This window comes from Rhizoctonia solani, chromosome 1, assembly GCF_016906535.1.
Source record: "Rhizoctonia solani chromosome 1, complete sequence".
NCBI classification, from domain to species: domain Eukaryota; kingdom Fungi; phylum Basidiomycota; class Agaricomycetes; order Cantharellales; family Ceratobasidiaceae; genus Rhizoctonia; species Rhizoctonia solani.
The window spans coordinates 322,564-426,339 of record NC_057370.1 but is presented as its reverse complement, the minus strand read 5'-3'; the positions used below and the strand labels follow the sequence as shown (position 1 = coordinate 426,339).

The window sequence follows — 103,776 nt, the reverse complement described above, 5'->3', positions numbered from 1 at the left end:
CCGAGGTGGTAAACAACCACCGGTTGCCCCATCAGTACTATCTGGGCAGCTGGTTGTGACTGATGTACCCGTTAGTAGGATGTTAGAATGACCGACATTTGGATAGTGGAATAGTAAGACAAATAATGGGGGGGGGGTGTTCAGTCGGTACACGCCAAGGAAGGTGGCGTTTGACCCCAGTGGACAAAGGTATAAATGCTGAAATGAGATGAACATAATCAAGTAAGTAGTAAAATATAGCTTGAACTAAAAGGGAAAAAAGCTCACAGATAAGGGCATCCGGTTCTAGACAACAATGGATGGCGTGAACGTTTGTGTTGAAAGACACGTAGAGCTAGATGATTTTGTATCTCAGCTCTACTATATGGTAGTGAACTCGTATATATACTGTACCTAGACGATTTTGTATCGACAGGATTATAAGCATACATGGACAGAATAGAGAGATATGATACGTACCTCAGCTCTACTATATGGTAGTGAACTGAGGTACACGAGAATTGATAAAGAACACATTTATACTCGTACATCCAAACGTAAGTAAATATATGCGTAAGGATTACATGTACGGTTCCGTGAGACTGATATTTCAACACGCCCACTCAGGATAACGGAGACGAAAGGAAAACTAAGACATGCCCATATCAGTGACAAAGCCGGGGAGCTTGGTTCGTCCAAGTGGCTTAGTAAGTATATCGGCCACCTGCTTGTTGGTCGGGATGTATTGTAAGTCGACTTCCTTCAATTCAATCATCTCACGAATAAAATGGTGTTTAATTCGGATATGCTTTGTGCACTGGTGATTGATCGGATTCTTTGCAAGAGCCATACTCGATTGATTATTGGTAAGTAAAGTTGTCGGCCCTTCGGGGAGTAAATCGAGTTCTGATAAGAATTGGCGAAGCCAAATTAGCTTGCGTGTAGCGCTTGCGGCAGCAACGTATTCGGCCTCCGTACTCGATAGTGAGATTGTCGGCTGTTTTCTCGATGACCATGCAATACTCGCCCCGCCTATCATGAAAGTCCATCCGGTCGTCGATTGACTGGTGTTTGGATCGCCTGCGTAATCGGCATCAATGTAACCGGTGAGTTCTGATCCTTTCAACTTCTTGTAAACTATACCAAGGTCCTTTGTGCCCTTTAAATACCGCAGAGTACGCCTGAATGCGTTCCAGTGCTCGTGCCCTGGGTTTGCGGAGTGCTGGGCCAACAGGCCGGTTGCATATGCGATGTCAGGCCGTGTTTGTACCATAGCATACATCAGCAAACCAATGCCGCGCTGGTATAGGGCTTGGTCGACAGTTGGTGAGTTGAGTTTTGGTAGATTCGGCGATTCGGCCATAGGCGTGTTGCTTGGCTTACAATCGTTCATATCGAATCTTTTTAGGACTTCCTCGATGTATCGTTCTTGCAATATTTTGAGGGTTCTGGCATTGCAATCTCGACGAATCGACACTCCGGCAAACATCTTTGGCTCTCCTAGATTGACAAGTTCAAAAACTTTTGCCATTTCGGACTTGATTTCCTCGAGAAAGGTACAAGGTTTGCCGATTAATAGCATGTCGTCTACGTGAGCTACAATAAATGCAATGTTATTTTTATTTTGCCTATGAAAAACGGCGTGGTTGGAGTTGCATCGGGTAAACCCAATCTGTTCGAGAACTTTGCGTAGTCGAGAATAAAATGCTCGCGCCGCTTGTTTGAGGCCGTATAATGCCTTCTCGAGCCGCCAAACGTATTTTACTGGATTGTCCTCAAAGCCTTTGGGCTGCTCCATGTATATCTCCTCCTTGATCTTGCCATGTAAGAAGGCAGTCTTGATATTGAGCTGAATTATGTTGTAATTTTTGCTTGTACCTTTGGCCAGGAGTGCACGCGTGGAGTCGGAATTTGCAACGGGTGAGGACGTATCTTCAAAATCAATACCTGGACGCTGAGAGAATCCTTTTGTGACCAGTCTGACTTTATACCGTAGGATTTTGCCGTTTGGACCTATCTTGTACCCAAAAACCCATTTGCATTCAACCACATTTCTTCCAATAGGTTGCTCAACTTGTCTTCCCACACTGTGCTTAGTAATTGTTGAAAGACACACAAAGTAGTCAACGCAGAGGGGCAAAAATGTATTCTAAGTAAGACAAAATTTTTAAGTACACAGGGGAGAAGTCTTTGGAAGATCTCTTCCAGTCCTGTACAGTACATGCAGAGTAGATGCCAAATACACAATATTGCAACAGTAATCAAGTTGTACTCCTTGTTCATAGCGCCCATCCACATTTGAGCATCTACACAGGACATTGCCTTGGCAAAGGTTGTTGGGGGAGCAGCTAGAGCAGTGTTAAATGCCTCTACCATTGCATTTATATGCATTAACCATGCGTCTTCAGCACCCACATTTGCCCCATACTGTTGAGGAGGTTTTGAGGGTTGAGTCAAGCATCAAAATGTTACCAGCTCTGCTGGTGGTGGATTTTCCATTGGTTTGGTTTTGGCATTTGAATCATGAGTTTTTGTTGTAGACACAATCAATACCACGGAATTTATTCCGATTTTCTCAAATTTAAACAAAGACAAACAGACTACATTTTCAATCACGTGACTGCAGCGCTTATATCATACGCTAAGCGCCAAACCATGTCCCCATCCGCACTTAATCAGCATACATAGCCACCTCCACCTATGACAACATCATGACATATCAATAACACATATGCATGAGTAAGGCCAACTGCAGAGCGGGTTTCCTATTGGATATGGTTTTGCATATTATACATTTGTAATTAGTCCACCTCTGTAATATATGAGGAGGCCAACCAACCATGGTAACACCCAGGTTGATTACCTCTTGTTGCATCCACTCAGTGTACAATGGCCTTACTGCCCAGTAATTACTTAGTCAACTACTTAGATAGCTCTACCCTGCCCTGAGCGGTCTTGTTGCTGTACTTAGATAGCTTGTCACTGCCTTAAGCAGTCTTGTTGTTGTAGGATAGCTGCTTGTTGCCATAGATAGGTTTGCTGTTGCCTTAAGCAACTTATTCTCCCTTGTACCCCCTGGCCACAAGCACCATCCCCTTGATGTCCTAACAAATGTCTAGGACAGTTTTGGGCTTTGGTTTGTTTTTGGTGTTAGAGTTGTGAGCATTGGATTTTGGTTTGTTTTTGGTGCTAGAGTTGTCCTTGTAGGTTTCTAGTATTACCCAATGACAATTTCCAATTCCTTTGTCAAATACAATGTCTTGGGAGGTTAGGATCTTTCCAGTTTCTTGTTGAACAAGTAAATGCACCTTTTGATTTGGTGCAAAGCCCAGGTACGTGCATTTCATTGACCAATGTTGTAGCTTAGTACACTTATTATTGGGTATTCTTGCCCATGCTGTGTAGCCAAAAATACAAAGTCAAGCTACATTGGGAGTTTGGCCTGAAAATACCTCTTTGGGCGTTCAACCATTTAGGGGGGTCTTTGGGGTAACATTTGATATGTATGCTGTGTAGAGTATGGTGTAGCCCCAGAATTTGTCCAGTAAGTCACATCAGTGTGCATACATTGTTTGGAGTTGTTCAACATCCTTATTGCATGCTTGGCTATGGCATTACTTTTTGACAAGTTTGCCTTGGTCTTTTGGTGTTCAATTCCCTTGCTGCATAGCCAGTCTTCAAAGGTATTTGAGGTGTATTTGCCTCCTCCATTGGTGCGCAAAACTTTGATTTTATTGCCTGTAAGGTTTTCAACTGATGCTTTGAGTTCTTTAAATTGGGCTGGGTATTTGTCCTTTGACTTTAGTAGGTGCACAAAAATTTTGCACAACTTATTGTCAATTGTTATTGCAAAGAATTGAATCCTGCCAATCCCTTGGACTGCAGCTGGGCCATGGAGATTGCTATGCATAAGTTGAAGGACTGCAGACAAGGTGGATTGTGATGGAACAGATGGTGCACATGCATGCTTGCCTTTGAGGCAAGGTTTTCATGGAGATTGTGGAGGTGAGTGCTTTCCTACAGTGTCCATTCTGCGTACTGAGCTGTTCCAAAACATGTCAAGAATGTACTTGTAGCTGACATGACCCAATTGTCTGTGCCAGGTCTCAAGGTCTGCATGTGCAATTTTCCCAGCAGCATATGAAACAAATTTGCCTGCATCAATATTGTCCCTGTTGTTAATGCTTTTGGACTTGACAATAGCCATGTATGTGTTGACCTTGGTATGTTTTACAATGCATTTAACTTTGTATAGCTGACCAGATATTTCTTTAGCAAAGCCTATTTCAGGCCCATTGCCTTGGTTGCCTACAAGAATTGCACCAAATGATTTACAGAAGAGCACATTGGTGCCTCCTTGGGTGAGTTCTTTGACCAACATTAAGTTTGCATTTAATTTGGGTACGTGCAGCATGGACTTCATGAACACAGGAGTTTCAATGCCATGACAGTTGCATAACATTACATGAACTCAGCCAACACCAATTGCAGGGATCAAGTTCCCATTGCCCACTCAAATTTGGATTGGTGGTGTTAGTGTCTGGTAGGTGTAGAACCAATGCCAATTTGGTGTCATGTGTCTTGATGCACCCAAATCAAGTAGCCAGGTGTCCTCATTATGTGACAATTTGTCTAATACAGTGAGTGCATATATTTTGGGGCCTACAGAGGAATTGCCTAATTTATCCATTACAGCAACCTTAGCAGAGTTGCCTTTTGATGTGTTGGTGTCCTGGACACAGTCACATGACCAGTACAAGTGGTTGCATGCTGGCCCAAGCCCAAATTTGGGGGGTAGCAGGTGTAATCATGGGTTGTCAGCAGAGGAATAATAGGGCTCTATGGCTTAGTGGTCAAGCTGGTTCAATTCTGGCTAGTTCTATTTTCCTCTGTTTATGACAGTTGGCTTGGGACTTGTTGAACTTGTCTTTCAACTGCTTTGAGTTCTGCTGTCTCTGCTGGGGACCAGTGCCTTTGGCTCCACCACCTTTTGCCCAGCATTCCTGCTTGGTCTGACCAGGCTTTGAACAGTTGGCACAAGGAGGACCTAGGTCCTTTTCTTCCCTTTTGGGTTGTTCCTTGCTGACCTTTTTGTCATAGATTTGCCCTTCAATGATTGCACAAACATTGCAGTAATCCCTCCACCTTTTTGCTGATGTTCTTCCTCTTGTAATGCAGCTTTGCATATGGCATTGGATGTGATGGCTGCCTGCTGCATAGATGTCTGGATGACAGTGCTGATGATTGCATAGGACAGTGGGAGCGCATTCATGATTATCTGAGCAAGTAGGAAATTGCTGATGGACTCTCCAAGTGTCTTGATTTTTGAGACTGTTGATTTTATCAAATTGAACCCAGTGGTAAGGTCCTCTTCTTCCTTGATTTTTGTGCTCATTAATTGTTGGTATAGGAAGGACAGCAATTGCATGCCCTTGCCTTCCCAGTGCTCAACAATCTGCATCCAGGCTTTGTTTGCCAATGTTGTGTCAACATATTGTTCATGACACCATCCTCCATATTGAGGGTGATTTGAAAGAATGCCTTGTTGTCCCACTGCTTCCATTTTGCTATTCTTTTGGCTTGTTGGGACACTGTTAAGAGTTGTGTAAGTACAGGAGTAAGAAAGAATTACTATATACAAAATGTATATGGGAATAACTAAGAACTAGTATAATGAATCAGAATATATGCACAGAATATATGCACAAATAGGCTAGGTGATCAGGAATAACAACTCCTAACAAATAGTCTACCAACTATCAAGTGCAGGTGGTTGGTTATGTATAGTACCTTAGACTAATGTTACTTAAGCCTAAGTGACTAAGGGTATGTATACTTAAGGTCTCTGGGATAGTACCTTAAGTAAGAGGGTTACCTGACTAATGTACAGGATTTATAGGATTTGCCTAATGAGTATAGGACTTATATATGCTTAAGTAAGACTTAAGACTTATGGGGTTTACCTAAAATATATCTAGGATTTAAGAGATATTATAGATAAAGCTATCTACAATATAGGGGGTATGGCAGATTGAAACACTTTCACTCAATCACAACAATCCTTACAGTATTGTTGCACTATACTCAATGTTGAACTCAACTACTGTGACAGTCAAGGGGCACAGGGTTGCAGTAAGTACACTAATAGGTTACCCTGTGTCTGTTGGGACTGGCCTATGGTCTTAGTGTGCCAAATAACCTCCTATGCTATTTACAGTGAGTCAATCACTAAAGTAAATGCACAGATAAGCTGTTAAAGGCTTGTGTGTATATGTCAATATATAAGAGTGGATAAATGGATGCATTAGAAGCGTCTTCACAGGGTCCATTTATACCCTGAGAAGGTGCACAAACAAGTATATACATGATTGATACCAAGAGGGGGGTACAGGAGGTACATGTGGCAACTGAAACACTTAGGAGAGCCAATACTTTGGTATATAGCAAACAAACAACAGACCCTAATATTTGCCCCAAGGCAATGTTTGCCCCAAGGCAGTATTTACCTGTGTGGGTGCTTGGATGTCCCAAGGCTAAGTGTTTCATCCTTGGAGTAAACAGTCCCAAAGGTAGGATACCACTGTACTGGGTACTTACAGTAAATAGGGCATAACTCTGCCAAATGTTGTCCGTTTTGGGAGTTTAAACCAGCGTTCTGGAGCGCACAAACAGGCGCACCTAAGCGCAAGTAATTTGGCAGTGTGAGATGCCCGGGTGATAGAGAAAATGCGCATTTAGTGCGTTGGCGCTTAAGGGCTGATTAAGCGCCAGAGCACTTGCCTATGCAACAGGGGGGACCCTGAATATTTCTGTGTGTAGCCACAAGATAGAATCTTGAATAAGAAATACTACAAACAGGAGAAATATAACTTGTTACTGTTTATCTACTCAGCTGAACTTATATATATTTATATGAGTGAGAAAACAGCATATATGCAAAAGATATTGCATATTGAGGGTATTCCTGAGACTTATAGGTTCTGCAAAGGTTGTGATTGGATAGAGGGACCTTGAAAACCCTAGTTTGCATCTTTATCTCATTTTATTTACTGTAGTATTACTTATGTAATTAATAAAATAAGTACAGATTATGGAAGAAATGTCATATCCATAACAATGCTCTGCAAGGCTCCTTCTTGATTTCTTGCCTTGGTTCTTCTTCTTTCTCTGAGTTGTAACCAATTGTGATTCTGATAGGTTGGAAGGGGTCTCCCAGGCCTTGTCATCCAGGCCTAACCATTTTTGGAGTGTTGGCTTGGGGGAATAAATGCCTGTATCAGGACTTATGAGCAGTTCTTGTGTAGTGTGTGGGTGTTGTAGACAGGCCAACTTGCCTGCAATCTGGGATTGCAGCATTAGAAATATCATGAGGCTAGGATGTCCCAAGAACCTATTGCATGTTTGCACTCTATGGCGTCAAATTGTACTCTCAACTCTTGCTATGTGGTCATCTCTCAACATTTTGACCCTTGGTTGATCACCCCCAAACCTTCTTGGATTGTGCTTCTGCGTTTGTTCCTCAGGCACAAAACCAAAAAATTTCACTATGTTTGGCCTTGTACCATTATGAGACCACCTTCCTGCCAAATATCAATGAGCTGAAAGACTTTTTTAATTTCACTTCCCCTTGGCTAAGAGAGTTATTGATAGATGACTACTCTGACGACACTGCTTTCTTCACTTCTCTAATCCAGACTACGATTTCAAAAGCCACGCCCGGAATTCTGCATTGTTTATGTGTTACAAATCACTGTAGGCGCACACAACAGGGAATTGGTATCGAGGGAACAGACGACTGGGAGCTTCCTACAGCCGAGTCATGCGGTGTATCGCAACAGCTGCTAGACTCAATCTTACGTCCCATCACATCGTTGCGCCTGAGTAACAATTTCTTTCCTTGGTCCAGTCCAGCCTACCATGGCCTTGTCAAACTCCACCTTTTGTTCACTCGATCAAAGCGCGGTCGTAAGCCCCACATTCATGTCGACAAACTTAGGGACATGCTTCTAGCTTCTCCTGCGCTTCGCGTACTGCACATTAACATTATCGTGATTGGCAAAGACGAAATCAACGGATTAGCACCTGTTCCTCTCAACGAGCTGGAAGAACTGAGCTTAGACGAAATGTCACGCGATGTATACGACGTAGTTCTTCCGTTACTCGCGCCCGGAACAAAGCCACTACAGTTCACGTTCCAGATGCAGCAAGAGTTCAATGCGCCGCTGTACTGTACAACGGTTGCGGCATTTCTGGAGCGGACGAATGTAACCAGTTTGTATATCCTTGGTCGATCGTTATTCGACCAGCGTCTTTCAGTTGATGAGTTGATGACCAAGTCGCCCGGGAACATACGTACGCTTGGGTTGGAATATCTGCAGATACTAGAGGCTCCAATCTCTGAAGTCGAGAACTATGAGGGGCTAGGACAGCTGAGTCGGCTATATATGAGAAAGTGTGTGATAGACGTAAACGAGTTCAAGAAGTTGGCTGGCCTGTTCCGACTACAAATGCTTAAATTGCACAAGCCCGAGTTCCGAGGGAGACTGAAGGGAAATGATGCAGAGGCACGGCAGGAAATAATGTCGATAGCGCCAACTGTGAAGTGGGTGCGTTCGACAAGGGGAATGGATCGATGGGATGGGTGGATGGTGGAATATGATGACCCGCCAGCGACGGTCGACTTGTCCGATAGGTCGTGCGGCGATATACCATCTGCAGTATTGTAACACCCCATTTTTTGAACCAAGAGCATCAATGCATATGGAGAATTATTTTTTGTAGCGGGAAACGTGTAATTATAGTGCTGTGTTATATGCATTTTTACATCAAGTCTCCTTCGGTCGTGCTAGCACATATCTAATAAATGGTTAATCGACCGGCGCCAATGCCTTCGTGTGGTTTTGATCCAATAAGTGGAGTTTTTCACCGGAGCCCACGGAGGCCGCAAAACTTATACTGGGCCGCCCAGGCCAGGGACTTAGTTCGGCACTATCCGCCCATGTATTGTGTTTACCATCCATGTTTAATTCCATAACTCGGCGCTTGCGCCTCTTGTCCCTTTTTCTATCCATACCACATCCTGCGAGCGCGCCGTCACTCGCAGCATCATTCACTCGTTTTCCACTTTTTCTGTGAGTCCCGCCCTCCCACCCCTTCTACTAGTATTCGACCTGGTTTGGGCGCCCACCCAGCTCGCTCGGTGGCGCGGCCCCGGTGGCACCCCGGTTCGGCGTTCCGCCTCTCTGGCCCCCATTCCTCTTCGTCCACTGGTCCAGGTCGTTTCCTACTTATCGTATCATATCTATCCCCCCCTCTCTCTCTCACTGTACCGGTCCAAGGCCAAGTGTGTCTTGAGTCTGTATAATGTGGGTGGAGCTCGTGCACCGACGCGACAAGTGTTGTGGAAGAAACTTAGGCTCTGGTGGCTTCGCGTTTTTTATCGATGTAAGATAAGCATAGAAGTAGATATGTACATATGTGTGCACAAGACCATCGTCAAATACCAGCATGGGTAGAGTATCCGGCACTGAGTGCGCGGACGAGAGCTGGGGCACCGAGACGCGAGCAGAACTCGCGGGTGGGTGGCCAAGCCCGACGATAGTCGGGCGTGGAGGAGGGACGATGAGAAAGCTCTAGGGGGGATGACGGCTCACGAGACGGGAGTAGAAGCGAGCGGGTGGGAAGGCGGGTGGGAAAAGAGGGAAACAAAAGCGCGATGAGGTGTCGAATGCACTGTGGAAGTCTAGTTGAATGAGCTCGAGTGATGATCATGTTACTAAGTACTTGGGGCCCTACGCGACCCACACATAAGTCTGGGTTCTTGCGTCTCTGCGGGCTCCGATCCACAGACCCTGTGTGTTCGTAGACTGTAGACAATTACAATGAGAGAATGCATAGATATTGCATAGAATAAAGCAAGGCCGGGGCAAACGCCCTCCCTAAGGGTGAGGTATCTCTGTAGTAGGAGGGATAGATAAAGGCGCACGAATAGTGCGAGCCTACAGTATACAAAAAGGGGGTGTGATGGTATGTATGCATAAGTGTCCCCAGGGATGTACATGCAAATCTCCGCCCGACCCTGGGCTCCTGCATTTCCAGAAACTCAAGCAAATAGCCCTACGTAAGGAACAGTGCACATTGAAGACCATGTGGAATTTAATTCATCTTTTTATATGCACATTTTCTACACCCCTATTTTTCAAAAGACCATAACGTGATCATTCAATATACTCCTTAACTGAAGGTGCGCGTATCTCTACGGCATAATTATCTGAACTATGTCTCGTAGAATGTGACATGCCATCTCCACCGACTTCTAAGTAGGAAATCCAAGTACCTGCATTATAATATCAAAGCAAACGGGACCGTGGAGGCCCTCAGTAGGTGTCGTAATTTCATCAAGTCAGCACGGAACGACTAGTACTTAGTACTCTTAAGACCTGTTGAATGCATTATAACGAGTTCGGATAGGTTTCTGCGTTCTGATACTCAGGTAGCAATCTGAGAAACTTCTTCATCAATTGTTTGCATGTTACAAATCACTGGAATAGTAAAATTAGGGGGGCGGTTGCCAGTCTCGATGTGGTGTTGCAAACCAATATGATCGTCGGGTCGGTTTCCAAATTACCTTTTCATAAAGTCAATTTCGTCTCAAGCCCGGGGTAAGTAACCCTTTTAGATACTCCGCGAAAAAGCTCTCCGAGGTCTGAACAGGGGTAGTCATGGCCTGAGAGAGTGCAAGTGCACCATCACACACGTTTCTCCCAGAAAGAGGTGCATATATTTGTCACGCTCGAGTCGAGCCCCAAATTCAACAATCCCTCTACGAAGCCTTAAAATCTCCTTAAAATCTCAGCCAGAAAGGACAATCTGTATAGGATGCGCAGCTTGGCATTCTTCCAATTTTACGACATGACGGATGAATCCAACGCAGTTTATCAATTAGGAAGAATAAGGAAGTTCTGGCCCTCATTTCATCAACGAGACATGTTTTTCTCCGAATCCAATTAAGCAGGTTGCCAGGTGCGTTTTGATTAAGAGCTTGGACTTGGCGCTCCGGATAACTTCCGAGCGTGGAAACGGACTAATCAAATTTCCGATTCGATAAACGAGAGTTCGTGGACGCTTCTCAACCGGTGCCAAGCCATGCTCGAATAGTGGCCCGACACGCACGCGCGTTGTTGTAGATCAATAACAGACTGAGGCTTTTCAAACTGATTACAATTTCTAGTGAGTTATCTGAATTGTCATTGGAGAGAGCATGTCTTTGCTAGCACAAGGATACCATACTGGGATGAAGGCGGTATGTCTATAAATGCCACCAACTCCGGCAGTCACACACATTGTTCATGTTATTCTGGTAACGAAATCCTTTTCTGCTTGGACGTCAATGGCGCTTTCGTCTCACCATACCACGGGGTATCATAGCTTGAGTTCAAATTCACATATTCACTTTATTTGGAAATCTGTCACGCAGGTTTGAAGCAAGTATGGTTGATCACGGGCAGCCAATCAGATGCATCCCCTGGCCCACCTGACTTCCTGTTTCATCTTCAAAATCAGAAACTTCTTCTCCTCGATGTACACACGAGGAACCATGTGCTCCAGTGTTCTAATTGCATGACCATATCTGGACCATGTGCTAGGCGAAAAAAAGAAACTAGGGAAAGTGTGCCCGATCTCGCACCGGGTCAGCAATGCAACATTTTGCGATACGTACAGCACAAAGAATATATAACATCCGCAAGAGAGTGTCACCTCTTCATATCTCTCTCTTCACATTTACTCAATCCACCAGGTTGCATATCTTTTTCACTCAGTATGATCTCCCTCACCTCCTTGGCGATTGCCCTCCTTGCCGCGAAGAATGTCGCGGCTGTTGGTAGCCCCTTCGGGTACGCGACTGGTACCACCGGAGGCAACAGCGCTGCCCAGGCCATCCCTACGTCTGCTGCTCAACTTAAGAGCTGGTAAGTTACATTTAGACTAGCACACGATATGACCTGACATCATGTGGCTATAGGCTAGAGGATAACGTCACCCGGAATATTCTGTTGGATCGCACGTATGACTTTACCGATACTGAGGTAAGCTCTATCAGATCACTTAACTACATATACAAATGTAGGTATTTAACTCATCGAAATTAATTGCAGGGGAATATCAGTGGGAAAATGTGCAAGTCGTGGACTTGCTCGCCAAACCCTCAGCTCATTCTCGACACAGGAAGTGGATGTGGATCGAGTGCTTCGGTGAGTACATATCTCATCATCCTTGCGCCCATGCGTTTACATCGCTCCGATAGACTACTGCTACCTACAAGAAGGCTGGTACCTCTGGTATCAAAGTGAAGTCTAACAAGACGATTGTTGGGAAAGGCACCTCTGGATGGATGCAAGTGTATCCTTTTGCCTCGATTTATCAGCCCTCTTACTTGACTTTCCTTTTTTAGCAAAGGGAAGGGCTTGACGCTGAGCAATGTTAGCAACGTGATCATCCAAAACATTCGTATCTCGGACCTCAATCCCCAATACGTTTGGGGAGGTGATGCCCTATACATTGATAACTCTAGCAAAGTCTGGGTGAGCACCTTCAGCCTCCAAGTTGGATTAAAATTGAGGCTGATCAATAATTTCACATCTAGGTCGACCACAACTACGTACGTTCCTTCATCCCTCATACTCTTCTTGTCCTGATTCACAAACATTTATAATGGCGATTTCTAGTTCAAGAACGTTGGTCGCCAGTTTATCGCTACCGTAAGCTACACGTCAGCTCTACTATCGCATGATTGATGGACTTACTTCCATTATGTAGGGCTTCGGTGCCGCAAAGCAAGTCACTATCTCTAACAACTACTTTGATGGTCAATCGTGAGTAGCATTTTCCAATACGGCTGTAGCTTAAGGCTGACATCTAACTAATACAGTACCTGGTCGTAAGTACTCATACTATGAGCTGAGAACACAAGGTCGTTTGACACTTTTTGATCCCTCCTCAAATACAGAACTGGATGTGATCGTAAGTTACGTCTATCACATGTATCTACCGGCCGCTAAGAGCTTTCCGCGTTTCATTAGAACATCATTACTGGGCTCTATTGTTCGCTGGCAATGGAGACCAAATCACTTTTGCTCGTAACTAGTAAGTACCTCAAATACTGGCGAAAGATGAATATTAACATAGTCGCGTCTAGCATGTATTTCACCGCGTAAGTATGATAGCATCAGAATCCAATCGATAAGCGTACTGAGTCAATGTTCATAGTGGCCGTGGGCCCCATATTGGAGGTACTAACGGATACACTCGTAAGTATCAAGTCCATGTGTATAAAGATATGACGTTGCATGTTGACCATCTTTCATGGGACAGTGACCTTGCACATGTACAACAAGTAGGTTTTGCTCCTCATGTGTCAGTCGATTGGTGCTAAGATAAGTGATAACTAAGCTACTTCAACGACATCACTGGCCATGCAATCGATGCCGATACCGGATCCAAGATCTTGATTGAGGGCAACTACTTCAACAAGGTATTTAGTATTTTTCATAGTGGCGAGGCTTGAACTAAGCTCTGGTTGATATGCAGGTCAAGACACCGTCCACCGGAAGCACAAAGGGAGCTGCATTCGCACCCACATCCTCGTCCATGAACTCCCAATGCTCTGGCTCTCTGGGCCGAAACTGCGTGTCAAACACATTGTGAGTGGATCCTCACTCAAATTCCACTTCTTACTACTAAATTAGCGCTTCAAGGGCGGGCGGGTCGGGTAGCCTCACCAATACGGCCAACAGCGGCATTCTGAGCTCTTTCACTGCGGTGAGTTACACCACGAGTTCATCATGCGAATTATGCTAATCTGTTTACTGCTAGTCGACGGTAAAGACTGCCTCGATCATGGATCCTGCCCAGGTTCCATCTTATGTTACGTCCAACGCTGGCCTCGGAAAAGTCAACTAGTAGGCTAGAACCTACGAGTACGAAGCTGGTTTGGGTGGTGATGTCGTGAGGTAGACTTTATCGTATGCTGCAGCGGTATCATCAATACAATACAATTATATGTGGGCACTTATTAGTTGAATGTGTGAGAAATGACTATATCCACCAAAAATCCCAAGTCAAACATAGGGCCAGGTTTTTTTTTTTTGGGGGGGGGGGCTAAAAATGTGGATTCAGAGGATGATTCATGCTTGCTGGGAAATACAAGCTTTCCAGGTTGGCCATACACACTCAATACCAGGGAATTTATTCCCATTTTCTCAAATTTAAACCAAGGCAATTGGACTAGTTTCTTAATCACGTGATTTTGGCGCTTATATCATATGCTTAGTGCTAAGCCACATCCCCACCTGCACTTACTCAGCTACATAGCCACCTCCACTTGATGACATCACTATGACACATCAGTGACATGTATGCATGAGTAAGGCCAACTGCAGAATGGGGTTCTTATTTGATATGGACTGCTTCCTTTCCCACACACACTGTATTTGTAATTAGTACTCTCTGTAAGATATAAGGAGGCCAGCCAACCATGGTAACACCCAGGTTGATTGCCTCCTGTTGCATCTCCACACTATACAAGGCCCTTAAGGCCAGTAACTACTAAGTCCTACCAGCACTTGTTGCCTGAAGCAACTTCCTCATCATAGATACTTAGATTGCCACTGCCCTTACAGCCTTGGTTGTTGTACTTAGATAGTTAGTTGTTGTAGGTAGTACCTCCACCACCTTATGCAGTTCTTACTTAGTTACATACAGCTACAAGTGCCAACTGCCTCAACACCCTTAAGGATGTCTAGGACAGTGGGCGCTAAACCTTTGTGTCAAGCACCTATTGTTGGATAGTCCCTACAACAAATCAGCAGATCTGGCAATTGTGATATAAGCAGGTTTTCTACAAGCAGGTGTTTCAGCTGACTAATGTTGCTAACTACTGTGTTCCAGCAAAACACATGGTACACAGGCAATCAGAGCTTGTCTGCCGTATAGCAAATTGGTACTATGTGGGGGTGGTGGATTTTTGATTATTATATCCCCAAGGCGGCCCCTATCATGTGATTTCCCTAGTGCTAGTACAGGGAGTCCTCTTGGTGTGGATCAAGCCTACAAGAAATTGATTTTACAATGTTGTAACTGCACTGTAAGGTGGGTTACACGCTAGTGGTTGGGTGCTTACAGCCATACTGCTACAAATCACTGCTGACTAATCTAACTAGGCTAGCTACTGAGAACTGCTTAAGGCAGGAGTACACTATCTAGAGTGTTACAACCCCCTTACATATACCATTGGAATTGCCTCTTTTTTCTAATATTTTTACTATTTTTTACGGACCCAATATCTGTTGTTTTTCAGTCACGTGATCTCGGCGCTTATTATGCCGAGATGCCGCGCCGAGATGCCGTGCCAAGGGCGCTTAGGAGAAATCCACGCTTCCGCGCAGCCCACAGCACAATTCTCATTTGTTATACGTACTTCTTTTCACACGCGCACAGACCATGTAAATAGTGTGCCTCTCTCTATATATACAGCAGGGAAATCGCTTGGAACCACCAAGTTGATTTTACCTCGTCTCATACTCATTGAGGAGGACACCCAGCCAGCTAAGTAGCCGGCCCCCTTAGTCATCAGTAGTAACCCCTCTACTTTACTCACCACACCTCCCAGGCCTAAGGCCCCCCCGCAGTAGTATAGAACCAGTAGACCGCCTTAAGCGGTAGTAGGATAGCCTTAGTTAGTTAGTTTGATTACATAAGCTTGTAGTAGTACGGCCTCAAGTGCCCGCCTCCACTAGCGTGTACCCACATTACTGTGGTGTACGACATAGAGACAATGGTGGGGGCCTTAGGCCTGGAGGTGTGGTGTCCAGGATACTACTGGTGAGTGCTGTTAAGAGTTGTGTAAGTACAGGAGTAAGAAAGAATTACTATATACAAAATGTATATGGGAATAACTAAGAACTAGTATAATGAATCAGAATATATGCACAGAATATATGCACAATATAGGCTAGGTGATCAGGAATAACAACTCCTAACAAATAGTCTACCAACTATCAAGTGCAGGTGGTTGGTTATGTATAGTACCTTAGACTAATGTTACTTAAGCCTAAGTGACTAAGGGTATGTATACTTAAGGTCTCTGGGATAGTACCTTAAGTAAGAGGGTTACCTGACTAATGTACAGGATTTATAGGATTTGCCTAATGAGTATAGGACTTATATATGCTTAAGTAAGACTTAAGACTTATGGGGTTTACCTAAAATATATCTAGGATTTATGAGATATTGTAGATAAAGCTATCTACAAGATAGGGGGTATGGCAGATTGAAACACTTTCACTCAATCACAACAATCCTTACAGTATTGTTGCACTATACTCAATGTTGAACTCAACTACTGTGACAGTCAAGGGGCACAGGGTTGCAGTAAGTACACTAATAGGTTACCCTGTGTCTGTTGGGACTGGCCTATGGTCTTAGTGCGCCAAATAACCTCCTATGCTATTTACAGTGAGTCAATCACTAAAGTAAATGCGCAGATAAGCTGTTAAAGGCTTGTGTGTATATGTCAATATATAAGAGTGGATAAATGGATGCATTAGAAGCGTCTTAACAGGGTCCTTTTATACCCTGAGAAGGTGCACAAACAAGTATATACATGATTGATACCAAGAGGGGGTACAGGAGGTACATGTGGCAACTGAAACACTTGAGGGAGCCAATACTTTGGTACATAGTAAACAAACAACAGTTCCTAATATTTGCCCCAAGGCAATGTTTGCCCCAAGGCAGTATTTACCTGTGTGGGTCCTTAGATGTCCCAAGGCTAAGTGTTTCATCCTTGGAGTAAACAGTCCCAAAGGTAGGGTACCTCTGCATTGGGTACTTACAGTAAATGGGGCATAACTCTGCCAAATGTTGTCCGTTTTGGGAGTTTGACCCAGCGTTCTGGAGCGCACAAACAGGCGCACCTAAGCGCAAGCGATTTGGCAGTGTGGGATGCCCGGGTGATGGAGAAAAGGCGCATTTAGTGCGTTGGCGCTTAAGGGCTGATTAAGCGCCGGAGCACTTGTCTATGCAACAGGGGGGACCCTGAATATTTCTGTGTGTAGCCACAAGATAGAATCTTGAATAATAAATACTACAAACAAGAGAAATATTACTTGTTACTGTTTATCTACTCAGCTGAATTTATATATATTTAAATGAGTGAGAAAACAGCATATATGCAAAAGGCATTGCATATTAAGGGTATTCCTGAGCTTTGTAGGTTTTGTAAAGGTCACTATTGGATAGAGGGACCTTGAAAACCTTAGTTCGCATCTTTATCTCATTTGTTTACTGTAGGATTACTAGTGAAATTAATAAAATAAGTACAGATTAAAGAAGAAATGTCATATCCATAACACTCCCAGTTGTAGTCTTTATAGGCTTTTTGGATTGACATGGGGGCGTCTTCTGTGTCTTCTGTGAGGAATTTGATGATGGACTCAAGTGATGGATCCTCCCTGAGCTTGGCTTGGATATCTGTGACTATCTCAAGTTCTGCTTCTGATGTGTTGGCAAATACCTTGGCTGGTAACATGACTTCCGGTTCCTGGGTAGCTTCTACATAGTCCGCTCTTCTTGACAAGGCATCTGGTTTCCCTGATTGCTTTCCTGGGCAATAATGGATTTTGAAATTGAAATTGCTCAGGAAGATGCGCCATCTGGCGTGTCTCTGGTTGAAGGTTCTGGCTTGCATCCAATATTCCAGATTTCTGTGATCTGTGAAAACCTGGATTGGTTTGTCTGTTGCTTCTAAGAATATTTGCCATTCCTCCAGGGCCTTGATGATGGCTAGGAGTTCCTTGTTGTGGGTATCATAATTTGCCTTGGCGCCTGAGAAGGATTTGGACATGTAGGCAATTGGATGTAACCGGTTATCTGATCCTCTTTGACTGAGTATGGCCCCCATTGCTACCCCTGATGCATCTGTTTCAAGGTAATAGGGGAGATCTGGGTTGGAGTGGATGAGGACTGGTGCCTTAGTTACCAATGCCTTGAGTTCCTGGAATGCTTGTTCTTCTGGCGTGCCCCACAACCATAGGGTTTCCTTCTTGGTGAGGTTGTGGAGGGGACGTGCTACTGAACTGAAATTGGGGATGAATTGCCAAAGGTAATTGACAAAACCCAAAAAGGCCTGGACCTGTTTGACCGTTTTGGGTTGGGGCCATGATGTGACCACCTTGGTCTTCTTCTGATCCATAGAGAAGCCTGCTGGGGATATGACAATGCCAAGATAATTGACTGTAGTGAGGTGGAAGTGGCACTCAGATAATTTGCAGAACAGCTGATTTTTCATTAGCCGCAAGAGGACTTCCCTCACATGTTCTGGGTGTTTCTTGGGGTCTTCTGAGAAAATTAAGATATCATCCAAGTAAATTACCACTGTGACGTCAATTAAATCCTGGAATAGGTTGTTCATGAAGTGTTGAAAAGCCGCCGGGGCATTGGTAAGACCAAAAGGCATGACTAAGTACTCAAAAAGGCCGTATTTGGTCCTAAAGGCGGTTTTCCATTCATTGCCTTCCTTGATGCGCACATTGTTGTAGCCCCATTGCAAATCCAGCTTTGTGAACAGCTTGGCATTCTGTAATTTGGCCATAAGGTCATCCTGCCTGGGAAGAGGATAGACGTTCTTGTGGGTGACGTCATTCAGCTTCCTATAATCCACAACTAGTCTTAATGATCCATCCACCTTTTTGACAAACATGACCGGGGTGCCAGCGGATGAGGTGCTGGGGCGGATTTTGCCCGTGGCTAGCTCCTTGTCAATATGTTGCTTGAGCGCTTTGGATTTTGCGTTGGTCATGCCATATTGGTCCAGGGGTAAGTTTGGCATCTGGGACAAGATCAATAGCAATGTTGTATTCCCTATGCGGAGGAAGTACTTTGAACTCCTCTTCCCCAAACACTTTTGCAAATTTGTGGTATTGTGTGGGGAGGTTTGCAAGGGGGTCTGAATTGGCTTCTTCTTTGGAGGCAATCTGAACTTGTTCAGGGAAAGTGATTAAACCCTGTTGCCAATTGATCAAAGGGGATTTGTTTGTAAGCCATGTCATACCAAGTATAGCCAAGGTGCTGCCTATTGGGCAGACTAGGAAAGGGATTGTGTGTCAGTGGCCGTTGGCCAAAACTGCAAGTTGAACCTGGTGCCATATGCAACCAGTTTGGGATATTGTACCATCTAGCATTCTCACAACTTGTGGATTTTCAAGCTGGGTTTTTGGAATTTTTAATTTTTCTACTAAAGAAGGTGATATAAAATTGGAGGTAGCACCAGAGTTGATAAGGGTTTTGATGGGGTCTGTTGGATAGTCACGCAGTATCATGTCTAAAAAGAGGAGTGGTTTTTTATTTGAGTCCATAGCAATGTTTACAAACTCAGAGACAGATACAGGTGTTTCTATATTCAAGACCAAGGGCTTGACAGTAGCTCTTGGCCTTACTCTTTTTCCAATTTGACTTCCCCAATCTTGGCGGCCTCTTTGACGGTGGCTTTCCAGCCGTTGGGGCACTGTTTGATCCCGTGACCCCTTTGACTGCATTTGACGCAAAGACTGTTATAACCTCCTTACATATACCATTGGAATCGCCGGATTTTTCTATTATTTTTACTATTTTTTACGGACTCTATATCTTTTGTTTTTCGATCACGTGATCTCGGCGCTTATTATGCCGAGATGCCGTGCCGAGATGCCGTGCCAAGGGCACTCAGGAGAAATCCACGCTTCTGCGCAGTCCGCAGCACGCTTCTCTTTTCACATGTAGGCTTCTATTCACACACGCACAGACCACATGTAGTTAGTAGTTTTGTCTATATATACAGCCGGAGAATTGCTTGGAGACCCCAAGTCGATTTTACCTCGTCTCAGATTCATTGAGGAGGATATCCAGCCAGCTAAGTAGCCGGCCCCCTTAGTCACCAGTAGTAACCCCTCTATCTTACTCATCACACCTCCCAGGCCTAAGGCCCCCTTGCATTAGTATAGAAGCAGTAGACCGCCTTAAGCGGTAAGTAGTATAGCCTAGTCAAGTAGTTACATAAGCAGTGTCTGTAGTAGTACGGCCACAAGCGCCCGCCCACTAGCGTGTGACCAACCTTACAGTTGGGTCACAACATTGTAAAATCGACTTGCTGTAGGCTTTGATCAACAACAAGAGGACCTCCAGTACTAGCACGAGGGAAATCACGTGAACGGACTCGCCTTTTGCTATTAATAATCAAACTAGCGTCGGTCCCACATAGTACCAAATTGCTATAAGGCTGACAGGCTCTGATCGCCCGTATACCACGAGTTTCGCCGGAACTCTGCAAGTAGCGCTCCTAGACAGCTGAAACACCCGCTTGCAAAAAACCCGCACATATCACAATCGCCAGATCTGCTGATTTGCTGTAGGGATTGTCCAACGCTAGGTGCTTGACGCAAGGAGTTAGCAAACAACATCTTGCGCAAAAACCGCTCATAAGTCCTGTATCAGGCACCCATTCCCCCCACGCCGTTTCATTATTCCCTCCACTCGCTCTGGAGTCCCACACCCTTACTCCCGGCCTTCCTCTCGCTCCTCTCGACGTTCCATTCCATCCCACTCCCAACCGGCCTCTCGCAGCACATCTCCCGCTCCGCGAGACCTGCCCAGGATGGAACCAGAGCCGTCCCCTGCCGCTCTCCTCGAGGCTATCACAGCCCTCACAGCCACAGTCGGGTCCCTGCAGGACCAAATCCGCGCCCAAAGCCAACAAATCACTGAGCTTAGGGCCATATGCAAGGAAACAGCGGACCTTCTCGGGGATAAGGATCAAGGAGTCCCCCAAACCAAGCCTGGCCCATCGACTGGGCCTGTCACTCCCCCTACCCACACAGGGGAGAAGCCCACACTCCAGGCACGGTTAGGCCTGGGCTCAAGGCCCCATTCAGGCCAACAAGAGGAACAGGATTTGATTCCGAGGAAGACAAAGAGCCAAGGCGCCCCAAAAAGGAGCCTCAAGGAACGCCTAGAAGGCACCTTGGGTCCCTCACCCCCTTCGATGCTGGGTCCAGCGTAAAGAGACCCAAGATGGACCTCCCCGACCCATACAAGGGAGACACCAGGGGCCGCAAGGCCACCCAATGGCTGGATCGAATGATGCTCTGGGTTGCCCTTCACAGGGACCAGTTTGACGAAGAAGAGCAGATGGTGGTATGGATCCTTTACCACATGACAGACAAAGCAGCGGATTGGGCACTTCCCCTCATAGGGGCCATCATCAAGGGCGAGGGTAACCCGCCAACCACCATCCAGGCTCTAACAGCCAAATTCAAGGAGGCCTTTGCCAACCCCAACGCCAAACGGGCAGCCACCAGAAAAATTGCGGTTCTCTCCCAATCCACCACTACCTCCGAGTATGTCACGGAGTTCTGCAACCTCATGGCGGAACTAGACTGGAACGAGGAGGCCTATATCGCGCAGTTCACGCGGGGCCTCCACTGGAAGGTCAAGGAACTGCTATCTACCAAAGATAGCATCCCTGACAAGCTCGAAGCCATCTTTGCGGCGGCAATCAAAATTGACAATATCTGCCGCAAAAATGAGGAGAATTGCCCTAAAAAGGCACCAGCCAAGTCCCCGGCCACCGTGGCCACCTCCACAACCACCACCAGGGTCCGCCTATCCAAGGACCCTAATTATGTCACCCCGGAGGAACAAGACCGCCGCCGCGCAGCAGGGTTATGCGTTAAATGCGGACAAAAGGGACATGGAATCAAACAGTGCCCCAACGGCTGGAAAGCTACGATCAAAGAGGTTGCCAAGGTGGCAGAAGAAGAGGGTTCGGGAAAAGACTGAAGTCGAGGACTGCTGCCAAGCCCCCGACTCCAAAAAAGGACATTGTAGATACTTGCGTAGAATTTGTTTCTGTCGGACTCAATTCTAATAAAAAACCACTGTTATTCATTGATCTACACATCCAAAACTCCCAGGCAGAACCCGTCAAAACCCTTATAGACTCCGGCGCTACCTCCAATTTTATATTCCCCGCTCTCGTAGAAAAACTCAAAATCCCAAAAACCCTACTCAAAAACCCACGAGTAGTGAGGATGTTAGATGGTACAATATCTCAGACTGGTCGCATATGGCACCAGGTTCAACTTGCGGTCTTGGCCAATGGCCATACCCACTCCATCCCTTTCCTTGTTTGCCCCATTGGCAACACCTCGGCTATACTAGGCATGACATGGCTCACTGCAGAATCCCCGCTCATAGACTGGCAACAGGGTCTAATCACGTTCCCAGAGCAAGTTCAGATTGCCTCGGAAGAAGAAGCAGACCCAGACCCTCTAGCAGACCTCCCCTCTCAGTATCACGAATTTGCTAGAGTATTTGGCGAAGAGGAGTTTAAGGTCCTCCCTCCACATAGGGAGTACGACATCTCAATTGACCTCACTCCTGATGCCAAGCTCACGCCAGGCCCAATCTACGGCATGACCGATGCGGAATCTAAGGCACTAAAGCAACATATTGATGAAGAACTAGCCACAGGCAAGATTCGCCCCAGTACTTCATCAGCAGGCGCCCCGGTAATGTTTGTAAAGAAGGCAGATGGCTCCCTACAACTGGTTGTGGACTACCAAAAGCTGAATGACGTCACCCAAAAGAACGTGTACCCCTTGCCAAGACAAGACGACCTCATGGCCAAACTCAGGCATGCCAAAATCTTCACAAAACTGGATCTACGTTGGGGATACAATAACGTCCGAATCAAGGAGGGTGATGAATGGAAGACAGCCTTCCGCACCAAATATGGATTATTCGAATACCTGGTTATGCCTTTTGGCCTCACGAACGCCCCTGCAGCATTCCAACACTTTATGAATGATTTGTTCAGGGACCTAATTGACGTAACGGTGGTGATTTACCTAGACAACATTCTCATCTTCTCAGAAAAGCCAGAAGACCATCCGATCCACGTCAGAGAAGTCCTGTCCCGTCTTATGAAGAACCAACTGTTCTGTAAACTGTCAAAATGCCACTTCCACGTGACCACGGTTGACTATCTTGGCATTGTCATATCACCTGCCGGTTTTTCCATGGACCAAAAGAAAATTGAGGCAGTGACGTCCTGGCCCCAACCCAAAACAGTCAAGCAAGTCCAGGCTTTCCTAGGGTTTGTCAATTACCTCCGACGGTTCATCCCCAACTTTAGTTCGGTTGCACGCCCGCTCCATAACCTCACAAGGAAGGAAACCCTCTGGTCATGGGGCAACCTGGAGGAGTCAGCATTCCAGGAATTGAAGTCTCTGGTTACCAAATCCCCGGTCTTGATTCATTCCAACCCAGCACTACCCTATTACCTTGAAACGGACGCATCAGGGGTAGCAATGGGGGCCATACTCAGCCAACGAGGTCCAGACAACCGGTTACATCCCATCGCTTATATGTCCAAGTCATTTTCAGGAGCAGAAGCCAATTACGACACCCACGATAAGGAACTCCTGGCTATCATTAAGGCACTGGAAGAATGGAGGATATTCTTGGAAGCAACGGAAAAACCGGTACAAGTCTTCACAGATCATAGAAATCTGGAGTATTGGATGCAGGCTCGAACATTTAACCAAAGGCATGCCCGATGGCGCGTATTCTTGAGCAATTTTAACTTTGAAATCCACTATCGCCCAGGAAAGCAATCAGGGAAACCAGATGCGTTGTCCAGGAGATCAGATTACGTAGACATGCCCCCAGAGCCGGAGGTCATGTTGCCAGAAGAAGTCTTTGCCAATACCTCTGAGGAAGAAGTTGAAATTGTCACGGAAATTCGTTCCAGACTCAGGGAGGATCCATCCCTGGAACCCATCATCCAGTTCCTAACAGAAGACGCGGACAACGCACCCCCCTCCATTCGGAAAGCTTACAGGGATTACAACTGGGAAGAAGAACTACTATGGTATCGAGGGAAACTTGTGGTCCCAGATTCAGAAGTCCTGAAGGAGCGATTACTCAGGGAATTCCATGACTCCCCACTAGCCGGTCATCCAGGTCAACAGAGAACCCTTGAACTCCTAAGTCGCAATTACTGGTGGCCAGGCATGAAATCATCCGCCAAAGAATGGGTAGAATGTTGCCCCACATGCCAGGCCAACCGCCGAGCCCATGCCCCGGTCATCACCCTCAAACCTCTGGAAGTTCCCCCCTATCCGTTCCACACCATTTCCTATGACTTTATCACCGGATTCCCAAAATCAAACGGTCACGACGCAATTTTGGTAGTCATTGACTCCTTCTCCAAATTTGGGCATTTTATCCCAACTACCAAGAAGGTTACCTCCAAGGGTCTAGCGGATTTATTCATCTCACAAGTGTGGAAACTCCATGGGCTGCCGGTCAGAACAATATCAGACAGAGGAACTATGTTCACAGGAAAATTCCTCAGGGCACTCTACCAACGTCTTGGAGTCAAACCATCCTTCTCGTCAGCCTACCACCCGGAGTCAGACGGACAAACAGAGAGAGTGAACCAGTTCATTGAGTTCTACCTAAGGTCATACGTTGCGGCAGACCACTCGGACTGGGCCTCATGGTTACCATTAGCAGAATATGCCTACAACAACGCAAGACATTCTGCCACTGGGAAAACCCCCTTTGAGTTGGTATACGGACAAAACCCTGTTATGAACCCATCCAACGTCCCCGCAGATGTCCCAGAAGCAGACCAAGTAGCCAACACCTTGGCCCGAGAATGGAAGGAAGCAGAGGCAGCACTTAGATTGACAAAAGAACGCATGACCAGGACAACAGGGACGTTACCGGAATACTCCGTAGGCGAAAGGGTCTGGCTAGATGGAAAGAACATAGAACTCAGGACAAACTCCAACAAGCTAAACCCCAAACGGCTAGGACCATTCAAGGTTACAGAGAAGGTATCCAGCCATGCGTACCGTCTGGAACTCCCGGAAACCTTGAAAATCCACGATGTATTCTATGTAGGGCTACTATCAAAGGCGCACAAATCCCCAAGTCAGCCATTCCCAAGCCGTCCCCCCCCTGAAACAATAGAAGGGGAAGAGGAATATGAAGTAGAACAGATCATCGACTCCAAGCGTCAACGGGGAAAATGGTTCTATCTGATCAAATGGAAGGGTTACGGTCCAGAAGACAATTCATGGGAACCGGAAGAGCTATTGGAACACAGCCGAGAAGAGATCAAACGCTTCAACCAAGCTAGACTCAAAAAGGCTCGTGACTCCGCCAAGAGCCTTTAAGGGGGGGCAATGTTATAACCTCCTTACATATACCATTGGAATCGCCGGATTTTTCTATTATTTTTACTATTTTTTACGGACTCTATATCTTTTGTTTTTCAATCACGTGATCTCGGCGCTTATTATGCCGAGATGCCGTGCCGAGATGCCGTGCCAAGGGCACTCAGGAGAAATCCACGCTTCTGCGCAGTCCGCAGCACGCTTCTCTTTTCACATGTAGGCTTCTATTCACACACGCACAAACCACATGTAGTTAGTAGTTTTGTCTATATATACAGCCGGAGAATTGCTTGGAGACCCCAAGTCGATTTTACCTCGTCTCAGATTCATTGAGGAGGATATCCAGCCAGCTAAGTAGCCGGCCCCCTTAGTCACCAGTAGTAACCCCTCTATCTTACTCATCACACCTCCCAGGCCTAAGGCCCCCTTGCATTAGTATAGAAGCAGTAGACCGCCTTAAGCGGTAAGTAGTATAGCCTAGTCAAGTAGTTACATAAGCAGTGTCTGTAGTAGTACGGCCACAAGCGCCCGCCCACTAGCGTGTGACCAACCTTACAGTTGGGTCACAACAAAGACCCAATGCGCAGCAACGGTCCCTCTCCTCTGGGGTAACATAATTGGGGTCCTCCAATAGGCAAACCCTTGTAGTGGTGGTAGAAGTGGAAGTGGCCACGGTGGCCAGGGACTTGGCGGGTGCCTTTTTTGGTTGGTTCTCCTTGTTTTCCCAACAAGTGTTGTTGATCTTGATGGAGGCAGCAAAGATAGCCTCCAAATTGTCAGGAATGTTGTCCTTGGTGGACAGGAGTTCCTTGACCTTCCAGTGAAGGCCACACATGAATTGGGCAATGTATGCCTCCTTGTTCCAATCAAGTTCTGCCATGAGATTGCAGAACTTGGTAACGTACTCAGATGTAGTGGTTGTCTGAGTGAGCGCAGCTATCTTCCTGGCGGCTGCCCTCTTGGCGTCAGGATTGGCAAATGCCTCCTTGAACTTGGCTGTTAAGGCCGGGATGGTAGTGGGGGGATTTCCCTTGCCCTTGATAATGGTCCCAATGATGGGAAGAGCCCAGTTGGCAGCTTTGTCAGTCATATGGTATAGTATCCATACAACCATTTGTTCTTCTTCATCAAACTGGTCTTGATGAAGCGCAACCCACAGCAGCATGCAATCCAGCCACTGGGTTGCCTTTCTTCCCCTGGAGTCCCCTTTGTATGGGTTGGGGAGTTCCATTTTGGGCCGCTTTACGCTGGACCCTGAGTCAAAGGGAGTGAGGGAGCTGAGGCTCTGCTTAGGCGTGTTGCAAGGCTCCTTCTTGGGGGCTTGCCTGGGTTCCTCTTCCTCTTCTGAGCTGTAACCTGTTCCTCTAGAGGGGCGGAACAGGGCCTTGAGTCCAGGCCTAACCGTGCCTGGAGTGTGGACTTCCCCTCCTGAGTGGGTAGGAGGGGTGATGGGCCCAGTCAATGGGCCAGGCTTGGTTTGGGCTCCGCCCTGATCCTTGTCACCTGTTGTAGACACATTTGATACCACGGAATTTATTCCCATTTTCTCGGATTTAAACAAAGGCAAACGGACAATATTTTCAATCACGTGACTTTGGCGCTTATTTCATATGCTAAGCGCCAAGCCACGTCCCCACCTGCGCTTAAATCAGCATACGTAGCCACCTCCACCTATGACGTCATCATGACACGTCAGTGACACGTATGCATGAGTAAGGCCAACTGCAGAGCAGGGTTCTTATTGGATCACATATTTGATAAAATGTATTTGTAAATAGTTACTCTGTAGAATATATAAGGAGGCCAACCGACCATGGTAACACCCAGGTCAATTACCTCTTGTTGCATCCCACATTGTACAAGGGCCTTACAGCCCAGTAACCCCTACTTAGTCACTTAGTCTACGCTGCCTTAAGCGGCCTTCCCATTGTACCTACATAGCTTGCCATTGCCCTTACGGCCTTGGTCATTGTAGTATAGCTGGTTGTTGTTGTAGGATAGCCTGCCACCGCCTTACGCGGTTTCTACTTAGTTGCACCCGGCCGTAAGCGCCCTCCTCCTTGACGTCCTTACAAACGTCTAGGACATCACCAACAAGGTTGTTGGTCTCCTTGCATATGGCTGTGAGCTGGGTAATTTGCTTGCCTTGGGCTTTGATTTGGTCCTGGAGGGACCCAACTTGGGCTGTGAGGGCTGTGATAGCCTTGAGGAGAGCGCCAAGGGACGGTTCTGATTCCATACTTGGCAGGTGTTGCAGAGTGGGAGATGATTTGCAAGAGGGTGGTTGGGACTGGGCTGCCACTGAACGGCAGGAGGATCAAGAGGAAGGCCTGGAATAGGGGTGTGGGGCTCCAGAGCAAGTGGAGGGAATGTTGGAGACGGCATGGGGAATAAGGATGCCTGGTACAGGACTTATGAGCGGTTTTTATGCAAGGTGTTATTTGCTAACTCCTTGCATCAAGCACCTAGCGTTGGACAATCCCTACAGCAAATCAACAGATCTGGCAATTGTGATATGTGTGGGTTTTTTGCAAGCAGGTGTTTCAGCTGTCTAGGAGCGCTACTTGCAGAGTTCCAGCAAAACTTGGGGTATGCGGGCAATTAGACACTGTCTGCCTTATAGCAATTTGGTACTACCTGGGACCAACAACTTTTTGATTATTCTAGTCAAAAGGGGAGTCCAATCAGGTGTTTTCCCTTGTGCTAGTACAGGGGCGCTTCTTGTTGTCAATCAAGCCTACACAGAAGTTGATTTTACAATGTTGTACGCCACTGTAAGGTGGGTACTTGCTAGTGGCGGGCGCTTAAGGCTGTAACTAATACAGACACTGCTTATGTAATCTAATCTAAGGCTATACTACTTAGCGCGTAAGGCGCTCTACTTCTAACTACTGTTGACAAGGGGGCCTTAGGCCTGGGAGGTGTGGTAGGTAAATATAGGGGTTGACATCTGAGTACTAGTGGGGGCCGGCTACTTAGCTGGCTGGATGATCCTCCTCAAATGAGTATGAGACAAGGTAAAATCAACTTGGGGTTTCCAAGCAATTTTCCTGCTGTATATATAGACAAGAATGCGCTATCTACATGGTCTGTGCGCGTGAGAAGAGAAGTACATAAGACAAATAAGAAGCGTGCTGCGGGCTGCGCAGAAGCGTGGATTTCTCCTAAGCACCCTTGGCACGGCATCTTGGCGCGGCATCTCAGCATAATAAGCGCCAAGATCACGTGATTGAAAAACATAAGATAACAAGTCCATAAAAAATACTAAAAATAATAGAAAAATCAGGCAAATCCAATGGTATAATTGAGGAGGTTGTAACAGGGGACAACGCTAGTTTGATTATTAACAGCAAAAGGCAATCCCAATCTCCAATATTTCCCTTGTGCTAGTACAGGAGTCCGTCTTGTTGTTGGGCTAAGTGTGGGTTGTGCTGGTGGGCACGGCTTGCAACCAACTTAAGGTTGATTACCTAGTGTCCTAGATGTCTATGAGGATGTCAAGGGCGCAGGCGCTTGTGGCCGTGTGGATTACAAGTAATAGCTGCTTAAGGCAGTGGTGTCTACCCTACAACATCTAACTACTAACTAACAACGGCCAAGGCCTTAAGGGCAATGGCAAACTATGTAAGTACAGCAAAGGCAATGCTTAAGGCATTGTATATACTTGGTGGTTCTGGCTGTAAGGCCTTGTACAGTTGGGGAGGGTGACAAGAGGTAATTGTCCTGGGTGTTACCATGGTTGGTTGGCCTCCTTATATATTACAGGAGAGAACTATTTACAAATACACAATATGCAATATCATAACAAATAGGAACCCTGCTCTGCAGTTGGCCTTACTCATGCATATGTGTCATTGACGTGTCATAGTGACATTATCAGGTGGAGGTGGCTATGTATGATGAGATAAGCGCAGATGGGGATGTGGCTTGGCGCTTAGCGTATGATATAAGCGCCAATGTCACGTGATCAAAAATGTAGTTTGTTTAACTTTGTTTAAAATTGAGAAAATTGGAATAAATTCTGTGGTATTGATTGTGTCTACAACATACAGCCCAACCCACTGCAATCTCTTATATTTCCAGTCCCAGCTATGGGAAGGTCACAGAAACTATTTCTCTGGGTACCAGTAGTCACCTGAAATACCCCAAAGCATTTCCAGCCCACACAGTGCCTTGGGTGCAATGCAACTGCAATTTTGAGTTTCTTTTACTGGCCCTGAGAAGTCAGTTCTGTTACACAGTCCCTAATAAGTGGAACAAGCTGATACTCTGTCCAGCAATAGCCCATATAACTGGGAATGTGTGTGCAAAAAACCAGAACTTATACTGAACTGCATAATCAGTTATGTGCAGATCTTTAAGATGCTCAACACAATTGGCAAAAGTTTTGCAGGCTGCATTACAGCAAAAGCAGGGTTGTGAGCTCAGTTCTTGATGGATTTGTAAGATTATGTGCTAAAGCATGGTGTTACAATGGCCACATGTGTCAGTATAATTTGGATGGGATTCACTGATTGGCTGCTCAGCAATGGAGGTAAACTTTTGACCTCTCCTGTTATGGATATGACATTTCTTCTTTAATCTGTACTTATTTTATTAATTACACTAGTAATCTCACAGTAAATAAATGAGATAAAGATGCGAACTAAGGTTTTCAAGGTCCCTCTATCCAATAGTGACCTTTACAAAACCTACAAAGCTCAGGAATACCCTTAATATGCAATGCCTTTTGCATATATGCTGTTTTCTCACTCATTGAAATATACATAAATTCAGCTGAGTAGATAAACAGTAACAAGTAATATTTCTCTTGTTTGTAGTATTTATTATTCAAGATTCTATCTTGTGGCTACACACAGAAATATTCAGGGTCCCCCCTGTTGCATAGACAAGTGCTCCGGCGCTTAATCAGCCCTTAAGCGCCGACGCACTAAATGCGCCTTTTCTCCATCACCCGGGCATCCCACACTGCCAAATCGCTTGCGCTTAGGTGCGCCTGTTTGTGCGCTCCAGAACGCTGGGTCAAACTCCCAAAACGGACAACATTTGGCAGAGTTATGCCCCATTTACTGTAAGTACCCAATGCAGAGGTACCCTACCTTTGGGACTGTTTACTCCAAGGATGAAACACTTAGCCTTGGGACATCTAAGGACCCACACAGGTAAATAATGCCTTGGGGCAAACATTGCCTTGGGGCAAATATTAGGAACTGTTGTTTGTTTACTATGTACCAAAGTATTGGCTCCCTCAAGTGTTTCAGTTGCCACATATACCTCCTGTACCCCCTCTTGGTATCAATCATGTATATACTTGTTTGTGCGCCTTCTCAGGGTATAAAAGGACCCTGTGAAGACGCTTCTAATGCATCCATTTTATCCACTCTTATATATTGACATATACACACAAGCCTTTAACAGCTTATCTGTGCATTTACTTTAGTGATTGACTCACTGTAAATAGCATAGGAGGTTATTTGGCGCACTAAGACCATAGGCCAGTCCCAACAGACACAGGGTAACCTATTAGTGTACTTACTGCAACCCTGTGCCCCTTGACTGTCACAGTTGTTGAGTTCAACATTGAGTATAGTGCAACAAGACTGTGAGGATTGTTGTGATTGAGTGAAAGTGTTTCAATCCACCATACCCCTTATATTGTAGATAGCTTTATCTACAATATCTCATAAATCCTAGATATATTTTAGGTAAACCCCATAAGTCTTAAGTCTTACTTAAGCATATATAAGTCCTATACTTATTAGGCAAATCCTATAAATCCTGTACATTAGTCAGGTAACCCTCTTACTTAAGGTACTATCCCAGAGACCTTAAGTACACATACCCTTAGTCACTTAGGCTTAAGTAACATTAGTCTAAGGTACTATACATAACCAACCACCTGCACTTGATAGTTGGTAGAGTATTTGTTAGGAGTTGTTATTCCTGATCACCTAGCCTATATTGTGCATATATTCTGTGCATATATTCTGATTCTTACTACTAGTTCTTAGTTATTCTCATATACATTTTGTATATAGTAATTCTTTCTTACTCCTGTACTTACACAACTCTTAACATCTCCTGACCTGCAATACTTTTGCTGCTCAGTGTATGTTACTACTGGGATCCAGCTACTTAGCTGGCTTCTGAAACCTGTCTTAGATGAGAGACTAGGTAAAATTGACTTGGGGTCTCCAAGCAATTTCCCTGCTGTATATATAACAAAAGTACTATCTACAAGGCAGTCTGTGCATGTGAGAAAAGAAGTAAGACAAGCATGCTGTGGGCTGCGCAGAAGCATGGATTTGCAATAAGTGCCCTTGGTACAGCATCTTGGTGCAGCATCTTGGCATAGTAAGCACCAAGATCATGTGATCAGAAAACAAAAGATATCAAGTCCATAAAAAATAGTAAAAATAAGAGAAAAATTGTCCAAATCTAATGGTATAAATCATGAGGGTGTAACAGTTACCCATCAGCCTTAAGCCCTTTCACATTGCCTTAAGTGGTCCACCCCAGTAGTATAGCCTTAGCTTAGTCATCAGTGTGTGTAGTAGTATGGCCACAAGCACCTGCCACTAGCAAGTAACCCACCCTACAGTGAGGTTATGACAGTCACATAGTGTCATGACCTTCATCGGCATGACATGAATTTCTACTATTTTCTACCTTTTTTCCAAGATAGTTTCCTTCTTTGGTATATATTTATGAATCATCAAGATCACGTGACATATTTGATATATGAGGTGAAATTGTAAATGACTCACTATTTAGTACTGTTGTTTTTGATGTGGCTTTCCTCATGTATATAAGCCGGGTCAAGTCGCCGCTAAAACAGCAAGACTTGACCTCTTTGTCAATTCACCTGAGTTCTTACCTATCCATTGCCCTGCTCCCTTGTTGAGCCTAGTGCACTTCACTTAAGCATCACTCACCAGGCCTTTGTTGCCCTCTACCCTACATCATACCCCCTGGGCCTTTGTTGCCCCTCTTGTTCTCATAGTCCATTGGTGATAGGGCCACGGACTTTAAACCTACTTGTATCATAGGTCCAAGCTTAGTCGTGACACTAGGTCAAGTCTTGCTACTTGTACTCTTGTCAACAAACAAGAACTGCGCTTAGATAAGCACCAAAGCCTGAAACAGCATCACATTGTAGCCCCTGTGTAATAATCAAAGGCAGGAATACAAGTGCCAGTAAGGTTGCAGGATAGCCCTTTGCCAGCAATTGTCTGCATACCAGGGTGTCTGCACCTTTAGCCATACGCTGTTAGTCAGCCAAACCTCCGCTTACTAAAAACCTGATTGATAATCACGCTTGTACACAGCTGCTGATATCAATATAAGGATAGTTTAACGCTAGTGGGAACGCAAACAGTTAGTATTTAGAGCTATAAATCCGTTGTTTCTATCTGATCGAGTACCGATTTATATCGGGAACGCATCCTAGTGTTTGATTTTCTAGACCTTATCCTTTTTGCCATCTTTTGGCCCTATTCTATTGTCACCCGTTATCTCTATCTCAAAAAAACTCTCAACAATATTGACCATATATTAGTGGGGCGTATCAACAATCTCAAAGAACATATTGCTCGCATTGAAGAACCCGGGCTACTCCAGACCATTGCCCACATCAAGCATCACAAATCTTTTGCCAAGCGCCTCAACAACATCTACAAGGCTGATCTTCAAGAACAAAAAAATCTTATCTCCAACCTTGAAGCCCACAATTGCAACTTAGCTCTCACTATTGAAGAGCAAGAAAGGCTTATCAAGGAAAAAGATAGATTACTAGTCAAGAAAGAGTTGGAATTGGACAACTTCCACTGTTCCATCCAAGACATTACCCAGGACGGAAAAGGGCGCATTCATTATTACAAAGACTATGAGTTTTTTGCAGTCTCACATGACAATGCCTGGTTTGGGCAAGATGGGAGAGACTAATTTGGCTCCTTCTCAAACCCAATCAGGGTGGTCGGCCCCATCCTCTTGAACACACTCCTGCCCCTGCGGCTGTGCCACCTCATGTATATTCCCCTATGTCCTTTGACCATATGTCTGATCAAGAATTATTAAACATGGTTGCCCAAAATATGATTGTTCTAAAAAAAGAGTTCTCACAACTACAAGGTGCTTATGAAGCGCAACATGATCAAATAGCGTTACTAAGGGCAGAACTTGAGGAACACCGCGATCAGTCACGTAATCAACATATTTTTTATTCAAACCAAATCCAAGGGGCGGCGGCATCCATCCAGGCTGTGCAAGATCAGCTTCTTCATCAATCTTCCTCTTGCTCCACAGCCCCACTTCCACCACCCCCACCTTCTGGCACTGCCACCACTATCAATCCCCCACCTACGTCTTCTAATTCCGATTTGAAATTTGCCAAGCCAAACAAGTTTAGTGGCAAGAAAGAAGACGCCCTCAATTTTATCATTGCCTGCCAGGCTTACATAAGGGCAAAGGGAGCAAACCGGTCCCAGGAAAAAAAATTTTGTGGGTAACATTGTATTTTGAAGGAGCAGCAGAAGATTGGGTACGCCCCTACAAGGACAGGAAGGTGTTCAGGGGAGAAGCGGTCCCCTTATTGGAAAACATCAATACATTTTGGGCTGAATTCACTAAACATTATGTGGACACTAATTGCAACAAGAAGTATCGCCAAAATGGAATAACTTGCGGCAGAAGGCTTCAGTCCAGGAATACACTCGGGAATTCCAACAATATTCTGTGTCCTTGGGTTATAGTGATGAAACCTTGCGCGATAAGTACTATGACGGCCTTAAAAATGAAATCAAAGATATTATGTTGTCAACTATGTTCCAATGGCGTTGTGCTACAGCCCAACAGGTCTATGACAAGGCAGAAGAAATTGCTAACCACATTGAATCTACACGCCTATCCAACCCCTCTGTCTCCACTGTTTGTGCTACTACTGCTGTCTCCACTTCCACTCCCAACCCCACTCCCGCTTGCACTTGTCTCAACGTTGGGGACAATGTCTACATGATTGATCCCACTACTCGCCGCGCCAAGAAAGGCGCCATCACCTCAATTGTACGCACCACTTCTGGCAATATGCCCAACATCAGGTGGAATGGGGAAACCAAGGACACAATGATCCCATTCCCATCTCTCAAAAAAGACAAACGTCCTGCTGCTGCTGCACCTGTTAGGCCCACTATTGCTCCCACTCCTGTCTTGGCCTCAAGTTCTAAAGGCCCAGGCCCCATGGATCTTGACGGGAGGGGTTTTGCAAACCTTATCTGCCATATATGCGGCGGTAAAGGCCACTTTGCACAAAATTGCCCTTCTAAGCCCATGTCTGGACATGTGGCCAATGTTGAATGGTCTTGGGAAAGGCCTAAAGAAGAAAGTTGTATTGAAGTAGTTTCTGATGAGGAAGAGTTGGGAAAAGGAAAAGCCAAGGCCAACTAAGGAGTAAGGCACTTGGCTGTATGCTTGCGGATTTGCATTATGAGAACAATGATTTTGAAATACTTTCCTTATGTAATACATTGCAAATATATGCATCATTCTCTGCAAATCCGTGTGAGACTCCTAAATCCCAAAAATCAAGTTTTTTGGCTAAACCTTTTCAAGGAAAAGCCATGATCAACTCTGGAGCAACGTCCTGCTTCATCCACCCTCTTTTAGTAGAAACCTATTGACTTCCAACCTATATACATCCAATTCCCAAGAAACTACGCGTTATTGATGGCCAAGAAATCAATTCTGGCCAAATTACCCATTTTACGCGGTTTAAATGTACCATTGGCAACCACACCAAGGAACTAGAATGCCATATTTCCAATATTGGCAATCACCAATTAGTTTTAGGAATGTCATGGTTAAAAAAACACAATCCCCAAATTTTGTGGGAAAAACATACACTTGTTTTTAATTCCTTGTATTGTTCCAACAACTGTTTAGCCACACCTGCTGTTTCAGAACTCAAAGCAGTGGAAGAAATTCCTGCCCCTTATCAAGAATTTGCTGGAGTATTTTCAGAGGAGGAATCGTCAAAATTACCACCCCACTGTCCTTACAACATTGCCATTGAGTTACTTCCGGATGCGCAACCACAACATGGCCCCATATACAGTTTAGGTCCAAGGGAAGATGCGGAACTTAAAGAAACCATTGAGAAACAGCTCAAAGCTGGTCTAATCCGCCCGTCTAGATCCCCTATGGCCTCTCCCATATTATTTGTCAAAAAGAAAAATGGGAAACTACGCATGTGTGTGGATTACCAGCGTCTGAACAGTATGACCAAGAAAAACGTCTATCCCCTGCCCTTGCCACAGAATCTCATTGAGAAATTACAAGGTGCCAAGATCTTTAGCAAATTTGATCTTAAGGCAGGGTACAACCTAGTCCAAATCAAAGAAGGCAATGAATGGAAAACCGCTTTCAAAACAAAATACGGACTATTTGAATATTTGGTCATGCCCTTTGGACTAACAAGTGCACCGGCAGCCTTCCAAGACATGATGAACAAGATATTCAGGGACCTTCTGGATGTCTACGTTATCATATATTTGGACAATATTCTAGTATTCTCTCTTAACAAAAAAGACCATGAAGCCCATGTGCAAGAAGTGCTTAAAAGGCTGCAGGATAACAACCTTTTTTGTAATATTGAGAAATGTCATTTCCACGTCAAAAGGATCAACTACCTAGGATTCATTATATTGGAATTTGGCATAGAAGTAGATCAATCCAAGGTCACGGATGCAATGAATTGGTCAACACCTAAGAATGTCAAGAATATTCAGGAATTCTTAGGGTTTGTAAATTTCTATAGACAATTTATTCCAAACTTTGGTAATATGGCACGACCTCTTTACAACCTGCTCAAAAAAGATAGTATTTGGAAATGGGAACAGGCGGAACAACAATCCTTTGATGGCCTGAAGAAGTGTCTTACATCAGCACCTCTACTTTTACAGCCCAACACTACAAAACAATTCTACGTAGAATGCGATGCATCCAATTACGCAACAGGAGCCATATTATCACAGCGTAACCCTGAAGGAAAACTGGCCCCTGTAGCATATCTATCAAAATCCCTGTCACCGGCTGAAAAGAACTACAATATTTTTGACAAAGAGCTGTTAGCAGTCATTAGGGCATTCAAGGAATGGCGTCATCTATTAGAGGGGTTGGAATTACCAGTCCAGGTTCTCACGGATCATAAGAACCTGGAACACTTCTCCACATCACAATCCTTGAATAAACGACAAATTCAATGGGCCAACTTCCTGGTTGATTATAACTTCCAAATTATCTACAGACCTGGAGCGCAAAACAAAAAAGCGGATATTCTCTCAAGACAATATGATTTAGTACCCCTTGAAGGGGGGGTAGAGAACCAAGTTCTCCTGAAACCAGAACTTTTCATTGCGTCAATCACTCCGGATCAGGAAATTAATGACCTGATTGGTGAAGCAATCTACAAGGATGAACGCCTTAAGGAAATCTTGTACAAACTTCAGAACAAGGATAAAGTAGTTGACTGGGAGTTAAAAGAAGGATTACTATGGTATCAAGGAAAAATCTTTGTACCCAGAGATGATACTATTAGGAACCTCATCTTGGAGTCTAGACATGACGCATTGGCTGCAGGACACCCAGGACAAACCAGGACACTAGAACTTATTTCCAGGAGTTATTACTGGCCATTGCTGAAAAAGTTTGTCAATTCTTATGTCAGCCACTGCAAAACCTGTATCAGGTCCAAGCCAACAAATCAAGTACCTGTAGGACTGCTAAAGCCATTACAAATTCCTGAACGTCCTTGGGAAGATATAGCCTATGACATGATTGTGGGACTACCAATTTCAGAAGGCTTCAACGCCATCCTTACTGTCATTGACCGTTTCTCAAAAATGGTCCACTTTATTCCTACCCAATCCACAGCATCAGCTATTGACATTGCCAACTTATTTATTACATACATCTGGAAGTTACATGGCCTTCCCAAGAGTACAGTTTCAGATAGAGGCCCTACATTTAATGCCAAGTTTATTTGTCACCTATATAAAAGGCTAGACATCAAGCCTACATATTCTACAGCCTACCATCCTCAAACAGATGGTCAAACGGAACGGATACAACAAGAGGCCAAGATCTTTATACGTATGTTTGGGAATCATCGTCAATCAGACTGGGTGTCACTATTGCCATTGGCCAAATTTGCCTTGAACAATTTGAAACAGACTTCCACAGGCAAATCCCCTTTCCAAATATGTTACGGCTATAATCCAAGATTTACAGTTGGTCAAAAGTCAGATGAATCAGTCCCTAACGCAGAAGAACATGCGGAATTCCTAGAAAAGGGCTATGATGAAGTCAAGGCAGCGTTATCAATATCCCAAGAAAGGATGAAACACTTCTATGATCAACGTCACAGGGAAGAAGAAGAAATTCAAGTAGGAAACAAAGTGTGGCTAAATCATCAAAATATATCCACCAATAGACCATCTATCAAGCTTAGCCACAAAAAGCTAGGCCCCTACTTGGTAATTGAAAAAATTGGATCACATGCGTATAAATTGCAACTACCCCATACCATGCGCATACATCCAGTATTTCACATTAATCTTCTGACAAAATTCCATCCTGACCCTCATGGACGCGATCCTCCTCAACCTGCACCTATCATTACAGAAGAAGGTGAAGAGGAATACAAAGTAGAGAAGATCCTAGATAGCAAGTGGAAAGGAAGAGGAAAGACAAAGAAGTTATGGTATCTGGTCAAATGGAAAGGTTATGATGAAGGAAGTAACTTGTGGGAGCCAATAGACAATGTGGGAAATGCTCAAGAAGTCCTAGAGGAATTTCACAAGGAACACCCTGACGCAGTTGGAGCTTAAAAGAGGGGGTAATGTCATGACCTTCATTGGCATGACATGAATTTCTACTATTTTCTACCTTTTTTCCGAGATAGTTTCCTTCTTTGGTATATATTTATGAATCATCAAGATCACGTGACATATTTGATATATGAGGTGAAATTGTAAATGACTCACTATTTAGTACTGTTGTTTTTGATGTGGCTTTCCTCATGTATATAAGCCAGGTCAAGTTGCCGCTAAAACAGCAAGACTTGACCTCTTTGTCAATTCACCTGAGTTCTTACCTATCCATTGCCCTGCTCCCTTGTTGAGCCTAGTGCACTTTACTTAAGCATCACTCACCAGGCCTTTGTTGCCCTCTACCCTACATCATACCCCCTGGGCCTTTGTTGCCCCTCTTGTTCTCATAGTCCATTGGTGATAGGGCCACGGACTTTAAACCTACTTGTATCATAGGTCCGAGCTTAGTTGTGACACATAGCTTGTTGTTGTAGATATCATCCCCACTGCCTTAAGCAGCTTCTTACTTGTACTCCACATGGCCACAAGTGCCTGCTGCCTTCACACCCCTTAAGGATGTCTAGGACAACTGCACAACTGCAGAATTAGATAATCATCAAAAGAACACAGGAAGTACATTTTTTGGCACTACAGGGGCAAACTTGTAAGAATACATGTTATCCAGTCAGGCAATCACAGAAGGGTCATGAGAGCAATTAGATAACTCCATGTCTAGGTGCTTGGAGGCTGTGTTCTAGGTTATCAGGTAAGCATCCTATAACAGGGGCAGGGGAGTGGAACATCACCCAGCAACAAGAGGCTGCTTGAAAGCAGCTTGATGGCCTATCAGGTGGCTAACATGCAAGCAATGAGTAATTTTTAGGGTCACCTCAATTTCATCATGCCCATCAACTGTTGCAGACACACACAATACCACAGAATTTATTCCAATTTTCTTGCATTTAAACAAACACAAACAGACCACTTTTTCAATGATGTGACTTTGCGTTACACCCCTACAAAATATACCACCAGAATTGCCTTATTTTTCTGATATTTTTACTATATTTTACAGACTTATTATCTTCACCTTTTTAATCATGTGATCTTGGTGGTTATCAAGCCAAGATGCTGTGCCAAGACCAGCTGAGATGCCATGCCAAGGGTGCCTAGATAACAAGATGCTTCTCTGCAGCCCACAGCACACTTCTTATTTCATATCTCTACTTCTTTCCCACCACATATCTATTTGTAAATAGCTTCTACTTAGGTATATATACAGCAGGGAAATTGCTTGGAACAACCAAGTTGATTTTACCTTGTCTATCATCACAGACAGGTTTCAGTAGTCAGCAGTTAGTATTGGGACCATAAGTCCCTTTACTCACTCAGTAGATACAGAAGTAGTATAATTGTTGGCCACCAGCCTTTTATTAACATAGAAATACCTCCCCATGCTGCCCTAAGCAGTCTAGCCACAGTAGTATAGCCTTAGTATAGTTGTCCCAGTGTAGTAGTACAGCCACAAGTGCCCACCCACTAGCATGTAGTCAACTGTACAGTTGGTCTACAACACTTTGGCACTTATATCATATCCTAAGCACCTTGCCATGTCCCCTCCTCTGCTTATTCAGCAGTATAACCACCTCCACCTTGATGACATCATAGGTGACACATATGCATGAGTAAGGCTGCTGATGGAGCAGGCTTCTTATTGAATACAGTATTTGTAAATAGCACTGCTTCCCTGTAATACATAAGGAGGGCAATCAACCATGGTGATCCCCAGGTCAATTACCTCTTGTTGCATCTCTATCATTGTACAAGGGCCATACAGCCTGGTAACCACTAAGTGGAATAGCTCACCACTGCCTTAAGCAGTCTTCTCATTGTACTTAGATAGCTCTAGAATGCCTTAAGTGTCTAGTTTGCTGTAGTATAGTTAGTTGGCACCATAGAATAGTTTCATGCTGCCTTACACAGTTTTCTCACTTGTACCCCTGGCCTCAAGCACCAACCCCCTTGGTGTCCCAGACAATGTCTAGGACATCAACACTCACTGACCAGAATTCAACCTCAGTTTCTCTGGACAGTTGAAAGGAGTTTGTAGGCCTAACATGCTTAAGCTCAATTAAGATGCTTTTTATCATCTTGTTTGTGATTCTCAAACATGCTTGGCTCACAAACACCATTAGATTTTGTGTGCTTATTTTTGCTGAATAGTGCCTAGGTTTGTTTTGATGCACAACCCAAGTTTCAAAATAACACAATTGAATCACAAAAAATCTTTGCTGAGTTTCTAACCACTTAATTCACCAGTTAACTACCAACACAGGGTATTGGAGTGTGGTATTGCCTTGTGTTCTTGTAATTCATTAATGCTCCAAGTGTGAGCTAACAAGTACAGGATATTCAGTGATGATTAATGGCTAACGTACTTGATACGCTGGTTGAAAACTCCGAATAGCAACAAAGTCACGGCAATCACATAAAAGTGGATCAGTATTGGCCCACCAGGAAATTGTTGCCTTGTTCAGTACTTGTGTACCCATACCGCCGTGCCCACCCTCCCTATCAATCATGACAATTTCTGCGCGCTGGATAAAGCAGGGTGTGGTAGCACCCTAGGGACTGCGGACACTATTGAATGAAAAAATTGAAGAAAAGCCTCTACTACTGTAATTAACCGCTATCGAAGTTCCCTGCATAGACCAATAAAGCTGAAACGTACCAGAACTGTTTTTATTGATTTTACAAACCGGAATCATTCAGACTTTCCTTGTCAGCTCCTGCGTGTGTTTGACATGGTAACCACGCACCTGAGGAGAGTGTCTGATGGCCTGGGAGCATCGAGTGAGTCGCAACACGAGACACTAGATAGGCCTGATACCTTTCGTACTAGCATTAGAGTGTGCTACTGTGAAATGAGTTGTTGACCAAATGTGAATGGAGCACAATTTACCGTTAGTCTGCGTCCTCGTGAACAAACGATGTTTGTCGTCGCGTCGCGCTTGCAATAAAAGTATGAAAAACTGACACTCCTACAGGATGATTTTCCTTGCTCTGTAGTGCTCTCTGTCTGTATTGTAGGGGCTCAGCAGGGCGCGGAGGCGGGGATAAGTCATCCAGCGTAAGGTAGTGGAACGAGGGAGATGTAATGTCAGCCTGGCATGAATAGGAAAATCATTGGACACACCATGGATCCATCTTCCCTCAGTCCAATCAGTGTATTTTTTCTACTATGAGCCGAGGGTGTCTTCGGGACTGAACAAGGGGTCTTAGTAGAATCGGCATGCAGAACAGTCGGCATCAATCCATGTGGAGGGAAAGCGAGCAAAAGCCAAGATTTGAGCAGACGCTTCAATTAGTAGTCAAAGCACTGGTTTCTGAAACAAACTAGGACCACGAGTTCTGCCGCCCAAGTATCATCAAATGTAGGAAAGGGCGATTGCCCAAGAGTTGTTGGAGAGTTTGTGAGGACACGTGCCCCGTCACAACAACATGGAGTGTTACATTTGTCACTTCAATCTAGCCAGAACAACCCCCAATCCTTCTATCTGTCTACATCAACACATTCCCTTCTAGTCGCATTCGGACTACGGAGCAGCATTTAGGTACATGCGCATTGGTTGTACAGACCGTATTAACAGTCTTTTGAAGGACACTTTTACCGTTGTTTGTGGCAACCACCCAACTCCCACCTGGCTGCCAGACGGGATTGCTGGCATCCTGGTTCTATAGCAGTAATACAGGCGAACTCCTATCATACTGGCCTATGTTTAGTGAGCGATTCATATCTACTATGGCAATACACCTTTGGTAAGCGTGTATAAACGTATCAATGCTTGGATGTTTGTGCAGCTTAGTGAAAAATTGGCGTATCTTGTTCACACAGGGTTCGTATGTCCTATTGCTTTCACCGACCTGGGACCTTCCCGCATCGAGTACTTCGATGAGTGCAAAGCCGCGTGATCATTCCCCGTTTCCATCTCCAACAACATGCCAACAAGTGTCTCACTGAAAGGTCTTATTGGCTAATTAGCTTAAGGTGTGTCTTCTTACCTTCGCGACGTAAGGAATGCGATGCAACAGTGTTGAACAGGTGGACATGCCCTTCATTTACAACGCCCCCTTCTCCAAACCTGCTCCTCAAACAAAACCATCTTCCTTCAGACCACCTTTTCTCATATGGCGACTTCACCACAGCACACTATCGCACAAACATCCAGTAAGGTTCAGTGAGCATTCTGGATGATTTGGTTGATTCGGTTAACCATACCTTCAGGCGATCATCGGTACCGGTAGGTATCATGTGCTGACACATTTGCACCATACATCTTCCACCGAGGCTCAGCCTTTACTAGGGTACTTCTTAGTCAGTTCAAACACACCGATACCACTCTTATTGTCGTGCCTTGTTCTGCAACTACTACGGGCCCGCGTACAAGTCGCAAGGGTTACTGCTATCGATTGGCTAACAGGGCTACGCCTCAAGCCACCTCGTATGTATAGTACACTAACCCAGCAGGGGTTTCGAACCAGTATCAACGTGAACGCCCCAAGTCCCGGGATCTGTCCTTCACAAACTCGAATACCACTATCCGATTAGAAACTTGTGTACCAAAGGGAAGGAACCGTAACGGGTATGTTCCAGTGATCTTCTATGTTTCACGTACGATTAACCCATTCAGTTATCATTTATAGAGTCAAGGATTTAGACCTCTTTTTAGAAGCCATGTTATTATTGTTCAACCGATATATCAATTAAACTGTTTCACTTATTTCTGCGCCGCGTCTGTTTATGAAAGTGAAAGTGGGGATTAGGCTACACATCAGTGCTTAGGAGCAAATTTAGTGGTATATGTGAGTAAAATAGCCTCCAAGCGGGCCGTAAAATATTTTACTGACGGACTAAAGCCAAAGGGTATTCTAATTACGACGCGATGTTTCTATTCAATCATTTACATGAAATCCAATATACAAGCGCAAGCTCGGAGCTGCACCTCGTACCTGATTTAACTCGTGGCTCATATCGACTATATGGATTTTATCCCTCGCACATTGCACGCACGTCATGGGTGGGTCGTCGAACTTCATCATCCAACGCATTGCATCACGTGATCGCTCGTTGCGGTTCGTCCCGGCGCAATTGGAGATACCTTCTGAGCCTGACTGGTATACAAACATCTGGACTTGAGAACATAGAAACAACAATCGACTACTGAGTATAGGTCTTTATAGGGTGACTTCGGTTACAACATTCGGCCTGGAATCGCTTTATGCTTGTCAGTTTGATTAACGGACCGCGAACCTGCAATCTCAGCCTGGCACGTTAGCTAACTTACTGGGTTATCTACAGATATGGTCTCCCTGGCTCTACCTGATGTTGTTCAATTGAAGCACTATTCTTAACAATTCGAAATACAGCTCCCGACCGAATCCAGACCACGTTTCAACAACCCTTTGCCTCCCAACTTCCCTTTGCCTCCCAACTTCCCTTTTCTCTCATCTCAGTTAACCGAGATGCTCTATCTGGCTATACTATACATCCCTCGTCTTATGTCTTCGTGCTCTCATCTACCTTATTTCTTCGGTAAATCCAACTATTTGATCGACATGCGAGCGCGATATTACGCAACGTATCGTTATACCCAGCTGAAAAGCTAACCTCAGGGCTTTCCTGTTTGGATTCTTCATCGGGATATTGACCCAGGCTCGCTTCGCCGGTGCATCGGATATATTAATATAGAACCCGCAGAATGAGGTGAGCAAACTACTGTTATGATGTACCAGAAGCATGCGTTAGCTAGAAAAGGATCCTGGCGTATCGTCAGAAGACTCCGGTCCGCTAGTTGACCTATACACTAATGTTCTAGTGCCCAAGCTCCTTCCTACTAAAAATTCGCTCTCTATGACGCAGCAGCTTCGCATGTATAACTCCCCTGACCAAACGTTCAGTGATTTTCATCGTAACAGGGATGGAATAAATGGAGGAGTCGTAACTAAGGTCAAGAACATAGTGCTAGTTAAAGGCGCTGGTAGCCCTGGTTCAACACTAGCTGCTCGAGTTATCTATCATCTGTCTCCCGTATTTATTGTTGGGCCCCTCGGCGATTTCCTTTTGCGAGGACACACCTTCCAACCAAGACATTCTGTCACCAACACCAAAACCCTATGTGGCCAAAAAACCACGTGACGTGGAATTCGAAACATATCACAAATCGTTGGCTCGTCGACCACTTCATGTCCTCGCATACACATTCATTCAAAGTATTTTATTATGAAGTAGTGACGGGTTCAATCGGACGAGATGGAGAAACAACCTCCTAGATTCGTACCCTCAGAAATAACCTTAAAACCTTTTCGAGCCAGTACCTTATCTCCGATACAACACCCCACACATAATAAACCGCTCTCGCCCTAAACCCCGCTTCTCGCGGAATGAGTGGCCATCTGTACATCGCTCCTCTTATTCCAAGGAATGCCATGTTCATGGACTGCTGTGCTTTGATGAGTGTTGGGCGAGCAGTTGGATCTGAATGGGTCATTTCTTCCGCAAGTTGTTGGAGAAAGTGTAGTGCGTCATGTTGCTACGAATCAAACTTGAACTTCTTCCAAACGGTATAAACAAGACGAGGAACCCACTGGTATTATGTCGTGTTTGAGTACTATACCTAGTTGATAAACGTCTACCGCAAAAGGATCATATGATCTATCGGTTTTTTGCTCAGGTGCCAATGTTCGTGCGAGCTTTCCCGTAATTAGGCGTGGCAAACTTGAGTCTCGGAACCAGGTTGCAGAACCCATATCAATGAAATAGTATCGCACATGCTTCTCAAGTCTAGAGTGTTTAGGATATATCATCCGCCGGGCATCGAGAGAGACTGTCTTGAGAAATGGATGAAATGGTTCGTCGTAAAGTGGCTGAGAGTCCATCATGATGTTGGCGGAGGCTATATCACTGATAGGATGATAAGATGGTAGCTTGGAATGTGCAAAATTTATGATACTTACCAGTGTACAGTATCGTTTTCGTGCAAAAAAATCAAACCCTAACTCATTCTTTAGGTCACTCCGCTGGGATGTTGGTCAGGGCACTAACTTTGAATAATTGTTGAAGAAAGTCATGAGCCTCGGCGATACTTTTCAATGGGGGCTCATAATATTGTCCGAGTAATGGCATCACGACGAATGTTCCAGAATCGATTTCAGGTATGGGGAATGAATCCAGACACGGTACAACATGGTTATCTGGATGACCTCTGAGTTCTGGTGAACTGAAATGTGAAAGCACGGCCAGTTCATTTTCGCCTTGCTCGTGTCCGGGCACTAGCATCTTGATAACAACTTGCCGGCCACTCGCAACCTGAGTTGCATCCAGCACACGCAGGGGCTATGTGTGATAAAGAAAATCTGTTAGCATTTTACATTTTGAAAGACTGCCCCCACGTACCATGCAGTCTATGCTGTCCTCGCAATCCGAAGCATGTAAGCGGTTGTTGATCTGCCAAGATGGGACCCAGTCAGGCCGGTAACGTGGGCGGAGTTGGTATCCTTTCGAAAGAAGGTATGGCTGGAAGGAAGTCCATCTTTCCTCGACGCCAGACCGTCTCTCGTCACTTGATATGATGTCGAACTCCTTGGGTAGTGTAGCCATGATACGAAGCTACCAGCCCCGCAAAGTTGCAAGTAGCAAGTTGGATTCGGGGAGCTAACAGAATTATCAGCGCATAGTAGATTTAAACAGGACAAATTTAATCACGAATAGGTCGGACAGTAAGACCAGAGTAGGGCTTATAATAGGGGGCACTCTGATAGCATGATGGTGTTGGTTTCCTGTCCTCAAATATCCGAGGACACGTGCTGTCACAAACCTTTGGCTGTCACACCTGTTACGACCACATTCGTTCAGAAACCCCTAACATGGCTTTGGAGATTTCATTCTCCATAAGTGCCTAAATGCTACGATATCCCGTGGCAATATGATGCGTGTGTGGCTTGACGAACCCGGATCCGGAAGTGCCTCAAGTTTAAGATGCCAGTGCAAGTACTGAGCTCTAAGTGCCCGCACCAACTCCCCCTTCTTGTTTGAATACGCTGTGTTCACCCATCAGCAGAATTCATACGTTCTATCTCCTGCCTAGTGAACTTTGTTATATCCCGCATTTATCTGACCAATATGGTGTGGTCAAAGATCACTCGAGTATTCTCCCTCGGTAGTCAATGGGGTGATAATGCTGTCCGCTTGGTTGAAGGGGACAATGCTCTGGCAATGGTAAAGCGAGTTGAAGGGATATTAGAAGACTCAATGAGGGTGCTCGAAAGTCACGAAAAGGTGATGTCGTCTGGGGAATTCAACACCTTTAGTATCAAACATCGCCAGTAAGCTTTCGTAAGCGCCACCACCCGCCTTTGCTCTTACCATCATCCGTTCATCCAGTCTAGTACTCAAAGTGGTTGAGATAAAACACGAGGTTCAGGAGCACCAACAACAGAGCATCATCTCTGCTTCTCCTGAGGGTAGAGGGTATGATCGAATTGCCCGTGATGTGGTTCGTCTCCAGAAACAGGCGGAGGTTTACCACCGGGATGTGATGGTAGGTTCTAGTTTCGTTTCTTTCAATTACTTTGGCTAAGTCGCTATAAGACGGCTAGTCACCGTGCGCAGCTTCGAGAGGAGGAGTCTTTCGTAAAGCGGCACTTAGAGTCATCGACAGCGGAGGCGAGTCTGGGAACTGTGTTGTCACAACTCTGTTTTCAAACCCCACTCCCCTATAGTCATCCAGCCCTACAACCACATGGTATTCTGTTATCAGCCAAAAAACCTCGGAAGGTATAGTCTTACGGGTAGTACGCCTGCCACATCGCTGAATACTCTAAATGTGTCGTCTTAGAATCCCTTTCAGTCTCAGAATCCGTTTCCGACAGCACAACACTAGGCCTGTCTATACCACACCTTGAGCACAATGATTTATGCTAATGCTTAACTTCAACAGTTGATCGCGAGCCCTACTTGGCCGTCGCCCATGTCCGCCCAACAAAATCAGAGCTGGATGATTCGGATCTAAAAGACGAGTGGTATCGCCAGATATTGATTCTGGAGAGCAAAGAAAAGACAATGGTTATGATCAGTGAGTTGCCCATATCGAACTGAGGCTGGGCTCAAACGCAGCTAACCCGCGCCCAAGACCCCAACCGCTGCTACTTGACCGAGGAGTCTGATCTATTGGCAGGTATATAAATTGCTCATCTACTTACACGCCCTGCTGGCTCAACACATTCCGATAGAAAGCTCGCTCCTCGAAATGTCTCGTGCGGGTGAAGCCCTGCTTCAGGCCACTGATCCCGACCAGTAAGCCACTAAAATCGTTCAAACTCTTTGACCCAGAGAGCTGAGTACGAGCCAGTATACAAGGGTATGAAGTCATCAAAACACCCCAACGTGAGACTTCATTGGTTGATTCATTCATCAACACTCTAGCGAGACTGGGCGTTGGTATGGGTGCCGACATGATGTGAACACTCTCGGATACTCAGTGGCGATCTCCGTGGCTTATATTTTGTCTGATAATCAGCTGCCTTGCGCTGTCCATCCCTCCAAGTACCCCTCGTCACTGAAGTCCATGTAGCTGTTCACGAATAGATCTTTTCATATACTTGAAACAGTCATTTCAGCAAGGGATCGCTCATACTATTCAACATGGGCACTGGGGTAGTGATGTTCGAATGTAAATTTTGTCACGTGTTGAGTAGAAGGCACAACTGTGGACTTTTGTAGCTATTTCCTTTATACGACCCCTCGATCGTTTCTAACTCCGTGATCAAATTGTTCAAAGATATTCACCCGCGTGCAACTAGATGGGCAAAGCTTGGGCAACATTTCACAGTTAGAGTGATGTGGCGAGCTCGGCCGCTGCTGCTACCGCCTACCCACCAGTCCTTATCACTTTCATTGAGGCTACAGACTGCTCATCACTCGCCACCACCGGCCTTGCCCTCTATGAAACTCTCTTTTGCGCGGGAGGGCTCGGGGGTGCCAATATAGCACACAACTCTCCTCAAACCCACTTCACTCGCAAAACCTCCAAAAACTCAAAACATTTGCGTTACTGCGGTTTGAAATATCGCCAATGTACCTCATTCAAAGTCCTCGTACTCGACCCGTAAGCTAACTATCATATATGAGATAGCAAAGGAGGTTCGTAGTAGATCGAGCACCTAAAGAAGAACAGCACGTGGATCGGCTGACTTAACAAACAGAATTCCGCACTTCCGAAACTCAGAGTTGGGGCTGGTACAAATGCTAGGCTGTACAAACCAAACGGCTAAACACTCACAGGGGTGTGAACGACTTTAATTGATACCATTAGGCTATCTTTTATATGCTACAAAGCTTTGTCGAGGTGACCTATTTTCTTACGTTCATTACAAGTCACCAATCAGTCCGAGGTTGATGATTCATCAATTTTCTGCTCCTACATAGCATATTACAATACTGATTTATTTGTTTATTTTTGGCCGACCTCATCGCCCTGTAACTCCATTGAACTCTTTCAGAAATTTACGCTATGAAATATTTTTCGATTAAAAGCCACATTTTGGGCAGCATTCGTGAGAAAATTGGATCCACAGTCGAAGCGGCGTCCTGGCCATAGATGTATGCGCTACTATTTGAGTCCCTCTCCGGGTGTCTGCTTGCCGCCTGACTTGTTTGTTGGTGTATTGAGGGGCTGTGCTAGCGCTTAGATATATAGCCCAGGGGTCCTGTCTGGGCTTCCCCCATTGTCGCCCATAGCTATCGAGGTCCCGGGCCTCTCCACCGGTTTAAATCACTATGAATTTCTTATTCAATTAAGCTACTTTCATCTAGTCCTGACAGCAAAAGGATCTTCAGGCGTGAAGGACAAAACAGCCGATAAGTAGTCATAGCTATAGTGATTGGGAGCGGAACGAGGACAGGCGAACACGAGCAATACCAACAACTTCACCCGACGCGAATGAGACACGATCTAGCGTGAGCTCTAGCGGGAACCTTTGGTATGTGTGCGCCACTTGCATTTATTTCGTATATAAATAATTACCATTATGTGATCAACTAAACTCGACTCAACCCCGTCGCGCATGTTAAGTGCGATGGGGATTGAGGTACGGATGCATGAAGCAACGACCGGATCGAAATGACATAGAGTACAGGAGAGCGGAGGAAGAAACACGAAAGGGAAATAAAAAGAAAAAACAGTAGTCACAGGAAAACAAAATGGAAAAATTTGGCCTCAATATTGCGGGTGTATGCATGTACTATGACTGCGGGACTGACCCCCGTCCGGGTATTGAAATAGTTTGAATGGGTAGTTTGAACATAATGAAAGAGTATCCTCTGATCCTAAATTCAGCCAGGGCAACTCTCTCCTCTGAAAATAGCACATTGGATTGTGGAACTACCACTCCCTCCTCTCTAAGCTAATGAGGCTATGTCACCAGTCTATAGTAAGAGCGAGAATTTGGTTAGAATAATGCTGAGTTATACGCGCTTTTATGCACATTCAGTGACTTGAACGCACCAACGAGATACATAAACCTAAATATAGTATGACAACAACTGTTGATACCTGCTGATCCGAATATGTGCGCGAGGCCATGAACCTTGTTGCCACGTTGCTTCTAGAGCCTCGCAATACAAATGATCCATGATTATAAAAGGGCATATTGTACGGAGGAATACAGGTAAAAGTAAAGCCCCGGTCTAGAGGGCTAAAAGCAGATCGACAATATAACACAGGTGAAAAACAAAAATTTTCTCATAAAAAAATAAGTGACGTTGGTTGCCAGGGTAGTCAAATACAAGCATAAGTCAATTAAGAAGCTCCTCGCGAGAGTCCACCGAAGCCCTTGTCCTGTCGAGGATCAAAAGGCCAATCGTGTTTGTATTCTGCAGACCACCAGGTGGGTCGACAACCTTCGAGCGGCCAGGGCTTTACATCGACATTCTCCTTTGGCCATACACTCTTCAAGGTGCGCATCCAAGTATCATGATAATCAGGGTGCGGGACAGTCAAGTAGTATAGCGCTTTGGATGTGCACCATGACGCACGGTTCGGTCCTAAGGTATAGTGATGAGTAGCTGAGTAAAAAGCAATGCATTGCCCAAAACTCACCCCATTCTGAAGGCGACAGATGGTTGACATTCGATGAACTGTATGTCGTCGATTTTCATCCATTTCCAAGAAGCGCCCCCTTCCCCAAACCATACAGCCTGCGAAAACATGCCTTCTCGGTCCAGTCCGTTGCCGACGGCTGCCAAAAGCTCAATATGGTCAAAACGGTTATGTGATACTATTTCCTCGTCCAACTCAATTAGTTCCCCTTGGGACATGAAAGCAAATGAAACCGCAATACGAGTCGCTGCCAAACATAGTCAGAATATTAGCCGCCACACCTCAGAGGAATTCAGATTATCGAGGACGATCGCAGCTTACACATTCCAGGGAGCTCATCTTTCAAAAGAGTGTCTGGTGGGAACCAAGTCACGTTGTCATCTCCATCAAGCGGCATCTTAACAAGGCAGCAAGTTAAAGATTTTCGGCCAAAACAGGTTGTCAAGCAGTCACGTGTGATTCTTGGCGAACATCGTCATTGATGCCAAACCAAGTATTATTGTAACATATATCCCAAACCGAATAATAATACATAGACGAAAGCGAATATAAAGCGTCGAGAGGTCTACTGTGCAATAAATCTGTCCGTTTCAAGGATCTCGGGGTTGTTATACGGTACCCTTTTCGCCTCCGTTCTTCTCTAGCATCGCCTGCTTGTGCGCTCTCTCGTCCCGACGCCTCATGATGATAGTAAACAAGGGAAGCGTAATGGAGCTCAGCACGATCCAAGCAATGATAACACCAGCACTACGACCAAGATGGTTCTTGGTGTTGAATAAAATGGTGCGCACAGCGGTAGTGTTGTTACTATAAAGTATTCGGTCAGTACCAAATCCGTAGAGGAGAGATAATAACGAACTCACAAGATAGGGAATCCATAGCCGTACTTGTAGAACCACGGTTGTAAATCAAAAGGCAAGGTGGCGACAGATACGTTACTAATAATCAACGGAATCAAGAAGAAAGCCATGAACCGGGGAGTCAGGATGGTGACCATGGCTTCAGTGGCCAAACCGAGAGCCGTCATGCCCATGTAAGTGTAAAGGAAGTAAAGGAAGAATCCGCCTGCATAAGAATATTTGGCTCCGAATGGCGCATGGAACGGAAGTGAAACCATGGCGAATGCGAGGGAAAGAGGCAAGTAGAGACCGAGAGGTACTAGAATGCGGAGGTAGAGGTAGGATCGTAATTTCAGGAAGGGTCCCAAGATACCGCGAGCAGCGTCATTAGACATGGTCTAGAAGACATTGGACATAAGCAACGGTCGATCGCAGCAGAGTGTAGCCGCTTACCATGATGAATGCGAAAATGCACAGGTAGATTTGACCGACGAGCATGATTGCGGTTGCAACAGGGGCACTGCAGCGGCCCTGTTTAGTACAAAAGCAGTGAAGGAAAAAACGACTTGTCACTCACTTGTAAGGCCGCAAGTTATTGGTCGTCCACCAGACACCAGACAGCGTTTGGGGAGCAGCAGTTAGTGCTTGAAGGGCTGTCGCGTTTCCCGAGATTGAGCCCAGGTATGAAGCGGTTGACCGCGCATTGAATTGTTGTAGGATCTAATTTGGAATTCGGTTAAGTATTCCACTAGTGCGCGGCAATTGAGAACATACCTGAGTAAGAGCCGCAGTCGTAAGAGGATTAACATAAGAGCCAGTTGCTTGCTCGTTACGCGCCTGTGCGTAATAGAATGTAACCGCTGACGCAGGATTGTATGACGAATCGCCAGATGCTCGCGCGGCGGCGAGCCGAGCCGTAGCACCCGCGTTAACTGAGAAACAAAGGTGAGCTGGAATCTCGATTAAATCCGTCATCGGGACTTACCAACAACGGCACCCCATGCTTGTTCGTCAAGAACCGCCTCGCCCACATCCTCCACATAATCGGCAGCAACCTGACCCATCCGAGATGTTGCTTGGTTCCGGTCTTGAAGGTGGGCTACAATTAAACCCGCAAATGCATGCCAGCTAGGTAGGTAACATACCTGTGTAGTAGCCAGTAACCCCTGAACCACAGCCTGTCCGATCTCACCTCCATCGCGGTCGATTACCCAAGCTTTCAGCGAAGGTGCATGGGTAGCACTTCGTGCCAACGATCCCCTTAAGAGAAAATCAGGAGATAGCCTTTGTCAACTTATGGTAGACATACCATATACTGGAAGACAGATCCACATCATAATTATCGTCAAGGCAAGAGTCATAAGAATAATCTTGGTATAAACTTTGCGAAGCGGAGCAATCTTGGGATCAAAAACTGTAGTGCGATCAACATCAGAGCTAAATATAATTAACTTGATGACTTACTAGTATGGGCAAACTTCTCCGGAGCGGGTGGTCTCGAGCCAGGGCCTTCAGCGGGTTTCCATACGCTACTCCTCGCTGCCTCCTGTTCCTCTTCTTCCTCCACCATGGTATCTCTTGATTGTTGGGTTATGGTCCTTGGAAGGTCGGTGCTAGCCTTGGAGGAGCGAGTTTGCTCGGCGTTGGGCGTTGGTGTCGTAGACATTTCGTCTAGTGCTGTGAGACGTGAGGGGATGATAATGTCATCAATCTTTGGTATAGAGGCTTTATAGCCGACCGGATGGAGCAACCCGCACCATTTGCGGGAGTGTTGGAATTTGTCTTCATTGACCACGCGCCAAGGTGATTGACAAAGTTTTGTCCCTGCCGAATTCACGGTCGATATACCGGCCAAATTACGATAAAGCATGCGTGTTCACCAGGAGTGCCGCAAACAGGACCGGTCTTTTTGAAGCATTCGATCGAGTATGCGTCCACGCACAGCCCAGTACCAGAGAGTATTGATGCAATGTTCTCCATGTGTATGAAGCCGAATGCCAAAGTTCAGGTGCGTGGCTTGCAATGTTTCCTGTTTGCTCCAAGGAGAGAAGTAGAAAAGGAGGTCCACTTGTCAAGTTATTTTGATGGTTACGTGATCTAAAATGACCGAGACGCTCTCGGACATGTTCTGGCAATTGGATATAGCTGATGTATGGCTGACTGATCTACGGGCATCTTTCACCTCGGCCCCGCACCTCATTTCCGCACCTCATGTCGCAAAACATACCAAGTATTATGATTGCTGATACAGGTGACCAATCACCGTGAACTAGTGTTTGTCAGGAACCCTGGAGTTTGGGGTTCGCGGTGTTTTGTGGTGCCCCAGGGCCTGGAGAAATCGTGAGATTCATAAAAAAAATGACGCAACGATGGATGATAGTCGGGCAGATTTATGGGCATTATGGAACCAACCGACTTGTTTCTACACTGGTGCGGCCTGCGATAGTTTTACATCATATTACCAGTGAAGCATATAAGGAATATATAAGAACGCAACAGTTTGTAAGCCTACTACCAAGCCAGTCGGCTTCAAACGCCTATTATCCCAATTGTTGGTGAAGATTGGAGATATAGTAAACTCATTTTTATATAGCTCAATGAGCGTTTAAAGCCGTGGAATACGAATAAAACCTTCAAGTAAACGATTTATAGACGGTGAAGCACCCGAAGCTTAGGGTTGAATTGACCGCGGGTAACAATTTAGCCCTGATGAATCTGATGATTAGGAGGGTGCGACATCCGCGTGCTTATAATTGCTAGGACATTTGTACCGAAACGTAAACATTTATACTTGTACGCTAAGGTCGTGTCGGAAATCATGCCCTGCTGGGAAAGCATTGCATTGTCGCGTCAAAATTTATGTGCTGTTTACGTACTGGTGAATGACTGAATACTCGTACAAGTCTTATCTGCAGCCAGTACAAAGTGGAGGCAGAATGATTTTGATCGATGATTGGTGTAATTAACTTAACTATACAAAGACAAAATCTAAGATACGGCCAACTGTGTTATCTTGCAGAAACCTCTGGACTCTACTTTGGTCCCTTCTAATAGTCCGTCTTGGGGAGAACATTACTGGGGCCTTAGAGAGTGTCATGTATTATATACATCTCATCCGTCAAGCTGCCATCACAGATTGTACATTAATATAATCGGTGGTCACACACGTTTATAGCTTCGAAACATACAAAGGACAAATGCTTATGTTGCATAAAACAGTGGTATAATATACAAATCAATGCCTCGAACAATTAATAACCGACCCCAAATTATACATGCAAGATTCAGCATCCGAAAGCAGTCAAACAGTGGGGGCCACTACGCAAAACAAATAAGAAAAGTGAAAGCAAGTTAAGAATCTGCTGAAAGAGACGAATCTGAGCTCTCTCCTTCCTGCCCTTTTGCCAATTCGGAATACCAGCAGGCGCCTAATTGGGTCGTAGACCGCCAGGCGTACATCATCATGGTTCGTAACTGAAGCACATCTTCCTTCCAGGTAAACGTGTCGTTTTCGTTACGGAATTCGGTCGTTAGCTTTTCGCAGCGATCGATATTCTCAATGCTGACGAAATCAATTGCGATCTTGATGCAGTCCGCCAAATTGCATACCTTTGCATGCGTATTAGCAGTAGTTCGATGGCACGGAAACATACACTCACCTGATGTGCGCATCCTGCGGGAATGAAAACAGCGTCCCCAGGACGTTGATAGATTCGCCAGCTGTAGACGTGTTCTTCCTCATACAACTTCTTCCGGTGATGACTATCCAAATAGAATAATTGGGAGTGAATTGGATCACGGAATTCACTGGCCCTATCTTTAAAGTGTCTTCGCAAATAGGACCGAATCTTCTCAGAATCGCATGCTCGGAAAATATCCCAAGCCGCAACTCCAGGAGACCCATCGGGGCAATCACTGGCATACATCATGATGTTGACCGCATCAGCCATATCCATATGAAGGCGTGTTGATCCTTGGCCGCCGGGACCTTCCGATGAAGTCTGACATAAGGGTTAGTATCAATTTTAACCACTCAGTCAGCGCACTCACAAATGCATTGTACATTTTTGGTCCTGAGCGTATGGGTAAGCTCAAGTCAAGGCGAATTGGGTTTTAAACCTACCAAGGTCGGGAGCGATGGCGTTTGTTGCAAAGTGGGCCGCGAGATTCAGAATACCGTCCCTCCGAGTGTAATTTGGAACTGGCAATGCTTTCATGAAATCATCGTATAGCTTGGGGAAATCATCTTTGAAGTCTGCTTGCGCCGGCCAATCCTACAGGCGAAAATCCATCAACTGAGTGCTAGAAGAAGTGATAATTTGGTTTACCTTCAGTTTGAGAACTCCTTCTCGATCGGTTTTCCCAAACATCTCGAAGAAATCTTTGACTATCATTTCCTGGTCTTTGTTATTCTCGCAGTTAACGACCATGCAGCGCTGTTCTCCATATTCGCTGATGAAATACTCGGGGGTCCAATCGAGTTCGAATCTATCGAGCAGGTCTTGAACAACAATCGCCTCTCCACGTGCCCAAAGCGGCTTGAATTCCTCCTCTGAAAGGTCTTTCACAAAGTGGTGAAGCGAACGACTGGGAACGGAAGCGGGATCTAGACGACCATGATGCGAGACTGTTGGCCGCTTGGTGAGTAGCGGAGCAGCTTCCGGTGAAAATTGATCTTCGTGAGTTGGAGACATGGTGGGAGAGGCGATTGTCGGCATCGTGGACAGGAGGGGGTCGGGGGTACCGCGCGGGCTGCTCACATCACGGGATGAGCCTGAACCGGCAGAAGAGAGTGCTGGAGGTTCGGTCGATGCATGAGGGGAAGTTGGGTTCCAGGGAGGAACACGAGAAGCCCAGTTAGCGATTTGCGCCTGGGAGGCACGCGACGCAGATCCATCTCCGGGCACAGGTGCATTTTTATGTGCCTGTTTTATCAGAGTTTCCATATCAGCGACCGTTTGCTCAAGCTCCTTCCTCGAAAATCGAGTGACGGGCTGGAAATCGGTAGGAAGATGGAAAATGCGTCCCCACGAGCATGAGCGATATTTATGCAACTGTCTATCCCTGGATGCCGGCCCGTTATACTCCAAAGGTGTACCGAGGGGGCACATTTCTTCGATCCGTTGGAAGCATGCCCCACAGAGCTCACGGCCACATCTTGTACACATATGACAGCTCGAAAACACGGAAGTTGCGCATACATCTAGCGTACGTGTTGGTAAAACAAATACTCGAAAATGCTTGCCCACTTACCACACGTAGCCCTCACTTCGATTTCAATGGCTCGCCGTATAACATTCGATTTACTGGCGTGGGCCAACTCTTCCTTCAGCACAGGGTAAAGCGCACGGGCGATTCCGAGCTAGAGCGCATTCAGTATAGGCGAACTATAGGTTTACGACGGATACGTACCCGCATGCGTTCTACCTGCTCAATCTCCGGGGTTATATTCCAAGTGTATGGCAGGTGATATGCAGGCTCTTCTTTCTCTTGATTATCCTCTTCGTGGGGCGACTGAAACTTGGCCCCAACCGGATCCGAAGTGGGAGCTTTAAATTGGAACCACCTCACGTTGATGAAACGGCATGTGTCCCCAAACTTCTTCTTTTTGCACGCGACGCAGCGAGGAATGATATCCTGGTCAAAGTTGTAATTCCAACAACGCCTGTTTTGTGGTCCTGCACAGATAATCAGCGCGATTTAAATAAAATGACAAACAATAGCATACGAAGAATGTAGTCGCCTCGGTGGAGTTCGACCAAGGCATGGCTTGAAGAAGCCCCGGCCTGAGATTTTCGGCTGCGTTTAGCAGGTCCTAGAACAACATGAGATGGCTACTGCAAGAGGTAAACACATTGCACTGACTCGGTTCCTCCGATGCTGCCACGGCACGCTTCCCAGTGCTTCTCGACTCCTTCGCACTCCATTCCTCGCTCGCTGGCCGAGTCTTTTCTACGTGCACGACAAGCTTCGAAGCCCGTGCTCCAGGGCTCCTCTTCATGGTCCCCATGATTCGCCCACCCTTGCCCCATTCGTCTTCTTCCTGTTGAGCCGATTCTAGTGCACGCGTAGTTGGTTTGGCTTGCCGCTTGGGTCTTATCCCCAAAGACGAATCTGCGTCAGCAGCTTAAGAGCGCTAGGGTTAGAAAGCTCGACATTGGGTCTAGGCAAAGACTTACATTTGGCCACTTTTCTTGACCTGCTACTACGGGTAGGTCGGCCCTCTTCAATAGTGGACAGCATATCCTCATTTTCATTGAGACTCTCTGCGCGGTCATGTTCCGTGGACTCTGATAGACGAGACTCCAACCTTGGTTGGCGCCCTCCACGTCCCCTGGGTAGACTCGAGCCACGACCAGCTTTGCAATTCAAACGAGTTCAGGTCAGCTTCACATCAAAACAAGGAATAACTAACGACCAACTCACAACCAGTGGCCCGGCCCTTTCCTTTTGCCTGTCGAACATCAGTGCTACCGCTCGTTGAACTCTTAGCCCGTTTCAGCGGGGGTTCCTCAGATTGTTCGGATCTAGACTCGGCGGTCACCCCGTTCGACAAAGCATCTTCCAGATTAGACCCTTCCATCGAGTAGTCCTCGCTCGGCGTTACACTGGATTCTTCGCTCGTATGTTGTGCCAGCGCCGATGTCCATACGTTGACAGGTTCTGGCAATAGGACGTAAACTTGCTGCGGTTTGGTCGACGAGCTTCCGGCTACTACGGCTTTCACGAGGCGTGCGCGACTGGGGGATGTATTTCGGTTTGGTTCGGGGAAACTCGACCTTCGACGTTTGGGTTTGGAGGGTATGACGACCTCGACCGACGTCCGCCTGCGCGAGGGTTTTATAGAGCTCGAGGGTTTGATGGGGGAAGAAGAGCGTCGCAAGGGACCACCCAATTGGCCACGTCCCCGACCAGGTTCGGACATTCTCCTTTTAGTTGGACCTTCGTAAACAAAGTCCCTAACTTGGACTTGGTCCAATTCACCCTGGTCCGAATCGGATCCCTGGTCCACATCCGCGCCTTGGAATTTCCGAACCCTCCTCAATCGTTCTTCTTCTCCCGAATCGTCGTTCTGCTCTCCAACTGAGCCACTGACATGAGTAACGCCACCGTCCGAACGCGCAGACAGATTTGCAGCGTCCGACATCATGAGGTCCTTCATTCTTCGGATCGGGGACGAACCCAATAGCGATTTCCCGCCACCCAACGACGGCGAACTTTCGGTCAGCTCAGTCAACGTCGACGTCCCGCTATCCTCCTTTGTTTTTCCCTTGCCCTTGAAAGTGCGCTTGAGAAGTGTTGTCCTCATCTCGACAGGTTTATCCTCGTGCCACTCGCCCAGGGAAACGCTGGATCCACTCGAGCTTGCTGGCTTAGACTTGGCCTTTCCACGAGCGCTAGGCTTGACTGAACGAGAACCCGAGGCAAAAGGTGAAACGGCGTCCTTGGGCGCGCGCCTATTGCGTTGAGACGCGCTCTCCTGATCCGCGGTTTTTGTCTTTTTAACTCTTCCGTCGCGTTTCTGGGTGCTGACTGTAGGCGTGCGAGTTGCAAGTCGGACGGAGGGGCGGGCAGAGGATTGGAACGCTGATGGTTTTTGAATGCCCGGAAAACGTGTCAGGTACAATATTTGAGGTAAAAGGGTAAATTGCGTTACGTAATGGTTCATTGGGCGCAAGATCGAAGTCGTCGAATAGGAAGTCGTCATATAATCGAAAAAGGATAAAGTGTTGTCGTATAAGATAGGATAGGGTGTTGCATCGAGATTCATTGATCCAAGATCGGCGTGGGGAACAAAGCAAAGCGCGGATCCAAAACAATTGGGGTCAAGCGGTGGTTTTGATGACAACACCGGTGAGCATGAAGTCATGTCGTGGTGAGATTTTCGTCCCACGTCAAAACGTAGCCATGTATTGGCAAGATGAAATCGTTGGTGAGGAGAATTGGGGCGTATAGTTTATTTCGAACCAAGCGGAGTGAGTGGTGTCGAGTTGGAAAGTGGGTTGAGAACGTGTGCAGCCATGAGGCGCAGAGATTGGCCGAGAGCGCAAAGGTAGTGCGGGAAGCGTGGTGCCATCAAGGGGGAAACACATGGTGCCGAATTGTGGTGCGAGGTTAATCGACAATATGGGTAGGCAAGCGTGAGGTATCAGGTTGGATGCCAACGATATGATAATGGTGTTTTCACGGCAAACCCATTCAACATTTCGAATATAGCAATGCAACGTACGGGGAGGAATAAATTTCCACGGGGCCAGGGGGAACCAATGACGCAAGTAATAAGGCAAAAGTGGACAAGGAATAGTCAGTTGAGCGAACGTCCGTGGCAAGTTTGAAAAGTTGAGTTTTGCGTCAGCAAAAGGAAATTGCGAGTTTGCACATCGAAATTGATTTTGATTGAGATGAAAATTCCAAGTTGAACGGTCGCATGGTAGACGAACGGAATAAAACAGACGATCAATAACTGCAGGATACACTCAACAAACAAACTCAACGTACCACCATAATCCAGACTAGCCCTGCTGGTTCTCCTAGCCCTCTTCGCTACGCCATCAGACCTAGACAGCAATTCATGCCGCGGCGCATATTCGGAGTCTGATGAAGCAGGGACAGGTGGTAATCCCGCCAAGCCTGGGTCATACTCCTGAGTCTCCTCTTCGCCAGAACTTGAGCTAGATGCGTCATCTAAATCATCAAGGTCCGTCAAGTCAGAATCCCCATCGAATATTTCGTGTAGCTGTTTGAGAATGATGGGCTTGCGACTGTCGTCTATTTGGGGGGTTTGGGTAGGCAGGTTTGAAGCAATTTGGTCGGAATCGGAACCAGGATCAGCTTCTGAAGGTGCACCTGAAGTTGTGCAAGATTCGATAATCCATCCCTTTCCTTGCCTTTTCTTGGGACCTTTGCTGACTCTCCCGCGACCCTTGCCAACTTTGGGAGGTTTGAAAGCGCTGTTAACCCGAGACCTTGATGTCGAAACAGGTATTGTCTGAGTCGGGGTGGGTGTGGATGTAGGTAGAGCTGCAGGAATGGGTGCAAGCGACGGGGACGGGAGTGCGGATTCGGGTTCGGCAGATATACTCATCGACTTGGTTTCCCTATCCAGGTTGCGCTCCAGGGTAAGCTGCGGTTTATGGGAAGATACAAGGACTGCCATGACGGATGACTTGGAGTCCGACCTTGAAGGGGTTCGTGGGAGGGGAGGGGGATGCGAGGGACTGACGAGTGAACCAGAAGCAGACAGATGTGGGGAAGCCGGGCCGCGAACAGTGACAGAACGGGGCGTAGTCGTGGGCATAGACGTGTCGTCCATTTCGGTGTTGAGAAGCGCCGAGATAGACACGCGTGATGCAGATGTGGGTGGCGTTGAGACCCGAGCTACTGGTGCGGCCACACATGCAAGCAGAGATGGCCGATAGAACACACACATTATTTCGGTAGTAATTATAGTTATTAACGATGCTGGTCAGCGAGGTTACCTCGGGGCCACCAATAGCCAGCACATACCTTGTGCACCATCCCTACGAAAGTTCAACAATAGCTCCACATCCGCCTCGCTAACGTCGTGTCCCAAGTGTAGAAGATTTTCGGCGTCGGTCGCACTTTCCTCTAGCTTCACCAGAGGCGGCGTTCTTGTCGGTCGGGCAATGCTCATCGAGGATCAGCTCAACTGTAAATCAGGTCACGTGCCACCTCGAGGTGATGGGCGCTGTATTAAGCGCCGGAAGCCGGCTCTCTAGCCAATTCGCATACATGTAATCCAAGTCTGCCCAGAGCTGCCGAAGTATGAGATAGCATCAGTCTGGAGAAATTTCTTCAAGAATACTCGCGCAGACCTGCAGGGGTAACGTACCCACATACAGCCTCCATCAAGCAACGTGGATAGTATCTAGTCCACGAGGCGTATTACGAGTGCTTCGGTCACGCCTTGTCAACCACCCCAATTTCGCATTTTACGTCTAGTGAGATCCCTCGGCGATCGAGGCGAAATTCTCAACAACGCGCGAATTCAATGCTTGGGTCTCGTAGTACAGCCCCCAGAATTAGATCTGTGCTCTTCCCCGCGCCTATACAGTATAGCCACTCCATGCATCAGCTGTACGGTACCATCTCTCCTATCCCCATCGATTAACAGTTTGACTATAGCTGTGCTGGCTTAAGTTGTTGGAGTAATACCCCTGATCCTGGAGTCCCAAGATGCATACAAACGAGGTACATACCCTCGAGCACTACCGGAGTTACTCCGATATTGTAAACCAGCTATCCGCTTTGCTTAAATCGAAAATTCGAGACTAACACAAGATAAATCTCACTTTGGTGCTATATGAAGGCACATGTGCGTATTGAAATGCCTGTGTGGTCCTGAGCTTCAACCGGGCTCCAATACTCTACCGGAACGTTGGGTGTGTGATACAAACATGACCATAGACGGAATACCCGATTGGTTGGGTAGTAGTCATACTAAAATCATCAGACTCACAGTCGTGTTACCGTGACACCTTTATGGTAAAACATGAGTACTAGTCTCAACACTTGTGTTTCTTGATCAGGGTGAGGGGATTTTTTCGTGCTCGATAGATCTAGGAAAATGTTTTTCTTGAAAAAATACCTCAAATTCAATCGGAAATTCAATCGTCATAAGACAAAAATTGTAAGAACTCTGCCAATCAGCTCTTTCCGCGCACGGTCATTGAGATGTCCACCCACTCGTATCTATCTTGGAGTTGCCAGGTTTAGAGGAACTTAATCTTTGAGTCAAAATATGAGTGATTCAATAACATGGGTCCCGTAAGTTCACCTTGAATAATAAATAGCGGATGCATCATTGTGCCGACGTTTGAATCTTAGAATGTCTGGCTGGAACAATGCGAAAGCACCTAGTATGACATCGGCCCACAAATAGACCTACGGTATGGACCGGTCTCGGATCCAGTTGGTTCGCTGGACTTCCGCAGTCTGCCAAGTAGAGACCTCGCTGTCTCTAAGCTGACATTACTAAGCACCGTGTCTTTGATTGTTCAACTTGACCACGACAAGCGCAGTGGCTACTATACGTAAAGGTCTTATCGGTGGCCTCCCTCATCTCTCCCTAATCTCGAATCGTGCAGTACACCAAGAGCTACAGTGCAAGAGCGAGTTTTAGCACCTTGAGAGCTGATCCTGTACCCTTGCGACTCATATTCGAGCAGATTCAGAGGTTTGGCTATATACAATAATGTCTGCATCGATCTATCCACCTCCCAACTGCCGGCCTTTCGTCACTTGTCCACAACTAGCCTCAGCTGACTGACGCCAAAATCTGGGAAACGTGGCCTTTGGGTGGTTTTCCTGTTCACTCACGTGTACTCACCACTTGACCGGAACATGCTTGCCCTTGCTCTGATTGGACGTCTATAACAATCAGCTCTTGACCTATGCTCCCTATGGGTCAGACTTTGGCTTTCCGGCATCATCTAGGGAGATTTTACAAAATAACCTGGGGCTCTGGAATTTAGGCTAGTTTCCGAGATTCATTACTCTTGTTTACATCGATCCCCAAGGTTGCACGAATTTACGATTCAGTGGCTCCAGGATATCAAATGACGAGATCACGAGATGATTTCTCGGGCTTGGACGTTCTTTGTGCATGGCCGAGGAGTGTTCGGCGTAGCTGGTTCTGTCAGCATTACACTACCAGGTACACCATCCGATTCTGTTCAATGCTCCCTGATCTGGACTATGAGGTCGACAACTTCCGCCTTGCAGAAGAAGCCTTTTTCTTGTTGAGCTGTGCAAAGTTATTCGCGTTCACTCGCCGCCTTGGCTGTCCTTGATGACGTGCTGTATACTTGGAGCTCACGGCGCTTGGGTCTGTACAAACGAACATGATGGGATTTAATTGTATATACACAGTATCCGATGCATCCTCACGGCCTCAATGCTCCGATCAGGGACTATCTCCACCGAGGCTTCTCCCCGAGGTTCCTCTTTTATAAGACTGGCTCCCCTCAAAATGGGCGCACCCCCTCCTTATTCCGTCTGTCCCTCATGTCTGACCCCGGCGCTGCCACTCCTACGCTGATGGTGGGGTCGTCACGACAAAGTGCCGCTATGTCTACCCAGAAAATGTCTCGGTCGCGTGACACTTTGATGGAGGAAGAAGAAGAAGAAAGACAAGCTACGAATACCGATGAACTAAGGCCTGCCGAGGGACCTGGATCCAGAGCCCCTGTTCCGGACAAATTTGCGCACACTGGTATTTTAACTTTCAAATTCTCACACTGGGGTCGATGACTGAGTGTTCAATAGTATTTGATCCAAGAGTAGCCCCTTTGCGAAAGATTTATACCAAGATCATGGTCATGACTTTAGTGCTCACGATTGTTATGATGTGGATATGCCTTCCGGTTTATTGGTAAATTATATTCATAACTATTCATAGGCACACATGAACAGCTAAAATCTACTAGGGGCTCATTAGCTCGAAGTGCCACCCATGCGCCATCCCTAACGACCTGGGTCATTGACAGAGATGGGGGAGAAATCGGACAGTCAGTAGTTCAAGGGTTACTTGAAACAACTCGGGTGAGATACACGCTACTACGATACCATATCACAAGAATCCTCATCCCTGTCTCTTTTCAATAGTCAGGGTCGAAGAGCCACCTTGGATGGCGTCAACTCGATCCCAATGAAGTATCAGATGTTGCGGAGGCTGTGATAGACGAGAAGGCTTGGGGCGCGGTTGTCAGTATGTCACCTCTCTCAATCACTGGAATAACTCTAACTCAAGTATGAAGTTAATGCCGGTGCTTCTTCTCGACTTAATGCTGCACGGATAGTGGGAAATTCATCGTACAATCCAACAACGTCCATCACATTTTATTATGCACAAGCTCGAAACGAGTTGGCCACTGGAAACTATGTTGTTCCTTTGACTACCGCGGCCCTCACCCAGGCAAGTGAGAGGCGGATGAAAGGGACAACGTAAGCATATAACTGACAAGATCGCACCTTTTAGATTTTGCAACGTTTCAACACCAACTCCGCGGCCTCGTACCTGACGTCCATCTCCGGGAATTCGACTGCACTCCAGGCATTGACATCCGCCCCTCAAACATTAACAACGGGTGCTTGGTGGACAGCCGAAAACCTGAGGCCATACAAGTGAATCTGCAGTCTATCTGTCTCAAAGACGTGATCTTGACAGAGATTTATAGTGCCCCGGTTGCGACCGCGCTGACCCTTGTGGGTCAAATATACTTGTGCATTTTCGCATTTATCATGGTATGCATTGGTTACACGTCTTGGACAGAATTGCTTATCTCCAAGGTACAGACAATGACAAATGATGCCGCGCGGGGCATTTTTGGCCCATTTCTTCGCCTCCGCTCCTACCTTTACCTACGTATACTGGTTCCACTCGGGCTTTACTTTCCTCTTTCTTTAGCATTTGCTATGGTATCTCTACCCTTCCATGCACCTTTCGGAACCAAGTACACCTATGCAGGTGGATTCTTTCTTTATTTTGTCTACACCTATATGGGGATGTGTGCTCTTGGTCTCGCCACCGAAGCCATGGTCACCATACTCACCCCTAGGTTTATGGCATTCTTCCTCATCCCCCTAATTATTTCAAACGTGTCTGTCGCTGTGCTTCCCTTCGACCTACAACCATGGTTCTACAAGTACGGATATGGGTTTCCTATATTGTGAGTATTCGATTTCTAGGGCTCATCTTACTCATAAACTAATCAATCTACAGCAACAATACGCAATCTGTCCGAACGATTCTTTTCAATACGAAGAATCATTTGGGGCTCAACGCCGGCGTCATACTGGCATGGATAGTCCTGAGCTTAACCACTATCCCGCTATTCACCGTCATTATGCGGCGAAGAGATGAAAGAGCTCACGAACGAGAGTTGGCGAAACAGCAAGGAACAGAAAAGCTTGCACCTTAATTGTATGCGTCTCAAAGGGGCTTTATATCTTATTCTTCAATTCTCATCCTCACGTATTATTTGTACGAATGTAAGTATATCGATTATTTCGTGGATGTGTCACTGGATTAGTAGAATAAATAAACTAACCAATGCCGTTTTCGTAACCGTTCCTAAGTACTGCTCTGAGCAAGAGTTCCACACCACTTCATGATAAGCTCAAGTGTTGAATAATTAGTAATATAACGAGCACGATTACTAAAGAACAATAAGATGGAACGACTGATAAATGAATGACTCATGTGACTCGAATTAATGACTTTGTTAGTGACTCGCATATAGTGACTCTAGTAGCATATATAAAAGACTCTATGTAGATACATGTTCCATAGCCAACAAGTTACCTTATTATCGATACTACCGTGTGTTGGACACGGTCTTCACTGCACACGCTGAGAAGCGACATAGTAGGTATATTATACGATATATCTATTTTACATTCCAACAGGTTATGAGCCCCGGTGGTTTGTAACTCCTTGGAACCGTACCTAGTGCATGTCAAATTCGTCGGAGGAAACTGTACACCCCCCGACCGAACGAGAAGAAGAAGATTTAGTTTCTACATTCGAAGACCCGGAACCTACCGCGCATATAGCCGACTTAGTTCAAGGATCGTACGACGAATCCTTCGATTCAACAGCTTCAGACGATCTATCACCCCCGTCAAGTCGTTTTAGATTTCCTTTTAGAGGACTTTCGAGCGCTAGTTTACCTAGCTTTGCACAACCGCAAACTGCAAGCTCAAGTACATTACCTACACCCCCTGTATCGCGAGTAGGACAGCAAGTTCCACCGTTTATTTTTAATCAACCACCGGTACCACTACCTCCTATTCCACAAGCATCGCGAACCCCGACACCTCCTCCAATGAGTTCGTCAGGACCCTCGGGTAGTACCTCGGCTTCTACTGCCGCGACGCCATCGTCATTAAGCGAAAAAGTTATTGTACAAAAGATATCCCCACTTAAAGGATCAGACGATTATGCCGTATGGGCTTCTAAAATAGAAGACTTATTGTTCCAATTAAAGTTAGCCGGACATATAGACGACGACCATATTAATGCTCATAAAGGGGACTCCACATGGGCCGATGAAGATCGCAACGCGCTTATAACAATACGAAGTCGAGTAGATCAAGGCGCATATATTCACGTTATGTCGTGTACAACAGCGAAAGAAGCATGGGACAAATTAAAGGACATGTTTGAAGTGCACGGTATGTTAGCCAAATTATTCCAAAGACAGAAACTCGATAATATTCGCATGGCCGAAGGAGACAATCTAGAACACCATATAAGGAAACTACGCACCGAATTTGAGTCAATGCAACGCATATCCGGCGACGCATCCAGATGGAACGATGAAGAGTGGATAACACTCCTAATTGGGTCATTACCGGCCTCATGGAAGCCTGTAATACAGACGCTTCCCGTAGAATATGAACAAGGAGCGACAGCTACTGCAACTGCCGAAAATAGAAAGAAGATGGTTTGGACCGTAACCAAACGGCTTCTTGCCGAAGAAGCACGTCTAAAGGGCAAGACCGCTCCAAAAGGGGAGACCGGCATGTTTAATCGCAATCAATCAATGAAATTCCCTAAAACGAATGGTAATTCCAATACAGGAAAGAAACCCGGACAATGCCATAACTGCGGTAAATGGGGCCATTGGGCCTCAGAATGTTGATCCTCAGGGGGAGAAAACAGAAATGGAAACAATAGAGGATCGAATTCTTACAATCGCGGCAACTCTAACTACCGCGGTAGATACAGAGGTTGAGGCCGATACAATAACAATCGCGGCCAAGGACAACATACAAATACAGCTATAAACGATACAAAAGACGAATACGGAATGATGGCTATACGTACACAATCCCAAACAACGCCAATTAAGCAACTGTGGGTAGCCGATTCAGGGGCTACTACGCATGTATGCAACGATAAGTCGATTATGTACAACTTACAGAAGGTCAACGGTACAGTCGACGGCGTGAATTCAGCCGGCACATATGAATATATTGGGAAAGTCGATCTAGTAGTACAACCAACGTATCATAAAGGGAAAAGAACAAACGAGAAGACATTAAAATTATCGAACGTAACGTACATCCCTGAAGCACCAACAAACCTATTGTCCGTCCCCCTAGTCACGAAAAATAATCCTAAAATAGAAATATCAATGAACAAACTGGGAGTTAAGGCGATGCTTAATGAAGAGCTTGTCTTTCATGGCCGGAAAATCTCCGACATAGGTTCGGGCGGCCTTTACAAGATTGCGTGCACACCCACAAAACGAGAAAGGGTATTTACCCTACATACAATACAAGAATGGCATAATATTCTTGGCCATATAAATACAGATATGATAAAGAAAATGGCAAAGGAGAAATTAGTCGAAGGGATGGAAATTTCAGACGATAACGACAGGTTCAATTGCCAGTCATGCATAAAAGGCAAATTGGGACAAAAGCCGGTTATTAAGCAATTGCTTACCCAATATACCAAAATAGGCGATTTAGTCGTTTTGGACGTTGCAGGACCGGTTCGAACGCAATCGCTTCAAGGCAATTATTATTACGTCTCATTTACAGACGTATCGACGCGTTACACGAAGATATATTTTATGCAACAGAAGAATGAGGCTTTTGCGTACTACAAATTATTCAAGAAGTTTTTAGAAACTCAACATAACGCTGCAATCAAGATGCTACAAGTCGATAATGGAAAAGAGTTCGTACATAAGGACTTTCAAGAATATCTTGAGAGTAAGGGCACAATCTTGCGGACAACCGCGCCCTATTCACCGGCACAAAATGGTATAGCCAAAAGGCTTAATCGCACTTTATTTGACCACAAACGATGTATGATGTTTGAGGCGGAAGCTCCGCCTTCCTGGTGGCAAGAAAGCACCGCATATGCGTGTTTTCTGAAGAATCGCACGCCAACATATATTAACGGAAAATTAATTACACCGTATGAAGCCTTTTATGGAAAGAAACCAAATATCGTTACGTTATACAAGTTCGGCGCACTGGTCCAAATCCTAGATCAATCTGGATCGCGTGGAAAATTAGACCCAAAGACAAAACCGGCCCGGTTTGTAGGCATTGCGGAGAATCAAGGGAACAGTTACCGATACATTTTAGACGGAGGAAGACAAGTACTACATTTGCGTAATGTGTACTTCCCGAAAAATGCCGAAACAATGCTTAAGCCGCAAGAATCGAGTGAAGAAGATTGGGTATCAACAAGAGATATCGAACATTGGGGAGACTTAAACAATCCAGAAGAGGATTTAACCCCAAATCCATATGAGGAAACAAAAAAGAGCGTGCATATACCCACCAATCCTATTGTTCAACCTTTGAAGCCCGTGTCGCCAAAGAAATTACGACGCATACAACCTCGCATTTTGAGGTACCGCATATAGAGACCAAAGACAAACCAGAAGTCGATATAAAATCATTAAAAATTGAAGAGACCAAACCCATAACTCAAGGTCTCTCTACTTTGAGTCTCAGTACTACCTTATCTTATCCACCAATGTCTTCAGCTCAGGCTACGCGTCTCAATCCAGTTTGCGTCGGGTCCAACAATATAGTGAGCCAAAAACAATCTACTCAATCGACCGGCTCTAAAATTCCATTTTTTCAGCTTAATACAGACTCCGGAAAATTCCCCAAACAGATTGGCTGTCTCATTGCCAAGCTGCAGGGAATGGACCTTGAAGGCAAGCGGCAATACCGCGAGATGTCCGTTGAGTCAGATGACGACCTGGCCAACACCAAGAGTAGCGACTCGGGCGACAAAACAATTTTATACCCAAAGAAGGAATTATCTCCCAAGCTTAAGGAAGAGGCATTCAATATAAGAAATTGGCAAAAATCAACTGGCGAGCTAGTTACATTGATGCAAAAGGTAACTAATTATAATACTTTGCAAAATCGAGTAACTAATAACTTTGGATGGCCGTACCCGAAACATCAGACACACAAATTCGTCCCTATCTTTGATAAGGGGAATGATAAACCAACTTTTGTAGGACGCATTGTCCCCGCCCGCTCTCGCGGCGCTATTCCCAGTTTCCCATCTAGCCACGCTTGTCGCGCGTCACCTTATGACCGCATATATGCACCCAAAATCGATATAAACTCCCTCTTTGATGACTTACGTCCCTTTGTTAACCCTGTGCAACCCGAGTTTGGCAATGAAGTATTTAATTATGCTTCTAATCTTAAGATGCTGCTATCTACAATCACGCATGAAACCTTTTTACTCGGTCCCAAAGGACAAAGTGCAATCCCCACGACGTTTGAAGAGGCTCGCGCCAGCCCTGATTGGCTGCTCTGGATGCCCGCATTTAATAAGGAAATCAATACCTTTTGGGACAAAGGCGTCTGGAGCTTCGCGCAACGCCCAGGAGACAACTCTTTAGTCGTTGACTTGCGTCTCGTATTCACAATTAAGCATGACAAGCAAGGGAAGCCGCATACATACAAGGTTCGAATCGTCGCAAAAGGTTTTACGCAGCAGCCGGGTAAAAATTACAATTTTACCAACTCACCCACTCCGTCACTCGATATTATTTGCACTACAATGGCTGCCGCTGTAAAACAAAACCTCAAAATTCATCAAATCGACGTTCAATCGGCTTTTCTTAATGCCCCGCTCGATGAAGAAATTTACATGGAAATGCCCCCCGGATACGAACATCCCAATTACCCGCGTGATAAGTTTGTAATGCGCCTTCATAAGGCTGTTTATGGGCTTAAACAATTGCCAAGAATGTTCAATATAGCGTACTCAGAGCAACTTTGCTTGATTGGCTATGTCCCACACCCTACTGAACCTTGCGTTTTTTGTTGCGAAGAGTACTCCAACGATCGCGAGGGGGAGTATAACCCACAAATCAAATCTTACACGTATCTTGGCATTTACGTCGATGATCTTATGGTGTGCGCGACCGCCAAAGTACTTGAAACCGTTAAATCAGAAATTATGGCGATATTTCCATCTCAAGACTTAGGTCAAATACAACATTTCATGGGCATGAAGGTAGATTATAACCAAAGCAAGCAAACTCTTAAGATATTGATGCCAGACTACATCAGACAACTGGCCATACGATTCGGACTTGAGAAAGCAGCCCCAAAACGCGACCCGATATCAGCCACGCATGGTCTGAAACGCGGTCCCAGAGTCACCGACCCAGCCGCTCTTAGCTTCTATGCTACGGCTATGGGTGCCTTGCTATGGCCCGCACTTACTGTCCGTCCCGAAATTGCGTTTACTGTATCGCTCTTATCCTCTGCCAACCATTTCTTCACCAAACCTCACTTGAACGCGATCAAACATCTTATCGTATATCTAGCAAACTCGGCCAACAACGGCATTACTTACAATGGACGTCAAAAATTTATTGAATATACTTTTGCCGACGCTAACTGGGGTTCTGACTACGACGGCGAACAAAAATCCCAATCTGGATATGTTGTTATGCTTGCAGGGGGAGCGATCGCTTGGGCTTCAAAGCGCCAACACTCGGTTGCGCTCTCAACTAAAGAAGCCAAATTTTATGCAGTATCTGAAGCTATCGTCGCAACTCTTACGACACAACAAAACTTGCGAGGACTGGGCTACGAGCTTGATACACCGACAATCGTCTTTAACGACAACCAAGGTCTCATTGCGACCTTCTCTGACCCGCTTGCTGATCCACGTCCCAAACATATTGATATTAAATTCAATTTTGCTTGCAACGTTGCCAACAATGGTAATGTCATTATTAATTACATCAGATCAAACGATAATTGGGCCAATATATTCACAAAAGCACTGCCGTACCCATTATTCTCAACTCTCCAATCGCAGATTTTGAATAATCATTCAGAATCTGATTTCAACTCCAATAACTCCAAATCCGGCTACGCTATTCAAATGCCATCAGCAAAGATGATGATCGAAGATCACTGTTCAAAGTCCGATCGCCGCCAAGATTTCCAAATCTGGCAAGAACGCGAATACATCGCCTACGCAAACCAATGGATTAATTAGTAACTCGCGCTCAAGGGGGAGTGTTGAATAATTAGTAATATAACGAGCACAATTACTAAAGAACAATAAGATGGAACGACTGATAAATGAATGACTCATGTGACTCGAATTAATGACTTTGTTAGTGACTCGCATATAGTGACTCTAGTAGCATATATAAAAGACTCTATGTAGATACATGTTCCATAGCCAACAAGTTACCTTATTATCGATACTACCGTGTGTTGGACACGGTCTTCACTGCACACGCTGAGAAGCGACATAGTAGGTATATTATACGATATATCTATTTTACATTCCAACATCAAGAAAACACAAAAATTCCATATCACTTCTGGATTTTGTCAATCCTACAATGTGAACCCGGAAGACACACAGAGATAAAACTAGAAATGAAGATCCATAAAATCATTAGTCGAGTTTTCTGTACTTAAGGTTCTTTGACACTAAAGCCTTTAAACTTTGTCCTCACTACACTTGTTTTCTTCTATTGACATTACAGTCCTTTCGAAAATGTTGTGGGATTCTATCTTTTACTCAACCGGTTATTTGGTGACTTTGTCCGCGGAACGTACCGCACGTGAGTTGCCACCCATATGAGTACCTGCTCCACTCGAGTACTTACTCCACTCGAGTGTCGAGTCTTGTGGTCACTCCAGACGCTTCACAATGCCATCAACGCGTAACAGAATACCTGAGATACGTGCGCGCATCGCTCACCGGCGCTTGAAGGAGAGGCGGCGCGTTGCTGAATGCGCTGGGCTTCCCGGGCGATCCCAACAGAGGTTGATGTTCGATATATGCATTTGTTCGGTCTAGTGTGCCATCGAAGAGCACATCTGTCTGGTACCGATATCAGGGTGGCGACTCACGTGCGGTGGGTTCCGCGGACAAAGTCACCAAACAACCAGTGGAGTAAAAAATCTAACCCCACAACATTTCCGAAAGGGATGTGATACTTTTATTAAATGACTTGGATCAGATTTAAGGTTTGGTTAGAAACTCATCGAGAGTTATAAACTAGTTCATAAATGGGTTTTAAGATTGAGCCTATTTTAAACGTCATTAGAGATTGAGAATCGCGATATTATGCAATACATTTGACATAACTAATAAGTTCCAATCAGTTCGACCTCATCCTGATTCGGTCTCATTCCTTACTATCAATAAGCGCGGTCATGTGACTACGTCTAGTGTTTTGGATGATCATTACCACTTTCCATTAAGTACTTGTGGCCACCACTCGGGCGATATGCACTTGTTATTGTGAGCTGAAGTGATACAAGAAATAATGCGCCAGATATTGTAGGCACCTAGGTAAATAGATCATTTTTATACTTCAACCCTTTAGTGCTCTCGCTCCCCGGCTTCACGTGCAGTAAGGATGATCGACGAGTCGAAAGGGCAAGACATGCTGGGATAGGGATGTACATGAAAAGGGGGGTCAGGTCTCAACTCCTTTGTACCTCTACATCCATACACTCGTACACCCATGCATTCACACACTCACACACATTCATACATTTACACAGATATATCTAGCGAACTCTTTGACTACATAGAGGCTTTCAAGCCCTCGCTCGGTGACGCCAAGCGGACAAGGGTCGGACTCATACTCGTACACTATATCATACTTGCGGTTAGTCCCATTCGTAGCCTCGTTTGACCTATGGTAAAGGGGTGAAAATGCTTATTCGCTACTGGCTATCTACCGGGTCTCGCATGGTCGGGTGAGGATTGACACTGCCCTCACAACCTCGGGTGAGTCGTTCGTACAAAGGGCCCTACGCAATATACCGCCCATGGGTGGACTTGGGTTCGCGGGGAAGGTCGACACGACGGCCCCGTACGACGACAATCTAGTACCCGAGGAGCTGCGGCGCCTATGCGTCAAGTATGGCATCGACAGTGATACATGCGTATGGCGAAAGAAGGTGAGTCCAGTTTCGACGATTGATTTTATTTGTTTTTTTTTAAAAAAAAAACTTTGATTCGGGTTCTGTATGTGTGTAGCTAACAGGTTGTCGAGCAGAAGGCGGAGAGTGCTCGGAACGAGATGTGGGACCCAACTGTCTTCGTCCCGGTCGCTCAGGCTGTCATAGGGGCACTCCACGAGGACATACTTCGTGGGCTGAACGAGTTCTACTTAGGACACCGTACAGCAGGATACGGGCTACGTACGAGGTGGCTGGAACTCGCCACGGGGCCAAGATGCGCGCGTCGCCGGCTCCCAGCGCTCTGATGACGCCTATTGGCTGGCGCTGATTGTCTGTATTTGTCAACGCGGCTCGCGTAACGGGTCTCCTGTTTGGTTGTTTCGCTGTTAAACCAACAAGAGTGGCAGTGTACAGGTTCTGTATCATATACTCCCAAAAAGATACTAAGAATAATTCTCTCGGCATCCATGAGACGAGACCCTGAAGAGGGGAAGACGGTTGCGTCAGGAATCTGTATAGGCACTTAACCTTCCAATTATGCAGTAATTTTGCCCCACGAAATATCCCTAGTCAGATATTGGGAGAAATCAATATTCATTTAGGTTCAATGACTATGGGGCGGCGAAGAGCCCAATTGTCTTTGCTGTCATGTGGCATGGTGTAATGGTGTAGCGATATTTCAGGTCACCATTCGAACTGGACGTTGATGTATCCTAGGGTTACAAAAGTTGACTACAACTCGTGCTGAACAATAAGGGTTTGCTTTTTAAATTTTCGTGGTAACAGCTACACATAATGAATGGTGACACTCTTATATGCGTATTATGAATAGCTTTATGGTTTGTACGGTGTTCATCCAACCCTACTATACATGTCAATTTCGACCAGCGGGAGAACTCTAATTCATAGGTGCGAGGACAAAAACATTGTTAACGAAGGTGCTGCCTTTGTTTTTTTTTGGGGGGGGAGGGGAGGCTTATACAGATCTTATCATCACGTAATGAGTCGGTTGCAACCACAGAGATCTGGTCGCGAGGAGTTTCTCGACAACGATTATTTTTGCAGAACCAGCTTGAAGGTATCTTATTCGTATGGGCCAGGGCAGCCAAAGTTGAGATACTTTGCAATAATAGGCTATCACCAGATTTAGGTCTACCCGGCTCCGGTCTCATTCAATAATTATGTATTCCCGCCCTCTGGTAAGCTTGAGGCTGGAGAGTCTAGTTCTAGACTGGTTAGAGTTAGGCCGCGCCGTCACCGACTGATTCTACGGTACGATCTAATTAGAGCTAACTCCCGAGCGGCAAAATCCATATTCTATCAACGCCCAGAATAACAAATTTTCCAAACCAACATTCACATCCCTGGCGTGGCATCATAAGTACAAAGCTGCGTTTTCGTATGTCAGTTCCTGGTTGACTGACGCACTACTGATACTCCCAATGCTTCATTTCGATAATTTCGAATTGTGGCCTTCAAGCGAGACCTTATATTTGCCTTCACATCAGTTCCAGATCAACGATACGTGTGGACGACTAGTGATAATGTCATTTTGTTGCAGGAGACAGTGATTGTCAAATAGTCTCAATGATCACCCCACGTTTCATACACTTGGTTTTGGTTCTCCCGTCTTTTCCGCCATAACCTTATGTTTGAGAAGCGCCGGGGCCATGCCAAACCCTTATTTGCTGAACCTCGGTCAGCCGTTTTGTGGGGAACAGAGGCGTCGCACAGGGGTAAAGGTTGTGGGTTTGAATCAAGTCTGCCGTCTGAGAGTATATAAAAGGCACGTCTCAATCTCGAAGCCAGTATCACCTCTCAAAACCCTCTTACCTTCAGTGCTCCAACCACTCTCCACTTTCTTTACTACCACTACTCTCTTTAAAATGCCTTCCTTCACCCAGCTCACCGGACTCGCCGTTGTCGTTCTCTCGCTCGGCTATTTTGCAAATGCACTCCCAATGACTGGATTCCTCGGTAGTGCACCCTTATCCTGCAATGGCAGCGATGCCTACTCTCTGGCCATTAGCAAGATTCTGATAGACTTTGAAGCTTGTATTAGAGCTATAAGTGAGTACCTACATTTTTACCAATCGCTGTAACTCAGAACTTAACGTTTGTTCTGCCTGACAGTTGCATGCGGCACTTTGGTCGACCTCAAAGCACAGGTCGCCCTCCTAATCAATATTTTGACAGGGTGCTCAGACGACCTGCTCAAGATTGGAGCCGGCGTTGTGGTTGCGGCCGAGGCTAAAGCTCAAATTGTTGCATGCATTGCTGGTCTCATTACCGTGAGTTCATGCGCATAGTCTTCATTCTTTCAACCACATTCAACTACCTTATTTTAGCTCATTGTCCGCGCTTGTCTTGCTGTTTCCCTCAAGTTTGGGTTGAATGTCTGCATTGAGATCTTTGCCGGTGTTGACGTTGTCATCAAAACTCTCCTTGTTAACCTTGATATCTGCATTGCTGGTATTGTTGGTCTCATTGCAAAGAGGTGGGTTTTGATCTGCGTTGTTTATATTCATCTAATTTGTTTTCAGCATTCTTTCTGTTACTGTTGGACTTTTAGCTCAAGTTCAGCTCAAGCTCTGCCTTGGTGTTCTTGGACTTGGACTCTAAGTGTTCCCATATATGACCACGGGCCATTTTGTCTATTTGGTATCCTTAGCTGTTGTAACCATTGAGTAGAAACATATGTTTTTGGATCGGGGCTCGACGATTTGTGACATAGGCTATATAATTTTATCATCTTGAGTGGCTTTCTTATTGGATATTAGTGGTCTCACATCCTGTGCTAGATACCGCGAAGGGGATAGTTGAAACCTATTTCCAGCATATCTAAAGACCATTTCCCCATGAAGTCGTGCATTAACTTCGACAGTGAACGATGACGTTGGGTGGGGTTACCCGATTAGGGATAAATAAGTGGACGAGTACCTTACTTGTGGTATAACCCGGTTGGGGGATATACGAATATTAGGCTGCCAGTGGAGATCTAAATTCAACGTTATCGAGACGCTAAGTTTACACCTATATATGATAATATGATAAACGCAGATGTAGCAAAGCTAAATGTAAAATATCCATCGGGTACTGTGAGACGATATGAAGAAACAGACAGAAAGCATGTACTATATACCTCAGCTTCGTCTCCGTTGTAGCGGACTGAGGTCTAAGGGAAAAATTTCGGTTAGCTCATATGCGGAAAGCACAGACGGGTGCAAGCGCGTTATATGACGCTTGTGGCTCAATGATTATTTGTGAGCGGTTGGCCCAGTTCGCATATAGCCCTCGCTATTGTTTTAGTAGATCTATATATAAAACCGTCACATGAACAGGCATACAGGTATTCGAGTTATTATAATGGTCTTTGACAAAATATAAACATAGAAATGTCAATGGTTTCAACAAAGGTGAAAAGATCAACGAATGGCCACGGTCCATTTTAGTTTCATACTCCTTCATCAGCGCCAATCTGAGTGGCTGGAACCGAGAATCCAGCCCATCATATTAACCAAATGTTAATGAAGCTCTTCAAAAGGAGCATGGAGCGATAGCTGACTGTATTTCTTGAGCCTGGACGTTTTTGCGACGAAGCCTGCGGAGACGCAAAACGGAGACTTAGCCGGAGCGTGTAGCGAGTCACGTGACTACTTTCTTGGGATTCATAAACGTGACTGCTTCATACTGTGTCGACTTGCGTCCGACTTCCTCCACTGTCTGGCCTCGCACACACCGAGTGCCGCGGCACACCTTTACGTATTCTTTTTTAATCCCGCCCACCATCCTATAAGGCTACGTGAGGTGGTTTGGGCCCCCCCACCCCGGGAGCCAGTCTCGCGATCGGGCGCCCCCGGTCCACCCTCGCTGCTTTGCATCCGCGGGGGTTCTCCAAACTTTACCAGTCTGGGCCTCGTGGCCTACGCCGACGAGTAGGCAGATGATGAATTCAAAATTTAAAGTAAAGTATAAGGTCATGTGATACAACCATGGGTACGAAATGGTATTAATTCTGAGGTAGAACAGCACCTATAGGAAAACTGAGCTCTATAAATCTGGTATAATGGAAAGAGGGGTATAGTCCGCGCGTGCATTGCTACATGTACATCATTCAAAGGTCGTTGATAGACAAGGCTGTCATAGTTTGATTAAAGTTTAAGCTGATCAATAGCTGCGTGCACGTTGATGCGACGCTGAAGACAAAATATTCTTAGGTTCATCTTCAAAATGGGTCACCTAAAAAACTTACAACATAGCGACGCTAGAGACTAGGCCCTCACCGCATGATCCCAAACTGTTAATCAATTCCTTCAAGCAGATATCGATTTGGGAGAATATCCCAAATACCAAGAACCAGCCTAACCTAAGGGACACTTCAAGGCATGCTTGAACAATGATCTACAAGAATACTGTAAGGGGAGCTTTAATAGATAAATTAAATACATGACTCACGGAGATAATGTCAGCCGCGTTGCTTGCGATTTCCGGGCTGATAGGCCCATTAATGCTGTTCTGGTTACCAGCAGCGATTATAGCCTTACTGCATGCCTCTAAATGAGCAACGACCACCTCGACCTGAGCTCTAACTTGAGAATATGACTTGGCTTCCGCAACTAGCTCCATTTGATCCTTAATTTTTGTCTTCAAATCAACCAGAAGGTCGAGGACTTTATCAGGTGCGGTATATGAAAACTGCAAGTGACTACTCTGTTCACTGTGGCCAGTACCGGGGGTAGGAAGAGCGAGGATAATGAGAGCGAAATAAAAGAACATAAATAATAGACTGATCAGGCGACTGAAAATAGGCATGATCAAGTTAGGTGACTGTAATGAGTGTGAATGAAAGAGTGAGGGATGAAAGACGTTTATTGTAACAACTAGCGGTGTCGCCGGTCCAGATATATCTATGTTAATCCCAGACATTTGAATTTGCCGCCGAGGCACATGCTTCTGGGTTGAATAGTTGAAAGAAACGAAGCGCCGAGATAGAAGAACGTAGCTTCGGACCCGTATCGGCAAGCCTCTTTTAACAATCGAACAACACCGCCGGCAAGGCGCAATGCTGGCGAAAGAAGATGCGGAGTAGTGGCTTATTTGATGGGTTGGCTACACTGTGGTGTGATAAGATCCTGAAAATTAGTACATGAGTAAAAGATTCCTTTTTTCAGTAGGATATGGTCTGAAAATTACAATGTTAGTATGCCTCCATCAACATGAATCAGACTATGAAAGAATTGATACCTAAATCAGTATGTATTGATCTTGATTTCAGCTCAATTCTCACTTAAACACATGCACTGATTTTCAGCATTACAACCTTGTACAGTGGCTCACATACTGCTTCTATCTCCCTGCGCTCGAGTCGTTGTACCCTTATGATGGGTCTGGAAGTTGTGAGTATTTATAAGTCTTCCCAATTCTCGAAGGCAGAGAACTGGGCTCTTGTTGTTCGAGCGCTGTCGCGTTAAGTTGCGTCCCATGGTCCTACAAATCTGGGGCGTCGGTCTTTGCCAAACGTGATTTTAGAAAACTCGCACGTTTAGAGATATTTCGTTAGAATTGACAGGGTGGCTAAAATCGAACACTCGTCAAGGTTCACGAGAACCCCCAAAGTGAAGGAAATACCCATCGCATCCAGATTTCGCCACATATCCACATTTACAAGTCAAGAGACTGGCGTTGGATATCGCTTAGGAGCAAGATGTCAATGCAGACTTACCGAAGCATCATTCAAATTTCGCCAATACCCTGTCTATAAGGTGTAGGTTCTAGTTTCCAAATTTAGAAAATTTATATCTGTGACCTACACAGTGGGCGGTTTGCACGACCAGTGCGACCACATATGGAATACGACATGAGGAGACTATCATACCCTGTCTACATTCAAGTGATTTTAGGTAATTTGTGTCAATTTAGAACGCTGAAATCATATAGACTATACTTAACCACATTTATGCCACTCTAAACAAGGTACCGTGACTAATATCGTCAACAGTTGTCGTTATAGTAATTCCATTACCGAACTTACCGAAAAGATTTGAGTGGTATTGTTTTGATAAATAAAAGCTCTACGACTTCTGAGCATAGCGCCGATCTTCGATTGATTGGTTGGCACAAGACCTGTCTTCCATCGTGGGGGGCGTTTCGAAATATTTCCGTAGCCCGCTAAAAAGCGAAAGGCTTAAAATCTAACCATGCTAGGTATCTTGGATCTTTTAGACTTAATAGCTGGGTAGCCATGAGAGGCATCGGGCACCTAATGACCGAGCAAGCGTGGCTGGAAGCTTCTTGGCTGAGCTTGTCCGGGCAAAAGGGCAAACGGCAGAGACAGCTATCAAATAAATACAAAAATCCAACCCTGTTGTGCCCGGTAGTATACATGGAAGTAAGCTTTCCTCAGAATTGCTCTAGGTACACGGTGGGTATATGCTATATGTATTGTAACCATGCAGTTGCACTCGTTGTTAGTCTATTGTGACGGAGGCGAGCCAACCTGTCTCTAGCCTTGTGAGGTTATTCGCATGATTGAGCTCACGGTGATGGAATTCTGGAAAACTTTCAAAAAGTGGTTATTCTTTTAAGGATGTTTTATCTTGCTGATCTCGGGAAAAAATGTCCTATAGCCTTTGCATGGATATGGAGCCTCATCAACGAACCAATCTACATGGAGTGCCAAGACATTTAACCAAACACTGTGAACTTTCATTTAGGACAGGAGACGGACTCAATTCGGTTCTGCTTCCTGTGCCTAATCCGAAAAAGAAATTTAATGTTCATTCGTCAAACTAAAATTTACACCTGGGTCCAGTTTACTATCTGACTGTTGTTGTTGGACCTCTTGGTATCCCATACTTTACAAGCATTGATAGTAGTACGAGTTGACAGCAGTGCACGTATATGGAGATGCGCATGTAGTCGCACCGGTCCAGCCAATGCCTCCGCACTAAATTTTCATAGTTTAGAGTTGTAGACATTCTGATCATGAGGAGCACTGACCTGGGCGTAATGTGCGGCTCCGCTTGAAGTAGCAGAAGTTGTTGACTGAAAGAATTATTAGTAAAAGGTTATAGGTAATACCGGACAACGTACAGGAGGAGCGGATGTGGTTGACGTGGTTCCTGTTGAAACAGTAGTTGTGGTAGCGCTTCCGCTATAGGTCGAGTCAATATCACCAAACCTGATATTCGAGAACGTGACTGATGCGTTGGGGCTGTTAGCCTCGACATCCGAAGGAACGCCCGACGTAGTCGCACATGTGCCGCGGGCAACACCAGGCTTGGAAGCATCGGAACCAACAGGGTAATTGCTATCAAGCCACAACATGTTGGCCGCATGATCATCCCAGATGGACATAACCAGAACCATTCCATTATCGAAAGCCTTGCCCATATTCGTGTAGCCACCTTTAGAAGCAAATATATTGGTATCACTAAACGCGGTCTTCTGCGCGGTGCAGAACGCTTCAGTGATAGAATCATAGGCGGACATTCCGGAAATGTTGGTCTTGGAGTTCTGAATAACTTTGCCATCCTGGACGTACAAGCGACGGATCTCGGAGAGGGCGCCGGTAGCAGTTCCGTCGGTGGTGATAAACTGAGTGACTACGGTTATCTTCTTGGTAGTATCTACGCTGTAACCGGAGCCTTGGCCGTAGAAGTTATTGACCCCCATACGGTAAGAGTTGAAATCACACCCAGCGGGATCGCAATACCCAGATGAGCAGTCGGTTCCTGAGCAGCGGGTTTGGCCGGTTACGGTGCATGGGTGGGGGGTATATGCGGTTGAAACTGCGTTGGCCTCCCAAACGTCCATCTCATTGCAGCAGGTGCCGTACCGACCCGTTCCGGCGTTGACATCATTGGAAGGAGTCCAGTCGAGAACGTTCCCCTGGTTATCGTGTTATTGTCAGTTCAGTAAAAATAATTAAAAAAAAATCCACAAATCAAACGCACCTCTCCGTTGATAAACTTGATGTCCTTGGGGCACTGCGCGTCGCAATAGCCGGTTCCGTACTTTGCGCCCGCCTTGTTACCCGGATACTCGGACATACCGCCATCGGCAGACATTTCGGAAAAATACAACGCGCCGTTGAGCCCACAGGGAAGATTAGAGACATCGGCGTCGAATGTGAATTCTTGGTTCTTGAGTTTGAACATCTGGTAGTTGGAGTCGTCCGCGAGAAGGTAGACGCGCGAGCCAACATTGGTCGTCGACGTCTTGGTAACAAATTTGAGAGTGAGAGCGTTGCCGTTGGTCGTAATGCCATAGGTACCGCTGTAGTCCGCACCGTCAAGAGCGCAGTTTGAGGCACAGGTTGTAGGGTCGGGGCAAAGTGTCGAGTCCCAGGTGTTACCGGTATAACAGTTGGTGTAGCCGCTAGTCGTATGAACCCAGCGCCAGTTGGAATCGAGGACGATTTTGCCTGAGGACTGCGTGACGCAACCGCCGGACTTGGTGCATTTCTGCCAGGGTAGCGAAGGGTGGGTTTCGGCGGTGGCCGTTCCGGCCTGTTGTGCTCGTACGGAGCCAAGCAGGGCAAGAGACAAAAAAATAGCAGTGTTCATCTGGTCGAAATATTGAAAGCTCGAGGTGATGTATTGATGATAACGGAAAGCAAAGTTTATATAGTCAGCTTGAGCGGTGAATTCCCGGCGTCGACGGTGGTGTTGCTGCCTGGGGCTGAGGATCACCTGCAGCTCGAAAGGAATGCTAGTGGGACGTGTAGCGGCACAATACTGGGATAGCCAAGCACGAGACTCGAACGTTATTTTTTCAAAAATAGAATAATTCATGCTCGGTGTGACTAAATTAAGTTGGCACCATAAGTAGAAATTTCTTGAATTATGATATAAATACTCTTACCGGAAATAGCATCTTGATCCCTTCCTTTGCTGCGGATCAGCTTCCTTCAACCCGCAATTGATGAAGGTACAACCTTCTTCATATTGAATTTCACCAAGTCTATCACGAGTTAGTGGGAGAGGCTGGAGAGAGAGCGAGCCCGTATACGAAGGATTTGTCCGAAGGAAAGCCGATTATAAGGCGATGGCGTCCACGAAGACAATCAAACCAGAGGAAACTTCTGAGACTGGTCTGCTGAAATACAATCTAAGTCATTTGGGTGCGAAAACGACGGAGACACTCACATGGCTTGGATAGTGATATCGGCTCAAACTCGGGCCACTTATCATGTGTGGCACTAAACCTCGATCGAGTGATCATAGGATCAGTGAACGCAGACCAAAAATAACATTGTCCATCGGATTGAATATTGCTCAGCAAGTTTAGATGACCCTGTGAGTATACAAGGACGTCGGGGTCTCCGTAACTTGACCATAATGACCTCTACCTACAACCAAAGGGTGTAATATGTGTATCGGGTAGTGTAACAAGAATTGTCACTGAAGGAGCCAATGATACGATGATCCAGCAGAATGTGGTAGGAGATATTCCGTAAGGAAAGGGGGTTGGCTCACAGTTCGCCTTGGAGGGATGGTCTGGCAAAGCATCAGTCGTCGAGCATCCCAGTCCAAGTCTCTTCATGATTTTTCAATGCCCCAGTGACGTGTAACAAGATATGCGGTCCCTCGATAAAGTCGAGTTATTGAGAAGTGATGGAGTAAGCACATGTAATGGTTTAGTTTGTATAAGCATACCCTATGTCGCGGATCAATTGTCTCCGGTAGCTTCAGTTCATTTCCAACAGGGTCTACCAACTTGCCATTAGGCGCTCGGCGCTCCGACCTGACAACTACCACGGTCCAGTTCCTAACTCTATGTTGGCCTTCAGAAGGTGTCAGTCAACTGCGGAAATAAATGGCTCGAATCCAGACAATCACATTTACTGCCGGCTGATCGTAACCCAGGACGAGGTACTAGGCGATTGCTAGCACATGTTAAAACCACTAATCCCATGAAGATATCGTCTTAACTTTGCTTTCGTCATTCTACCGGTCCAAGAGCCCGTTCCTGCTGCGGGCCCGAAAAAAATGTACCGAAGCGCAGTCGGCCAAAATTTTTATCAAAGTTCTATTTCATTTCCTTGGTAACGTTATTTCCGTCGCTCACTTGGCGCTTTGGCTCGCTTGCATACCCAGCTTCTTTGATTGGTAGTTGCGAGTTGGAATGAAACCTATACCAGCATAGCACGCAGCAGAGGCGCAGTCCTCCTATTGCTTCTCGCTAAATAGGCCGTCGAATATTGGTTGATGTGACAAGACTTCAAGATTAATGGCACGCACATTTCGCTGCGGAGCGGGTATTAGTTCTCGAGGCAACTAGGCGAATGCATACAAAAGGGCCACGCAAACAACGCTATAAACCGACATCTTTGCACTTCCATTTTTTCTGCACTCGCTTAGCCATCATGTTACCGAAAACCTTGAGCGCTATGATACTCAGCCTTGCAGCAGTTGCCAATATCGCATCAGGTATGTGCATTGATATGGACCCATAGATGAAGTTGGAGAATTTACGACTCGTATTTTTAGGACACCCGGGTGAAGATCATACTCTTCCTCGTGCTGAACTCCATCGCCGTCAACTCGAGGCAAATAAGCGCCACATTGTTGCTCGTAGCTGCGCCTCGCAAATTGCCGAGTTCAATGCTAAGCGAAAGGCATGTGAATTTAGGGTCAATTGAGCATCCGGTGATACTAACTCTCCCTGAAAGGCAAAGAGGGCTCTAGCCAGGCGCAGCGTTGATCCGGTCCTCAACGGTCGTCATTTCCGTCGGCAGCTGCCTCAGCAGGGTCAATCAGGCGGATATCAAGGACAGCCCGGCCAGCAAGGCCCGGGTCAAACCCAAAATCCCGGTCAAGGACAGGGCGGTCCGAACTCCATCTCCCGTTCTTTCTCTGGCGGGATTTTTCCAACCAGTGCACCCAACTCTGTCTCTGCTTCTGCAACTATTACTGAGCTTGAGTCTACTGTTATCGCGACAGCCATTTCGACAACTAGTACTTCGTCGGTGGCCACTCCGACATCCAGCGCTGATGCTCCGACGTATTCTACTATCCAAAACGTGAGCTCGAGTCCTCAGTGATTTGTGCTGATAGCTAACAACGAAATAGTCTACATGCGTGACCACCCCGGAGGTTACCGAGGGACCGTATTATGTAAACAACGAGCTCCTGCGTCAAGATATTCGTGAGGACCAAGCAGGTGTTGAACTCATCCTTGATATCGGTGTTATGGATGTTACCACGTGCACACCCCTTGAACAGGCCCTTGTTGAAATCTGGCACTGCAATGTACGCCTGAACTATCATCGTTCATCGTGCTCCACTAACGTGACACCCATAGTCAACCGGCCATTACTCTGGATTTACTGCGGCTAACACTGGAGGCGGAGGTGGTAATGGTACAGCTCCCAGCGGAAACATGACTGTGCCTTCTGGAAACGCAACCGCCCCGACTGGAACCGAGTCGATACCTGCTGCTCCTACTGGCGGCGCTGGAGGGTGATCGACCAGTATGACTGATCAAGGTGTGTAGTGCTCGCAAACCTATATGTTTCTTATCTAAATATATCTCCAGAATCTTTCTTGCGGGGCGGATATGCTACCAATTCAGAAGGCATGGTCGAGTTCCTCACTACTTACCCTGGATTTTGTGAGTGTATTCCTTTCGAAAGAACCCAGTATTGGGCCTGACGAAATTACAGATACCGGACGCACGGTCCACATCCATACCATGATTCACACCAACTACTCGGTCGCTACTAACGGCTCGATCATCAGCCATGCTGGCAACGTCCGACATATTGGCCAACTGTTCTTCGACGACGATCTGAACGATAAGATTCTTTCTCAGGGCGTTTATGCCAATACTAGCGAAACTCGCACGTACAACGACGAGGATAGCATATTGGATAGTGAGAATGCAGATGGTTACAATGCATACGCATCGTGAGTGCTCTGACTTTCTTGCTGGCGCATGTACTCACTCACCTTTTACTGTGCCCAGAACTGAGTTACTGGGCGAAACTGAAACCGATGGTATCCTGGCTTACATCAGTATGTTCATACACAAACGAAATAATTCTGGGACTAACAGATCTCGAATAGCCATCGGCGTGGATCCTACGTCTGAAACCTCGATCACTTCGACTAACTATGTGACTGCAGGCTTGGAATAAGCTCATGAGCCAAGTCATGTCATATCAGGGCGTGTATATGGACTTTTGAAGATGATTTATGTGCAGCGGCCCTTTATACCACTATTTTTGTCGATATTTATTATCGTTTTTTTACGTATAATGAATCCAGTTCATGTTTTACCTATTTCTTGAAAGTTTTTTCGCTATAAACAGTTGCCATTTTCGGTATAATTTCCTCTGTGAATATCTATTAAGGTGCGGAGTCAGAGGCCATTCTTGGTGAGGTCTTGCAACTCTAGGCTAAAATCTGAGAATTCTATTGAGGGCAGATTATCACCCAGTGTTTGGCTTAAGAGGCGATCTATTGGAAGTGACAATAAGCTATATTTAGCTAAAATGAGGTGGTCACTACGGAGGTAATGTCTTCAAGAGATAACTGAGTTAGGAATTATATACCAAATTACAGAGAAACATTTGCTTGATACACCGAATCATCATATCGGCTAGAGCGTTATGCAACGTAGCCCGCGTAGGACTTCGCCGTTGTTTCTGTCGTGAGTCACGTGTTTTGCCGACTGTCGGCTCCGTCTCCCCTCCATCATGTTCCACTTCCTCTCGCCCGCTTCGCGGTCTCGATCATGCTCCCGTTACCATTAGTATATCACGGATACATATTCATGTTTTGCCCCACCCTCCACACCGCTCTTGAGGAACAGTTCGGACCACCCACCCGCGAGCCTTCACCCACAGCCGGGGTCCCCCACCTTCCCCAGCATGTCTCCCATCGTTGTCAGTGTTTTCTTATGTACTGTACATGGTTCTCTCGTCCACACATAGCATTTACACTTACCCATATCGTTTCACGTCACGAGCGCGCTTAGGCTAAGTAATTGTAGAAGTCTTAACATGAGTAATAAACTTGTTCGCTGCGTTATTGGGTTTGACGAACGCATAATTTATTTCGTCACTCCAATTGCAATCCCAATGACCCACGGCCCATCGAGATTTAGGTTTGCCTCGGATCTTTCGGCCTCCGTTAACTATTTGACACCAATAGCATTTACAAATCAAAGCCCGGAGAGTTTCTCACCTCGGAATCACCGTGGGTCATGACCACCGGCGCTTCTTTACCGAGTTCCGTGCACAAAAAGATAAATGTCAAAAATTAAGACATCTTGCCACATAATAAAGGTTTCGGTCATGGACGTGGGCTCAGAGCCAATAGTAGTTATGAATGAAACAATTTACTTTTAAGTGAGTTCCTGAAGCTAGGTTCTGTACCATTTGGATTCTTCGGCCAAACTATAGATCCCGTGATTCATGATTAGCAGTACATATTAGCAATCGTATTGTGTATGAGGATGATAGTAAGTCGTTTATCACGCAAGGATGGGCTATAGTGGCGTAATTATACGCATACACCCACTTGTTTGTGGTTGTGAGATGGTGACCACTCTCGTCACGCGCCCATGCATGTGACCCAGTTGTCATTGTCGACAAACGGAGCGGGCACCGGGTATCGCCTAGTTTCTAATGGAGAAACTTATTGCCCTAGTCCAACAGTGTACTTCGTTGGCATATTTAATTTTGCTTATATCTGGAACTCCGCTTTGGGATAACGATCGAAAATTGCGTTGAAGTCCCAGTCTGTGGTGATGGGCCGATTGAGAATCATTTGAATATCTGAATGGAAGCACCCGAATTAATTCGACGCAGTCACTTATCGCTGGGAAACTTCGTGATGACCCCCATGTAGACTTGGATGTGTCGGTGATCCTCAAGGAAATATATGGGACACTGCAGGGAACATTATCAACTGTTTGAAACCAGGATCATATAATCCAAAAGCTTGTATTTCGTTCGACTTCTCTTCTGGAAGAAAGGCTATAAACAAACGAAAAACTAACTAAGAGCTCCAAGAAAGAATGGAGGTAGCTTAGAGCCAAGGTCTGCGAGCCAGGGGGCTTTACTGACGCAAAGATTGAGTAAGCTTCCTCATGAAAAATCGAAGATGCCTGTTGAATTAACATCGAAGAAAATGATTGATCGCTATCTGAAAGTCGTTCTTTCTTTAGCTATCCATTGAGAATTAGTAAAATACAATCATGCTTATTCTTAGCTTCTCATCCGTACTCTTGCCGTGCATTTCCACTACGCAGTACAGTTTGTACGATGAATACCAAGAAGATCTGGTAAACACATACGGAGTATCAATGGCAGCCCACACCAGCAAAGCAACTGGAGGGCGATAGGCAAATTCTGAACGAGAGCGTGTTGGAGCTAGCGATTCGATTTAGCTGACCTCACAGCCCGAAGTCTGAAGTGGTTCGAACGTCTATGGGTATCGAATAGGTGCTGTTGGTTACCGAACAATGAAAAAGAGAGATGGAACTAGTGTATAACTCAATTGATCATAACGTACCCGTTCCGCTTCAACGTTACACGCTGTCCTGCTGCTTCCAGGTTCTTTTGAAGTTCAGGCTGCCACGACGTTGGAGCAAGAGTAGACAGTAGAGTTAGTTGAGTAAGATATTGGTGCGTGAAATAGAGTCCCATGGCTAGGAGTGTTTCATTTTGATATCCTCATGATAATTGAGGAGCTGTATGTTCTGAATATTATACCAACCGGACCCAACGCGCAGACGAGACCAGGGCGCGCCAACTAAGAATGTAAGCTCGGGATATACCTCCTGGTTCAACGAACTCTAAGCAGACATGCTAGTAGCCAAATCGTTCGAATCGATTGCTGCTGCGAGGTCTACAACAGGACCGATGAGATTGATGCGGAAAAAGAAAATGTTGATTTGGGGAGGGGAGGGGGGTTTCCAGTGGTTAACAATAAACTTTCTGGCATACCCCTCAGTTCAACGCACCACAATGTTCCAGTAGATCTCAAAGGAGCTGCGCAGGTTTAGCAAGGAGGGAGATAAAGCGCTAATCTTTCAGTCGGAGGAAGTGGCCGATGTAGGGGAGAGGGGGGCAGCAAGATGTTCACCTCGGGCGCCCTTTCACTCGACACGTGACAGATCATGCGTTTAAAAAACTACTGGCGAGCCTTTAGTTACATTGCAGGAACTACAGCTGATTCACATGAAGGCCATAAATGTATTTGGAAAGCTATACAAAGCAACGCGAAGACATAGGGGAAAACATGGGTCAGCCTGATAGCACAAGTTATATAGCTTCACTGCGGAGGAGAATTATGACCCAAACACCATACGAGACAATGGAAACTGCTTGTTCTTGAAGGCAAAGAGTATAGATGTGAAGGAGAACGATACTTTCACATCATATCGGCACCTATTCCCACGCCTAGTCTGGACAAGGTATTCACGAATGAATCAACCCATGATGTTTCTTGCTGTGCGCCAATGACTTCGTATCCTTGTAATCTAACCGCCGCTCAGCACATGCGAGAACATGGCACCCTTCATCCGAACAACTCACTTGTGGGGGTCTGTGGTTCGCAGCAAAGCCTCTCCGGCGCGAGACATTTCGAGGAGCGAGGTTTCTACATGTGCACACCACGTTAGATAACACAGTCTTGACAACCAGGAGTGGCATACCATCCGATGGGTCGAGCTCCTTGCTAAGATGGCGACGATTGGGATCTAAAGTGTAATGCAGAGCACGTCTTTAGCCGATTCTCCCACCTCGAAACATTAAATGAGCTACTCACTGATCATGATGATCGTCTTTTCCTCGCTCTCCAACAGTATTATCTCGCGGTAACTATCGTCATCTGCTGGTTTCGTTGAACCAGATGGATCTGACTGGCTAGGTCGCACATGTGCAATGGCGAGATATGGCTGGAGGTCGACTACAGATCACAGAATATTAGCCTCGATGATAGAACATAAAAAGGTAGACAGGTATAACTACCTAGGGTTGAGGTCTCGGAGCCGGTAGTGGATGAAGTCAGAGAGTCTGGAGGTCCGACATAAAAGATTGAGTGGGTTAAAGTAGTGCTAGGGAGGGAGACGGATGCATGTACCTTTTGACGATCTTGTGGATGGGACGACCACTGAGTACCAAGTTGCCCCGGGCCCTGTAGCCTGGTAAATACTGAGCGATCATTAGATCTTAATGGTTGGACACTATCAACTCAGCACCTCGGATGTTTCAGAGGAACCCAGCTGGCCAGAGCTATCAACTTCACCGATGGCTGATTCTTCCATGGCTTGAGCCCGACGGCTGGCAGTCTTCGAGTGAAGAAAAAAGGGGTCAGCAGAGTAGTAAGAGGAAAGTTTTACGACCTACTATGACATCGCGCTGGTATATCTGGGCTTGTTTATAAAGAAGAGACAGTTGCTGATCGACACGGAAAGGTCGGTGCCCAGTGGTATTGGCACTCAGAAGCCCTCGGGCCCGGTCATCACGGAGGTCCTGCTTGATCTCTATAACCTTGAGCAGCAAGCTAAGGGTATGTTTAGGGTTATAGTAGTAGCGGTTGAAGTGTTGTGAGAAGAGAGGGAGCACTATGCGGCGCTTGTGGTCGCTTACTTTCGATGTTTGACACTGAAAGAGTTGAACTCGCCCTGAGCCAAAATACGCTCGTGGCTCGCTAACAACCGCATTGAATCTTCTAAAATACCCTCAACTTTCTTCAGCATGGCCGAAGCGTCGTTTCCTTGGACCAACCGGATGGTGTTGGATTCCCATTGGCTACCAAAGGAAAATACTTGAGCAATCGTCGACCACACCATAACGGCTAGCGAACACAAGAGATACAATCGAAGAAAGAAATAGTAAAATACGCTAGTTAGGCCAGAACCCTTTGTGGAGGTATCTCTATGTGTTCGCAGGGAAGGGGGTTGGGGTACAGACTCAGGATCTTTGGAAAGCTAGCATATCAGAATCCGAAGATTTCTCAACTCGTGATGCCTTATAGTTCCATAGGTATGTAATCGCCACCAGCCACATAGCATTGGATAAGGTATGGCTGGGCTCACGTCCAATTTAAGCGTGTTGGAGGGTTGTACCCGATGGTGACATCTGCCTATGTGACAATGGCTTAATCGTGACAGCACGTGCCCCCCCCCCCCCTGCATTGTCGATTCATCACTAAAGGCTCAACCCAATGACCCTATACCTACTCCTAAACTGTGTTTAGTTTTTTCAACGGGCCTTCAAGATCTACGATTCGGTTTGTTACCATTCCGTCTTGATACCCGGTCCCAGTTGTTTTGTGCTACCTCAACAAATATGAACGAACAGAGTATCAACGACTACGACATTGTATCAAGTGAAAATAAGCGGTCTGGAGCAGAAGAAAGATGGGTATCATTCCAACCATTCCTGCTTTCCAAAGGTTACCGACTACGCCCTCGGTATCATCCGGATTGGGTTCCGTCGTGGAAGGCTACTGGTCTGCGAGCAGACTACTGCGAGGATAGTATAGATTGTATGGTACGCTATGAAGATTACCAGATTGCTGTAAACTCTAATCTCCTCTCCCCTTCAGCCGTTGCGTGTTCTAGATGCGATACGAGTCGCTGATGAGAGCCAAGTTATGATAAAAGTGTTGGTCCCGAAAAAGGGAGAAGGGGAAAATGAGTTACCCATAGTGCAACTTTTCTCGAGTGCTTCGCTCAAAGACGACCCTGCGAATCATGTCGTCCCCTGTCTGGAGACCTTTCCCATCCCAGGCGATGAGCCGGGCCACTTCATAGTAATGCCTCTGCTTGGTCAATACGACGAGATACGATTTGAACGAATCCAAGAGATTCATGACTTGCTGAAGCAATTGTTTGAGGCAAGCAGTAGAATAATTTTCTAGGGTGACCCATACTGATTCATCGATTAGGGGCTTATTTTTATGCACAAAAATGATGTTACTCATTGGTAACCGACATCCCTCCTATTGCTGCAAGAAAATGCCGCCTCACCGACTCTTCTCCAGTGACATAAGCTCAACAAATATCATGATGAACTCTCGCGTCTTATATGACGAGCCTTTTCATCCGGTCGATCATAACCTATCCCTCGACGTACAACGAATGATTTATCCACGATACTCAAGATTGGAGAAACACATACGATACTACTTCATTGATATGGGCTACGCAACTTGGTTCCGTAACTCAAATGAGCCCCGAATGGTGATCGGTAAATCGGCACGTATAATGGCGCCAGAGCAGAAACAGAATACACCGTACGATCCATTCCTGGTGGATATCTACCAGCTTGGGATGGTTATCAAACAAGATATCATTCCGGTATGCGCATCACTTTCTTTCATCCAAGGTGATTGATCAACTGCTGCGATAAAGCTGAACAACGCACTCGACTTCCTCAAACCTTTGGCGGAAAAAATGACGCTCTCGGATCCATCGGCTCGCCCAACTCTCATAAGAGCACAGAAGTCTATGAACACAGCGTTTCTCGGGCTCAATGGAGTCAAATACAGATGGCCTTTAGTTCCACGGGAAGCCGGGTTCAGGGCACGGGTAGTTTATTTCGTATCGGGGGTATCATCAGAGATTGCATATTGGTTAAGAATCTTTCTAAAGTTTTTGTTAAGAACAGGAACTTAAACGATCACTTCAATTTAACTAATATTCAGATGACTATATCATTTAAAGATTATGTATGCTATACCTTACGGGTGCTGGCTGCAAACGCCAACTTTCCCAGTCTAAGAGATATCACGTGATTTAGTATGGTCAGACCCGCTCATAGCTGTGAAAATGGGAGCTGTTGGAAAGGTGCTCTTTTCGGAAAGGGAGTAGGTAAAAGTATGTCGTATACGAGCGCTCAAAGGCTCGATGAAAGGTGTGCTAACAGTATAGCGAACATCTGCTGTGCTCTGGTCTAGAATACTCAATCAAGTAGCGCCAGGTAGGTGCGAAGCATCTACGAACTTGTTGGATCGTGTGCACAGAAAGCGAAAGCTAAGAGATGTAAGACTTCATTAATGGGAATTTTCAAGTTGCAACTGGCTCTCCCGATGTTGGACATGCAAAACAATATCTAGCCATGGATGGCTAGCGTTCATGTTTATAACAGTATATTCATTTCTCATGTTCATAACCCTATCTCAAAGACTCACCGGGTATGGCTTGTCAGTCTCAAACAGGTGTCGAACATAGGGCTCTCCTGGACCTCCTGCTAGTTACACTAATTCGCTTGTTATCGTGCTCGAGGAGAAAGACCCTGATACGATGCTTGGCCATTCCAGAAAAAAGCGGAGTGAGATCACCCAGATCAACAAGAAGAGCCATCGCGAAGTTGCGTTCTGGGAGGTACCGAAAGAGACAATCCAGACTAGATGGTTGACCGGTAAGGTTAGAAGAGAGGAGGGAAAGAACGTGGCATGAATTGTTGATGCTCCGTGAGCGATAAGGTATGGATGACGCCCAAGGGCACCGAACGTGCTCAGGATGATAAATCAGCGAGTTGTAAGCTTTAGAAAGTTCAGTAAACCAGTCAGCAGGCTATGCCCAAGAACAGGTGTGTAGTTGATATGAAAGATCCTCCAGGTAAGACATACCAAGTATCATAAAGCGTATAAGCTGTGAAAGCCGACAGGAGTCCCTTTGTCTGTGTGGCTGGGTGTTAATGGACGAGTCACGTGAGGACCCGCCGTAAAAATCGACCAAACAAACGAACGACGGTCTTGATTGGCGTACAATATGGAGGTTGACTCATGAAGTTTATACCAGAGGAGTTTTTATGAAGGGAATTGAGCTCATATGTATTAAACCTGATTGTGCTTGGTATAGACATTACAAGTATAAAAAGATCTGTAGATTTGTTAGCTCTGTCTACGGAAAGCGCACGGACCTGAAACTCACTTAGACTAATTTTTCTATAATTACTAGCTACAGTACTGTAGCTTTATCTTCATCAATCAGGAGGCAATCTCTATCTCGTCCATTGGTCCATAGTCAATTGAAAATCTGCCGGCACGGCCACAGGTGATGTGTAAGGACAATCAAATCCAGCCTGGTGTTAAACATAGTTAGCACCCGTCAAAATGGCCATCAATGTATACGACACACTATTAAGACGTACCCATGAGATAGGAGTTTGGACGATGCAAGGGTATTCACCCTAAGAAAGCGGGATGCTGGCAATCGACCGATGCGTAAGGTTTCATCACAGAGCAGTGTTCCGAGGTCTCTTCTTACACAGTTCAGTTTGCCTCGAAGGGTTAGGCCCTATTGAAGAATATCATAGCAGAAAGTTTGTTGGTTCTGGCCTGGCACTAGGAAGTAGCAACAAGGTTAGACCCACCTGTTTTTGGAGTTGAAACCTCCTTCCGGTCGGTCCGCGAGTGGACATCCGGGCTTGTCTACCTTTCATGCCAATGTCCTCATTGCGTTGCGTGTTGAAACTAGATCAAGCAGAGAATTCAATCTCGTATGTCTGTCGTCGGTCTAAGCTATGCAATAGTCTAGGGGACTTTGACGTCCAATCGAGACTAAGTTCTGTCGAAGCACCTGCACTGGGACACGCCGCTGAGTAGGCAGCCGGACCACTTGCACCGCTTGTGATGGCGGCGCAAGGACACAAGGTGCCAACGTCACTGTTGGCCATGGGTTGAGTTAGCGCGAGAGGTTATTAGAGGTTTGTTGGCGTTCTCACCCTAAGAGTGGAGTGAACACCGCCACATGGCGAATGAGACTTGGAAGGAAGCCTTATAGCACCAGCTAGGACTTGGAAGCTTGTGTGCGACCTATTAGAGTGTAAGGCGGGTTCAGAACGGGCGCCCTGGGATCTGTAGACCAGTGTGCTAGTCGAACCAAGGTTAGCTCCCGAAAGGCCAACACAGAGGAGCAATGGTTGAAGATGTCAGTTGATAGTGCTGAGTGACAGGTAGCGAAACTTGCGACCGCGTAATGCGGGAGACTGAGGTGGGCCGCAGAGGGAAGTGGATGGAGTGGTTCCGGCCAACATCTCGAGCTCGGTCACTGCTTGTTCTACTCAGCGCTATATCTACATATATATCGCAGAAGACTTACCTCAATGTTGGTTTCACTGTGAACGTCAAGCTCGTGTAGAATGCGAGACTCAGACATGGGTGCCTTCGCCTTTGGTCGTCTTTTGAGGGCAGATAGGGCGGAGAGCGAACAGGCGACTGTAAAAATTTGACTGCGGTTATTGCAGACAAACTATATGTCCTATGCGCATGTAACTGTCTAAGAGAACAACTTGATATAATGCTCGAGATAGAAGTGTCGAACTAAAAGAGCAGAAGCTGACAAGAGGCGTGTTTTGGTGTGGAACAAGGTGACAAATGTAACACGGTAGGTTGTTGTGATGGGCACGTGTCTTCCTCCCCATTCTTCGACTGCCCGTATTTGCCTTCGACCTTCTTCTACCATGGGTTAGCACCCTTTCTGTTACTTCGCTATGATAGTCTCGCCCAACTTTCAACGCCCACAATACTCGCACATACATTCCTCAGCCGATTCACCTGCCACGCTTCCAACCCATGCGCCGGCTTGATTCAACGGGTTATCCCATACGCAGGATCTCAACAAAGTACTGGCTACCTGGCTTCAACTGCAACAAAGCCATAATCGCACATGTGAGCACCATCGCTTCCACTCTTGCTTCAAGATAATTTGGGATAAAATTGAACCCAACATACGCAGTACGGTTGACCGACAAGTCAACAGGCCTCGAATGGTACGGTCCGTATGATTGTTTTCCAAACGGTTTGACGCCCACATCCGTATAGGCCAGGACTTGTAAATTTCTAGAATCCGGTATCTGTATTTTGAGAGAGGCAAAAAGCAGCTGAGGGTGCATACCTAACATGACAAGCCGCATGCTTATTGGGCATACCCAGTGAATGAACAAGTGGGTTCCTATTGATTGCTCATCATCCTCTTTGAAGCTTCCGCTTATTCATCTCTCTCTTTACTCGCAGCTGACACTTTTCTGATCAAGCGCTTCAAGGTACCGTTCGAGTTCCACACACTCCTTCGGCCTCTATTGATTGCCTTCGGGGCTCCAAAGACATCCCATGCGTGATGTCCTAGAATCTATACGCACAACAGGGAAGTGTTTGAAACGGAACATCTAGTTGGCTGACCCTATCAGACGATACTATCGCTTCCATTGTTCGCAATAGTCTGCCGTGGTATCGGTGCTCTTGGTTCGGACGACACAGCACCTTGCATTGGGAGATCCAGGCTCTTTCTCTTCAGGCCCAAGCCCGAAACGCATCACGGTCCCTTCAAAGTAATCCCAAACAACCCATTGATAAAGATGATGGCACAAGCGAGAGGCGAAGAACAATTTGGTGGTGCGAACTTATTTCGTAGAGCATTTGGCAGAAATAGAATCAGATATCTGCTAACCTCTCATTTAATAACGTTTGATCTAGAAGCTGCAGAGTTTATACTGAATGTCATTTGGTGCAATACAGCAGTGTCACAAGGTTACAACTAGAGAATTTAGGCACTATTACTCTTGATACATGACTTGTATATTCAGGAATGGATGCAGAGGCTTAGAAAGACTTTTTAAAGTACATAGTCAATCTCTTGTGGCTACTTGTATACGTATCTATACATTAAAACCTGCCATAACATATACTGTCATACTGTATGAAACCTTCAAAAACCAGAATTGTTTGAAATACAACCACCAAAAAAGCATTAGGCTGAGTAAGCAACACTGCCATCTTATAAACGGAATGGCTCAAGCCATAGCCATAGCAACAAAATCCCCAAAAAGTTGGCATGAATACAACATGCACATGCTGGGCCAGAGATTAAATTAAATTATTTTGATGTTGCATTTGAAATGAGCTTTGCTCCCAAACTACAACCCATTGCAGCCCCAATTAACTTTGACAACCTTCCCCTGCTATTGTTGTAGACACACTCAATACCAGGGAACTTATTCCCAACTTCTCAGATTTAAACAAACTCAAACAAACAACATTTTCAATCATGTGACTTTGGCACTTATAACATACCCACAGGCACCTTGCCATGTTTGCTTCCATGCTTACCAAGCTACAAAGCCATCTCCACCTTGATGACATCATAGTGACATGTATGCATGAGTAATGCTGCTGATAGAACAGGCTTCTTCTGGGACTATGCTTTTGATATCATATTATAAATAGCACTGCCACTGTTATGGATATGGCATTTCTTCAATAATCTGTATGTCCTAGACGTCTGTAAGGACGTCGAGGGTGCGGGCGCTTGTGGCCATGTGACTAATACAGTAAACCGCTTAAGGCGGCGGCGAGGTACCCTACGACGACGAACTAACTAACTACGATGACCACGCGCTGTAAGGCGGCGGCGAGCTACGTATGTACAGCGAGAACGACGCTTAAGGCGTGTAACTAAGTATCTTACTGGGCTGTAAGGCCCTTGTACAATGTAGGATGCAACAAGAGGTAATCGACCTGGGTGTTACCATGGTTGGTTGGCCTTCTTATATATTCTACAGACAAGCTATTTACAATTACATTATATCCAATGCCGTATCAAATAAGAACCCCGTTCCGCAGTCGGCCTTACTCATGCATACGTGTCACTGACGTGTCATAATGATGTCATCAGGTGGAGGTGGCTACGTGTGCTGAGATAAGCGCGGATGGGGACGTGGCTCGGCGCTTAGCGTATGATATAAGCGCCGATGTCACGTGATTGAAAATGTCGTCCGTTTGTCTTCGTTTAAAATCGAGAAAACGGGAATAAATTCCCTGGTATCAACTGTGTCTACAACACTGCCCCCCCCTTAAGGGCCTTGGCAGCGCCAAGGGCCTTCTTTCTCATGTCTTCCTCGTATCTTTTCAAAATTTTCCCTGCATTTTTTAGGTTTTCTCGAGGTTCCCATGTGTTCTCCTCGGGGCCATAGCCCTTCCATTTGACCCGGAAGAACCATTTTCCGTTGCGTTCCTCCGCATCCGTTATTCCTTCAACCTCATATTCTTCTTCCCCATCCACGGTGACTGGTGGTGGACGGTTCTCGAAGGCCCGTTTGTCGTCCCTTCTGACCTTAGACAATAACCCTACGTAAAATACGTTATGGATGCGCATGGTTGGTGGGAGTTCTAGCCTGTAAGCGCGGTTGGAGATTTTTTCCATGACTTTGAATGGTCCTAAGCGTTGTTCCGTTAGCTTGGGGCTTAAGGTTTTGAGTTTAACGTTCTTTGCATCAAGCCATACTTCTTCTCCGACCTCAAACTCTGTTGGGCTTCCGTGTTCTCCGGCTACCATTTGTTGTTTAGACTGCCGGAGGGCGGATTTGACTTCTCTCCATTGTGCTTCCATGGCTTCCGCCAGTTCATTGGCCTCTGGCACGTCCGTAGGAATGTTGGAAGGGGTTAAGGTTGGTTCCCATCCGTGGAGCGCTTTGAAAGGTGACTTCCCTGTGGCACTATGCACTGCGTTGTTGTAGGCGAATTCTGCCATTGGTAACCATTTGACCCAGTCCCTTTGATTGGTACCGGAGTATGCTCTTAGGAAGTGTTCTATGGAGGGGTTCACCCGTTCTGTCTGCCCATTGCTCTGGGGGTGGTAAGCGGAGGAGAAGTGCGGGTCTATGCCCAGTCGTTGGTACAATGCTTTCAAAAACTTGTTATTGAACACTCTTCTGCGGTCTGAGATTGTTTTCTCTGGCATTCCGTACTTTTTCCAGACGTGTCGTAAGAACAGTTCCGCCAGTTCGGGGGCTTTTAGTTTCTTGGAACATTCTACCAATATGACGTACTTGGTGAAGCTGTCCACAATAACTAGTATGGAGTCGTAGGCCCCGTCCTTTGGCAGATCAACAATCATATCATAGGAAATGTGTTGCCATGGGCGTACTGGGAGTTCTAGCGGCTGTGGTGGGATTGACGCGTATTTGGGTTTCCTAATCCTTTGACAGGTTTCGCAGGAGTCTACGTGCCAGTATGTGTCCGCGCGTATGCCTGGCCAATAGTAATTGCGTGAGATTAGCTCCAGGGTCCGTTGCCTGCCTGGGTGCCCTGCCGATGGGCTGTCGTGGAAGATTTGGAGTAAATCCGTATGTAGGGTCCCAACGTCAGGGACCACAATCCGCCCTTGGTAGAAAAGTAACCCTGCTTCCATCTGATAGTCCTTGAATGCTTGTTTGATGGATGGAGGTGCTCTGGATTCATTCTGCAGGAACTGTAGGATTTCTTCAAGGGACTCGTCTTGATCCAGGCTTGACTCTATACGCTGTTGTAACTCCTTTTCTGGTAGGACTAGTGCGACGTTGGCAAAGATAGGGTCTGGGAGCATGGTCTGGGCGGCAGGTGGGACATCGGCGTGGTCTGATTGCCGGGATAAGGCGTCTGGTTTGCCGGACTGTTTGCCCGGGCAATACACAATTTGGAAGTTGTATCCAGCCAGGAGGAGGTGCCATCGTGCATGGCGGCGATTGAAGGTTCTAGACTCCTTCCAGTATTCCAAGTTCCGATGGTCAGTGAAGACGGTTACGGGGTGCAGGGTCCCTTCCAAGAAGATGCGCCAATATTCAAACGACCGGATGATAGCCAGGAGTTCCTTGTCGTGGGTGTCATAATTCTGTTCGGCACCTTTGAAGGACTCAGATAGGAACCCTAGTGGGTGTAAACGGCCGTCTTCCTGTCGTTGGCTAAGAATGGAACCTAAGGCTGCACCAGAAGCATCCGTTTCTAGGAAGTAGGGCTTGGTGGGGTCGGCGTGACAAAGTACAGGGGCGTTGGTAATGGCATCCTTTAGTTCTTGGAATGCTTCCTGTTCCTTTGTGTCCCATCTCCAAGGTGTATCCTTCTTGACTAGGTTGTGTAATGGCCTAGCCATGTGGCTGAAGTTGGCGACGAATCGGCAAAGGAAATTGGCGAACCCTAAGAACGATTGGACTTCCTTGACTTTAGTGGGTACCGGCCATTCCTGTACCGCCTGGATTTTGAGCTTATCCAGACTAAAACCCTTATCGGAGACGATGATTCCCAGGTATTCCACAGAGGTAACGTGGAATGTACACTTGGATGCCTTGCAGAACAGTTGATTATCCATTAACCGTTTTAGGACCTCATGAACATGCTCCGTGTGAGATGCGTCATCCTTAGAATAAATTAGGATGTCATCGAGGTATATGATGACGCATACATCCAGTAGGTCTTTAAACAACTCGTTCATGAAGTGCTGAAAGGCGGCGGGGGCGTTTGTCAAACCAAAAGTCATCACCAGGGATTCGTAGAGGCCGTACTTGGTTCGGAATGCAGTCTTCCACTCATCACCTTCTTTAACTCGCACGTTGTTGTACCCCCATTGTAAATCTAGTTTGGTGAAGATTTTGGCGCCACGGAGCTGGGCCATGAGATCATCCGGACGGGGAAGTGGATAAACATTTTTCTTGGTGCAATTGTTAAGGCGACGGTAGTCAACAACCAAGCAACGGGAACCATCTTTCTTTGGAACAAACATCACGGGGGAACTGATGGAAGACTTGCTAGGGCGGATCTTCCCAGCTTTCAACTCATCCCTGAGCCAGTCCTTGAGTGTAGCGGACTCGGCGTCTGTCATACTGTAAAGGGGGGAGTTAAGGGGGCCTTCTTCCGTGAGTTCTATTCCAATGTTGTAGTGTCGGTGTGGAGGGAGCTTGTTGAATTCTTCCTCCCCAAATACCTTGGCGTATTGATGGTACTCGGAGGGTACTCCTTCGAGGGGGTTCTCATCTGCTTCCTCTTCCTCAGCAATGGACACATGTTCAGGGGTTGCATGGGGGAAGGTAAGGGTACGCATGTTCCAATCGATTTCCGGGTTGTGGGCGTCCAACCATTTCAATCCTAAGATAGCAGCATGGGACCCGGTGTTACATATAAGGAAGGTCTCTGTCATTTTCTTGCCATCTAAGGAGAAGGTCAGAACTGCCTTCTTCCAGATTTTGCCTGCCTGGGGGCTCGACCCATCGAGCATAGTGACGGTACGGGGTGTAGGGAGATCAATGAGTGGGAGGCGGAGTAGTTCCGCGGTACGGGGGTGGAGGAAGGATGAGGTGGCACCTGAATCTATCAGGACTTCTAGGGGTTCCGCTTTTTTCTCTGGTTTGATCAAAATGGTGAACAGGGGTGACATTCTACTACTAGATATATTACAGATTTCAATACAAGAGCCAGAGTCCTTGGGGTCCTTGCGCGCGGCAGCAGGTACCCTTACTCTTTTCCCAATTGGTACTCAGAGTCTTTGCCAATTTTGGCGGCTTCCTTGGCCTTCCCCTTATCCTCCTTTGGGGTAGCCTTCCATCCGGTCCGACATTCGGCAAACTTGTGTCCTGGTTTGCCGCATTTGACACAGAGACCTTCTGCGCGGCGGCGGTTGCGTTCTTCCTCCAAAACGTAATTGGGGTTGGAGGAAAGGGGACCGGTTTTGGCGGCCTGTTGGCCGGTACTCGCCCCCCAATTGGGGGTGGAAGAAGTCTTACCAGGCTTATTACCCTGTTGCGGGTGGCTGGCTTGCTCCTCGCGGAGGGCGTTGTCAATGATGAGGGCAGCATCTTGCAGCTCCCTCAGGGTACGGGGTTGCCTTTCCCTTGTGGCAATTTGTTTTTGGACCTCCCAGTGGAGTCCTCGCGCAAACTGACCGCGGAGTGCGGCATTGTTCCAATTGAGTTCCATTTGCAGCGTGCGGAACTTAGTAATATATTCGGCACAAGTGCCGGTTTGTGTGAGGGAAGTAATCTTCCGCTCCGCTGCTCTGGTAGCGTCGGGGTCGCCAAAGGCGGCCAGGAACTCGGTTTTGAACTCATCCACGGTTTGAATGAGTGCGCGGTGGGACCCTAATTGGTCCAGGTGGGGATGGGCCCAGGCCCCAGCTGCTTCTGTCATGTTCATCAACAGGAAGCTCAGGACCTCCATGTCCAAGGGGAACTGCCTCTGGTTGAGACGTACCCAGGCCAACATTCGGGTCAGCCACTGTTTGGCCTCCAAGCCAATTTTGCCTTTGAAGGCATCTGGGTGGTCCACTTTCACAGTGGAGGGGGCTGGAGGTAGCGCCGGGTCAGTGACAGGCGCTGGCGGAGGTCCTTGGGGGGCTGCTGGAGCCGGTCCTGAAGGGAAGGACAAGGAAGGGTAGGGATTGAAAAGGGAGAGGGGGTCGCGCCTGGGGCCCCTGTGGAGATGATGGGGGCTGGGGCCCCGAGGAATGGTTGAGCCTTGCCAATAGGCTTGGCTTTGGGCGCGGCCCTGGGAGTTTCCTTGACCGCGGGGGGTTTTTGTTCTTCTGGGGTATGGGGACCCCGGGCGGATTGGAGCTGGGCAAGCCCATCCTTGACAACATCGACCGCTTGTGAGATATTCTCAACGTTGGTTCAAACCTCTCGGCTAACTTCAGTTTGTTCCAAGAGGGTCCGCTTGATGCGGTCGACTTGGGATTGGAGCCCCCAGAGAAGGCGGATGACCCGCTCAAGTGAGACTTTGCCGAGCTCAGGGGAGGCTGGCGGAAGGAAGGGTCCCAACTCTCCCTGATCGACAGGGGAGCGGGCTCGAGAGGGCGGCCGGGAGCGGGTTGCCATAGAATGTGTGGGGTAGGACCGGCCAGCGTGGGAGGATGCCCGAGAAGAAGAACAAGGGGGAGTGCGGGAGGTAATGGTGACGGTGTGTGGGGGGGTATGCCTATATCAGGACTTATGAGCGCTTTATTACTCGATCGCTAAGACCTTGCGTCAAACAACCTAGCGTTGAACAGTAGGAATTACTAATCACAGCCGTGGACAGGCGTGATGTAGAACCCAGTCTCTGCAAGCAGGTGTATCGGCTGTCTAGGTCCGCTGGTAAAAGGTGCGGCGACCGGGGGTATGCGGGCGATAGGGACTGTCTGCCTTATAGCAATTTGGTACTAGGAGGGGACGACGCTGGTTTGATTATTAACAGCGAAAGGCGATCCCGATCTCCGGTATTTCCCTTGTGCTAGTACAGGAGTCCTTCTCGTTGTTGGGCTAAGTGTGGGTGTGCTGGTGGGCACGGCTTGCAACCGACTTAAGGTCGATTACCTAGTGTCCTAGACGTCTGTAAGGACGTCAAGGGTGCGGGCGCTTGTGGCCGTGTGACTAATACAGTAAACCGCTTAAGGCGGCGGCGAGGTACCCTACAACGACGAACTAACTAACTACAATGACCACGCGCTGTAAGGCGGCGGCGAGCTACGTATGTACAGTGAGAACGACGCTTAAGGCGTGTAACTAAGTATCTTACTGGGCTGTAAGGCCCTCGTACAATGTAGGATGCAACAAGAGGTAATCGACCTGGGTGTTACCATGGTTGGTTGGCCTTCTTATATATTCTACAGACAAGCTATTTACAATTACATTATATCCAATGCCGTATCAAATAAGAACCCCGTTCCGCAGTCGGCCTTACTCATGCATACGTGTCACTGACGTGTCATAATGATGTCATCAGGTGGAGGTGGCTACGTGTGCTGAGATAAGCGCGGATGGGGACGTGGCTCGGCGCTTAGCGTATGATATAAGCGCCGATGTCACGTGATTGAAAATGTCGTCCGTTTGTCTTCGTTTAAAATCGAGAAAACGGGAATAAATTCCCTGGTATCAACTGTGTCTACGACACTGTACTTATTTTATTAATTACACTAGTAATCTTACAGTAAACAAATGAGATGAGGATGCAAACCAGGGTTTTCAAGGTCCCTCTATCCAATTGTGACCTTTACAAAACCTACAAACCTCAGGAATACCCTCAATATGCAATGCCTTTTGCATATATGCTGTTTTCTCACTCATTTAAATATATATATTCAGCTGAGTAGATAAACAGTAACAAGTTATATTTCTCTTGTTTGTAGTATTTGTTATTCAAGATTCTATCTTGTGGCTACACACAGAAATATTCAGGGTCCCCCCTGTTGCATAGGCAAGTGCTGTGGCGCTTAATCAGCGCTTAAGCGCCAACGCACTAAATGCGCCTTTTCTCCATCACCTGGGCATCCCACACTGCCAAATTGCTTGCGCTTAGGTGCGCCTGTTTGTGCGCTCCAGAACGCTGGGTCAAGCTCCCAAAACGGACAACATTTGGCAGAGTTATGCCCCATTTACTGTAAGTACCCAATGCAGCAGTATCCTACCTTTGGGACTGTTTACTCCAAGGATGAAACACTTAGCCTTGGGACATCCAAGGACCCACACAGGCAAATACTGCCTTGGGGCAAACATTGCCTTGGGGCAAATATTAGGGTCTGTTGTTTGTTTGCTATATACCAAAGTATTGGCTCTCCTAAGTGTTTCAGTTGCCACATGTACCTCCTGTACCCCCTCTTGATATCAATCATGTATATACTTGTTTGTGCGCCTTCTCAGGGTATAAAAGGACCCTGTGAAGACGCTTCTAATGCATCCTACTTTTACTCTTATATATTGACATATACACACAAGCCTTTAACAGCTTATCTGTGCATTTACTTTAGTGATTGACTCACTGTAAATAGCATAGGAGGTTATTTGGCGCACTAAGACCATAGGCCAGTCCCAACAGACACAGGGTAACCTATTAGTGTACTTACTGCAACCCTGTGCCCCTTGACTGTCACAGTTGTTGAGCTCAACATTGAGTATAGTGCAACAATACTGTAAGGATTGCTGTGATTGAGTGATAGTGTT

The 103,776-nt window shown here is 46.1% G+C and overlaps 28 protein-coding genes across 28 annotated transcripts; 14 read left to right on the top strand and 14 right to left on the bottom strand.

Moving 5' to 3' along the window:
- Positions 1–628: 628 nt before the first annotated feature.
- Positions 629–2,355, bottom strand: RhiXN_03625 (Gag-Pol polyprotein/retrotransposon; the record flags this gene model as incomplete). The annotated part of the gene is made up of 3 exons (XM_043323442.1): positions 629–2,066; positions 2,155–2,189; positions 2,236–2,355. 3 exons carry the CDS (start codon positions 2,353–2,355, stop codon positions 629–631), a joined length of 1,593 nt encoding a protein of 530 aa, XP_043175861.1.
- Positions 2,356–3,967: 1,612 nt separating this feature from the next.
- On the bottom strand, positions 3,968–4,441 carry RhiXN_03624 (Retrovirus-related Pol polyprotein from transposon TNT 1-94; the record flags this gene model as incomplete). Its single annotated transcript, XM_043323441.1, has 1 exon — positions 3,968–4,441. The coding sequence occupies one exon, from the start codon at positions 4,439–4,441 to the stop codon at positions 3,968–3,970; it is 474 nt and encodes a 157-aa protein (XP_043175860.1).
- Positions 4,442–4,832: 391 nt separating this feature from the next.
- RhiXN_03623 (Retrovirus-related Pol polyprotein from transposon TNT 1-94) lies at positions 4,833–5,542 on the bottom strand (the record flags this gene model as incomplete). Its single annotated transcript, XM_043323440.1, has 2 exons — positions 4,833–5,061; positions 5,106–5,542. The coding sequence occupies 2 exons, from the start codon at positions 5,540–5,542 to the stop codon at positions 4,833–4,835; spliced, it is 666 nt and encodes a 221-aa protein (XP_043175859.1).
- Positions 5,543–7,389: 1,847 nt separating this feature from the next.
- Positions 7,390–8,705, top strand: RhiXN_03622 (uncharacterized protein; the record flags this gene model as incomplete). The annotated part of the gene is made up of 2 exons (XM_043323439.1): positions 7,390–7,489; positions 7,630–8,705. 2 exons carry the CDS (start codon positions 7,390–7,392, stop codon positions 8,703–8,705), a joined length of 1,176 nt encoding a protein of 391 aa, XP_043175858.1.
- Positions 8,706–11,799: 3,094 nt separating this feature from the next.
- Positions 11,800–13,938, top strand: RhiXN_03621 (pectate lyase; the record flags this gene model as incomplete). The annotated part of the gene is made up of 18 exons (XM_043323438.1): positions 11,800–11,948; positions 12,002–12,065; positions 12,135–12,230; positions 12,284–12,378; positions 12,431–12,560; positions 12,623–12,637; positions 12,705–12,737; positions 12,796–12,851; positions 12,908–12,916; positions 12,986–12,999; positions 13,059–13,122; positions 13,175–13,189; positions 13,246–13,286; positions 13,351–13,372; positions 13,429–13,510; positions 13,567–13,679; positions 13,734–13,797; positions 13,852–13,938. 18 exons carry the CDS (start codon positions 11,800–11,802, stop codon positions 13,936–13,938), a joined length of 1,149 nt encoding a protein of 382 aa, XP_043175857.1.
- Positions 13,939–17,311: 3,373 nt separating this feature from the next.
- RhiXN_03620 (Retrotransposable element Tf2 protein) lies at positions 17,312–19,355 on the bottom strand (the record flags this gene model as incomplete). The annotated part of the gene is made up of 3 exons (XM_043323437.1): positions 17,312–18,865; positions 18,915–19,108; positions 19,190–19,355. The coding sequence occupies 3 exons, from the start codon at positions 19,353–19,355 to the stop codon at positions 17,312–17,314; spliced, it is 1,914 nt and encodes a 637-aa protein (XP_043175856.1).
- Positions 19,356–20,665: 1,310 nt separating this feature from the next.
- RhiXN_03619 (Retrotransposable element Tf2 protein) lies at positions 20,666–25,259 on the top strand (the record flags this gene model as incomplete). The annotated part of the gene is made up of 3 exons (XM_043323436.1): positions 20,666–20,913; positions 20,943–21,816; positions 21,870–25,259. 3 exons carry the CDS (start codon positions 20,666–20,668, stop codon positions 25,257–25,259), a joined length of 4,512 nt encoding a protein of 1,503 aa, XP_043175855.1.
- Positions 25,260–25,794: 535 nt separating this feature from the next.
- On the bottom strand, positions 25,795–27,498 carry RhiXN_03618 (Retrotransposon-derived protein PEG10; the record flags this gene model as incomplete). The annotated part of the gene is made up of 2 exons (XM_043323435.1): positions 25,795–26,762; positions 27,333–27,498. The coding sequence occupies 2 exons, from the start codon at positions 27,496–27,498 to the stop codon at positions 25,795–25,797; spliced, it is 1,134 nt and encodes a 377-aa protein (XP_043175854.1).
- A 5,800-nt stretch (positions 27,499–33,298) lies between these two features.
- On the top strand, positions 33,299–34,700 carry RhiXN_03617 (Zinc finger, CCHC-type; the record flags this gene model as incomplete). The annotated part of the gene is made up of 2 exons (XM_043323434.1): positions 33,299–33,758; positions 33,919–34,700. 2 exons carry the CDS (start codon positions 33,299–33,301, stop codon positions 34,698–34,700), a joined length of 1,242 nt encoding a protein of 413 aa, XP_043175853.1.
- Positions 34,701–35,104: 404 nt separating this feature from the next.
- On the top strand, positions 35,105–38,140 carry RhiXN_03616 (Retrotransposable element Tf2 protein; the record flags this gene model as incomplete). The annotated part of the gene is made up of 1 exon (XM_043323433.1): positions 35,105–38,140. The coding sequence occupies one exon, from the start codon at positions 35,105–35,107 to the stop codon at positions 38,138–38,140; it is 3,036 nt and encodes a 1,011-aa protein (XP_043175852.1).
- A 6,308-nt stretch (positions 38,141–44,448) lies between these two features.
- On the bottom strand, positions 44,449–45,779 carry RhiXN_03615 (kinase domain protein; the record flags this gene model as incomplete). Its single annotated transcript, XM_043323432.1, has 5 exons — positions 44,449–44,712; positions 44,768–45,083; positions 45,137–45,174; positions 45,225–45,515; positions 45,576–45,779. 5 exons carry the CDS (start codon positions 45,777–45,779, stop codon positions 44,449–44,451), a joined length of 1,113 nt encoding a protein of 370 aa, XP_043175851.1.
- A 522-nt stretch (positions 45,780–46,301) lies between these two features.
- On the top strand, positions 46,302–47,641 carry RhiXN_03614 (uncharacterized protein; the record flags this gene model as incomplete). Its single annotated transcript, XM_043323431.1, has 7 exons — positions 46,302–46,504; positions 46,563–46,719; positions 46,770–46,923; positions 47,119–47,253; positions 47,311–47,355; positions 47,411–47,474; positions 47,530–47,641. The coding sequence occupies 7 exons, from the start codon at positions 46,302–46,304 to the stop codon at positions 47,639–47,641; spliced, it is 870 nt and encodes a 289-aa protein (XP_043175850.1).
- Positions 47,642–49,977: 2,336 nt separating this feature from the next.
- RhiXN_03613 (uncharacterized protein) lies at positions 49,978–50,674 on the bottom strand (the record flags this gene model as incomplete). Its single annotated transcript, XM_043323430.1, has 4 exons — positions 49,978–50,222; positions 50,278–50,315; positions 50,368–50,524; positions 50,599–50,674. 4 exons carry the CDS (start codon positions 50,672–50,674, stop codon positions 49,978–49,980), a joined length of 516 nt encoding a protein of 171 aa, XP_043175849.1.
- Positions 50,675–50,885: 211 nt separating this feature from the next.
- RhiXN_03612 (nitrosoguanidine resistance protein SNG1) lies at positions 50,886–52,876 on the bottom strand (the record flags this gene model as incomplete). Its single annotated transcript, XM_043323429.1, has 10 exons — positions 50,886–51,084; positions 51,141–51,514; positions 51,570–51,636; positions 51,694–51,836; positions 51,891–52,048; positions 52,102–52,171; positions 52,262–52,376; positions 52,426–52,516; positions 52,581–52,793; positions 52,855–52,876. 10 exons carry the CDS (start codon positions 52,874–52,876, stop codon positions 50,886–50,888), a joined length of 1,452 nt encoding a protein of 483 aa, XP_043175848.1.
- A 1,591-nt stretch (positions 52,877–54,467) lies between these two features.
- On the bottom strand, positions 54,468–60,771 carry RhiXN_03611 (JmjC domain, hydroxylase; the record flags this gene model as incomplete). The annotated part of the gene is made up of 13 exons (XM_043323428.1): positions 54,468–54,725; positions 54,776–55,117; positions 55,167–55,189; positions 55,240–55,390; positions 55,445–56,319; positions 56,370–56,478; positions 56,529–56,794; positions 56,845–56,931; positions 56,982–57,242; positions 57,296–57,475; positions 57,543–58,703; positions 59,616–60,578; positions 60,624–60,771. The coding sequence occupies 13 exons, from the start codon at positions 60,769–60,771 to the stop codon at positions 54,468–54,470; spliced, it is 4,824 nt and encodes a 1,607-aa protein (XP_043175847.1).
- Positions 60,772–63,014: 2,243 nt separating this feature from the next.
- Positions 63,015–65,059, top strand: RhiXN_03610 (nitrosoguanidine resistance protein SNG1; the record flags this gene model as incomplete). The annotated part of the gene is made up of 8 exons (XM_043323427.1): positions 63,015–63,351; positions 63,405–63,510; positions 63,566–63,680; positions 63,744–63,846; positions 63,896–64,057; positions 64,117–64,382; positions 64,434–64,807; positions 64,861–65,059. 8 exons carry the CDS (start codon positions 63,015–63,017, stop codon positions 65,057–65,059), a joined length of 1,662 nt encoding a protein of 553 aa, XP_043175846.1.
- A 534-nt stretch (positions 65,060–65,593) lies between these two features.
- Positions 65,594–66,784, top strand: RhiXN_03609 (Copia-like polyprotein/retrotransposon; the record flags this gene model as incomplete). The annotated part of the gene is made up of 1 exon (XM_043323426.1): positions 65,594–66,784. One exon carries the CDS (start codon positions 65,594–65,596, stop codon positions 66,782–66,784), a length of 1,191 nt encoding a protein of 396 aa, XP_043175845.1.
- A 690-nt stretch (positions 66,785–67,474) lies between these two features.
- Positions 67,475–68,530, top strand: RhiXN_03608 (integrase core domain protein; the record flags this gene model as incomplete). The annotated part of the gene is made up of 1 exon (XM_043323425.1): positions 67,475–68,530. One exon carries the CDS (start codon positions 67,475–67,477, stop codon positions 68,528–68,530), a length of 1,056 nt encoding a protein of 351 aa, XP_043175844.1.
- A 113-nt stretch (positions 68,531–68,643) lies between these two features.
- RhiXN_03607 (Reverse transcriptase) lies at positions 68,644–71,154 on the top strand (the record flags this gene model as incomplete). The annotated part of the gene is made up of 3 exons (XM_043323424.1): positions 68,644–68,700; positions 68,755–69,018; positions 69,088–71,154. 3 exons carry the CDS (start codon positions 68,644–68,646, stop codon positions 71,152–71,154), a joined length of 2,388 nt encoding a protein of 795 aa, XP_043175843.1.
- Positions 71,155–72,956: 1,802 nt separating this feature from the next.
- On the top strand, positions 72,957–73,396 carry RhiXN_03606 (aconitate hydratase; the record flags this gene model as incomplete). The annotated part of the gene is made up of 2 exons (XM_043323423.1): positions 72,957–73,088; positions 73,187–73,396. 2 exons carry the CDS (start codon positions 72,957–72,959, stop codon positions 73,394–73,396), a joined length of 342 nt encoding a protein of 113 aa, XP_043175842.1.
- Positions 73,397–74,977: 1,581 nt separating this feature from the next.
- RhiXN_03605 (uncharacterized protein) lies at positions 74,978–75,713 on the top strand (the record flags this gene model as incomplete). Its single annotated transcript, XM_043323422.1, has 4 exons — positions 74,978–75,161; positions 75,225–75,382; positions 75,440–75,588; positions 75,635–75,713. 4 exons carry the CDS (start codon positions 74,978–74,980, stop codon positions 75,711–75,713), a joined length of 570 nt encoding a protein of 189 aa, XP_043175841.1.
- A 1,492-nt stretch (positions 75,714–77,205) lies between these two features.
- Positions 77,206–77,867, bottom strand: RhiXN_03604 (uncharacterized protein; the record flags this gene model as incomplete). Its single annotated transcript, XM_043323421.1, has 3 exons — positions 77,206–77,287; positions 77,344–77,492; positions 77,547–77,867. The coding sequence occupies 3 exons, from the start codon at positions 77,865–77,867 to the stop codon at positions 77,206–77,208; spliced, it is 552 nt and encodes a 183-aa protein (XP_043175840.1).
- A 2,080-nt stretch (positions 77,868–79,947) lies between these two features.
- Positions 79,948–81,886, bottom strand: RhiXN_03603 (beta-1,4-D-glucan cellobiohydrolase; the record flags this gene model as incomplete). Its single annotated transcript, XM_043323420.1, has 4 exons — positions 79,948–80,037; positions 80,091–80,135; positions 80,184–80,981; positions 81,047–81,886. 4 exons carry the CDS (start codon positions 81,884–81,886, stop codon positions 79,948–79,950), a joined length of 1,773 nt encoding a protein of 590 aa, XP_043175839.1.
- Positions 81,887–83,460: 1,574 nt separating this feature from the next.
- On the top strand, positions 83,461–85,233 carry RhiXN_03602 (intradiol ring-cleavage dioxygenase; the record flags this gene model as incomplete). The annotated part of the gene is made up of 9 exons (XM_043323419.1): positions 83,461–83,524; positions 83,585–83,727; positions 83,767–84,117; positions 84,167–84,346; positions 84,399–84,556; positions 84,583–84,707; positions 84,760–85,003; positions 85,062–85,111; positions 85,163–85,233. 9 exons carry the CDS (start codon positions 83,461–83,463, stop codon positions 85,231–85,233), a joined length of 1,386 nt encoding a protein of 461 aa, XP_043175838.1.
- Positions 85,234–88,477: 3,244 nt separating this feature from the next.
- On the bottom strand, positions 88,478–89,900 carry RhiXN_03601 (uncharacterized protein; the record flags this gene model as incomplete). The annotated part of the gene is made up of 8 exons (XM_043323418.1): positions 88,478–88,586; positions 88,642–88,705; positions 88,761–88,805; positions 88,874–89,014; positions 89,077–89,242; positions 89,307–89,396; positions 89,455–89,611; positions 89,698–89,900. 8 exons carry the CDS (start codon positions 89,898–89,900, stop codon positions 88,478–88,480), a joined length of 975 nt encoding a protein of 324 aa, XP_043175837.1.
- A 499-nt stretch (positions 89,901–90,399) lies between these two features.
- On the top strand, positions 90,400–90,973 carry RhiXN_03600 (kinase domain protein; the record flags this gene model as incomplete). The annotated part of the gene is made up of 2 exons (XM_043323417.1): positions 90,400–90,603; positions 90,659–90,973. 2 exons carry the CDS (start codon positions 90,400–90,402, stop codon positions 90,971–90,973), a joined length of 519 nt encoding a protein of 172 aa, XP_043175836.1.
- A 5,917-nt stretch (positions 90,974–96,890) lies between these two features.
- RhiXN_03599 (Retrotransposable element Tf2 protein) lies at positions 96,891–100,241 on the bottom strand (the record flags this gene model as incomplete). Its single annotated transcript, XM_043323416.1, has 1 exon — positions 96,891–100,241. One exon carries the CDS (start codon positions 100,239–100,241, stop codon positions 96,891–96,893), a length of 3,351 nt encoding a protein of 1,116 aa, XP_043175835.1.
- A 77-nt stretch (positions 100,242–100,318) lies between these two features.
- RhiXN_03598 (Retrotransposon gag protein) lies at positions 100,319–101,676 on the bottom strand (the record flags this gene model as incomplete). The annotated part of the gene is made up of 3 exons (XM_043323415.1): positions 100,319–101,175; positions 101,226–101,430; positions 101,491–101,676. The coding sequence occupies 3 exons, from the start codon at positions 101,674–101,676 to the stop codon at positions 100,319–100,321; spliced, it is 1,248 nt and encodes a 415-aa protein (XP_043175834.1).
- Between the last annotated feature and the right edge of the window lie 2,100 nt (positions 101,677–103,776).